Raw genomic sequence first — 114,977 nt, 5'->3', positions numbered from 1 at the left:
CCTCTGCCCCTCCTCCCCTCCCCATTCCTGCTGCTCCCGCCCTCTGCTCTTCCCCCTTCCCCTCCCCACACCACTTGTGCCTATTTGTATATATTATTTATCACTCTCTTTATTTTATTAATGATGTGGCTCAGTGGAAAGAGCCCGGGCTTGGGAGTCAGAGGTCATGGGTTCGAATCCCTGCTCTGCCACTTGTCAGCTGCGTGACTGTGGGCAAGTCACTTCACTTCTCTGGGCCTCAGTTTCCTCATCTGGAAAATGGGATGTGAGCCTCACGTGGGCAACCTGATGACCCTGTATCTCCCCCAGCGCTTAGATCAGTGCTCTGCTCATAGTAAGCGCTTAACAAATACCAACATTATTATTATATCTATGATTCTATTGATCTATTTTGATGGTATTGATGTCTGACTACTTGTTTTGCTTTGCTGTCTGTCTCCCCCGTTTAGACTCTGAGCCCGTCGTTGGGCAGCCAAGGTCTCTATCTGGTGGCCGAATTGTCCATTCTGAGCGTTTAGTCCAGTGCTCTGCACACAGTCAGGGTTCAATAAGTATGATGAATGACTGTTTCATCCTACAAAGATGCAGGAGAATGAGGAGTTGCAGGGAAGGAGAGAAGATTCCCCCAGCCGGGGGGCAACTCTCCTGGAGAAGCACGGGCAGGAGGGCGGCCTCAGCACATGGATCCCAACGGGCCGCGATGCCACCTCGCCCGGGGCTAGTCATCAGGGGCCGGGGCGAGAAGCAGCATGGCTCAGTGGCAAGAACGCAGACTTGGGGGTCAGAGGTCATGGGTTCTAAAACCGCCTCTGCCACTTGTCAGCTGTGTGACTTTGGGCAAGTCGCTTAACTTCTCCGGGCCTCAGTTCCCTCATCTGTAAAATGGGGATGAAGACTGTGAACCTCACGTGGGACAAACTGATGACCCTGTATCTCTCCCCTAGCGTTTAGAACAGTGCTCTGCACATAGTTAGCGCTTAACAAATACCAACATCATTATATTGAAGCAACCTGGCTCAGGGGAAAGAGCCCGGGCTTAGAAGTCAGAGGTCATGGGTTCGAATCCCGGCTCTGCCACTTGTCAGCTGTGTGACTTTGGGCAAGTCACTTCACTTCTCTGGGCCTCAGTCACCTCATCTGGAAAATGGAGTTGAACACTGTGAGCCTCACGGGGGACAACCTGATGACCCTGTATCTACCCCAGCGTTTAGAACAGTGCTCTGCACATACTAAGCGCTTAACAAATACCATAATAATTATTATTTGTTCGCAAGGGGGCGGAGCTAGACCTCGGGGCGAGGCGGAAAGGGGCGTGGCCCAATCTCAGGGCGGGGCAAATAATAATAATGATAATGATGGTATTTGTTAAGCGCTTACTGTGTGCAGAGCACTGTTCTAAGCACTGGGGGAGATACAGGGTCATCAGTTTGTCCCACGTGGGGCTCACAGTCTTCATCCCCATTTTCCAGATGAGATAAACTGAGGCCCAGAGAAATGAAGTGAATTGCCCACAGTCACACAGCTGATAAGTGGTGGAGGCGGTATTAGAATCAGGAGCTTCACCTCCCCTCAGCTAAGCCCCCTTTTCCCCCCTTTCCCTCTGCTCCTCCCCCTCTCCCTTCCCCTCAGCATTGTGCTTGTCCGCTCATTTGTATATATTTTTATTACCCTATTTATTCTGTTAATGAGATGTACATCCCCTTGATTCTATTTATTGCTATTGTTTTTGTCTGTCTGTGTCCCCCGTTTAGACTGTAAGCCCGTCAAACGGCAGGGACTGTTTCTGTTACCGACTTGTCCATTCCAAGCGCTTAGTACAAGTGCTCTGCACATAGTAAGCGCTCAATAAATACTATGGAATGAATAATAATGTGGGTATTTGTTAAGCGCTTACTATGTGCAGAGCACTGTTCTAAGCGCTGGGGGAGATTCAGGGTAATGAGGTTGTCCCACGTGAGGCTCACAGTCTTCATCCCCATTTTACAGATGAGGTCACTGAGGCCCAGAGAAGTGAAGTGACTTCCCCACGGTCACCCAGCTGACAAGTGGCAGAGGCGGGATTAGAACCCATGACCTCTGACTCCCAAGCCCGGGTTCTTTCCACTGAGCCAGGCGGGGGGGGGGGGGGGGCAAGGGGGGCGAATATTGCTGCTGCTGCAGCTGCTATTTGTTAAGTGCTTACTATGTGCCAAGCACTGTTCTAAGCGTTGGGGGAGATACAAGGACATCAGATTGTCCCACGTGAGGTGGCTCAGTGGAAACAGCACGGGCTTGGGAGTCAGGGGTCATGAGTTCGAATCCCACTCTGCCACTTGTCAGCTGGGTGACTGTGGGCAAGTCACTTCACTTCTCTGGGCCTCAGTTCCCTCATCTGGAAAATGGGGATGAAGACTGGGAGCCCCATGTGATCCAACCTGATTCCCCTGTGTCTACCCCAGCGCTTAGAACAGTGCTCTGCACATAGTAAGCGCTTAATTCACTCATTCAATAGTATTTATTGAGCGCTTACTATGTGCAGAGCACTGTACTAAGCGCTTGGAATGAACAAGTCGGCAACAGATAGAGACAGTCCCTGCCGTTTGACGGGTTTACGGTCTAATCGGGGGAGACGGACAAACGAGAACAATGGCAATAAATAGAGTCAAGGGGAAGAACATCTCGTAAAAACAATGGCCACTAAATAGAATCAAGGTGATGTACAATTCATTAACAAAATAAATACAATGGCAACTAAATATTCATTCAATAGTATTTATTGAGCGCTTACTATGTGCAGAGCACTGGATTAAGCGCTTGGAATGGACAAGTCGGCAACAGACAGAGACAGCCCCTGCCGTTTGACGGGCTTACAGTATTATCATCCCCCTTCGACAGATGAGGCAAACTGAGGCCCGGAGAAGTGAAGCGACTTGCCCACAGTCCCCCAGCTGCTAAGTGGTGCAGGCGGGATTCGAACCCACGATCTTTGACACCCCAGGCCGGGCTCTTGCCGCTGAGCCACGCGGGGAGGAGAAAGGGGGGGGGGGGGAAGGGGCGGGGCTAAGACAGGTGGGCGTGGCCAACGCAGGGGTGTGGCCAATCCCCGCGCGGGGGGGGCGTCGGCCGCTCGTTAGCGCGTCGAGTGGGCGTGGCGTGCGCATGCGCGGGGAGGGGATGCACGACTTCCGGTGCGGGTCCCCGACTTCCGGTTGCGGGTCGGCGGGGCGGGCGGGGAAGATGGCGCCGCCGCTGGCCCCGGAGCGGGGCCTGAAGAGCGTCGTGTGGCACAGTGAGTGACCCGCCGGGCCGGGCCGGGCCGCGCCGCGCCGCGAGTCTTTCCCCTTGTCCCGGCCTCCTGTCCGTCCTCACGAAGCCCCTCTCCTCCGCCGGGCCTGACCCCTGACCTCAGACCCCATGGAGCCTCATCGTGTCTTCGTCTTTTGTTCCCCTTTGGCCCCGCCGTCCGTCTCCCCTCTGAGGTGGCTCATGGTGGACTGGCTTGTGTCCTCTCGTGAAGCAGCGTGGCTCAGCGGCAAGAGCCCGGGCTTGGGAGTCCGAGGTCATGGGTTCGAATCCCGGCTCTGCCACTTGTCAGCTGGGTGACCGTGGGCAGGTCACTTCACTTCTCTTGGCCTCAGTGACCTCATCTGTAAAATGGGGATGAAGACTGTGAGCCCCACGTGGGACAACCTGTGTGACTGTGGGCAAGTCACTTCACTTCTCTGGGCCTCAGTTCCCTCATCTGGAAAATGGGGATGAAGACTGTGAGCCTCACGTGGGACAACCTGGTGACCCTGTATCTCCCCCAGCGCTTAGAACAGTGCTCTGCACATAGTAAGCGCTTAACAAATGCCAACATTATTATTATTATGGTAGACGCTCAATCAATACTTCCCCTCCCCTCAGCCATGGGCTCATTGGTATATTGATTTTATTTTGTTGTTTATTTTGTTGTTTGTTGCTTGTTGTTGTTGTTTTCTTTCTTTCTGTTTTGCTTTGCTGTCTCTCTCTCCCCATTAGACTGTAAGCCCGTCATTGGGCAGGGCTGGTTTCTATCTGTTGCCCAATTGTCCATTCCAAGCGCTTAGGACAGTGCTCTGCCCCTAGTCAGCGCTCAATCAATACCCCCCCCAGCACTGTGCTCATTTCTGTTTATTATTTATTACCCTATTTATTTTGCTAATGAGGTGTACATCCCCTCGATTCTATTTCTCTTGAGGATGTTTTGTTTTTGTGTTGTTCTGTTTCTATCTGTGGCCGAATTGTACATTCCAAGCGCTTAGTACAGTGCTCTGCACATAGTAAGCGCTCAAACACTATTGAATGAATGTTTTGTTTTGTCTGTCTCCCCCGATTAGACCCTGAACCCATCATTTGGCAGGGATCGTCTCTATCTGTTGCCGAATTGTACATTCCAAGCGCTTAGTACAGTGTTCTGCACATAGTATTTATCTTGATTATATCTACAGCGGACTCCTTGTTTTGTTTTATCCTGTTTTGCTGTGCCGTCTGTCTCCCCCGTTTAGACCGGGAGCCCGTCATGGGGCAGGGCTGGTCTCTCTCTGTTGCCCAAGTGTCCCTTCCAAGCGCTTAGGCCAGTGCTCTGCACATAGTATTTATCTTGATATCTACCCCAGACTACTTGTTTTTGTTTTGTTCTCTTTTGCTTTGCTGTCTGTCTCCCCCGTTTAGTCCACGAGCCCATCGTGGGACGGGGCTGGCCTCTATCTCTTGCTCAATTGTCCATTCCAAGCGCTTAGTCCAGTGCTCTGCACCTAGTAAACGCTCAATCAGTACTTCCCCTCCCCTCAGCACTGGACTCATTTGTGCATATTATTTATGACCCTATTTATTTTGCTAATGAGGTGTACATCCCCTTGATTCTGTTTATCTTGATGGTGTTGTCTTGTTTTTGTGGTGTTCTGTTTTGCTCTGCTGTCTGTCCCCCCCGATTAGCCTGTGAGCCCATCAGCGGGCAGGGATTGTCTCTGTTACCGATTTGTCCATTCCAAGCACTTGATCCAGTGCTCTGCACATAGTATTTACCTTGATATCCACACCAGACTACTTGTTTTGTGTTGTTCTCTTTTGCTTTGCTGTCTGTCTCCCCTGTTTAGACTGTGAGCCTGTCTTGGGGCAGGACTGGTCTCTCTCTGGTGCCTAATTGCCCATTCCAAGCGCTTAGTCCATTGCTTTGCACCTAGTAAGTGCTCAATCAATACGATTGAATGAATGCCCCATGCCCTCCCCTCCCCCCCAACCCCGGCCCCTGCCCACTGTCCAACAGAAGCAGCCTCAGTGCCCTCATCTCTAAAATGGGGATGGACACCCCGAGCCCCACAAAAGAAATCATCATCATCATGCCGTCATTGCTTCAGCGCTTCCTATAATAATCATCATGATGCTGGCATTTAAGTGCTTACTATAATAATGATAATGCTGGCCTTTCTTAAGCGCTTACTATAGTAATAATAATGATGGCATTTGTTAAGCGCTTACTATATGTCGAGCACTGTTCTAAGCGCTGGGAGGGGATACAGGATCATCAGGTTTTCCCACGTGGGGCTCACAGTCTTAATCCCCATTTTACGGATGAGGTAACTCAGGCCCAGAGAAGTGAAGTGACCTGCCCAAGGTCACACAGCTGACAAGCGGCGGAGCCAGGATTAGAACCCATGACCTCTGACTCCCAAGCCTGGGCTCTTTCCACTGAGCCATGCTGCTTCTCAATAATGATGGTATTTGTTAAGCGCCTACTATATGCCGAGCACTATTCTAAGCACTGGAAGGGGATACAGGGTCATCAGGTTGTCCCAGGTGGGGCTCACTGTCTTCATCCCCATTTTACAGATGAGGGAACTGAGGCATAGAGAAATTAAGTAATTTGCCCAAGGTGACACTGCTGACAAGTGGCCGAGCCGGGGTGGAACCCACGATCTCTGATTCCCAAGCCCGGGCTCTCTCCACATGGGACAAGGGACTCTGGCCAACACTATTTCCCTATAATAATAATAGTAATAATAATGTTTGTTAAGCGCTTACTATGTACCAAGCACTGTCCTAAGCGCTGGAGTGGATGCAGGGTCATCAGGTTGTCCCACGAGGGGCTCATAGCCTTCATCCTCATTTTCCAGATGAAATAACTGAGGCACAGAGAAGTTAAGTGACTTGCCCAAAGTCACACAGCCGACAAGTGGCAGAGCTGGGATTAGAACCCACGACTTCTGATTCCCAAGCCCAGGCTCTTTCCATTAAGCCGTGCTGCTTCTCGGCGCTTAGTGCTGTGCCTGGCACATAATGATTTATTATTATTCTCACACTCCTTCCAGCGGCCTCTCTTGATATTTCTTAACCCCTTACTCTGTGCCAGGCTTTGGGGTGCATATGAGATAATCAGGTTGGACACAGTCTTGATCCCGAGTAGGGCTCGCAGATTCAAACCCCATTTAACTGAGGCACAGAGAAATGAAGTGACCTGCCCAGGGTCACACAGCAGACAAGTGGCGGGGTCGGGATTAAAATCCCGGTCCTTTCGATAACCAGGCCCACGCTCGAGCCGTTAGGCCAAGCTGCTTCTACAGAATTATGCCATCCTTAGGTGGTATGACCTGAAATTTGGACCTATCTTGGTTAACGTTTTATTACTAGATCCATTCTGAGTAGCTAATGTTTCAAGCTGTTATTGTTGAGGTTTTATTACTACGGATAGACTTAAAAGTAATAACGGCATAAATTCCGGACCCGACTGCCTATCTAATGTATTCCCCCATCCGTAATTTGTTTTAATGTAATAATAATTTGTTATCCGCTTACTGTGTGCCAGACGCCATACTAAGCCCCCCCATCTGTAGTCCCCCATCTGTAATTTGTTTTAATATAATAATAATAGTAATTGTGGTATTTGTTATGAGCTTTCTGCGTGCCAGGCACGGTACTAAGTACTGGGGTGGATACAAACAAGTCGGATTGGATGTAGTCCCTGTCCCCCATGGGGCTCACCGTCTCCATCCCCGTTTTACAAAGTGACTGAGGCCCAGAGAAGTCAAGTGGCTTGCCCAGAGTCACACAGCAGACGAGTGGTGGAGTCGGGATTAGAACCTGTGACCTTCTGACTCTCAGGCCCCGGCTCTAGCCACTATGCCAGGCTGTCCGTCACCCCCGTAGACTGTAAACTGCTTTTGGGCAGAGATCCCGCCGGCCAGCCCTAGTGTACTTTCCCCAGTTCTTAGTAAATTATTACAGTAAATTCTGCGGATTGAATCGCCTTTACTTCCTGCTAGTGCCTCCCACTTCTCCTATTGCTCTTTTTCCCTAGGTTAGCTTCCGTGCAGGAAGCTTGTTTCTTGCTCACAAAGAATTTATACTTTTATGGGGGAAGGCAAAGGTGAAAAAATTTACAAATCGACTAATCAAAACAAATGATGGGAAAATATTTACAACTAGAGTAATCAAAACAAATAAATAATGGTTCAGTTGAATAAGCACATCAGCAATATGGCATTAGGAGTTGCAGTTTTCAAGTTGATGGTATCTGTGAGTGCTTACTTTATGCAGAGCACTGTACTAACCATTTGGGAGAGTATAACAGAGTTAGTAGACATGATCCCTGCCCCCTAGGAGCTTACAGTCTAATGGGAAAGACAAACATTAATGTAAATAAATTGCAGATATGAACACAAGTGCTATGGGGCCGAGGCTGAGTGAATATCACGTGCCCATCGGGCAGAAATCCAAGTGTTTAGGTAACATGGAAGGGATAAGGCCTCCAGGAGGAGGTGTGACCCTAATCAGTGCTTAGAACAGCTCTTAGCACATAGTAAGCGCTTAACAAATACCATATTATTACTCTAAGGCTTTGATGGTGGGGAAAGTCCCGTTTTCTGCCATACGTGAAGGGGGAGGATGTGGATAAGTGGTCGGTAGTGAGATAGATGAGATCAAAGCACAGTAAGCAAGTTGGCCCCAGAAGAGAGGTGTGTGGGCTGGGCCACTGAATTACATCAAAATGAAAACATTTTCATGTTAAATTCCTGTTATGAAATAGATTCGTAGTCCACAGTTTTGTCATTTCAAGGAGTAAATAGCAATTGGTTTAAAGAGATGAGCTGAACGACATTATCACTAACAATAAATATCAGTCATGTAGTAGAGGTCTTAGAGATTAAGATCTGGGTCTCTAGTACATGGGTTTTCGGTAATATATTTTTTCTCTGTAGTTTCAGGTGAAAGCAAAAAAAAAAAACCTTCAAATTTCATCAGTGAGTTGGATAACCCTGTGAGGAAAAATACTGACTGCGCATAATTTCTATTTCAAATGTTCTATATATAGTTAGGGAGGGGCTAATGAATCATGAGCAAAACAGTTGGCAAACTAAAAACAGGATTTAGGAAGAAGTTACAGTCATTCCTCTTCTGAGGTGAAAGACAAGATTCCTGCCATTAGGGAGTTTACAGTCCATGGAGGAAACTGTTTTGGGTGATTGTGCCATAGTCCCCTCATCTGTTAAATGAGGATTAATACTGTGAGCCCCATGTTGGGTGTGGACTGTGTTCAACCCGATGAGCTTGTATTTACCCCACCGCTTAGTATAGTGCCTGGCACATGGGAAGTGAAAGTTAAAAATGAAAGAATAGATATCAACTCAAATGAAGGAATAACAAACATAAAAATAGGTAAAATTGAGTGCTGAGGTGGCTATGGGAATGACAAGAACAGGAAAAGATTAATCAGGAGGAGGTGGCTTTTTAGAAAGGCTTTGAAAGAAAAGAGAAGCAGAGGAACATTCTAGTTGGGGAACATTCCAGGTTGGATGGAAAAGGGGAATTAGCAATGGGTTGGAAGTGGGAAAGCCAGGAATGAGGGACAGGAGAGACTTGATTCTTGATCTTCATGATCTGTATTTGTTATATCTTTTTTTCTCTTGGTAAATACTTTATGTCTGTCTCCCCCAAGGGACTGCCTTTCATGTCCAGTGTATACAACATAGAGTAAGCCCTCAGTAAATATCAGCGACAGAGTAGCTGGACCCGAGGGACTCTTGAGAGGATGGGGTCAGTAATAGATGAGGTTTCATCATCTTGAAGATGGAGAGGATTAGGGGCAATGCTCAGTGCTCTGAATGTAGAGAGAGCATTTGTTGAAATGTAAGCACTTTCCATTTCATTCCCATTAGATTTCAGCTGGTATGCTCTCGGGTGATCTGCCAATATGCTCAGTAGTCATTCACTTGTATTTATTGAGCGCTTACTGTGTGCAGAACAGTGTACTGAGCCCTTGGAAAGTACAGTTTGGCAACAGATAGAGACAATCCCTACTCAACAGCGGGCTCACAGTCTAGAAGGGGGAGACAGACAATGAAACAAAGCAAGACAGGCATCGGTAGCATCAAATTAATGAGTGCCCTGTTTTCACATCTTAGTGGCATTTTGGGGGCTTTGTAAGACATTCATTCATTCAGTCATATTTATTGAGTGCTTACTGTGTGCAAAGCGCTGTACTGAGCGCTTAGGAGAGTACAGTACAACAACAAATAGGCCTGCCCACAATGAGCTCACAGTCTAGTGGGGAGACAGACATTAATACACATAAGTAGATAAATACATAAACAATTACAGATATATACATGTGTGCTTTGGGGCGGGGAGGGAAGGAGAATGAAGGAAGCAAGTTAGAGCGTGCAGAAGGGAGTGGGGACATCATCTTGGAAAATAAAAAGGCCTTTCCCAGAGACTCTTGAAGTACGGTTATATTCTCCACAGGCTTCCCTCCTTGTTGGATGGGGCTGCTTCCATCTTCCTTCCTCAGAGGTGCAGTGATGAGAGGTACAGGACCACTCAAGCTTCAGGAATCTTTGGTTGGGTAGCTTTGCAAAGCCTTGGATCTCTTTAGCTTTGGCACCTCACTGTTTGCCGTACATTTCTATTAGTGTGATTTGTTTTATGTCATGACATGGGTTTGTATAAGCCTCTTTTGTTAGGGTCATGAGCTACAGTGAGATGTTGATGCATTCCTTGTTTTGCTACAAGTAGTCCTTTAATCTGTGAGTCATTTTCACAAAACCAGTCTTTGTGGCTACACCTCGCCATGCCCGATGTTTTGATGGCTGCCTGGTAAACAGTATTGCCGAGAAATGCCAAATTGCTGTAAGATGGCAGCTTGGAGACAGGGTTCCGTGTTATTTTTTTTTTCCTTCTTTTTCCAATGGTATTTAAGTGCTACTCTGTGCCAGTTACATACTAAGAGCTGGGATAGATACAAGCTAATCAGGTTGGACACATCCCATTTTACAGGATGTGGAGGCCCACACAAAACTCTTCATATTCCCATCCAAACCCTGTCCTCCCCACAACTTTCCCATCACTGTAGATGGCACTGCAATCCTCCCTGTGAAACAAGCTTATAACCTTGACTCATCTGTCTCATTTAGCCCATATATTCAATCTGTCATCACATCCTGTCAGCTCAACTTTCACAACCTCACTAAAATCTGATCTCTCCTGTCCATCCAAACTGCTGTCATCAATTCAAGCCCCTATACCGTCCCACCTTTTCTACTGCATCTGGCTCCTCGCTGACCTCCTGCCTTCTGTCTCTCCTCACTCCAGTCCAAACTTCACTCTGCTGCGTGGACCAGTCTTTGTCTTCCCATTCCTCAAGAACCTCCAGTGGTTGCCCATCCATGTTTGCATCAAGCAGAAATACCTAATCATTGGCTTTAAAGCACTCCCAAAGATATTCTCTAGCCTGACCCATCCCCAGCTGTGCATCCTTGCATTTCCTCTTACCTCCAGGACATTTCCATATGGTTGACGTCCTATCAGAACATTAAACTGAACAAAATTCAAACTGAACGGTATATCAGCATGCCTAAATTCTTTCCTTCCCATTTCCCCAATGAAGCCTTGTTTGATGTCATCTTTGACTCTCACCATCTTTTAATCCTCTTATTGTCACTGAGTCCTTTAATTTGTTTTTCATTTGTTTTTCGTGGCATTTTTTAAGTGTTTTCTTTGTGCCAGGCACTGAACTGATTAACTCAAGCTGGACACAGTCCATGTCCCACATGGGGCTCACGGTCTTAATCCCCATTTTACAGATGAAGTAACTGAGGCCCAGAGAAGCAAAGTGATTTGCCCCAGATCACACAGAAAACAAGTGGTGGAGCTGGGATTTAGGAATCAGAAGACCTTGGTCCTCTGACTCCCAGAGCGGTGCTTTTTCCACCAGGCCATGCTGCTTCTCTTCATTTTTTTTCCTCTATCTTTTCTCCTCCTCCACTTATACAATCAATCAATCAATGGTATTAATTAAATGCTTACTTTGTGCAGAGTCCCTTACTAAGCGCTAGGGAAAGTACAGTGCAACAGAGTTGGTAAACAAGATTCCTGCTCTTGAGGCACTTACAGTGTAGAGAGGAAGAAGGACATAGAAATACATTTCAAAACGAGAAAATGGCAGGGTGTAAGAATTTATACCAGAGTTCTTAGGGGCTGAGGGTGGGGCAAATAAGAAGCGCTAGTCTTAATTCTTATATGACCCATGTAATTACCCTACCCCTTTTTTAGTGTTACAGAAATGTGAGGCACTTATGTAAGTCTAGTAATAATGGAGTACGAATTAAAATGTTAAAGGTAATCAACAATTAATGTTTAAAAATATATCTAACACATGGTTAGGAAGGTCCCATACGTTTATCATCATCCCATCCAGTTGGCATCTTTTAGTGCTTATGCTTTCTAGCTGCTGAATTTTCTCTTTGTTTTTGACAGGAATAAAAGCAACGGTGCTTGATGATTGCAAGAAAGAAGGTGAATGGAAGGTAGAGTAAGCAGATATTTTGCTTTTATAACTTCTGTAAATATCGCTTTGGGATTTTAAAAGCATTTGATGTTAAAGCTGGGTAAAAATATCATGAAGCATTGAATTCTGTTTTTGATGTACTTAATTTGCTTAGGTAAAGCAATAGGAAAAATAAATATGTGAAAGGTTATAATCCCTATAATTGTGATTGTAATTATAGACAGTTTACTAAATAATTGCTTTAAACATTTCTGAATTTGCATTGTTTTTAGATAATGCTTTTAGATGAATTTACCACTAAACTCTTGGCATCATGCTGCAAAATGACAGACCTGCTGGCAGAGGGTATCACCGGTAAGTGTTTGTTACTGTTTTTGTGTGTTTTAGTCATTTGGACCACAGAAAATTGTACAGGGCAAAAGTCTCAACAGACTCAAGAGGGATGCTGATCAAACCGTGGGCTTCTACGAGAAAATTGGGGATGAAGAGAGGGAAGTGAAGCCCGTTTAGATGCTCCATCCCTAAGCAGCATGAGTTTTAAGATGGGCAGCCAGGGCTCAAATTTGTCCACGTTTGCCACAGGCAGTCAGAATATTGGAGAGGGTGGCATTTGCTCTGACCCAGAAATGGTGTTCAATAAGTCCTTGTTTTCCTTCTGATGGTGATAACTGCTTGTTTTATGGTATTTAAGTACTTACTGTGTGTCAAACACTGTTCTAAGCACTGGGGTAAAAGCAAGTTTACCAGGTTGGACACAGTTCCTGTCCCAGTTGGGGCTCACAGTTCAGTGTCTTCTAGGAGGGAGTAGAATTTAATCCCCTTTTAGCAGTTGAGGCACAGAGGAATTAAGGGACTTCCCCAAGGTCACACACAGAGCAAGCAATTGGCTGATCCAGGAGTAGAATTCAGGACCTTTGACTTTCAGACTCTTGCCACCGTGATTCTCAGTGCTATTATATCATCCCTGTCACTGACCTCCTTGTCTCCTGTCTCTCCCCACTCCAGTACTTCATTCTGCTATTCACATGGTTTTTCTAGAGAAAGTTCAGTCCACATCTCTCCACTCCTCAAGAACCTCCAGTAGGTTACCCATCTCCCTTTGCATTAAACAATAATAATAATAATAATGTTGGTATTTGTTAAGCGCTTACTATGTGCCGAGCACTGTTCTAAGCGCTGGGGTAGACATAGGGGAATCAGGTTGTCCCACGTGGGGCTCACAGTCTTAATCCCCATTTTACAGATGAGGGAACTGAGGCACAGAGAAGTTAAGTGACTTGCCCACAGTCACACAGCCGACAAGTGGCAGAGCTGGGATTCGAACTCATGAGCCCTGACTCCGAAGTCCGTGCTCTTTCCACTGAGCCACGCTGCTTCTCCAAGCTCCTTACCATTTCAAGCACTCAGCTTGCCCCCTCCTACCTAAACTTGATCATTTCTGATTGCAGCCCAGTCTGGTCTGCACACTTTGCTCCTCTAATGCCAACCTACTCACCGTACCTTGATTTCATCTGTCTCAGCGCTGTCCCTTGTCCATGTCTTCCCTCTGGCCTGCAGCTTCGTCCCCCTCCTCATGTGTGACAAGCCACCACTTTCCCCACCTTTAAAGCCTGATTAAAATCACACCTCCAAGAGCCTTCATTTCCCCCCTCTCTCCCTTCTGCATCCCCTATGCACTTGATCTGTACCTTGATATTGATAGTGCTTGATTAAGCACTTGATATTCACCCAGCCTCAGCCCTACAGTGCTTATGTTCATACCTCTAATTTATTTTAATGCCTTTCTATCCCTGTAGACTATAAGCTTCTTGTGGGCAGGGATCATGTCTACCATCTCCACTGTGTTGTACTCTCCCAAATGCTCTCAGGTCAGTGCTCTCCACACAGTAAGCAGTCAGTATTCATTCAGTTCATTCGTATTTATTAAGAGCGCTTACTAGAGAAGCAGCGTGGCTCAGTGGAAAGAGCATGGGCTTTGGAGTCAGAGGTCATGGGTTTGAATCCCCGCTCGGCCACTTGTCAGCTGTGTGTCTTTGGGCAAGTCACTTAACTTCTCGGTGCCTCAGTTCCCTCATCTGTAAAATGGGGATTAAGACTGTGAGCCCCACATGGGACAACCTGATTCCCCTGTGTCTACCCCAGCGCTTAGAACAGTGCTCGGCACATAGTAAGCGCTTAACAAATACCAACATTATTATTATGTGCAAAGCACTGTACTAATCACTTGGAGCACTGTACTAAGCTCTCTTCACCATTGATTAAAGGGAGAAGGAAAAGAAAGATAAAAAGACACTTGAAACCGAGTCTCAAACTCCTACTGCCCTCTGCTTGTCTTCTAGATTGAAAGCTTGTTGTAGGCAGGGAATGTATCTATTATATTGTTGTGCTGCACTCTCCCAAGCCCTTAATATAGTACTCTGCACACCATAAATGCTCAATAAATATGACTCACCCTGGTGTGTGTGCATATGTTTGAACACCCCCGCCCCCGTATTCGCTTATTATCTGACCCGTTTTCTCTTCTTATCCAGATGCCCCCAGCTATCACTCCTTGAAGCTTTTTTCTCGTAATTCCTCCTCAAAAAATCCTGGAGATGTGATTTCAGAAGCCCTTTAAAATGTTACGAGTATTCTTTGAAAGTATTTTGCCATATTTTCTTATCTCACATTGATATTAAACTCAGAAGCAGCGTGGCTCAGTGGAAAGAGCCTGGGCTTCGGAGTCAGAGGTCATGGGTTCGACTCCCGGCTCTGCCACTTGTCAGCTGTGTGACTGTGGGCAAGTCACTTCACTTCTCTGGGCCTCAGTTCCCTCATCTGTAAAATGGGGATTAAGACTGTGTGAGCCCCACGTGGGACAACCTGATGACTCTGTATCTCCCCTAGCGCTTAGAACAGTGCTCTGCACATAGTATGCGCTTAACAAATACCAACATTATTATTAAACTTGGTTCTGTTTTTGGTTGAAGTTACAACAGTGTTTTCGTTATTCGATCCACTTAAAAAGTAGTTGTAATGTTTGAGAAAGAAGAACAGAAATTGTCTCCAGTTCATCAAGACTTGGGAAGTTCTGCTTTTGCACTTTCCTTGTAGGGCCTATTTTCCTCTAAATTCTCCTCATCCCTCCTTAATAAAGGTCTGATCAGTACTTAGTTGTAGGATTACCTCATGGTTCTTACATGTTTTTTCAAATATTCTGAAATGCTCTGAGCTTGACTGCAAAATTCCTCAATGATGTTGGACCAGAAAGTGGAGCAAGGGGACCCAAACTCAAATTTCCCCATCCTAAATTTGTGGATTTTTTTTTTCCCCAAAAAACTTTACCTCATAGGCATCAATCCCTAATGTATTTAATTGTTATATAGATCTATTTTTCCAAATTGCCTACGACCCTTTGAATAATTTTCCTGCTTTCCAAAAAGTTGCCCACATATCTGAGCATGTTCTCCTTGTTCTTCCTCGGCTAGTATTTATGGCAGTTGTTTTCCCTGTCTTGATTAGTTGTCCTGCATTTGTCCCTATTACAGTTCATCCTGTTTGTAACTGGCTCACTCTTCCAGCTTGTCAAGGTTGTTTCTAATTTTGTTCTGTGCTTTCCCAGCTAGCCTAGTCAAGTTGGTGCCAATAGGAGATGTAATGAATGCTTTGTTTTCCTTCACCGGTCATTAATGAAAATACAAAGAATTGCTGGGCATCTCAAAATCTTGACTCTCCCGCCTCTCTTCCTGCTCATCTATACCTGTTTTTCCCCAGTCGTTGAAGGTCTTCTTAGCTCACTTTCTAGGGCTCTTGGTGCCTTTTCTCTCTGGTTTTTTTTCCTTCTTACTGTGGGCTCTGACTTGTCCACTCCGTTAAGGTTTCTGCTCTCCTCCTTCCTTTGCTTCCCTCCCTGCCACTGGCCCCCTGAATTAATTCTTTCCTTCTGCCCTGCAGCTGGTAGGAGGTGTGACCAAAGTTCCGATAATCGTGCATTAAAAATGTTGAAGCAGCCTCATCTTTGGCAAAGCTGAAAATGGCACATTCGATGCCCAATATGAAATATGGGAAATACATGGCTCAGTGGAAGGAGCACGGGCTTGGGAGTCAGAGTCTAATCTCGGCTCTGTCACTTGTCAGCTGTGTGACCTTGGGCAAGTCATTTAACTTCTCTGGGCCTCAGTTCCCTCATCTGTAAAATGGCGATGAAGACTGTGAGCCCCACGTGGGACAACCTGATCACCTTGTATCCTCCCCCCAGCGCTTAGAACAGTGCTTTGCACATAGTAATGCCATTATTATTATTATTTATGTGAGGGCTCTCTGATCACCTACCATAATATCTGTGGTAGGTGCCCAAGGAGTCAATCAATAAATAAGTGTGTTCTTCCCCCTGCAGATTGAAGAATACATTTATTTATTTATTGTATTTATTTAGTGCTTACTATGTGCCAAACACTGTATTAAGCCCTGGAATAGATATAAGCTGATCAAGTTGGACATAGTCCATGTCCCACATGTGGCTCACAGTTTTAATCTCCATTTTACAAGAACTTGCCCAGGGTCACACAGCAAACGAGTGGTGGAGTCAGGATTAGAACCCTGGTCTTCTGACTCCCAGGCTCATGCTCTTTCCTTTAGACCACGCTGTTTCTCAGAAAAAAAAATTTTCTCGGAACAATTTTCTTTAGAAAAATTCATTGTGGAAATTAAGTTGCTCCATAGACAACATATTCAACAATTTTTGTTGTTTGTAGCAAATAGGAAAAGAAAAATGATCCCACCTCTTTGTAGAGAACATTCAATATAAATTAAAAAAGTAACCAAGTATGAACTCTAAAAAAAAAATTGGGAACTGTTTTAATGTTTGTTTAACCTTCTGTACCCATGCGTTTTTACATCTTTTTTTCGTACAACAATAGAGCAGTGTGATTTGGGGAACAGCCATGGAAACACTTGATAGTAAATAAACAATGGGAACTGAAACTAACACTATGTAGGCTGTCCAATATAAACAATGTGAATTTTAAATTTTTACCTGAAATTAAAACCAGTGTTGGGAAAAAAAAAATTGCCAGAGACTTTAGATAAGGTTATCGTAGTTCACTTAGTACAGCAAGTCACATACCTTTTTACTTTAGCAGGTTGAGGTGAAAATTTTTCTGTACTTTATTCGACTAAGGTGTAAAGTGTAAGTAGAGGAGGGTGAAGGATGGAACTCCTTATTTAATAGAAAAAACAACTGTCTTCCTTGCTTGTTAGCTGACTAAATCTTTGGAATACAGTTAGTGTTTTTAGGATCTTTGACAGTGACCTATTATTGAGAAGTAGTTTTGCTGATTTACAGTGATTAGTGAGAGAAGTTTTGAAAGTCAAAGTATGTAAAACATAGCCTACAAAATAGTTTGAGTTAAATAACAGTTGTTACAGAGCTCTTATTTCCATATTGGCCTGAAGATTTTTGCTTGTCTTGGCTTTTCTTTGTTCTTTATGCTCTTTACTTTTGCTCCCCTAATTTTCTGGATTTGTCTAATCAAACAGGCACTTTTATTCTTACTACCCAGGTTAGACTTAATTTAGCAGTGTAGATTCTAAAGAAGCATTTTAAATAGGATAGATTCATTCAATCAACCGTATTTCCTGACTGCTTACTGTGTGCAAAGTACTGTACTAAGCTGCCTGCAGCGAGCTTAGGGGCTAGTAGGGGGAGACAGACATTAATGTAAATAAATAAATTACAGCTATGTACATAAGTGCTGTGAGGCTCGGGGGGTGGGATGAAGAAAGGGAACAAGTCAGGGCGATGCAGAAGGGAGTGGGAAAAGAGGAAAGGGGAGCGCTTAATCAGGGAAGAACTCTTTGAGTGGGGATTCAAGCAGAGCGCAGAATGCAGCGCAGAGAAGGGCATAAAAGTAATAATAGCAATAATAGTAGCTTGCTAGAACCGTCCATAGGCTGGGTTTAGTCACTCATATTTACTGGGTTCTTACTGTGGGCAGAGCACTAAACTAAGTGCTTGGGAGACTACAGTATAACAATATAACAGACACTTCCCTAGCCTGTGGACCCTACAACGGCAGGGCCAGATCTCTACCGAGCCAAACCCTATGAGGTTTATTCAGTTCCTCTGCTCCCTGCCACAGGCTCCTTCAAACCCGGCTGCTCAGAATAATAATAATTATGGTGTTCGTTAGGCACTTACACTATGCTAAGCAGAGTTCTAAGTGCTGGGGTAGATACAGGGTAAGCAGGTGGTCCCACGTGGGGCTCACAGTTTTCATCCCCATTTTACAGATGAGGGAACTGAGGCCCAGAGAAGTCAAGTGACTTGCCCAAGGTCACACAGTAAACAAGTGGCGGAGGCGGGATTAGAACCTACGTCCTCTGACTCACAGGCCATGCTTTCCGCTAAGCCACACTGCTTTTCTATGGTGGGAACGGTGGCTGGGATTGTCCGTCTCCCAGCAACTTGCACCTTCCACTTGCATTTGGAAATCCCGTTTCTGGAATTTTAGGTAGGAGTGCCTGCACGGTTGTCTCATTCCCCTGAGCTCCTGAAGATGTCCAGATATAAGCCCAGATTCATTTGCAGTTTGGCTCCAAGTCACTTTGCACCGGTTTTCATCAGAAGATGGGACAGACCAGGTAGGGATTGGGGAAGGCGGAGTTGGACTAGAACCCAGATTAATGACCTGGGCCCCAGGGAACCCTTCCTCACTCCACCTTTGCCACGTACTTCTCGAGCCCCGGGCCTCTAGCGCCTGGTCATGGGGCAAGGAAACGTCCCTTTCTCTCAGTAACTATTTCCCTCTGGGTAATGAGTGAGGAAAAGGATCCTCCCGTGCTTCCAGGCTCAGGGATCTTTGAGAAATAGATGGGGCCCGAGGGCTGGGCAGCTTCCCTCTTCTCATCAGATCGCACAGTGATGAAAGTCTGTCCAGCTCTCCTCGTTTCTTCCCTCCGAGGACTTCAGGGTGGGCAGAAGTCCCTTCATTCTAGTTAAAGCATTGGTAGTTTCTCACCAAAGACTCTCAGCCTGGAACTGTGAGGTTCCTGAAGATTGAACTCTCTTTCTGTTGTTTAACTGACGTATTAATACCAGTGGTTGGTTTTGAGTGTCTAGCATTTTAACTTGCTTGTATGTGGATTGGATTATATTCTAATTATCCTCTATGTCTTCCCCCTCTTTTACCGTGAGCCTCTTATGGGCCAGGGACCTTATTTAAATTTATTTTCAGGTAATGACTTCAGTGCTCAGTACAGTTCTTTTCATTTAATACATGTTTATATCATCAGTGATATTCATTGAGTGTTTACTGTGTCCAGAGCATTCATTCATTCAGCAGTATTTACTGAGCGCTTACTGTGTGCCGAGCACTGGACTAAACGCTTGGGAGAGTACAACGCAGTCTGTAGTCAGTGCTTGGGAGAGTACAGTGCATCAGGGTTGGTAGACACATTCCCTCCCCACAGTGAGCTTTCAGTCTAGAGAATGTAAATTCTCTCCCTACCCTTTCCCCTCCTGCCTTGATCCCTTTCCCTCTCATCTGTGGCCCCCAGAAGCATATAGCAGGGGCTGATGAGGACATATCTAGGTCCAAAATCTGCTCTTGGGACAGATTGTTCAAGGCTGGCAAAGGCTCATGGAGACTGGGGACTAGAACTCATAGCTGCAAACCATGAGAAGCAGCATGGCTCAGTGGAAAGAGCCTGGGCTTGGGAGCCAGAGGTCATGGGATCAAATCCTGGCTCTGCCACTTGTCAGCTGTGGGACTGTGGGCAAGTCACTTCACTTCTCTGTGCCTCAGTTACTTCATCTGTAAAATGGGGATTAACAGTGAGCCTCACGTGGGACAACCTGATTATCTTGTATCTACACGAGCGCTTAGAACAGTGCTCTGCACATAGTAAGCGCTTAACGAATACCAACATTATTATTATGACATGAGCTAAGGGCCTAGGAGTCAGAACATCATAGGTTCTAATACCAGATCTGCTTTTTGACCTTGGGCAAGTTACTTCACTTCTCTGGGCCTCAGTTCCTTCATCAGAAAAATGGGGATTGAGACTGTGAGCCCCACATGGGACAAGGGACTCTGTCCAACCCGATTTACTTGTATCCACCCCCAGCGTTTAGGGGGTGCCTGGCACATAGTAAGCACTTAGCAAATACCAGAATTAAGAGTATTATTATTCCAAACTCACCAAGAAAGCCTATTGATCTGGCCTGACCTGGCCTGCTGCTGGTTCCCATTATTGGATCATACAAACTGCAGATATTGCCAATCTCCTTGGCGAAGTGGTCAGGGAGACTATGTAGAAACTCTCCCCACCTTCATTGCTCCCATCCATTCCATCTCATGGTATATAATAATAATAATGTTGGTATTTGTTAAGTTCTTACTATGTGCCAAGTACTGTTCTAAGCGCTGGGGGAGATACAAGGTAATCAGGTTGTCCTACGTAGGGCTCACAGTACATAATTGCCATCCTGCCAACTTCCCCCTCAGGCAGAGTGAGCTGAAGCTGAAATAGGAAGAAGTAGGTTGGGATGGACCTACTACTACTAGTAGGCAAGGGGCCGGGGAGTGGGTGGAGGAGAAACAAAAGGAGAGATGAAGTGGCCCCAGGATGGACCATAGTGAGGTCTGAGTCACAGCCTACCCTAGGTGTTCTGATGGCAGCCGGAGAGGCTATTCATTCATTTATAAATGACGCAGTCAAATTTACCCACACTTGAGACACAGTGTGGTGTAATGGATAGAGCAAGGGCCTGGGAGTCAGAAGGCCACGGGTTGCAATCCCAGCTCCACCACTTGTATGCTGTGGGACCTCAAGTAAGTCACTTCACTTCTCTTGACCTCAGTTACCTCATCTGGTAAAAAAAAAAAAAAAAAAAAAGTGGATTAAGAGTGTGAGCCCAGTGTGGGACAGGGCCTGCGTCCAACCTGTAACTACCCCAGCGCTTAGAACAGTGCCTGCCACTTAGTAAATGCTTAACAAATACCATAATTATTATTACTGATCTGCCTCTAAATCCCAACACCCATTATCCAGCCAATCTACCACCTGGTGAGGGTCATCAGCTTGGGTAACTTGCATTTGTACAGGTTTCTAAGAAAGTTTCCCTTGGTCCCAACCCTGAGCGGTCATCTTTGGCTTCTAGCCCCAATCTTCTTGCTCAAGTCATCTATATTGTTCTACTTACTATATTTATATTATTCATACTAATGCATGCTTCCCCTTCTAGACTGAAAGCTCATCTTGGTCAGGGAACAGGATTACTGACTGTGTTGTACTTTCCGAAGCACTTAGCACGGTGTTCCACACTATAAATACCATTGATCGACTGACTGATCTAGAAAGGTCCGTAGAACCACAGTGAAGGGGAAGATTCACTTGGAGTCAGAGTCCCTAACTGTTATTTATTTATTTAAATGTCTGTTTCCCCTTTTGTAAGCTTTTTGAGGGGAGGGATCGTGTCTGTCTACTCGGTTGTATTCGCTCATTTGTTCAGTCCAGTGTTCACAGAGTAAGTGCTCAATAAATACCATTGATTGATGTCATACGGAGCCTTCCCCAAGCCCGCATGTCCTAGAGGCCTTTACTTTTTCTCTTCATACATGTGGCAAATTATCTTTCTGGATTGCCTCTTTACAGATTTAAATGGGCTGGGTGACTATAGGGAGGGTGTGCTTGGGGAAATCACCTGATGCTGTCAATACCGGCATGTCTCTTCACTTCTCTACCAAGGACAGTTGTATTGTTTACACGGCTTCATCCAAATGGTGTTTTTACCTTGTTGGCTCTGGCTCTGGGTGTTTACAGTGCTAATTTCCCCTCCTTACCCTGTTTCCCCCTCCACTAAATCAACTCATCATGAGTCAGAGGAAGAGCATTCTTTCTAGTGTCCTGTTGGTAAAAGACAAAGGAAATCTGCCAGAGGATTCAGAAAAGGATCCGTCTGTGATTTGCCATTAGTAGTTCGACCACTTGAAGAAGCGTACTTCCATCCCAGTTCTGACCCTGGCTCCGCCACTTGTCAGTTGTGTAACCTTAGGGAAGCCACTTAACTTCTCTGTGCTTCAGTTCCCACATCCGCAAAATGGGGATTCAGTACCTGTTTTTCCTCCTACTTAGACTGTGAGCCTCTTGTGAGACCTGATTATCTTGAATCTACTCCAGTGCTTAGTACAGTGCTTGGCACAGAGTATTTGCTTAATAAATACTGCAGTTGTTATCCCTACAAAGTAGGTGAGGAATCTGCTAGTGTAGCAGTCGAGGGTTTGATGGACTGACTACCCAGAAATTGGGAATGCAGTTATTGCCAAGAAGCTTTATTAATATTAAGTTCATCAAGTGTCTAATATCAGTGAGACTGGCCTCCTTTAGAAAAAATGCCACTACAGATCTCTTAGAAGAACAAAAATTTATGCTGGGGTTTATTTAAGCCAGCCCAAGATCATCATATACTTGCTTGTAGATGTCACCAAACCATTGGAAATTCAAACTTTTGTAACATTCTGAGACATCGTGTTGCCTCCCTGTTTGGAGGACTGATTAGGAAGGACACAGGTCACATGGTCACTTTTGATTTCCGCTTAGCTTAAGGAATTTTGTCATAAAATAACCTGCCTCTAAAACATTCCTGGACCATGCCAGGGGTCCTGGCCAACCCTCCCTTCTCTGGATGGCCATCCTATCAATGTAAAAGTGATGCTATCATCCTGTACAATCCTATGGTGATGTTTTGGCCACTTTCCAGGTTTCCTATTTGTAGTTTATTTAATATATTAGAAGCCCTGTAACTTTCTGAACCTGAAAATCATCTCCAATATGAATGAGATTTGGAGAATGGTGATTATGATGATGATTGTGGAATTTGTCAAGCACTTACAGTGTGTCACGCAGTGTACTAAGCACTGGGGTAGATGAAAGATAATCAGGCTCCACATGGTGCTCACAGTCCAAGTAAGAGGGAGAACAGGTATTGAATCCCCATTTTGCAGATGAGGGAACTGAGGCACAGAGAAGCTAAGTGACTTGCCCAAGGTCATCCAGTAGGTAAGTGGCAAAGTCAGTATTAAAGCCAGGGCTTATATCTCTCAGGCCCATACTCTCTCTGCCTCTCAGTCCCATGTTTTTTTAACAATAATGATAATAATGGTATTTGTTAAGCCCTTACTATGTGCCTAGCACTGTTGTAAGTGCTGGGGTAGATACAAAGTAATCAGGTTGTCCAGCGTGGAGTTCACAGTCTTAATCCCCCTTTTATAGATGAGTGAACTGAGGCCCAGAGAAGTTAAGTGACTTGCCCAAAGTCACACATTTGATAAGAGGCGGAGTTGGGATTAGAACCCACCACTTATGACTCCCAAACCCGTGCTTCCATCAAGAAGCAGCGTGGCCTAGTGGATAGAGCACAGGCCTGGGAGTCAGAAGGACCTGGGTTCTAATTCTGGCTCCTCCACTGACTGCCGTGTGACCTTAGGTAAGTCATTCCACTTCTCTGTGCCTTATTTACCTCATCTGTAAAATGGGGATTAAGATTGTGACCCCTATGTGGGACAGGGATGGTGTCCAACCCAATTATCCTGTATATACCCCAGAATTTAGAACAGTGCCTGGCACATACTAAGCACTTAACAAATCCACAGTTATTATTACTCGTATTATTTCAATAGGCCATGTGCTTCTCAAAGAAAGATCTGTTCCTACTGGTTCTAGGTGAATGATTTCTAAGGATGTTATGAAACAATTGAGTAAATCCAAGATGGCATTGAGGATGTGGGCAGAACAGTAAGATAAGTACTTGGCAAATAGCAAGCACTTAACAAACACCATAATTATTATTATTATTATTATTATTAATTAAGAGAATAAGGGTGTTCAGGAGTCGGTTCCCGTGGAGGAACCAAAAGCTCTAGATAAAATGTTACAGCAATGCTTCATCTTAAATTTTTTTCAACTGAAGAATTTGTTTGACCCTCAAAGATCTAAAAGCTGCATTGGAAATTTGGGTGAAATTAGCAGGGTTTTTATTCCTGAAATGAATGGGAAACACTTCAACAATTTAATTACTCTAATTTGCTGAATCAGTCTATCCATAAGTATTTATCAAGCACTTACTACGTGCAGAGCATGGTACAAAGTGTTTGAGAGAATACAAGAGAGTTAGTAAACACAGTTCCGGCTGACAAGGAGCCTACAGTCTTGCGGCGCAAACATATGAAAATCAGTCCATCACTCAGTGGTATTTATTGAACACTTAGTGTGTGTGGAGCACTGGAATAAGCACTTGGGAGACTGCAGTACAACAGAGTTGGTCGACATGTCCCTTGCCCAAAAGGAGCTTATGGTCTAGAGGAGGAGACAGTAATCTAAATTACTGATATGTACATAAGTGCTATGGGTCTGAAGGTGGATGCTTAAAAGGTACAAATCCAAGTGGCAAAGATGATGCAAAAAGGAGAGAAAATAGGGGGAATGAGGAATTAGTTGTGGAAGACCTCTTGCAGGAGATGTCCTCTTGGAGAAGATGGAGAAGCAGTGTGGCTCAGTGGAAAGAGCATGGGCTTTGGAGTCAGGGCTCATGAGTTCGAATCCCAGCTCTGCCACTTGTCGGCTGTGTGACTGTGGGCAAGTCACTTAACTTCTCTGTGCCTCAGTTCCCTCATCTGTAAAATGGGGATTAAGACTGTGAGCCCCACTTGGGACAACCTGATTCCACTATGTCTACCCCAGCGCTTAGAACAGTGCTCGGCACATAGTAAGCGCTTAACAAATACCAATATTATTAGATGTGATTTAATAAGGCTTCGGTGGGGAGAAGAATGCAAGTGTAAGAGTAAGGTCTGTCTTATATGAAGGATGTGGGGGGAATTCCAGGCCGGGGGAAGATGTGGGCCAAGGGTCATTGACAAGGTAGGGGGAAGCAATAGAGTTTAAAGATTTGTACATAAGTGCTGTGGGGATAGCTGAAGTTCAACAGTCATTTGGTAAATATTTGAAATGAGTCCTCAAAGGAATTTTCCAGACCTCTAAAGAAATCCTGCTTTGTTTACGACAAGTAGTACTCCTTCATTTCACTAATTCCACCTAGTGTTTACGTCATGTTTATAATTTCAGGTGGAGTCCAAGGGACTGTAATCCCCTTTTATGTCAGTGCCTACGAGAAAGTTGATCCAGTCTGCATTGTTTCACTCAACCTTGTATTTGCCAATAGTGTATCTGTTAACTGGAGCAGGCGTGTACTTTTTAAGTTTCCCAGGAGAGTTTGTAACGAAATCACATTTCTCAGCTGAATCTTACTATTAAAAATTTAGCCAGTTACTGTTGGTGGGAATCCGCTGGCTGAATGACATTAAAGTTTTATTGTAGAAAGCAAACTTGGAAATAAAGTAGTTTCGATTTATCTGACCTCTGCAAACACATTTTCAGGAAAACGAGGTTGTTTGGGTGTGGCTGGTACACAAAATCCCTGTGGCCACAGCACCAGGTCTGAATTTAGCTCCCACAGTTTCTTTTTCCATTCATCCATTTTCCCCTTTGGCTCTCTAAAGGAAATTGGTACTTGCAACAACAGGTATGGATTCTTTCTAACCAGAAAGAGGCTTGGGGCGATGGTAATTTCATGACTCTACTGCAGGAGAAATTTTTGCTGTGGTTTGCAACAGCTGAACCAAAGCCATTCCCCAGCTGTTTTCCATGATCTGATGAAATCCAGGGCACACTATGCATTACCTTCTAGTAATAATAGTATTTATTAAGCACTTGTGCAGAGCACTGTTCTAATCCCTTTTATATTCCCAGAAAGAGGTTTACCCTAGTAGAAAGTGAAAGAGGTGAGGGAAATGGCCAGTCTTTCTTTGGAATTTTTCAGGAAGGTGAATTGGGAGCTGGAATTTTGGGGATCTCCCACATGTAAGTTCTTCCAGAAAGAGTTCAGCCTGCGGCATCCAGAGTTTCAAAGTTCTGTAATACTCAAATTAGATTTAAAGAAACAACCACAAATCTTTAAGGAGCTAAATTACTTAGTGTCTGTCTAAAAAGAAATGACCTTCAATGGCAAATTTCTTGTAAGAGTTTAAAAATCAGCACATTGTTGGAAATTCTAACTGGGCATATAGCCTTCAGCATGGTGTAGTGGATAGAGCACGAGCCTGGGAGTCAAAAGGTCATGAGTCCTAATCCTGGCTCCGCCACTTGTCTGCTGTGTGACCTTGGGTAAGTCACTTCACTTCTCTGGGCCTCAGTTACCTCATCTGAAAATGGGGAATTAAGACTGTGAGCCCCATGTGGGACAGAGACTGTGTCCAACCTGATTACCTTGTATCTACCCCAGAGCTCAGAACAGTGCTTAGCACATAGTAAGTGCCTAACAAATACCATAATTATTTTTATTATTATTATTCAACTTAAAAAAATGATCTTAGTCTTACCCATTTCTGCTTTAGTTCTGTCCTGACTTTGAAATCACCCTTTCATTTTCCCTTTCCCCCAGGATAGTGATTGTGTTGGGAAGCAGGAAGTTGGAGAAACACCATCTTCCCTGAATTTTCAACCTCTAGGCTGGGTATGGAGCTTCCAGGGCTATCAGAGCTGGGGAGGCTTCCAGATGAGTGGATTGGTTTCAAGATTAAAAAGACATTCATCTGTGGCCAAGATGGTCCCTGATACCTGGTGGAGCCAAGTTCTCTAAAACACTGTTTTAGTAGATTTGGTTCCCTCTCCAGAGAGATCCCCCAAATAAAGATAAAAATAGTATTTAAATTGCTGACTCTGTGCCCAGCAGTATAGCTCTCCATCGTCTGGCCTCCTCCTACCTCACCTCCCTCACCTCTTTCTACTGCCCAGCCCGTACACTCGGCTCCTCTGCCGCTCACCTCCTCACTGTCCCTCGTTCATGTCTATCCCGCTGTCGACCCCTGGCCTGTGTCCTCCCGCTGTCCTGGAATCTCCTCACCTCTCTTGAGGTGTCTCCTCACCTCTGCCAAACTAATTCTCTTCCCCTCTTCAAAGCCCTAATGAGAGCTCACCTCCTCCAAGAGGCCTTCCCAGACTGAGCCCCCCTTCCCTCTCCACCCCCCCACCCACCCACACTCTGCTTTTCCCCTTTCCCCTCCCCTCAGCACTGTGCTCATTTGTATATGTTATTTATTACCTTATTTATTTTGATAATGAGGTGTACATCTCCTTGATTCTGTTTATCTTGATGTTGTCTTGTTTTTGTTTTGTTCTGTTCTGCTTTGCTGTCTGTCTCCCCTGTTTAGACTGTGAGCCTGACATTGGGCAGGGATGGTCTCTATCTGTTGCCGAATTGTACATTCCAAGTGCTTAGTACAGTGCTCTGCACACAGTAAGCGCTCAGTAAATACTATTGAATGAATGAATGAATAAGGCTGGGCCAGAGTCAATTTGCTCATTTTTCAGGGTCAGCCCAGGATAATGTTCATTCATTCATTCATTCAATAGTATTTATTGAGCGCTTACTATGTGCAGAGCACTGTACTAAGCGCTTGGGATGAACAAGTCGGCAACAGATAGAGACAGTCCCTGCCGTTTGACGGGCTTACAGTCTAATCGGGGGAGACGGACAGACAAGAACAATGGCACTAAACAGCGTCAAGGGGAAGAACATCTCATAAAAACAATGGCAACTAAATAGAATCAAGGCGATGTACAATTCATTAACAAAATAAATAGGGTAACGAAAATATATACAGTTGAGCGGACGGGTACAGTGCTGTGGGGATGGGAAGGGAGAGGTGGAGGAGCAGAGGGAAAAGGGGAAAATGAGGCTTTAGCTGCGGAGAGGTAAAGGGGGGATGGCAGAGGGAGTAGAGGGGGAAGAGGAGCTCAGTCTGGGAAGGCCTCTTGGAGGAGGTGATTTTTAAGTAAGGTTTTGAAGAGGGAAAGAGAATCAGTTTGGCGGAGGTGAGGAGGGAGGGTGTTCCAGGACCGCGGGAGGACGTGACCCGGGGGTCGACGGCGGGATAGGCGAGACCGAGGGACGGCGAGGAGGTGGGCGGCAGAGGAGCGGAGCGTGCGGGGTGGGCGGTAGAAAGAGAGAAGGGAGGAGAGGTAGGAAGGGGCAAGGTGATGGAGAGACTTGAAGCCTAGAGTGAGGAGTTTTTCTCTGGAGCGGAGGTCGATAGGCAACCACTGGAGTTGTTTAAGAAGGGGAGTGACATGCCCAGATCGTTTCTGCGGGAAGATGAGCCGGGCAGCGGAGTGAAGAATAGACCGGAGCGGGGCGAGAGAGGAGGAAGGGAGGTCAGAGAGAAGGCTGACACAGTAGTCTAGCCGGGATATAACGAGAGCCCGTAATAGTAAGGTAGCCGTTTGGGTGGAGAGGAAAGGGCGGATCTTGGCGATATTGTAGATAAACTCATTGTGGGCAGGGAATGTGTCTGTTGTTATTTTGGTGTCCCCCCCCCCCCCCCCCCCCCCAGCCAGAAAGTGCTCAATAAATACTATTGAATGAATGAATTAATGAAAGAACATCTCAGAAGGACAGAATTAGGTCACCTCCATTGTCTCTGCTGTGGCTCTGGAACAGAGCTCAAAGTCTCAGTATGCAGACTGGAAAACTCCGTGGCTGTAAGCTCATGCGAAACCCGGGGCCCTTTGATTCTTTCCTGGCAAATGTCCCAGTGCAGTGAACGGTGTAAATACCTCTCCCATTCTCGCCAACGAGGGTGGAGAGAATTGATGGTTCCAAAGAGAACAAAATTCTGCCTCCATTACAGGAAGCAGAATTGGGGTTTTTTATAATATTTCAAATGCGTAACTACATATCTTTTTTTAACAGTTGTGGAGAATGTTTACAAGAGTCGTGAACCTGTAGCACAAATGAAGGCACTTTATTTCATCACTCCATCCCAAAAGGTTAGCATTTGAGTGTGTTTTTTTTAATGATGTCTTCAGTATTTTTATAAACTCATAGTTTGTTGGAAAAATAAAATATAAAAAATACTAATAGGATTCCTACTATAAGCCCATAGATGACAATAAGTGGAAGAGCTAGCAAATGAGGAGAGAGGGAGTACAACATCATTTGTAGCTACAGGAGAAGTGAATCCCGGGTCCGAAAATGTTTCAGAAAAGAGGGAGTGGTCCTAATTTATGAAGGCACCAGAAAAGACTAGGAGGATTAGAAGCTAGAACTCAACAATAGCTATGAGGAGGTCTTTGAGAATTTAGGGAGTGAGATCTCAGTGGAGTAAAGAGGGTGAAAAATCTGATTATAGCAAGTCAAGAAGAATGTTGTAGGAAAGGACGTGAAAGCAGTCATTATATACTACTAGTTTGGAAAGCATTGGGAGCAGGGAAATGGGTGATAGCTGGAGGGATCTGTTGGCTCCAGATAAGACTTTTTGTTTTGGAATGGTGAAGGTATAAGTGAAGGCAGAAGGGAAGGAGTCATTTGAGAATAAGTAGTTAAAGATAAGTAGTAAGGGCTCTTTTCCCAACCTGCCTTGCTGGGCAAAATAGCTTCAGTCAGTCATATTTATTGAGTGCTTACTTTGTGCAGAGCACTGGCCTAAGCGCTTGGGAGAGTACCATATAACAATAAACAGACACATTCCCTGCCTGCAACAGGCTGGTAGTGTTGCCTCCCCGAAGTATAGAACCTTGAGGAAGCTTGGCTGTAGCTATTGTTTTTAATGAGTTATGAACATCCCTGCTTGAGCAGTTTTGTTTATGTGTCTGTGTATTCAGTCTTCAATCAGTCATATTTATTGAGAGCTTACTGTGTGCAGAGCACTCTATTAAGCACTTGGGAGAGTCCAGTACAAGAGTTGGAAGACCTGCTCCCTGCCCACAACTCAGTCTAGAGGGGGAGACAGATAGGAAAATAAATGAAAGATCTGTACATATGTGCTTGTGGGGCTGAGATTGGCCTGAATAAAGGGTACAAATCCAAGTGCCAAGATGACACAGAAGAGGAAATGAGGGCTTAGTTGGGGAAGGCATCTTGAAGGAGGTGTGATTTTAATAACATTTTGAAGATGGGCACGGTGATCCTCTGTCGGACATGAAGGTGGGGTCGGGAGTGGGGTGGGTTTGGGGGAGTTTCAGACCAGAGGCAGGATGTGGTCGAGGGGTCATTGGCAAGATATATGAGATGGCAGGATGGTGCTCTGCCCGTTAGCACTTCAGTCATATTTATTGAGCACTTTCTGTGTGCAGAGCACTGTGCTAAAGCGCTTGTGAGAGTACAGTACTACAGTAAACAGACACATTCCCTGCCTACAACAAGGTTACAGTCTAAAGGTGGGGGAGACAGACATCAATACAAATAAATAGATGACATATGTACGTAAGTACTGTGGGGATCGGAGGAGGGAAGAATCAAGGAAGCAGGTCAGGGCAACCCAGAAGGGAGGGGGAGAAGAGGAAAGAGGGGGGCCTAGTCTAGCCCTCGTCTCTTGGAGGAGATGTGCCTTCACTAAGGCTTTGAAAGGGGGTGGGGGGAAAAATTGTCTATCAAATTTGAGGAGGGAGGGCGTGCTACTCAATCCTCCCCAGGGGACCTTGACTTGTTCATATTCTATTGTATTTTAACCCAGTGCTTATGACAGGTATTTGCACACAGTTAGGTACTCAGAAAATACTGTGATTTGGATGAATGTGTCTGAGCCCCCAGGAGAGCACCCTGATGATTAATTGAATGACGTGTGTGGTGGGGAGGAAGGGATAGTAGAATAAAGCTTAAACCATACTGATTTACTTAAGGGTCTCAATATTTTCTTAAGTGGCCCTCAAATACTGATGTGAAGTTCTGAAATAAAAATGCTAACAACTTACTAATTCAGTTACTACTGAATTGCTTTTAATAGGTTGATGCGTTCATTGGTGGACTTAGAGCAAATGAAAGTGGGAGTATTTCTTCTCCCTGACATTTTTCTCTGCTTTCCAAATATATTTTTGGATTTGTAGCTCTCAAAGTAGTTGATAGGTGGAGCAGTACCCTCAGTTTTGAGCTGAAGAGAACATTTTTGAGTAGGGTTATTTTATTACATGCAGAAAGTCTTTTCCAGTAAAAGTTCGGGATTTTTTTAACTTTAAATTTGAAACACAGATTTTTCACACTCATGCTCCATCCTTGAGGAAGCTTCTGGTATCTGATAATTACATTTGCTGGTTCTCTGCAGTTTCCAAATGCTTTAGATAAATAGCCTTCCCTTAAGTCAGTCAGCCCATCCTATTTATTGAGCAGACTGTGTGCAGAGCACTGTACTAAGTGCTTGGTATATATATACGAATATAACAATAAACAGATACATTCCCTGCCCACGACGAGCTCACAATCTGGAGACTAAGGGCAATGTGATTCTCCTTTAAATAGTTATTCCTTAAGTTCTTTGTTCCTTTTGTCATATGACCACAAGCCCTTAGAAGAGTGGTGTGCTCATGTAAAGCTTCAAATAAATGCTGTTGATGATGATGATGGCAACTGTCCATCCAGGGAGGTGCTTTATTAGTTCTCTCCAGCAACCTTTTCTGCTCCTACTACTACTAGTAATAATAATTATGGTATTTGTTAAGCGCTTAATATGTGCTGAGCACTATTCTAAGCGCTGGGGTAGATACAGTGTAATCAGATTGTCCCACACGGGGCTCACATTTTTTAATCCCCATTTTTACAGATGAGGTAACAGGCACAGAGAAGTTAAGTGACTTGCGCAAGGTCACACAGCAGACAGGTGGCAGAGCCGGGATTAGAACCCACGACCTCTGATTCCCAAGATCATGCAATTGCCACTAAGCCACGCTGCTTCTCTACTACCTACTTCTGTACTTTGGTGGGAGCCCTTAGAACAAAATAAATGACACTGAGTAGCAGAGGGTCCGTGTAGTACACAGCTCAGCAGTTAGAAGAAAAGCTGCATCAATCTCTTGAGAAGAACGTGGACCTAGGAGCCAGGAGAATTAAATTCTGGGCCCAACTTGGCTACCGTGTGGCCGTGAGCAAGTCTTGGTTCCTTCCATTTCCTCATCTAAAAACTTGGGATAATAATACTCTCCTCTTCTTCCCCGTCCCAGGGGTATTACCTCAAAACGAGACTTGGCGTTAAATAGCTTTGAAAAAATGAAAGCGTTATCCAAACTATTCAATCTCAGACTGACATTTTGCGTTCCCTTCTTTCCACTGGGCTTGGGCTGAATTTCTGCTACTGATAACCACAATGCTATGGGCTGATAAATTGGTGCAACTTTTCTATGATGCAAATTTACTCTTTCTTCTTTCTTAGAGGTCAGTGTCAGCCTATTTAGCAGGACTGAGGTGTGTGTGCATGTGTGTGTGTGTGTGTGTGTATCTGTTACTCAATATGATATTTACTGAGCACTTAGTGGGTGCAGAGGACTGTATTAAGCACTTGGGAGAGTACAGTACAACAGAGCTGGTAGATACCTTCCCTGCTCCCAGTAAGCTTACGGTCTAGAGCGGGAAGCAGGCATTGATTTAAATACATTTCAAATATATATAAAAGTGTTGTGAAGTTGACAGTGAGGTGAATTGAGCATGGTCTTGTAGATAAGAGCACGGAGTCAGAAGGACCTGGGGTCTCATCCCGGTTCCGCCTCTTGTCTACCGTGTGACCTTGGGGAAGTCACTTAATTTCTCTGTGCCTCAGTTCTCTCATATGTAAAATGGGGATTAAGACAGTGAGCCTTATGTGGGGCAGGGACTTTGTCCAACCTGATTAGCTTGTATCTCCCCAGTGCTTAGAACAGTGCTGGTCACATAGAGCTTAACAAGTACCATCATTATTATTATAAAGTATATGTATTTTCCTTCACACTAGATACCAGTGATGGTGAAAATCACCTTTAAATTCATGTCTCGCTGAAAGAGCTTATGCAAGCCCGACATTGCCAGTGATTATACATATGAAAGGCTTACCGTGATGTGTCTTCATCCACACATTGATGCTTGCAGACATAAGAACCCAAGTGCTCCTTTAACCATTATTAGTTTTGAGTGGGTTTTCAGAGCTCAATTTAGATTCAGCCTTCATCTTTTTTCCCCAGAATCTTTATTGAGCATTCATCCATTGAGCCGTGCATTTATTTATCATCCTAAAGCAACATGCAAATTAAAAAGATACGGAACTCAAGTAGTTATAGTTAAGATTGGGAAGTTTTAATTATAACCACGAGAGACAGTTGCATGGGAACGAAATTGTATCTTTTAATTAAATATACACTGACGTGATCAAAACGTATTTTTCTAAGCCTAAGGTAGTTGTATGGGAAAGAAAAAGTATCTTTTAATGAAATATGCACTATCTAATCAAAAGGTCTTTTTAAGTCTGTAGATGGTTTAATACGTGACTTCCCAGTTAAATCAGATGCCAAGTATAAAGCAGCATACATATACTTCACAGATTGTAAGTACACTTTTTATAAATTGGATACTTGAATGTGATATAATTAATGTAATAACTGTATATAGTCTTATCTTTGTAGTATGATTCCAAAAAATATAATTTTCCTCTTCGTAGTTGTTGAAATGATAGAGAATATCTAAGAAATAATCCTAATTCTAGCATTTACCTGCGTTGAGACTTTGGGCAGGTCTCTACCAAATTTTCTACATGGCCTAGAGGAAAGAGCAAGGACCTGGGAGTCAGAGACCCTGGGTTCTAATCCTGGCAATACCGCTTACCTGCTGTGTGACTGATTGAGCAAGCCACTTGATTTCTCTGTTCCTTAGTTGTCTCATTTGTAAATTGAGGTATTTCATCAGTCAGTTCCAATGTAAGCCCCATGTTGGGACAGTGACTGTGTCTGACCTGATTATCTTGTATCCCAGAGTTTAATTCAGTGCTTAGCACATAGTGTTAACAGATGACTGTGGCTGTGACTGTAACTTGAGACTCCACTCTGTGACATTTTCATTATTACAAATGAAACAAAAAGAGTTTTTGAAAGATCCATGTTTTCATTGCTCCCCTCTTCCTCCCACCCAAAATAAAAGGCCAGAAAGTATTCCCTTGACTGGCAACAACTTTTGCTGCTCAAGAAGTTAATATTTGGAAGAAAATATATTATGTAGATTCATGTACTCTGATTTATTTTTCTCAGTTTGCCCTGACAGTCTCTTTAACAAAATCAAGTCTTCCTGCTCCAAATCCATAAGAAGATGTAAAGAAATAAATATTTCCTTCTTTCCACTTGAGTCTCAGGTAAAGTTCCATTTTTATAGTTGTAAGAATTTTTACTGGATTTTTTGCTTTTATTCCTTGACTTTGTGAGTAAGAGTAATGTAATTCAGAAAATGATGAATTTCAGGCTTAAAATTCTTCTATAAATTAGAGCAGGTTGTTATAAATGAAAAATATGGGTTCAATTCCAGTCTGTACAATATCTCAAGGGGAGTAGGTTAAATCGCTTTGCCTGTAATCTGTGAAATGGAGAAATACGTATTAAGGCACTTAAAAACTTATGTTAGATGAACAAAGAGGAAATTATTCATATAACCCCTTAAACCATTTGCAAAACTAAAGTAGCACTACCACTGTAGCCTTTTGTTAAATGAAGCAAGCTGTTGTATCCTTTGAAGTTCAGAGTCACAAATAAAGACTAGTTTGTGAGCCATTCTTTAGTTGTAGCCTAACTTGAAACTTGAATAAAACTGCTCCGGTGGTCCTCCACTAGACTGTAAGCTCCTTAAGGGCAGGGATCATCTCTGCCAGCTCTAGTGTATTGTACAATACATTCTATCGTATTTATTGAGCACTTTACTAAGCAGAGCCCTGTACATTTCCATCCGCTTAGGACAGTGCTCTGCACATAATAAACGCTCAATAAGTATGAATGAATGAATATCATCAGGAAAGAACATTCATTCAGTCATATATATTGAGTGCTTACTATGTGTAAAGCCCTGTACTAAACGCTTGGGAGAGAAGACTATAATAAGCAGCAGACATATTCCTTCCACAATAAGCTGAAAGTCTAGCAGGGGAGACAGACATTAATATAAATAAATAACATATATGCAGACATATACATCTGTGCTGTGGGGATGAGAGGGAGTATGAGTGAAGGAGCAGGTTAAGAGCAGGGCCGAAGGGAGCGGGAGAAGAGGAGAGGAGGGCTTAGGGAGGGCTTCTTGGAGGAGATGTGCCTTAAATTGTTCTGCTAGTTGAGGTCCATTTCTAATTAGAGGTGACTTTATGGATTAATAATGCAGTTTTCATAATAAGCACAGATGTCCAGTTATGTTAAAGACTATCCTTTTCCAAAGCATTTTAAGTCCAAATTAAACTTTTTTCCTCTTCTTTTTTAATGACAAGATAGAAATAATGGAAGATGAAAATTAATTTCTTATACCTTGGGAAAGAAAGTTCAGGATGTGCGTTGTTAAAAATATTTTAAAAGCGTATACTAAACAGAATGAAGTCACAACTTTAGGATGAATTTAGGCTAACTTTTGGGTATATTTAGAGAAAGGGTTTTTATTGGAGTTCTGAAACATTTAATTGTAGATATAAATGAGAGGCTGCCTTTGGCCTATCCCCTGAAGCGCTCTTGAATTTCCCTTTTATATGTTTTACCAAGTCTTTAATGCTGTGGGAACTCATGAACATGGGGTACACATATATGCCATGTTTTGGGCATGGGCACCCATCCAGCACTCTTCCCCATTCATGCCACTTGCCTAAGGACCAGGAGCTTTATCCCCAGAGGCTTAGTTTCCAGTGATGCCACTTTCCATGTATTTTTAATCCCGAGAAAAATGGATTCAGAATATTGCCTGAGACCAGATTGACAAAGTCTTAACTGAACTTTTAGGGAAAAATTTCATGTTTATGGTTGGAAATGGACCATTGCAGAGAATTTGGGAAAGTTTTTTGAGTTGCAAGAGTTTTAGCCTCATTCCTTGTAACCACAGTTCCAGGAGTTCCCCAGAGCAGCAGTCTGGCATTAAAAAAAATAGAGAAGTAGCATGGTCTAGTGGATAGAGCACGGGCCTGGAAGTCAGAAGGTCATGAGTTCTAAACCTGACCCGCCACTTGTCTCCTGTGTGGCCCTGGGGAAATCTTTTCACTTCTGTGTTCCCCAGTTCCCTCATCTGTAAAATGGTGATTAAGACCATGAGCCCCATGTAGAACATAAACTGTGTCCCACCTGATCTACCCCAGCTCTTAGTATGGTGCCTGGCAAATAATAAGCACTTAAATAAATATTATAGTAAAAAAAAACAAAAAACAAGCACTATTGCTATATGTAATCCAGTATATATGCCTGAAATGTTTCTTCCTGTCTTCTGAGGCAGTCACTGATTCTACTGTGCCAGAGTACACAGTGGGTGTAGGATGGATGATAGAAGAATTTCAGGATGTTGAAGAATGAATACTTGCGTACTGGAAAATTTGAAGATAACTTGCTAGGATAAGATTTCCAATTGCTAATGTTGGTATTTGTTAAGCGCTTACTACATGCAGAGCACTGTGCAAGCGCTGGGGTAGATACAGGGGAATGAGGTGGTCCCACGTGAGGCTCACAGTCTTCATCCCCATTTTACGGATGAGGGAACTGAGGCACAGAGAAGTGAAGTGACTTGCCCACAGTCACACAGCTGACAAGGGGCAGAGTCGGGATGCGAACCCATGACCTCTGACTCCCAAGCCCGGGCTCTTTCCACTGAGCCATGCAGCTTCTCTATTGATGTCTGAGAATAGACCCAAGCTCCATAACTTACTCTCTTAATCAGGTTTTAGCGTTACATTTTATGTACTTTTGCTAGTGTTAAGTCATTGCTTTTGCATGATTACTTTAGCTATTGCAGAAAAAGTGAAAAGCAAGAAATAAAGGCGAGAAACAGACAACGGGAAGGAGAGTGAGAAGTTAAAATGATAGATGTGATTGATATAAAGATCCAATTATATTAGGAAACTTAGGGTTAATATCAATATTTTTCTTGTGTGTATCAACAAAATCATAAGTTCATTTTGCTTGAAACATTTTCTTGAGATGTTTTTTATCTCTGAATTGGTCATTTTTGTATTTGGTCTGATTTAGGTATTTGCTCTTGATATACCAAATGCGTTCTACTCCTGTTACAGTCCAGATGAAGACAGTGCAAATGGTAAAGATGCCACTATGGAAGCAATGGCTGAGCAGATTGTTACTCTCTGTGCCACTCTGGATGAAAATCCTGGAGTAAGATACAAAAGGTAGAGGACTGCTGTTTGCTGTTTTTTCCAAAAATAGCAGTGCTTCCATTTTTAGTGTGTTGTATTGGGGAACTGCCCTCTACATTGAACAGTATTCAAATTGAAAATAAAGAGTGCAGTTCATGTGGAAGAACTAAAGCTAATATGTGTTTAAAGATGTTTTTAAAAATCCTCATAGTCACTTTGAGAGCCCAATTAGGATGATGTCTAATTAGGATCTTTTTTAGGGGGACATGAAAATCTGTAGCCTTTTTCCTTGCAGATTTACTTCTCCCCTGGTTTTGATCTTATTTCTTCCCTCTGTAGCTCTCATCACATTCTTATCCTTTGGGTGTCTCCCATGGTTTGGTGCTGCATTTTCTACTCTTCTCTCTTTAAACTCAGGAGTGGGTCTTCTAATTCTGTGGTATTGTTCTCTCCCAAGAGCTTAGTACAGTGGTCTGCACATAGTAAGCACTCAGTAAATACCATTGACTGATTGAAGAGTTCACAGAAGCCTTCTGAATCAAGATCTATAGCCCTTTCTTTTCACCCACAGTCTTGCCTTTGGGACATTTTTATCTAGATGACCTGTTAACACCTAAAATTTCATATGACAAAAACTGAACTATTCATCTTCCTTCTAAACTGTCTTTTCTTCTTAAAGTTCTCATCATTGTCAACATCTCCACCATCCTCCTTGTCCCCACACTCGAAAGTCTTCCCTTCTAAACCCCCATCCTGGCACTTAAATTCTTCTAAATTCCTGGTGGACTTCTGTACAGTTTCCTTACCGGTTTCCCTGCCTCCAGCATCTCCCTTTTTTAGTATATTCCACTAGAAAGTGACATTTGTTTTAAGTAATCAAACCCAACACTCTTCTCCTCAGAGAAATATCCAATGGCTCCCTATTGCTTCTCATCTAAAGCAAAACTCCCAGCCATTGGCTTCCAAGTTCTCAAACGTTCCTCTCAAGGTAACGTCTTAGTCCTAATTCTTGATTGTCCCATTGCTCACGCTTTCCTTTTCAATGCCAATTCCCTCCATTTCCCCAACCTGGAATACCTTTGCCTCTCAGCTATGTTAAACCACATCCTTCTGCTTATTCAAAACCCTCCTAAAAAAGTCATCTCCTCCACCAACTCCATTATCTACCTGATCCCTTTACTTTTCTGTGTTGTTTTTAATCCCATCAACCACATCAGCACTCCTGAGTTTATGTCTCAGTGTTTGTCTCTTTTATGTATAACTCTTCTTTGCAGTTTTTGGGCAGTCATCAGTTTTATGCCTGTTGTCTTTTCCTGTGAGATTGTGAGCTCCTCAAGGGCATTTTGCAGTCTTAATTTTTTTTGTATGTGCCCCCAGTGCCTAGTGTTCTGCAGCCAATAGGTATGCTCAATAAATTTTGTAGATACTGACATTCTGAAAGTTGAGAAAAGCAGCTTTTATTGATTCCAGGGAAATGGGATCTGTTATCTAACATTTTATTCTATTCATTCAATCATTCAGTCGTATTTATGAAGAGCTTACTGTGTACAGAGCACTGTACTAAGCTCTTGGGAAAGTACAGTACAACAATAAAAAGAGACAATCCCTGCCCACAGTGAGATCTTCAGCGTGGCTCAGTGGAAAGAGCACGGGCTTTGGAGTCAGGGGTCATGAGTTCGAATCCCAGCTCTGCCACTTGTCGGCTGTGTGACTCTGGGCAAGTCACTTAACTTCTCTGTGCCTCAGTTCCCTCATCTGTAAAATGGGGATTAAGACTGTGAGCCCCACGTGGGACAACCTGATTCCCCTATGTCTACCCCAGCGCTTAGAACAGTGCTCGGCACATAGTAAGCGCTTAACAAATACCAACATTATTATCTTATTTCATATGATAATTATAATATTACCAGATGTATCTAAAACAATGTATATCCATACATATATCCATCAATTATTAGTATTTAGTGCTTACTGTGTGCAGAGCACTGTACTAAGTGCTTGGGAAAGTACAGTGCAATAGAGTTGGTAGACATGATCTCTGCCCACAAGGAGCTTAGCTTTCTTGTTACAGCTTTAAACTAACTGAGCTGAAATGTTATCATTCAAAATAATTTATTCAGCTCATCAAAGTTTTAATAAAACTTCTCCATATTTTCACTTGATACTTTATATGATAATATTTCTGCCCATTTGATAACTTATTCTACTCTCCCAAGTGCTTAGACTAGTGCTCTGCTTATAGAAAGTGCTCAAAAATTATGAGTAAAGGTATAACATTAAATTTTTGTCTCCAGTGTTAGTAATTTTTTGTTAGAGTGTCATTTAACTGTAATAGGCTTTTCTGTTTCCAAAAAGTTTTTGTCAGTTCTCTTTTTTTTTTTTTAACTATTTTGAATCTACTGCAAAATTCAATTTAGTTAAACTGGTTGATTTCAAGGGAATTAATTACCTCATTTTTAAACTGCAGCACATTCCTACTTTCCACTGTATTTGTCTTTCACTATCAAAGCTAGTACTGACATGAACAATTAAGTATCTGAAATATTCTGTTTCAAAGTGCTATTCATTTATTTTTAGTTGGAGGGGAACTGGCAGAAATAGAAACTGAAAGTAGCTCTTTTGTTTCTGAAATTATGTAGGAAACTGCTGCTTGCAATTTGTTGGCTATCAAGTAACAGTTCAACACATTGTTGTCATGTTATTTGGGAAATTAATGATTTTTTAGTGTTCATTCTAAACTATATTCGAAAGATATATGATTCATTTTTTTAAGTTTGTGTCTACATCATGTGCTTTGTTGCTTTGTGAAGGAAGTTGTTTAAAAAAATTTACCTGGGCCTATCTCTGTTTTACAGTAAGCCCCTAGACAATGCCAGCAAGCTTGCCCAACTAGTTGAAAAAAAGCTAGAAAACTACTACAAGATTGATGAAAAAAGTCAAGTAAAGGTAAAATGTGAAAAGCAAACAATCCTAAAGTTTAATAATATAATAATGAACACAAACTTAATGAAAAAAGATGTTTTCAGAAGTTTGCACCATTTTAAGATGGAAAATATTTCAAGTTATTTTGAGCATTTCATGTGTGATTTACATAGAAAGGCAAATGTGATCAAATAGCTAAGAAGGATTAACTTTTAAAAATAAAGAACTGTTTTTTTACATATAACTTTAGTCGTAGCGAGAAATGTATCTGTTGGGAAATTTGTGTTATTTATACCAGTGTTAATTGCAAAATGAGCAAAATCTGGTAATAGTGGGATATTTATATGTGTAGCTATTCATCAGGTCTTGAAATAAAAACACATTTGATTTTCTCTGTAGGTATTTTCCTTTTTTCCTTTTTTATCTTTCTCTTTTTCTTGTTTTAAGGAATTTTAGTAACTCTGAATCATGCTGGTCTTTCTAAATTGTCACAAACCATGGTCCAAAGCAAATTGATTTTTTTACCCTAGTTATTGGGGAGCTATTCAGCCATAGTCTGTGAACAGTGGGAAGTAGCAAGGCTTATTTGCAAGAGCCCCAAGTCCGTGGACCTGGGTTCTAATCCTGGCTTTGCCACTTGTCTGCTTTGTGACCGTAGGCAAGTCCCTTCATTTCTCTGTGCCTTAGTACCCTCATCTGTAAAATGGGGATTAAGACTGTGAGCCCCCACGTGGGACAACCTGATTACCTTGTATCTGCCCCGGTGCTTAGAACAGTTCTTGGCACACAGTAAGCGCTTAACAAATACCATCATTATTATTATTAAGACACCTCAAATATACTTTAAAAGAGTGGAACTTTTAGTTTTGATATGAAGCACTATATATTTCTTTGCAGTGAGATTCACAGGCTTTGGTGTTTTCACTAAATTCCCAAGTAAACCACTGTTCATATTATTATTGGTCTGGTGATGTTAGATTTCCATTTAGTTGCTGGTTTCATTCACATAGTTGTAATAGCACTAAGTAGATTATGATGTTCTGTGGCTTCTTGAGTCTTTTTTTTTTTTTTAGATTGTTATAAAACACCACCACCCCACTGTTAAGTTTCTTTTATCTCATTATTTCCAGGGTAAAACTCATTCCCAGCTTCTAATAATTGACCGTGGTTTTGATCCAGTCTCCACTGTACTTCATGAGCTCACCTTTCAAGCAATGGCTTATGATCTGCTTCCAATTGAGAATGATACATACAAGCAAGTATAATCTGAAGACCTACATCTTTCTTTATACAAAATAATTGGCCCACTGTGTGGTGGCAGACAGATAAGGAAACAAAATGCTGGGTAACATCAGGAAAGAAATAGAAAGCCATGGTATAGAATTACTGGTATACAAAACCAAGGTATCTCTGCACTTGAAATGCTGGCTGCAGTTCTGTTTGCTTGCCCGTCATCGTTTCTTCATAACATGAGACCACCAAAATGAGGAAGCTGAGGCAGTTTTTATTGAGGTAGACCCAACTATTCCTGAGCAGCTTGCATACCCCAGTTGATATTTTAGCAGTATATTTTAATCACTTAATCAGTGATATTTTTTGAGTGCTTACTTTATGCAGAGCACTTTACTAAGCATTTGGGGGAGTGCAATGCAATAGACCCTCCCTCCACCTTGGAATTCTCTCCTCCTTCACATCCAGAAGGTCACTGTTGTCCCCATCCTCAAAACCCTTCTGAAATTACACCTCCTCCAGGAGACCTTCCCTGATTAATGTATTAATGCAGCCCCGTCCCCCAAGCTCCACTTCAGCCCTTCCACACCACCTATGCCACTGGATACTCATTTACCCACCTTACAGCACTATGTACATGTCTTTATACTCTATTACTCCTTCCTACCTCTCATTTATTTGTCTTTCCTCCCACTGCTGGACTTTAAGTTCCTTGGGGCCAGGGATCATATTTTCCAAATAATTAGTATAGTGCTCTGCACATAGAACATGCTCAATGAATGCTATTGATTGATCTTGAATGCTTAAAGTGTACAGGTGAGGGAAAAGTTAGGTGAGATATCTTCAAAGCTTGCATGAGTGTCCTCAGTCCTTCAAAGATTGTTCTAACTCTCTGAGACTCTGGAAATACGTACTATGATGCCTCCCTGCTTCCAGAAACAGTAAGAGGTGTGAAGATTGGGCAGAGAATGTTCTATCAACTCTGTTATATTGTACTGTCCCAAGTGCTTAATACAGCACTGTGCACACAATAGTTAATAAATACAGTTGATTGCCTAGGATTGTTTGGTGAAGCCAGAATTAGGAAAGTATCTCCTTATTCTGTTGTCCAAACTCCCCCCTTCTTCAGAGTGTTGCTGGGAATGAAGGTTAAGAATAATTTTATGGTGATTTGAGGTGAGAGAAGTAAATTTTGAGATGAGTATTTTATTTATAAACCTGCCTCATTGTCTGTGAATTTTCCCAATTTAAAATAATGTAGTTGAATAACTGCCTGTTAATTTTCTAAGTTCTAATAATGTTGGTATTTAAGCTCTTACTATGTGCAGAGCACTGTTCTAAGCGCTGGGGTAGATACAGCGTAATCAGGTTGGCCCACGTGAGGCTCACAGTTAATCCCCATTTTAATAATAATAATGTTGGTATTTGTTAAGCGCTTACTATGTGCAGAGCACTGTTCTAAGCGCTGGGGTAGACACAGGGAAATCAGGTTGTCCCACGTGGGGCTCACAGTCTTCATCCCCATTTTACAGATGAGGTAACTGAGACACAGAGAAGTGAAGTGACTTGCCCACAGTCACACAACTGACAAGTGGCAGAGCTGGGATTCGAACCCATGACCTCTGACTCCCAAGCCCAGGCTCTTTCCACTGAGCCACACTGCTTCTCTAATTCTAAGTTCTAATCAGTAGATGTTAGAAATGTGTGTATACTATTAGCCCCTTGGCAATTCTGCTGTGTATTTTTCCTTTTCTTTTACGAAGATAAAAGTCTTAGACTGTTCATTCTTACTTGTAGATATAAAACTGATGGACCTAGTGGAAAGGAAAAGGAGGCAGTCCTGGAAGAAGACGACGACCTCTGGGTCAGAATTCGACACCGACATATTGCAGTTGTGCTAGAGTATGTGGCACTTCATTATGTGTGTCTTATACTATCCTGAGCATTAAAGGATGCATTTATTTTTCTTTCTTTTTTTTTTCCTTACCTTAAATCCTTTAAACATCTTAATGGTAGTCTATAGAGATCTAACATGTTGTGGTAACATAGCAATCTCTTGTTCTTTCCAATTTGGCAGAGAGCTCCCCAAGCTTATGAAAGAGATTTCATCATCCAAAAAAGCAACAGAAGGAAAGGTAAAGTTGTATTTCCTCATTACATCAGCGTGAAATTGATTTTATTTTTCTTGGTTTGAGTAAGTTCATTCTGCCTGGATAACTTCAATTTGTCATGGAACTGCAATCATAGAAATGTTTTAGGAGTGCTTTAGGAGTGACCCCAAGATAATTTATTTAAGTACCACTCATATAGTGTAAGTCCTGATGAGCATCTGGAGTAGAATTGATTTGCAGAAGTTTGGTGGTATTTAGGGTTAGGACAAAATCTAAAGATGGAAAAACAAGAAGGGAGGGAGATAAGGAAGTATTCATTTTCAAGAGCTAATTTAATTAGGAATGTTTACTCTCTCCAGGCTTCACTTAGTGCTCTGACCCAGCTGATGAAGAAGATGCCCCATTTCCGTAAACAGATTACCAAGGTAAGCAGCATTCAGGATAAAAGCAAATTTTGCTTGTCTCAATACCAGAGGTTGTGTATCGATTGAACATGATATACAAACCATATAATGGGTATCCACAAACTGTCTGGTAGGATAAATATAATTTTGGGAAGATTTTTTGTTGTTTTTTGTACTTTCTTTTAGGTGGTTTAATTTCATTACGTTTCCTTTTTGGTACGCATAAGATTCCTCTTACTTTTAATATGTACCTGTTTTCTTCCTCTTCCTTTGTATTTCACTGCATTTGATATGAAGGAAATGATTCAGGTTTCTGCAGAAGGAACTAGAAATTGACATATATAATGGTTAATTATATAATAATTCTTGAATTAATGTCTTGCTTTTATTCTTGGAGGAACTTAGTGCTTCACACTCATTATCTCATTTTATCTTATATCATCACAAAACTAGGGAGTGGGCAGGTATTATCCTCATTTTATAGATGATGAAATTATATGTAATGTGAGCAGCAGGATCTGAAAGGCTGGTGAAAAGAATTTTCATTTTGTACCCCGTCTTTATGAGGTAGAAGAGTTTTTGAGTTTGGGTTCTATATTTTAGCTTTTCATTTCATTTTTACAAAGATCTGAAATGCCAGTTAAGGACTGGTGGTTTGAACCAAACCAAACAAATAACATTTTTGATTATTCTCACAAAATACTGGTGAAGTGGATATGGGCTAAATTTTACTCTTAAGAAGATTCTAATCCTGAGTTGGTTTTTTTGGGATTTGGAGGGTGAGGTATGCTGAACTGTCCTTTCCACCTTCCTATATTTCACCTTCAGCCTAACTAGCGTCATTTGTTCATATAACTTCAGAACACACTTGTTAGACTTCACCAAGACTTGACCCTTGGGACATCAAAACTGGGGCTGTTCTGTCGTATACCACTGAACTAGAGCAAAAATGACTGACCACTCTATATGCAATGTCATCCAAGGCTGATGTGAGATTAAAATCTCCCACCAGAATGCAGTTAAGAGTTCTGTGTAGGCTGTAGGTGAAATGCCTGAAACAGACTCCCAAACAACCAAATGATCAAAATCTGGATTTAACTAGCAACACAGATGGGAAAAGATCACAAAAGAAAATAATGAAGTCAAGGCATGCATGGTAATATTGATAACCACTGAAGTTTAAAACCATCTGAGTCAAGCTGAGGTTATGATGAACAGGAGTCAAATGCTGGTTGTTGGGCTTCAGGGCATTTGACTCCTGTTCATCAAAGCCTCAGCTTGACTATTTAATCTAGATAAATTGGGGGTTTAATCTAGATAACCCCTAAATTAAGGAAATAAAATTAATTTAGCCTGCTTTTCCCCCAGGAATAACTTTAGTAGGGAAATAAATTTACTACATGAAGCCCGCTTCTGGAGGCGTCTCAGGATAACATGCAGGCAAAGCCCATCTACCAGCTCACAAGAAGCTCCCAACTCTCTGAATTCCCTTCCATCTTCCCTTGGGAGAGTTTAGCTGGGGGACTGGGATTGGAGCTTTTTCACTACAGGACAGAGGGGCCAGCCTCCTCCCAGAACATTCGGAATGACATTTGGGATGGGTGGTTGGTGGGGAGAGAGGAGCTGGCTTTCTTCCAGGCCAGGGACCCTTCTATCTAATACTGTCTCCTTCTTGAGCTTATATCTCTCCACTCTACAGACCCCTCCACTGGCTTCCCAGGTTGCTCTAAATCAGTCTTTGTCAATTTACTTCCCTCCCCATAAGTGGCCCAGTGGAAAGAGCAAGTGCTTGGGAGTCAGGAGGACCCGGGTTCTAATCCTGATTGTGTCACTTGCCAGCTTTTTGACCTGAGGCAAATCACTTAACTTACCTGTGCCATAGTTTCCTCATCTGTAACATGGGGGTTCAGTACCTGTTTTCCCTCAGGTGGGACTGGAACAGATTGTATGGTGCCTACTCTAATGTTTGGCACATAATAAGTGCTTAACAGATAACACAATATTATTATTCTTCAGTAAACACTCAGGAAATACCACCGATTGATAATCTGTACAATCGCTACTCCCCAATTCACTCTATTTTTTCCTTCCAACTGTACCTCTCTCTCAACTGTCAATCATATTTATTGAATGCTTACTGTGTGTAGAGTACTGTATTAAGTGCTTGGGAGAGTACAATACAACAGAGTTGGTAGACACATTCCCTGCCCACAATTAACTATCCCATGTCTTTCTTCTCCCTCCCCCTCATCTAGTTTAGAACCCCTTTCCATCTGAAATTCATTCATTCAGTCGTATTTATTGAGCCCTTAGTGCGTGCAGAGCACTGTACTAAATGCTTGGGAGAGTACGACAATAAACAGACACATTCCCTGCCCACAGCGAGTTCACAGTCTAAATCTAACAGACCCCAGCCCTCCCCACTTTCAAAGCCCTCCAACCAGCCTTCCCTGTTGAATCCCCAGTACTTAATTATATAAATCACCAGCCATCTCCAGCACCGAAGCACTTATACCCATCCTTATGCCTTATGTATATGTGTTGATTCAGATGTACGGTAAATTATTTGAAAGTTGATTCAGACTCTAAATCTTTCCTCAAACCCCTTGTCTCCCTTGCCCCTAATGACCTTGCCACCTTATTTCATCGAAAAAATTGAAACCATCATGAGTGCTATCCCTAAAATCTCCCCTGCTCCTCTCCAGTCCCACCCTCCTCCTACTCCTGCTTTGACTTTCCGTCTTTCCATCCAGCAGTATCTCAAGAGGAGAGAGATCTCCTGCCTTGTTAAAAATCTACCCCTCCCACTTGAACCTTTGACCTTCATCTCTTCACACCTTATTAAAACATTTGTCCCCTCCTTTCTTCCATCCCAGACCTCTGTCTTCAACCACTCACTCTCCAGTGGCTTTTTCCCCACTGCTTCCAAACGTACCTTTGTCCCATCCCTCTCTTGATCCTCCCACACCCACCTCATCTTTCTCCATCCATTCCGTTCAAACTCCTTGAGTGAGTTATTTATACCCGTTGCCTCCACTTCCTTTCTTTCAATTGTCTCCTTGTCACCTCCTGCAGTCTGGCTTGTTCTCCCCTTCACTCCAAGGAAACTGCCCTCTCTAAGGTCACCAGTGATCTCCTCCTTGCCACATAATAATGTTGGTATTTGTTAAGCGCTTACTATGTGCAGAGCACTGTTCTAAGCGCTGGGGTAGACACAGGGGAATCAGGTTGTCCCACGTGGGGCTCACAATCTTAATCCCCATTTTACAGATGAGGTAACTGAGGCACAGAGAAGTGAAGTGACTTGCCCACAGTCACACAGCTGACAAGTGGCAGATCTGGGATTCGAACTCATGACCTCTGACTCCAAAGCCCGTGCTCTTTCCACCGAGCCACGCTGCTTCAATGGCTTCTACTCCATCCTAATCCTCCCGAACCTTTCAGCTGCCTTTGACACTATGGACCAACTCATCTCCTGGAAACACTATCTAACCTTGACTTCACTGACAATGTCTTCTTCTGGTTCTTCTCTTTATCTCTCTGGACACTTCTTCTCAGTCACTTCCACGGGCTCCTCCTCTGCCTCCCACCTTCTAACTGTGGGTGTCCCTCAAGGCTCAGTTCTGGGTTCCCTTCTATTCTCCGTCTACACCCACTCCCTTTGAGAACTCATTTGTTCCATGGCTTCAGCTACCATCTCTAGGAGAGTGATTCCCAAATCTACCTTTCCAGGCTCGACAACTCTCCTACTCCACAGTATAGCATTTCTTCCTGCCTTTAGGACATCTCTAACTTGAATGTCCTGCCGAAATCTCAGACTTAACATATCAAAAGCAGAACTCCTCATCTTCCCACCCAAACCCTGCCCTCCCCAAAACTTTCCAGTCTCTTTAGACAATACCTCCATCATCCCTGTCTCACAAGTCTATAACCTTAGCATTATCCTCGACTCATCTCACATTCAGCCCACGTATTCAGTTTATCACCGAATCCTACCGGTTGCACCTTCACAACATCTCTCCAGTCCTCCCCTTCCTCTCCATCCAAACTGCTACCTTGCTGATCTGAGCACTTATCATATCCTGCCTCGGCTGCTGCTTCAGCCTTGCTGACCTCTCTGCTGACCTCTCCTCTCTCCAGGCTATCCTTCAATCTTGCTCTCTGGCTCATTTTTCTAAAAAGTTCTCATTGCCCCACACCTCAAAAGTCTCCAGTTGTTGCTCATCCATCTCTGCATCAAACAGAAACTTCAACCACTGTCTTTAAGGCACTCAGCCTCTGCCCCTCCTACCTTACGTGGCTGATCACCTCTTCAACCCAAACTGCATACTCCATTCCTGTAATGCAGAACTACTCACTGGATCGAGATCTTGTCTGTCCCATCACTAACCCCTTGCCCATAATAATAATAATGATGGTATTTGTTAAGCGCTTACTATGTGTCAATCACTGTTCTAAGCGCTGGGTTAGTTAGAAGGTAATCAGGTTGTCCCATGTGGGGCTCACAGTCTTAATCCCCATTTTACAGATGAGGTATCTGAGGCACGGAGAAGTTAAGTGACTTGCCCAAGGTCACACAGCAGATAGGTAGCAGCGTGGCTCAGTGGAAAGAGCCCAGGCTTAGGAGTCAGAGGTCATGGGTTCGAATCCCGGATCTGCCACTTGTCAGCTGTGTGACTGTGGGCAAGTCACTTAACTTCTCTGTGCCTCAGTTACCTCATCTGTAAAATGGGGAATAACTGTGAGCCTCACGAGGGATGACCTGATTACCCTGTATCTACCCCAGCGCTTAGAACAGTGCTCTGCATATAGTAAGCGCTTAACAAATAACAACATCATTATTATTATTATAGGTGGCAGAGCCAGGATTAGAACCCACATCCTCTGACTCCCAAGCCCTTGCTCTTTCCACTAAGCCACACTGCTTCTCTAAGCCATGTCCTTCCTCTGGCCTGGAACTCCCTCCCCCTTCATATTAGACACACCACCACTCTCCTCATATTCAAAGCCCTACTAATAGCACATCTTCTCCAAGACGCCTTTCCTGACTAAGCCCTCATTTCCTATTTATCCTCTCAATATACTTGAATCTGTAGCCCTTAAGCGCTTTGATATTCACCCCATCCCTAGCCCCACAGCACCTACCTATATATTCTTATGCTCTCCATTTTCCCTAACTGTAATTTATTTAATGCCTATTTCCCCCTCTAGACTGTAAGCTTCTTTTGGGCAGGGATGGTGTCTGCCAACTGTATTGTATTGTACTCTCTCGAGTGCTTAGTACTCAGTACACAGTAAGTGCTCAATATATACCACTGATTGATTCTTTTGTAAATATATTTACCTCCTGTAGCGTTTAAACTCCTTATGGGCAGGGAATGTTATCAGTTCTTTGTTTTGTTCTTCTTTGGTGCTTAGTACAGTAACTGCACCTAAAGGGACCCTCAATAAATGCTCTTCCTGCTATTATTATTACAACACTGCATAGGTGCCGAAAATAGCCGAACTTCGGTTTCTTCAAGTTGTGATGAAGGTTCGAAGCTGAAGCTTGAATTGGCGTCTGCCGATAGCAAATCAGGGTTGGGTGCTCGTATGGAAACATCCGGCCTGGGTTCCCTCCCAGGAGCCAACCCGTTTCGCATCTCCTGCAGGGTACTGATAGTGGGGAAGTTTAGGATAGTTGCCACATTTTGCGAACTGAAGCTGAGGATATATGTACTCCCAAGGACATTTTACAACCCGGCGTTAAAAGCAGGAATAGAGTAGTGGCTAGCAGCACCTGGAGCCCATGTGAGGATGTGGTGAATGAGTTCACGCTGTCTGTCATGCAGCTCTCACTGCCAGCCCAGAATGGAATCGGTGATCATAAAACCATACCACATCTCTGGTGTCCTCAGCTCCTCTCATTACTTACTTCTCCAGCCTCTCCCCTTCCCTCAAACCACAGTAGCCCCATGTGCACAAATCAGCATAGAGTTCCTACGTCATTCCTTTCTCAATTCTCCCTGCTCCCTCCCAACTCCCCAGGTCTGCAGCAGGAGCTGTGAAAGGAGCCTGACATTTTTAAATAAGGGAGGGAGAAAGGGAGGGAAGTGAAAATCTCGAGTGAGCTTTTGCTAGGACACTTGCTGGGGGCAAATAATAATGTTGGTATTTGTTAAGCGCTTACTATGTGCCGAGCACTGTTCTAAGCGCTGGGGTAGACACAGGGAAATCAGGTTGTCCCACGTGGGGCTCACAGTCTTCATCCCCATTTTACAGATGAGGTAACTGAGGCACAGAGAAGTTAAGTGACTTGCCCACAGTCACACAGCTGACAAGTGGCCGAGCCGGGATTTGAACCCCTGACCTCTGACTCTAAAACCCGGGCTCTTTCCACTGAGCCACGCTGCTTCTCCAGAAATAGGCAAGTGGGAGTGGACAATTGCTGCATGCCTATCTGCTCTCTTCCTCTTTGTTAACTTTCCTCTCCTCTGCCTTTTCACTGAGTTTTTGCTGTTTCTGCTCCTTGAGCTCTTCTTGTGTGTAAACCTTAAAGAAGATATCTTCTCCACCCCCGCCCCTTCTCCATTTTCCTCTCTGACTATCCCTGAATCACATTCATGCCCCAACAAATGCCAATGCTTATCCAGGCTTGTCTGGTGACAAGCTCTGTGAATAGAGTTAAAGGTGCATGAACTTACACCTGCTTTCTTTCTTTGTACACTCTGTCTAGGTAGTATGGGAATGCCCTGGAGAGAGGATAATTAGGTGTAAAAAAAAAAAAAGTGGTGTGGACTAGATGGAAAATGATTGACTAATGATTAACTATCCTGCTTTCTGAGAAATGGGAGAAATATTTCATCATTCTTTGAGGAGCAGAGAAAAATTAGGACCAAAATGAGATGGAGGTGTTGCGGGGGAGGAGAGAGCATGTGTAAGTATAAAGAGGTCCCCTTTAAACAACAAGAGGGCATTAGTTTGACCTCACTGATTTTTAAAACTGTCACCAGACTAAGGCAGTTGGATCATTCGCCAAGTCATAGCATAATTGGGCAAAAGTCAGAGTAGCCTAATGTACAATAATGTCAAACCATCTCAATACTGTGGATAGGAGGGAAAAATGGATTTTTAAAAATTTGTAAGCATGAAGAGGATTTTTAATTTAGTTCAGGAAGGGGATTATAGGATTGTTTGTCATTTGTGCAGAAAAATGGTAATACGTCTCTTTTTCCAACCTCAGGTCTGTTCCAGAACTCCAACATTTTAATAATAGATATTATGGGGGTTTTGGTATTTAGCCTGAAATTGCTGCTGACCAGTAGGCTAAAACATAGGTCTTCTGGCTACTTTTCAGTGCTCTTAGTATGTGCCAATAGAACTTTTGAAATAAAGTAACCTAATCACATTAATTTCCAATATATGTTTTAAAATTCTCCCTACTTAGTGAAAATATAGGAGATGTGGGAGGGTGATAGGGAAGCAAGTCGATAGGGCACAGTCTGCATTTTAACCATCCTTTTTTGGTTTCCATGTTTATCTTATGTTGTATAGAGAGTGTGGAAGAAAGTGTTGGCTAGAAACTAGACTTTCAGAGTTTTCTACAAAAGATGACAATTTAAAATGATGATAATAAGGATTTTGGAAATTGGTTATACTCCAGTACCACTCAGCCAGAATTGCTTTTGCAGACAGCATCTGAATGGCAGCCCTTTTCTCAGTCTTTAATTAGCATTCTAAATTTACTGTTTACTTGAAACTGATTTTAAGAATCGCAGATTTGTTCCCTGGAAGGTGCTAATGACCACTAACTGTAAAGCAATGTCAGAGAAGCACGGGAAGCAAAGGGAATTTTCATATATGTAGTATTTCACCTCACATTTTGGATAGGTTGTAACAATGGTGGATGAAACAGCTGTGAGCTTTCTTGTAGAGTCCATGAACAGATGAGGACTATAATGCAAAGCTTTCTTACCATAGAAGTCTTCAAAAACATAACCCCTGCATTACAGAGCTGACACAGTAGTAAATAGTTCACTTCAAATTTTAGGCTAGTGAAGCTTGTTAAGACTTTAAAAGTTTGTAAAAATGAAGAGAAGCAATGTGAAAAGTGGAAAAGAGCAATGGGTGAGGGAGTCAAAGAACCTGGGTACTGATCCTGCTGGGCCACTTGTGTGCTGTGTGACCTTGGGAAAGTCATTTAACTTCTCTTTCTTCAGTTAACTCATATGTAAAATGGGGATTAAGGCTGTAGCCCCATGTGTGATGGAAACTGTGTATGTATGTCCACCCCGATTATCTTGTATCTACACCAGTGCTTAGTACAGTGCCAGGAACACAGTAAATGCTAACAGTTATCACAATTATAATTATGATTATCATCATATGAAACTTGGACTCTGACCAACCTGATTGTCTTGTATCTATCCCAGTGCTTAATATAGTACCTGGCACATAGTAAGCGTTCACAAATACCATTAAATAAAGAAAGCATATAAAACAATTTTATTTTCCCCAGCCTTCCTGAATTTGAACCTGTATACTAGAAATAATTTGCTATTCCACTTGCTTTTGAGCCATCTTCCCCATAATTCCATATTTTTACTGAAGCAACTATTGACAGACAATTTTTGGATAACAGGAATTTGCAGGAACATAACCACCAATACTGTAGAAGGAATGCTTATAATGTTTAAAAAAGCGTACCTTTGTTCTGGATGCTGAAGCTAGAGATCATAAAACGGTTATTCAGTGAAATTATGGATGAGTAGTATCCTTTCGTTTTCCATTTTGGAACGATGAAATGAAGGATGAAACCCAGTTAGCGTCATTGGGGTCATTATGGTTGCATTAAGTACTCAGGATACCTGCTGTACTAAAGATATAAAAGACACAGAATCTGCCTTCAAGGACCCAACATCATTTTATCTTGTTAGTAATAGGCTATAATGTAGCATATTGTGCAGGACATAGACTGGGAGTCCCCTGGAAACTAGATTAGGTTGAGGATTCATGTTTACATAAAAGTGTCATCCTAGTAAGTAAAATAGTTAAAAAAAAAATCTAATGTTCTGAGTTTTTGTTTGTAGTTTATTCACATTGGGAAAAGCTGCTGGCTTTATTATTTGAGAGAGAATTGGCATCCAGATAAAATCTATGTTTAATCTAGTCAGTACTCTACTGAGCTCTTGGGAGAGTAAAATACAACAGAGTTAGCAGACATGTTCCCTGCCCACAACGAGCTTACAGTCTTGGGCCAGGAAGGCAGACATTAATATAAATAATTTAAATTCTATAATGAAAAGATATGTGCGTACTGATACATATGTGATAGTGTCCAACTTTGTAGAAAGAAAGAAAGATCTTTAGACCTGGTGGCTTTGCTGTAGTAGGTTAAATCAGTTGTCTGCTAAGATTATCGTTAATGGTAACCAATGACACTTCAGAGAAATGTACTAAAAGCAACATTTTTCAATTCGCCTGAGCTGAATTTAAATGTGTTTTTTGACCTAAACATACAAACAGATAGACTTTTGGCAATACCACAGTTACAAGAAAAGGAATTTCATCCACACACCCCTTCAGCTGTTTTCAACCTCAAATGGCAAGCTAAAGCCACAAATCAGAAGATTCGGTAACACAGTCATTTCACCAATATTGATGTAATGCTTGATCAGCAATCCCGCCCTTATTGTGTGCATATAACGATTGCCCCTTGTGGTGCTATGGCATATGGAATCATTGTTGTTGGCAATAAGTGCCCGGGGCTTTAAACTGTCCATCTTGGTACCCCTGTCTTCTCAGATGCCCTGCTCTGAAACTTATGCCCCATTTATAGTGCCAGTGAATTCTGCCAGAATCAGTCAATCAGTGGTATTTTTATCAAGTACTATGTGCAGAAGAAAATGGGAGTTCAGTACCTCCCTCCCACTTAAACTGGGAGTCCCTTTGGGACAGGCACTGTGTCCAACTTGATTATCTTGTACCTACCCCAATACTTAGTATGGTGCTTAGCATATAGTAAGTGCTTTCAAATACCATCATCATCTTCATCGTTGCAGATAGGGAAAATGGCAGAGTATGAGAATAGGTACATGAGTGCTGGGTGTGGGTAGAATATCAGGTTCTTAAGGGGGACAGATCACAGTACACATGGAGCACAGAAGGGAGAGTGAATAGGGGAAATGAGGGCTTAGCCAGGGAAGGCCTCTTGGAGGAGATGTGATTTTAGTAGAGTTAATTTTAAATGGGTAGAGAGGTATTTGTTGAAGAGGAAGGGAGTTATAGGCCAGAAGGATGACGTGGGCAAGGAGTCAATGGTGAGATAGAAGAGGTACAGTGGTAGGTTGATGTTAAAGAAATGATGTGTGCGAGGTGGGTTGTAGCAGATCATGAAATAAGGTAGGAGAGGTAGAACTGATTGGGCGCCTTAAGGAGTTTTTATTATTTGAAAGGGAAGTAGATGAGCAACCACTGGAGGTTTTTGAGGAGTGGGGAGATGTGGACTGAACAGTTATGTAGAGTGAAGTGTGGACTGGAGAGGGGATAGACAGGAAGCAGGGATATCATCAATTAGGCTGATGAAGTACTCGAGGTTGGACAGGATTAGTCCTTGGATCAGCATAATAGCAGTTTGAATGGAGAGGAGAGGGAGGATTTTAGCGATATTGTGAGGGTTGAACCAAGAGGATTTGTGGATATGTGGATTAAATGAGAGAGATGAGTCGATAATGCCAGGTTATGGGCTTGTGAGACAGGGAGGAAGGTGGTGCTGTCTACAGAGGTGGGGAAGATATGGGGAGGACAGGGTTTGGGTGGGAAGAAAAGGTGTCCAAAATTGAAATGGGAGTGAATGAGTTCTCAAAGGGAGTTGGTATAGAGGCCCAGAACTGAGCCTTGAGGGGCTCCCACAATTAGAGGGTGGGAGGCAGAAGAGGAGCCTGCAAAAGAGACTGAGGAGCGGCTAGAAATATGAGGAGGAGACGTAGGAGAGGACAGGGCCAGTAAAGCTAAGGGTGGATAGTTTTCCCAGGAGAAGGGATTGGTGGACAGTGTTAATTCAAGGCAGCTGAGAAATTGAGGAGGATTAGGGTGGAGTAGAGGCCATTAGATTTGGCAGGAAGGAAGCCATCGGTGACTTTAATGAGCGTAGTTTCTGTGAGCGAAGAGGGCAGAAGCTAGGTTGCAGGGGGTCAGAGAGAGAATTAGAGGAGAGGAAGTAGAGGTAGCGATTGTAGACAACTCACTCAAGGAGTTCGGAGAGGAATGGTAGGAGGGAGATGGGACAATAACAGGAAAGTGCTATGGAGTCATGTGAGGATATGAAAACAGTGGAAGGAGCCTTGTTTCTTTACTCTGTTGAACTGTCCCAAAAGCTTGGTATAGTTCTCAGTACACTCGAAGCACTCCATAAATACCATTGATTGTTCTGATGTTCTGTATGCCATGTAGAGGCCACTGAGAGAATTAGTTTAGCAGTCTGGTGGAAATAAATATGGTATCTTTAATAGATCCAGTTCTCACAGCTGTGTAGAAGGTTGGCATTAAACAATTGTCCTGTAAACCTTCAGTTTTGCTTCAAGTCTGAGGGCAAGGAGGGGTCCATCCCCTCTCCCCCCGGCCCCATGTACCAGTTTAATGAATCATCATTTTTACTATCCATAGAAAAATATTCACCCTGCATTTAAATCAAATTCTTATCCCAGGGCAGTGCATTTAATAGATGATTTAGTGCTGAACCAAATATTTACTATGGAATTTCCAAGCAAGGTTGAATTCTTGGCTCTTGGTTATGTTTTTACCACTTTCCACGTATACTGTCATTAACTTCGAGGACTAACTTAATTTTCCTGAGTTCTTAAGATTCCAAAGTCTGGCTGATGTGTAGAAATGATCTTCATTTTGTCAGAAAAATGTAATACGTTTTGGTAGGGGTTGTAGACCAAACATTAACCAATTGAGAGGCTTCTGAGACTCATTAATGCTGGGAATCAAAGGAATTCTAGAGGAGAGAAGTGCTCAAGTGTCCTGACTTTGACCTTTAAAAATCCTGCTACTCCAAGGATTATAAATAGTAGATAGGGCACACTCTCCAAACCAGTGATTTTATTTGCCTTCAGTACCAGAGAAACATACAGTTAAGTGACTCTTAATTTGGAAACTCCATAACAGCTTAGAAAATAAAATACGATTTCATCTTCAGCAAAATGAGAGCTTCAACAAATAAGGAAAAGATTTGCTTTACCAATCTGCTTCAGGAAACTTTCCCCTGATTAATTCACAATATCCCAGCCACGTTAGTACAGAATTCAGTCTTAGCACATATGTATTTTTTCTTAGCCTCAATACTTGTGCACCTGTGTGTATTTGTATTTGCATATTTATACTTATTGTTATTCAACTATTCTGATATCATTGTATTACTTCCTGCTATATCCTGATTTTTTTCCTCCTCCCACGGTTTGCAAATAATTTTTGTCTGTCTAGATACCTCATGTTATAAACTCCTCGAGGGCAAGGAAATTGTCTTGCCTCTGCTGTACATCCCAAGTACTGATTACTACAATGTTTTGCATCCAATAGATACCATTGATTGTTGCATAATGGGCGGCTTTATCTTTTATCTAGGAACAAGTTTTATTCTAGAACCTCAAATTAGTTCCAGCAAATAGTCACTGTTAGTCTATAGTGACTAATTAAATTAGCTTAATGTAAATTTTATCAACAGCAGCACACTTGATTGCGTGCCTAACTGCTCTCTGCAGCACTATCCTGAGTGCTTGGGAACATACAGTTGAGATAAAATACACAATTTCTGCTGCCTCTCAGTAGGAGAGACAAGCAGATTTCCAAACCTACAATAGGGGAAAGAAGAAGCGCACAGATGCAAACGACAAAAGTAAATCAATAATAATCAGATTTTTAGCCGATGGAGTGGCATAGCCAGGAACTTTGCGTTTAGTTAAGACATGTCACGTGGAAAAGGCAGCTCTTTAGGAAAATTTTGAAGTTTGGTTTTGAGCCCGGTTTGGCATATTTAAGGGGAGAGTGTTCCAAGCAGGGAGAGTTTTGAGTGAGTTATAGTTATAGAAGGTTTACTTGGGGAGATCGAGGATGGAAACCGGGGGGGAAGTAGGAGAAGAGAATGTGTAGTTAATGTGGCCAGTGTTGGGAGGTTGAGGTGCGAGGAAATGGTTAAACTTTGGAGGTTTTTGAGGAAGGGGGTGGTGGGTTTTGAATGGAATTTCAAGAGGATGACCCAGATAACTGCCTGTAAAATAGATTGAAAAGAGGCAAGGCCTGATGAGGGAAACCAGTAAAGAAGGCTGGCTCTTCTCAAATGAGAAAAACTGAATGTCATTTAAACATTTTTTAATTAACCACACAAAAACTAAAATATATTCAATTACTCTGTTTTACAGCAAGTTGTCCATCTTAATTTAGCAGAAGATTGCATGAGTAAGTTCAAGCCTGAAATTGAAAAGCTGTGCAAGACAGAACAGGTAAGTGTAATCAGAGATGAAAAAAAATCCACTTGTATTTCAGATATGCTTCAGCTTCATCACAGATTAATACACGCCTGATTTCCTTGAAAAGTATTTGAAAATGGGTGCATAACCAATGATCTGGGAGGGAGTGTTTGTGTGTCCCAGGATGGATTGTGGTTGGAATGGATTATAGTAAATTCCTTTTCTTCTATGCCATACAGGCTTTGGATTTTCCCATCATCCATTCTCATCCAGGCCTTTTTAAATCTCTTGCCCTGGTGCTGTGATGGTCTGGTAAAGGGGAACTATACAGACTGCCAGTCAAGAAATTTAGGATAATAATAATAATAATGTTAGTGTTTGTTAAGTGCTTACTTTGTGCAGAGCACTTTTCTAAGCGCTGGGGTGTACAGGGTAATCAGGTTGTGCCACATGAGTCTCACAGTCTTAATCCCCATTTTACAGATGAGGTAACTGAGGCACAGAGAAGTTCAGTGACTTGCCCACAGCACACAGCTGACAAGTGGCAGAGCCGGAATTCGAACCCATGACCTCTGAATCCCGAGCCCGTGCTCTTTCCACTGAGCCACGCTATAATTTGGAGCCAAGCTATCCTGAATTCTGTAATAACAGTGGTATTTGTTAAGTACTTACTGTGACTATGTCTCTCGACTCTTATATTATACTCTCCCAAGCGCATAGTAGTGCTCTGCACACAGTAATCACTCAGTAAATACAATTGATTGATAAAATATGAATGGTTATGTACTAAGCACTGTACTAAGCTCTGGGGTAGACAAGGTACAAGGCAATCAGGTTGGACATAGTCCCTGTCCCATACAGAGCCTCCCAGTCTATGGGGGGAGGAGAACGAGTATTATCTCTTTATTTTATGGCTAGGAAATCGAGGAACAGAGAAGTTAAGCGATTTGCCCAAGGCGACTCAACAGGCAGGTGGTATTAGAGCCCAGGTCCTATGACTCAAGGCCTGTGCTCCTCCCACTAAATCACCTTGCTTCTGATTTAAAGAGAGCATTAACAAAGGGGCTCATTGAGTGGTCCACTAGCTTCACTTTAGCAGTGTTGAAAGACCACATATGTGCTACTTAAAATACAGGCTTGAATAACATTTTTAATTCTCATCCCCTGTTTAATTCTATTCTAGGACCTAGCTCTTGGAACTGATGCAGAGGGACAGAAGGTGAAAGATTCTATGCGAGTGCTCCTTCCTGTTCTCTTCAACAAAAATCTCGACAATTATGATAAAATAAGAGCTATCCTGCTTTATATCTTCAGTAGCAATGGTATGTGGTTTTTAACTGCATTGTAATCTAAAATATAATTCATTACCTGTTATGTTGTATTGGTCATTCAGTCAGTCGTATTGGGCGTTTAACTGTGTGCAGAGCACTGTACTAAGCGCTTGGGGGAGTACAATTTAACAGACACATTCCCTGCCCACAACAATCTTAGAGTCTAGAAGGGGAGTCCAACATTAATATAAGTAAATAAAATTACAGGTATGTACATAAATGCTGTGGGCCAGGAGGGGGGATGAATAAAGGGAGCAAGTCAAGGTGATGCAGAAGGGAATGGAAGAAGAGGAAAGTAGGGCTTAGTCAGGGAAGGCCTTTTGGAGGAGATGTGCCTTCAATAAGGCTTTGAAGGAGGTGAAAATAATTGTTTTGTTGAATATGAAGAGGGAGGGCGTTCCAGGCCAGAGTCAAGACATGAGCAAGAGGTCAGTGGAGAGAGAGATGAGATTGAGGTACAGTGAGAAATTTGGCATTAGAGGGGTGAAATGTGCGGGCTGGGCTGTAGTAGGAGAGGAGCAAGGTGAGGTAGGAGGGGGCAAGGTGATTGAGTGCTTTAAAACCGATGGTAAGGACTTTCTGTTTGATATGGAGGTGGATGGGCGACCACTGGAGGGTCTTGAGGAGTGGGGAAAGATGGCCTCCTGGTTTTGTAGAAAAATCATCTGGCAACAGAGAGAAGAATGGAGGAGTGGAGAGAAGCAGGAGGCAGGAAGGTCAGCAAGGAGGCTGATATGATAATGAAGGCGGGTTAGGATAAGTCCTTGAATTAATGTGGTAGCAGTTTGGATGGAGAGGAAAGGGTGGATTTAGTGATGTTGTGAAGGTCCAATCAACAGGATTTAGTAATGGATTGAATATGTAGGTTGAATGAGAGAGAGGAGTCGAGGATAATGCCAAGGTAACAGGTTTCTGAGACAGGAAAGATGGTGGTGCCGTCTATAGTGTTCGGAAAGTCAGGGGAAGGGACAGTGTTTGGGTGGAAAGATAAAGAGTTCTGTTTTAGACATGTTAAGTTTGAGGTGATGGCAGGACATCCAGGTAGAGATGTCTGAAGGCAGTCCATGAGGCCTTCTCAGACTAACCCCCTCCTTTCCTCTACTCCCTCTCCCTTCTGTGTTACCCTGACTTGCTCCCTTGGTTTTTCCCCCCTCCTAGCCCCACAGCACTTATATACATATCTGTCATTTAATTTATTTGTATTAATGTCTGTCTCCCTGCCTCTAGCCTGCAGGCTTGTTGTGGGCAGGAAATGTGTCTGTTTATTGTATTCTCCTAAGAGCTTAGTACAGTGCTCTGCACACAGTAAGCGTTCAATAAATACAATTGAAAAAGAATGAATGAGGAAATGCGAGACTGCGGAGAGGGAGAGAGATCAGGGCTGAAGATGCAGATTTGGGAATCATCTGCAGGGAGGTGGTAATTGAAGCCATAGGAGGAAATGAATTCTCCACAGGAGTGGGTGTAGATGGAGAATATAAGGGGACCCAGAACTGAACTTAGAGGGACACCCACAGATAGAGGGTGGGAGGCAGAGGAGGAACCCGCGGCAGAGACTGAGAATGAGCAGCCAGAGAAGGGGAGAACTAGGAGAGGACAGTGTTAGCGAAGCCGTGGTCGGATAGTGTTTCCAGGAGAAGGGCGTGGTCGACAGTGCCAAAGGCAGCTGACAGTTTGAGGAGGATTGGGATGGAGTAGAGGTCATTGGATTTGGCAAGAAGACAATCACTGGTGACTTTTGGGATGGTGGTTTCTGTGGAGTGAAAGGGATGGAAGCCAGATTGGAGAGAGTCAGGGAGAGAATTGGAGGGGATGAACTTGATACAGCAGGTATAGACAACTCGCCCAGGGAGTTGGAAGAGAAATGGTAGGAGGGAAATGGGGTGATAACTGGAGGGAGCTGTGGGATCGAGAGGGTTTTTTTTTTAGGGCAGGGGAGACGTGGGCATGTTTGAAAGCAGTGGGGAAGAAGCCATTGGAGAGCAAACAGTTGAAGATGGCAGTTAGGGAGGGGAAAAGGGAAGGGACAAGTGTATTGGTAAGGTGCAAAGGAATGGGATTTGATGCGCAGGTGGAGGGAGTGGATTTTGAGAGAAAGCAGGAGATCTCTTCTTGAGATACTACTGGGAAAGGTGAGAGAGTTGAAGAAGGGGCAGGAGTAGGGAGGGACTGGGGAGGGGTGGGGAGATCTTTAGATCAATCACACCTGATGGTTTCACTTTTCTCAATAACATAGGTGGCCAGGTCACTGGTGGCAAGGGATTGGGGAGGCGGGGGGACAGGAGGTTTGAAAGAGGGCGTTAAACATTTTGGAGCAACTGGTGAGGGCAGTGGGCATGGGTGTCAAGGATGGAGAAATAATTTTGTGGGGCAGAGGAAAGGTTAGAGTTAAAGTGCATAAGGATAAATTTGAAGTGAAGGAGGTCAATTTGATGTCTAGATTTCTGCCCGCAGCGCTCTGCGGCTCGTGCACAAGTGCGAAGGAGGCGGACTCTGCAAGTGATCCAGGGCTATGGGTTACTTGTATGAGATAGATGGAGGGATAGGGGAGCGAGAAAGTTGAGTTCAGTAGAGAGGGTCTGTTGAGAGCATCTGTTTGGTCATCAAGGGAAGGTAGTTTGAGTATAGAAGATAAATGGGGTATGATGACTTGAGAAAGTTGGAAGGGCTCAAAAGATCAGAAGTCGCTGGGAGGGAATAGCACAGATTTGTAGGGTGGCGTGTGTGGAAAAGGCAGGTGAGGAGATTGTGGTCAGATAGAGGGATTTCAGAGTTGGTGAGCGTAGAGATTGTGCAGTGGCTAGAGATAATGAGATCGAGTGTGTGTCCAAATTGGTGAGTGGGCGAGCTGGGGTGGAACAGGAAGTCACTGTGTAGTTGTGGAGTGATAGAAAGCAGGCCACAGAAGCGTCATCGGGCACATCTGTGTGGATATTGAAGTTGCCAGGGATCAATGTAGAGATGGAGAAAGAGAGAAGGAATGTGAGAAAGGGATCGAATTGGTTAAAAAAGTTGGAGGTGGGGCCTGGAAGGCGGTAGATGACCATTACGCAAGGAATGCTATCTGGAGATCATTAATGCATGGTTTAATTCTGTATTTGAAAAGCTGATTTGTGCAAAATGCCTCAGGATTTCATAGATTTAGGGAATCCACTCATTTCTTTTTTTGTATTACTGAAGGAAAAATTTAAGTCAGACTCAGTCCCTAATGAAATCAGAGATGAATATTCAAAAGGGAACTATTAAAGTGTTTGAGAAATGTCTCTTTTTAAATTAAACATTTTCAGTGAATGATTCCCCTGTTTCCAAGAGCATTTTAAATTCAGCGTGGTAGTATTGTATGGAGCAAAGCAAATGTTCCACTTTAAGAAATATTTAACTTTTATCTCCCCAAATCCACATTTACACCTCTTCAAAATATGGGAGAATTGAGCTCCTCTTTGGTAATTGTTTGAAAACTCATTTAGTTCACAGATGTTACTAGGCAGAGTGGTATTTACATAAGAAAATATGCATTTGTTTTCTTTTATGCAAGGTACAACCCAAGAAAATTTGGATAAATTGGTCCAGAATGTCAAGCTAGAAAATGATGGCGACATGATCCGTAACTGGAGTTATCTGGGTGTACCTATTGTTCCCCAAGTAAGAAATACTGCAACTTATAAATATGTCCTCTGCTGTTTGTGCTTTGAAATATGTTTCTTTTATGCCATCCAAAGCATTTGGACCTATTTTCCAAAAATATAATTTTATCTGTAACTTTGAAGATCATGGGTAAAACAGGGGTGCTCAGCCCCACAGCCTTCTGAACTGGATTTCCAAACTCATTCATCCCAGATTTACAATCAGGGCTGTAAAGATCCCAAATGGTCACCTGCCCCTTCCTATTCCTCTCTTCCCTTAAGTTCCCTGTCCCCTTTTAGTCCCCCCATCATTTCCCTGAGGATAACTTTAAGAATATTTTTTACTGTTGCTTTACATCATGTATGTTTCTATTTTGTGAGTAGAGTATAATTTTTAATTAATATGAATTAGTATGCAGTATGTAATTCTTATTTTTTTCCCTGAGTAAGGACTGATTAAATTTGAGAATTCAAGGATTATTTTAGCTTTATTTTTATTATTTACAGAGACCATCTGCATGGCATGTGTTTCTTTAGCAGTATTATGCCTTTCTGGTATATAAAAATGGGTAAATTAACAGTTGATTCCATAGCTACATATTGATATACCCAGCAATTTTAATGTGCCTTGGCTTGATCCTAATTTCCTAACTCTGAGTCAGGGAGTGGAAATCAGATTCTATGAGGCAAAACCCTAACAATTCATAGCCTATTTAAGGATTTGTACACTGAAACCAGGAAATAATACATTGATCATTGAGTCCCGAAAATTTTATAGCACAAAAATTCGTAGTGGGTTTCGGGTTTTGGTTTGTTTTGTTTTTCAGTTAAGAAGGATTTAATTTCAAGAAGCACATCATATGTGACTATATAATGAAGTATTTTATTTACCCTTATAAATTTTAATAAACTACATTTTGATACAAAATGCATTTTACTACCACCTCTTTTTTTCCAGGTAGACATTACCACTGCCTAAGATTTTAAATTCACAACAGACTTGTATAGCTAACTTACAATGTTATTTGTACTTTCAGATAACTGAAAAATGAATAATATTTATTAAAAAAGAGTTTTTGAATTTTATTTTTCTTTATATAAGTCTCAGCAGGGGAAACTGTTGAGAAAAGACCGCTCTGCCGAAGAAACATTTCAGTTATCTCGATGGACACCTATTATCAAGGATATCATGGAAGTAAGAACACTTGTTAATGTTGCCAGGTGAAAAAAAAAAACAATTGTAAACAAAGTTCTGTATAGTTTGCAAATACCCCTTATTACTACTATCACTATATAATAATTATAAATTATTAATAATAATAATAATTGTGGTAATTAAGCACTTACTAGGTGCCAAGCATTGTACTAAGTGCTGGGGTATAGGTGCCAAGCATTGTACTAAGTGCTAGGGTACATATAAGTTAATCAGGTCAGATAGTTTTTGTCCCGTAAGGGGCTCACAGTCTATCGGGGTTGGAGAAATGGGTATGGTAAAGCCTGTTTTACAGATGAGGAAACCGAGACACAGAGAAGTTAAGTGACTTGCCCAAGGTCACATGGCAGGCACGTAGTGGATTTGGGATTGGAACCTGACTCCTAGCTCCATGTTCTTTGCATGAGGCCTGCTACTTCTCAGTGGTGTCATTTAGTTTCCAATCTTCATGAATCTTTTGTTTTTTTAAGAGGAAATAATCCTGAACAGAATATGTTAAACCTAGATTTTTAATGTAATGTAACTAACTTGAAAAACGAATTCTTAATGATAAGTTTTTACAGCAATAAGGCTTTTATGACTCTAGACATCCTTTAGTGCTGAAAGGAACAAAATTTGAATTTGCCTAACCAGAGGTAGAAGACTTTAGCTTCTGACATGGAAGTGTGGTGTTTGCAATCCTATAACTGAAGTTTAAAGTTTGATTTATTTGTCACCTGTCAGGTCTGTTGTTCATAATATAACTTGCTTTTACAAATTTTAGCCATTTATTTCTTTTATTTCTTAAGTTTTTTAAGTTTAAGTATTTAAGTTTAAGTAATAATACTTAAGTTTAAGTGTTTAAGTTTATTTCTTCTCAAAGAAATAATCATATATTGCAGTTTACAGAATGGATTTATAAAATTAAAAATTCCGTGGCCATAAATCTAGAGTTCCTTCTCAAATTCTCAAAATCTCCCTACTTTTCCATCTACTCTGTATTGTCCGATTTTTTTTCAGTGTTTTCACCAACTATATGTCAAAGACACAAGTGTCTGTTTGATGCAATATTTTGTTCCCGTTCTTGAAGCAGCTGTACAACTAAGGAGAGGTTTGAATTACTGTCTTAATAGGTTGAGAATTGTCACTCCTGAACCCTAACATAATAATAATTATTATTATTGTATTTAAGTGCTTTCTGTGTGTCAAGCACTGGGGTAGATACAAGATTATCAGGTCAGACAGAGGCCCAGGCCCACAGTCAAATAGGAGGGAAAGGAAATGAAGGTACAGAGAAGTAAAATAAAGTGACTTGCTCAAGATTACACAGGAGGCAAGTAATGGAGCTGGGATTAGAACCCAGATCCTGTGACTCCCAGGCCTGTGCTCCTCTCACAAGAATAGACAAATCCCAGAGTTTCTTTCATTCTTCATATGAGAGGAATGAGTAGTAGTACGGAAAAAGCCCAGCCTTGGAGTCAGAGGACCTGGGTTCTAATCCCAGCTCTGCCACTTGTCTGCTGTGTGACCTTGGGCAAGTAACTTAACTTCTCTGTGCCTCAGTTACCTCATCTGTAAAATGGGAATTAAAGCTGTGTGGGGGCTGTCCAACCTGATTAAGTACTTGGTACAGTGCTTTGCACACAGTAAGTGCTTAATAAATATGATTAATTGAATGAATTAGATTAAAGCTTTTATCTACCCCAGTACAGTACCTGGCACATAGTAAGCACTTAATAAATGCCATTAAAAAATAAATAAAATCAATGAATTGAACCTTTCCAGGAGAGCATAAACTCTTCTTCATCCCATATTTTACTCATTTCTTTTATTGAGGCTCCTCCAAATGCTTCCATTTTTACCAAAACATTAGCATGACTCTTCAGTACAAGTCAGGATTACCTATTTAGACTGTGAGTCTCAAGTGGGTAAGGGACTTGTATATCCCCCAGCATGTGACACATGTGAGCACTTAATAAATGCCATAACAGTAATAATCATAATAATAATTAGTTAAATATATTCTTTTAGAACCATGCCATTTTTCTGTTATCAGAATGAGTATGACTTCGACAGTCTAGTAACTGAAAGATTGCTTTTTATGTTGCGCTCTCCAAAGGTCTGCCAGGCAGCTTATGGAATCAGATCATGAATAATGAGATAAATGGTAGAGACCAATTTTCTTGGGATTTGGAAAATAAAACCTTTTCTTTAAGGAGTTATACCAGCATTAATCAAAAGTGATATAACTTTAAAAAATAAAACTATTTCTGTTTGTTTCATTTGTTTCCTCCTATTTCCAACTTCTACGTGGCCATCATGAATAATAATAATTATAGTATTTGTTAAGCACATACTGTGTGTCAAGCATTGTCCTAAGCGCTGGGGTAGATACAAGTTAAGCAGTTTGGACACAGTCCCCATCCCACATAGGACTCAGTCTAAGGGAGGAAGAATGATGCTGATTTTTGAGAAAGGGCAGCTAAAATTAGCATTAGTCTAATTGCCACAGGAAAATATAAATCCACTCATGCAGTGTCAGTGGTAAGAGTAGATATTTGAATTTTTCTGAGAAAGTTTTAGAACTCATATTAACCTTTTCAAAATTAACCATTTTTCTTTCTCAGGATGCCATCGACAACAGATTAGATTCCAAGGAATGGCCTTATTGCTCTCAGTGCCCTCTGGTGTGGAATGGCTCAGGAGCTGTCAGGTAGTTTGTCCATCTTTTCTACCTTAGATATCAAATGTGCAGTCCGCATGTTCCATGTGGCACCTGCCATTAAGTTGCTGGCTGTGCCTGGAATACATGACACCCATCAGAACTGCCTAATAGCAGCTGTAATAACATGCCCACTGCGTGCACTTTATTAAGCACTAGGAAAAAAGTACACAGGTGAGCTCTAGTCCCCTGCCCGCAACAGACTCACAATCTCGATTCTATTTATCGTGATGTTTTTGTCCACCTGTCTCCCCCGATTAGACTGTAAGCCCGTCATTGGACAGGGATTGTCTCTATCTGTTGGCGAATTGTCTTTTCCAAGCGCTTAGTACAGTGCTGTGCACATAGTAAGCGCTCAGTAAATACTATTGAATGAATGAATGAATCTAAGAATAGGGTGGTAGAGGAGTTGGCACAGATAGATACGGAAAGCCAAACAAAATATAAGGTTGCCAAACTGACAGCCACTGGGAAAAACTTCAAAAATCTAGTAATTTTTAAAAGATGCAATAACCTCTGACCCTCTTCATCCCAGAAACTCAGAGTTCATTTTGTTCCTAGTCCATCAGTCTCTATGACACCTTGATGAGATTGTTAGGGACTTTTGCAATGCTGATGTCATAGATTAAGGATCTGAGACGCAGACATAGTGGTGTTTACCCAAACTGGAAAGTAGTGGCAGAGGTGGGATTGCATTTTCTGCCTGAATCTTCTTCTTTCCCAAGTTGGAGTAATTTCTCCCCCCAGAAAATCTTAATTTGTGCAAAGGATGAGCATAATTAGACTTTCTTCCAGTACGAGTGATAGGGCATGAAATCACCAGAGTGCTTAATTCACTGCTCTGCTCACAGTAATCACTCAGTAAATACCATCGATTGATCAGAAAATTGTATATTTTTTTTCCTTCAGTGCCCGCCAGAAACACAGGACAAATTATTTAGATGATCGAAAGAATGGGTCAAAGCTAATTGTCTTTGTAATTGGAGGAATTACATATTCAGAGATGCGCTGTGCTTATGAAGTTTCTCAGGCACATAAATCTTGTGAAGTTATTATTGGTAAGAATTTTTTATTACAGTCTGGAATGTCTTGATGTGATTATCTGCTTAATTAAAATATTAGTTGCTAGACCTGTTTTAAATCATACAATGCTTTTTCTCCACCAAGGATTTTTTTTCATTTTAGATCTGTTCGTAAGTAATTATATGATTAAATCTTCAAGATTTCTAGTACTGTGCCTTTCTTCTAGTGATGGTGCAGTGAGTCCCTTTCACTATCAGCAAGAAACAATCTTTTTGTGCACCGAAAACTGTTCCCAGGCAAATGATTGGTGTAATGCTTGGGAAATCTTTTGAATGTTTCATGGCTGAAATGTGACTTATAGTACTATTGGTACATTTAATGATTAAATTGTTGGTTAAAAGTAGTTGTTGATTAAAATCACTGCATGTGGTCCTCACCCTCAAGCCAAATTGGTGGGAGGCCTGACCTCATGCTCTGCAAAATGAATCCTCGGCAAATCTTTAACTGACTACAGTCACGGTCTTGGTCACATGCTCTTTAGTGTGTTGGGTCCTTCAGTTGTCACAAGGATAAATGGCAACTTTCATCGAAGACTTTTTATCCACGAGGTGACAGGATATGGTGAGATATCCGAGCTGTGAGGAATAGGTTTCATTTATTGCACTAGAAGAAGTGGCTATCACAGGAGGAGACTAAAGCAATCCTGTAAAGTAAAATCAGTAAAATTACCAAGTCGTGGGCATAAAACGTCATGGGGAAAACTCATATCCTCTGGTAGATTTTACGATGTCTAGACCAACAGAAGTCATTTTGGAAGTCAAGGAAAAGAGGATTGATCTGGCAGCCCGCTAATTGATATGATTATATTTCACCAGGTTCTACTCATATTTTGACACCCAAAAGGCTGTTGGATGATTTAAAGATGCTGAACAAACCCAAGGATAAAATCTCCTATGTTAAGGATGAGCAGCAGCTTGTTTGAAGAGTCTAGTGTCCTTCTGGTTCAAGAAAATGAATCAAGGAAATAACTCATAATTTAAATGTATATATTTTTGTGAAATAACATTTCTAGTATGTCTCTAATATGATGACCATGCACATAGTTGGATTTGGCTTTTTTTTTTTAATAATTACTGCTGCTTTGGAGACCAGAAGCAAGATTCAAATTTTACATTATCTGATACAAAAACATTTTCTAAACCGGGACACTTTGCCTGTTTGAATAAAAAATATTGGAATCAAAGATAGGATTTTTTTCACAACTACCTGTATATATATACACTAATGACTCATGGAACATTTTTGGAATTAGTGAATGCTGAAAGTTTCCTTCTGAAAAGCGATTTAAAGGACTTTAGATGCAGATGTAAAGGTAAGAGGTAAAGCTGTAAATGTATATGTATGATCAGATTATTATTTCCTGAAAGTGTAATTTTCTCTTTCAATTAAAATTTTTAGCAGTGGTAATAATTATGGTATGATTCTCTAAATGTACTTTATGAAATTACTGTTTACTTAAAAATCTTTGTCTGGAATATACTAAATTCTACACTTGATCATGTAGGATTTTTTCTAGTGATGATGAAATACTCAAATAAAACAAAGACTTTTAAAGATTGAGTCTTTTCACCAATTATTTCAAGAATTTGGGGCTACAAAAGGACCATTTTCTTAAGCTCATACCAGCACTATCCCTTTGTAACAAAATCTTATTACCGGATGATGTGGAGAATTCCATTGCTTTTGGATTGACTCTTCTCTCCAGCCCACAAACTGCAGTAGCTGCTGCCTGTGTTAAACAGAGTTGGGAAGCAGCTCTGCCGACGCCATCTAAGTTCCTGGAAAATGAGGGGCTGCGCACCACTTTTTCAAGCCTCCAACCATTATGGAGTCCGTGCATCTCTGGAAACGTCACATTTCATATCCTCTAGGGCAAAAATAAATTGACATTTCACTCTGATGGCCCCTTCTAATCTGCTTGCAAACATGTCCAAGTCATTTTTTAAAAAATCCCCTTCTGGATTTCATTGTAACCTCCAACTATAATAATAATTATGGTATTTGTTAAGCATTGACTATGTGCCAAGCACCGTTCTAAGCTCTGTCACCTGAGTCTCTGCTCCTTTCCACGTCTTCACCCTCCAATAGGTTGTATACACCTGCTATCTCCAATTCCCTTTTTTAAACTCATTACAATCTGGCTCCCACCCCCTTTATTCCACTGAGACCACATTCCCCAAGGCCAATAACCACCTCCTTGTCAAATCTTTTTACTACTGAGAAGTAGCATGGCCTCTTGGAAAAACCACAGGCCTGTGAGTCAGAGGACCTGAGTTCTAATCCTGGCTCAGTCACTTGTCCCCTGTGCGACCTTGGTCAAATTAACTTTGCCTCAGTTACCTCTTCTGTTATAATGGGACTTAAAGTTGTGGCCCCCATGTGAGAGACGGACTATATCCAATATGATTATTTTGTATTTACCCCAGTGCTTAAATTCAGTGCCTGGCAAGTATTAAGCGCTAAACAAATACCATTTTAAAAAAAATATCCTAATCCGCCTTGATGCCTCAAGATACCCTGGGGACTGGGGCCCACTCCTTTTTTATAGAAACACTACTGAACCTTGAATTTACCAATATAGTTCTCTCCTGGTTCTTCTCCTGCCACTTTGGCTGCTTTTTCTTAGTCTCTTTCCACTGGCTCCTCTCTTGCCATTTACTTCATAACTGGTGTCCATCAAATGTTTCCCCCTTAGAATACAAGTTCCTTGTGGACAGGAAGCATGTTTTTAATCAGTCATATCTACTGAGCCTGTATGGCGTGCATGGCTTCGGAGTGTACAACACAATATAACAGACATATTTGCTGCCCACAATAAACTTACAGTCTAGAGGGGGAGACAGAGGATAGTATAAATAAATTACAGTGCTGTGTAAGTGCTGTGGGGGTGAGTGGGGTGGTGAATAAAGGGAGCCAGTCAGGGTGATGCAGAAGGAAATGGGGAAAGAGGAAAAGAGGGGCTTAGGGAAGGCTTCTTGGAGATATGCCTTCAGTAAGGCTTTGAAAGTGGGGAGAGTAATTGTCTGTTGAATAAGAAAAGGGAGGGCATTCCAGGCCAGAGGCAGAATGTGGATGAGAGATGAGCAGCGAGATAGATGAGATTGAGGGTGTGTAGACTGGGATATAAGAGGAGAACAGCGAGATGAGGTGATAGAGTGCTTTAAAGTCGATGGTAAGGAGTTTCTATTTCATGTCGAGATGGATGGGCAACTACTGGAGGTTCTTGAGAAGTGGGGAAATATGGACTGAAGGTTTCTGAAGAAAAATGAATCAGGTAGCATAGTGAAGTGTGGACTGGAATGGGGAGAGACAGGAGGCAAGGTGATAAGGAGCAGCCTCTACTCCCTCCTAATCCTCCTTGACCTCTCAGCTGCCTTTGACACTGTCAACCACCCCCTTCCCCGGGAAACATTATCCACACTTGGCTTGACTGACACTGTCCTCTCCTGGTTCTCTTCTCTCTGGCCGTTCATCTCAGTCTTCTTTGTAGGCCCCTCCTCTGCCTCCCACCCCCTAACTGTGGGGGTCCCTCAAGGTTCAATTTGGGTCCCCTTCTATTCTCCAGCTACACCCACTCCCTTGGAGAACTCATTTGCTCCCATGGCTTCAACTACCACCAGTGTGTGGAAGACACCCAAATCTACATCTCCAGCCTTGATCTCTCTCCCTCTCTGCAGTCTCGCATTTCCTCCTCCCTTCAAGACATCTCTATTTGGATGTCCTCCCATCACCTCAAGTTTAACATGTCCAAAACAGAACTCCGTACCTTTCCACCCAAAGTCCTCCCCTTGACTTTTCCATCACTGTAGACGGCACCACCATCCTTCCGGTCTCACAAGTCCATTACGTGGGCGTTATCTTTGACTCCTCTCTGTCATTCAACTCACATATTCAATCCATCACTAAATCCTGTCGCTCCACCTTCACAACATTGCTAAAATCTGCCTTTTCCCCTCCATCCAAACTGCTACCGCATTAATACAATCACTCATCCTACTGCAGCAGCCTCCTGGCTCTCCATACTTCACTCTGCTGCCCAAATCATTTTTCTTCAAAAACATTCAGGACGTGTTCCCCACTCCTCAAAAAACTCCAGTGATTGTCCATCAAACAAAAACTTCTCACCAATGGCTTTAAAGCACCCAATCACCTTGCCCCCTCCTACTCTTCTACTACAACCCAGCCTGCACTTTCGCTCCTTTAATGCTAACTTTCTCACTGTGCCTCCATCTCGTCTATCTCACTGCCGATCCCTTGCCCACGTCCTGCCTCTGGCCTGGAACTCCCTCCTCAAATCTGACAATTACTGTCCCCACCTTCAAAGCCTTACTGAAGGCACATCTCTTCCAGGAGGCCTTCCTAAGCACCCCTTTCCTCTTCTCCCACTGCCTTCTGCATCACCCTTGCACCCTATGTTCATCCCCCTCCTAGCCCCACAGCACTTATATACATATTTGTATTTTTTTAATATTAATGTCTCTCTCCCCACCCCATTCTAGACTGTAAGCTCCTTGTGGTCAGGGAATGTGTCTATTATATTGTAATAATGTTGGTATTTGTTAAGCGTTTACTATGTGCAGAGCACTATTCTAAGCACTGGGGGTAGATATATAGGGTAATCAGGTTGTCCCCCATGGGGCTCACAGTTAATCCCCATTTTACAGATGAGGTAACTGAGGCACAGAGAAATTAAGTGACTTGCCCACAGTCACACAGCTAACAAGTGGCAGAGCGGAGTTTCGAACCCATGACCTCTGACTCCCAAGCCAGTGCTCTTTCCACTGAGCCACGCTGCTTCTCAAGTGCTTACTACAGTACTCAGAACACAGAGCTCAATAAATATGATTGAATAAATGAAAGAATGAATATAGTAATCACGATGGGATAGGATAAATAGGTGCTTGGATTAACGTGGTAATAGTTTGGATGGAGAGGAAAGGGTAGATTTTAGGTGAAGGTTGAACGGACAGGATTTAGTGATAGATTGAATAGGTGGGTTGAATGAGAGAGAAGAGTCAGGGATAATGCCAGGGTTATGAGCTTGTGAGACAGGAAGGATAGTGGTGTCGTCTACAGTGATAGGAAAGACGGGGAGGACAGCGTTTGGGAGGGAAGATACGGAGTTCCATTTTGGACATGTTAAGTTTGAGGCGATGGCAAGACATCCAAGTAGACATGACTTTAAGGCAGGAGGAAATGCAAGACAGCAGAGAGGGAGAGACATCATGGCTGGAGATGTAGATTTCTTAAATTCTTTTCCAAATACCTTGATAATAATACTAACAATAATAATAATCATGGTATCAGTTAAGCGCTTACTACGTGCCAAGCTCTGAGACAGAAGATAATCAGATCCCACATGGGACTTGGTCTAAATAGGAGGGAGAACAGGCACTGAATCCCCATTTTGGAGATGGAGGGAATTGAAGAACAGAAAAGTTGTGACCCATAATCACACAGCAGGTAAGTGGCAGATCAGGACTAGAACCCAGGTCTTCTGGCTCTCAAGCCTGTGCTCTTTCCACTAGACCACACTACTTCTCACAAAGCATCGTCTGTTCAGCAAACCACAGGTAAGCTAAAATATTTTCTTCCTGGATGAGTGCAGGCATGGCTAAGCCCTCTAATTGTGCTGCAGTAGGTCCCCTGGGGCGGGCTGGCCATCGATCTGCCCCTCCTTCAGTTCCTGGTTTAGGCAAGTCGGAGACACCTTCATTAGCGGACTGTGTGAGGAGCACTAGACAGGCATTTGGTCCATCAAAATTACTCAGCAGAGCTGTTGTGGGTAAATAGATGATTTCAAAACAGCAGAGTTTTTGTAAATATCAGTAGTAAAAAACCTAGCACTATTATTTCTGTCTTGTAATTCTACTTCGGTCTATTTTTCTATTATTCTGGTAATAAGTTCAGAAATATTACACTCTCTTAAAAAGCCGATTTTTCCTTTCTTCCAGTGCTGAATAATAATAATGGTATTTTTTTAAGCACTTACTTTGTGCAAGACACTGTATTAAGCGCCGGGGTGGCTACAAGCAAATCGGGTTGGACACAGTTCCTGTTCCACGTAGGGCTCATAGTCTCAATCCCCATTTTACAGGTGAGGTAACTGAGGCCCAGAGAAGTGAGGTGACTTGCCCATGATCATACAGCAGACAAATGGAGGAGCCGGGAATAGAACTTGCGACCTTCTGACTTCCAGCTCCATGCTTTTACCACTTTGCTAAGGATTGGGAGAAAGGAAATTTAAGTCACAGAGGCTGGAAGAGAATTGTCCTCTCCCTGGGGTGACACCTGAGAGGTGCTTGATGCAGTGGGCGTTATGTTGGGCAAACAGTGTAACGTAATAGCAATATGTTCATAGAATAATAATATATGGAAGGCTACCCAAACCCCTGAACTGAGAACATTTCTCTGAGGGGATCCTGGCCCTCCTCACTGCCTCTAGAGCCTCTTTGTCCCCTCTCCCACATCCCTATTAACATAGGCATCACTTCCAATATTGGTAGAGGGAAGCTGGACACTTTCAAATTTTCAATCACCTCTGCCCCTTTGGCTGAGAGACTGAGGGAACTGCCTCACTGCTCTGCCATACAGCAGACAAGTGGTGGGGCCAGAATTATAACCTATGACCTTCTGACTCCCTGGCCCATGCTCTATCCACTAGGCCATGCTGTTTCTAGCCTGATTTCCTAGGAAACCAACCCTCGACTGTAGATCCAGGCTGCTATGTGACCTTGGGCAAGTCACTTACCTTCCCTGTGCCTCCATTACCTCATCTGGAAAATGGGAATTAAGACTGCGAGACCGATGTGGGACAGTGACTGTGTCCAACCCAATTTGCTCATATCCCCCTCCCAGCGCTTAGTACAGTGCCTAGCACAAAGTAAGCGCTTAACAAATACCACCATATCATCTAACGTCGGCCCTAAATATGCAATTAGTGTGTCTGGCAGTCAGAGCAGTTGGTTGAACTTTATAGCTATAGCTTTAAGGACATATTTTTGCAGAACTTTTGTCATACCTTTTATCTATTTCAAGTACCTAGCATGTCAACATACTGACCTCAGATCAGACCGTGCAGGGGCTAAAATTGTTCCTGACTTTTCTGATTCTGAAATTTATCCAGATCCTCTGCCACTTCTCGAATCATCCGTTCCGTCGTCTTTTTTAAGCCGACTGCAGTCTGTAGGGCACGGTCCAAAGCGGAGTTTAGAATCTGGAGGTGAAAAAAACACATTCCCATTGATTTCGGCGTGACACATCTGTTCAGTATTTCTATTCAGAGTGTGGGGAGGATAGGATTTCTTTGATTCGGTTCTTTGTCTGCAGCCTGGATCTATGGTTGAGGGTTGGTTTCCTAGGAAATCAGGCTAGAATGGGATATATTGTTAAGCTGGAGATGATGGCGGAGCCATGACAGATCAGCACATACTGAGGGTGCAGTGGAGAGTGTGGGCTGGGTTGTCGCTCCGCTGAGTGGGAATCGAAAACTCTAAACGAGGCAGAGAGAGAAAGATGGAATGTGGCAGGCCATTAAAGGGGGAAACGAGCCAGACATGTGAAGAAAAAGCTTTGGAATATGGGAGAGAAGATGCACCTCAAAGGGGCCTGGTAACCGAATAAAAACCTGTGGGGACTGAAGTCACTCGAAGACCGTGGCCTATGCCACCACTAATTGAAAAACTGTACGAGTGCAGTTGAAAATAGCCTTTAGATGGCCTCAAAAGGCCCACCTATTTGGAAACACATACCCCCTCCCCTGCCCCCAAACTATTCTAGTGAATCCCCAGGCAGCTCTCCTCTGTAATGTTTGTATTCAGTGTTCCCTTGAAAAATGAATGCGGCGATGTCCGAGTATTTAAATTTGTTGGATTGCCAGTGGATTCAGCATTACAGTCAGGAGGACATGGCCCCTTTAGCACATATTGTTTATAAGGAGATACGTAGGTGCCTCTCGTCAGGGCCACTTTCTCCCCGTGTGTCTGCCGGTATGTATCTGGCCCTGGACATTTCGGAGGAAGCATGTAGGGACCCTAGTAATGGAGGTGGTAGGGGCTGTCAGGAAATGTAGCATTTTGCTGGCATGCACACTTGAACCCATCTCCCCCAAGATAATAATAATAATGGTATTTGTTAAGCGCTCACAATGTGCCACTCAGCACTCACACTGTACTAAGCGCTGAGGTGGACACAAGTAAATTGGGTTGGACGCAGTCCCTGTTCCAAGTGGGGCTCACAGTCACAATCCCCATTTTACACCTAACTGAGGTAATGGAGGCCCAGAGAAGTGAAGTGACTTGCCTAAGGTCACATAGCAGACAAGTGGCGGAGTTGGCATTAGAACCCATGACCTTCTGACTCCCAGGCCCGTGCTCTATCCACTACGCCATACCACTTCACTGATGTCTCTCGGGTCTCTTCCACCCATCCCCTGAGTACTCTCTCTCCTCACCACTGGTCCATGGATGCTGGAACTAGGGAAAAAGGAGTCCAACATTTTCGGGGTGTGGAAAGAAGGGATGAGAAAACAGGAGGCCTCGGGGACAGGATGGGAGAGCACGAAAGAGAAAGGCTGTTGGGGAAGGCAAATCTGGACAAAGAGCAGATATTTCCACTAATATACATCAAAATCCATCACATATCTCTAAGGAAGATAAACCCAGTTAGTCACTTACATTTTACTTAAAGCTCACCTTTGAATTACTTTTCTTTGTGCTCCTTCTCCTACATTTGAAACTGCTTCCTGAAGACATTTGAGAAGAACAGGGGGGTGAGAATAAAATTGGGTTACACCCCTCTGTAGAACGCATCTTGGGAGTCCTTAAATTTGGTCTGGAAAACAATACATATGGCCTGAAGAGAAACATAAGATTTCTGGGCAAAGAAAAATCCCACCTTAAACAATACATGCTAGTTCTAAAAATAGAGCAATTCTGGGTCAGAATGTTATTGTGTCTGGTAGTTGAAACAAGATATATGCTATTGGAGTGACAAATTTACTTAAATTTAGTAAGCTTCAGAAAACCAAAAGCTTCAGAAAAGGGGCAGTTACCTGATTGAAAGAGTAGCTCTGTGAGAATTCCCATCTTTTTTTTTCCTTTGTCTCAAAGGACCTGTTTCCATCTATTGCATTCACCCCAGATTTAATTTATTCAGAGTAGAGACATAGGATTTATGTGATTTAGAGAAGCAGCGTGGCTCAGTGGAAGAGCACAGACTTGGGAGTCAAAGGTCATGGGTTCTAATCCTGCCTCTGCTGCTTGTCAGCTGTGTGACTTTGGGCAAGTCACTTAACTTGTCTGGGTCTGTTACCTCATCTGTAAAATGGGGATGAAAACTGCAAGCCCTTTGTGGGACAACCTGATCACCTTATATCTCCCCCAGCGCTTAGAACAGTGCTTTGCACATAGTAAGCGCTTAACAAATACCACCATTATTATTATTATGTAGAGAAGTAGATTTGTAGAAAATAATCTGTTTCCTTTATACCTGTATTTCTTACTGATGAGTGTAATACCTCTCTGAGGTTGAACCTGCTTAATTATATTCATTTCTAGCAAAATTATCTGCCTAGAGCTAAGCAGCATCATTTTCCATCTCCTGGGTCTTCAATGATTGTATAGAAGTGTCATTTGGGATATAATTTTTTATGATATTTGTTAAGCCCTTACTATGTGCCAGACACTGAACTAAGTGGTGGAGTAGATACAAGTTAGACTGGATCCAATCCATGTCCCACACAGGGCTTGCAGTCTCATTTTACAGTTGCAGTAACTGAGGCACAGAGAAGTTAAGTGACTTGCCCAAGGTCAGAGACAAGCAGCAGAGCCAGGATTAGAACTCAGATCACTCCCAGGCCACTAGGCCATACTGCTTCTCCAGGGCATGTTTCTCTGGAATGGAATTCTAATTCTCCAGACACCTGAAGATTACATGTTGAGTTCAGAAATCATTACTGATTGCATCCATGCAGATCTTATGGACTGGAAATAATAATAGTAATAATAACATAAGATCTGGTTAAAAATGTAGGCTTCTCTGATGAATACTAAGCCATGGTACTGGCCAAATCCATAGTAGCAGGGAGGAGGCAAATTTGTGCTTTCTACGCCTCACAGGCGGTGATAACCGAGAGGACAAAAACAGCTTAAATCGGCTACTTCTGTCACCAGTGATCTATTGCTTCAGCTTCCACTCCTGCTCCCATTTACTACCCTCCCCTCTCCTTCCCTACCCAAGCCTTAGATGAAAATCCAAAGGCCTAGATTGAAATTCCCAGTCCTGGATGTGGTTTCTAAATTGAATCCTATTACTAGTCTCTCTGATTTTCTCATTTTTTTAACTGGCATTTGTTAAATGCTTACCACGTTCCAGGCACTGTACTGATCGCTGGGGTGGATACAAGCTATTTAGGTTGGACACAGTCCCTGTCCCATACGGGGCTCACAGCTTTAATCTCCTTTTTACAGGTGAGATGACTGAGGCACAGAGAAGTTAAGTGACTTGCCCAAAGTCACACAGCAGACAAGTGGCAGAGCAGGGATTAGGACCTATGTCCCCCTGACTCCCAGGCCTGTGCTCTTTCTACTAGGCCATGCTGCTTTTCATGTACCCCAGTTTCCTTCTATTACAGATTTTGTATAGATGCTCCAATTAATCTACAAACACACAGTATAATCCCAATTTCCTGTAATGATACCTAAATATCACTCACCTTCCAGAGACTATAGGTTCACACTGGTCTCGGGGCATTTTTGCATATGTTTTGGGGAAACCAATTCTTTTCCGCTGGGAACAAGCTGAGATGTTAATTATGATTAGATTCAGAGTTTCTGATATGAGGTTTTTGTCAGTTGCAAATACAAGATCTCACATTCCTTTACATCCAGTTATATTCACCCCAACCTTAACAGTGAATGGAGGCTAAACTCATCCAGAAAATGGAGGGTGGGAAAAGGAGAAAGAGATTAAAATAACTTTGAAGTAGAAGATATATTAGACAAAGTGTGTGGGAATGGGGAATTAGAAGCAGAGTGGCCTAGTAGTAAAAGCATGGGCCTGGTAGTCAGAGGACCTGGGTTCTAGTTCCAGCTCTCCCAACTACTTGCTGTGTGACCCTAGTCAAGTCACTTAACTTCTCTGTGCCTCAGTTATTTCATCTGGAAAATGGGATTTAAATCCTCCTCCCTCCAATTTAGATTGTGAGCCCCATGTGGCAGAGGGACTACATCCAACCTGATAAACTTATATCTTTTCTGGTGCTTAAAACACTACCTAAAACAGAGTAAGTGCTTAACAAGTACCGTAAAAAAAAAAAAAAAAGGTGAGGTGAGGTGAGTGGTAAGAAAATCAGAAGAAATCAGTTTCAGCTTTCTTTGTCCTCTCCTACTCACCAGTGCAGCACCTCACTTTCGTATCCTTTTTTCTTCCAGTCTGCCTCTTCCACTCTTCACTTGCCCTGACTCTCTAACTACACATCTGATTGTTTTTCTTGAGCACATTTTCCCACTCAGTGGGTATCGTCAGTGAAGCTTCGATTTGCCAAGTAGTGGTGGCTAGCCGCTGAACCCTGGCCAACGTCCTGCCTCTGGCCTGGAACACCCTCCCTCCTCAAATCCAACAGACATAATTCCTCTCCCCCTCTTCAAAACCTTATTGAAGGCACATCTCTTCCAAGAGGCTTTCCCAGACAGTCCCACTTTTCCTCATCTCCCACGCCCTTCTTTGTCACCCCTTTAATAATAATAATAATAATAATAATAATGTTGGTATTTGTTAAGCACTTACTATGTGCAGAGCACTGTTCTAAGCGCTGGGGTAGATACAGAGTAATCAGGTTGTCCCACATGAGGCTCACAGTTAATCCCCATTTTACAGATGAGGTAACTGAGGCACAGAGAAGTTAAGTGACTTGCCCACAGTCACACAGCTGACAAGCGGCAGAGCTGGGATTCGAACCCATGACCTCTGACTCCCAAGCCCAGACTCTTTCCACTGAGCCATGCTGCTTCCCTTTGCCTTCCCCGTCCCCCAGCCCCACAGCACTTACACGTATTTCCATAATTTTATTTTTACTGATGTCTGTCTCCCCCACTGTAGACTGTGAGCTCGTTGTGGGCAGGGAATGTCACAGTTTATTGTTGCATTGTACTTTCCCAAGGGCTTAGTAGAGTGCTTTGCACACAGTAAGCACTTAATAAATATGATTGAAAGAATGAATAATTCATATTTCACCAGAGGAAAGATCGTAGCCATCCTATGACTGTCTAAGAGTTCCACACCCTTCCCCTCTTTCCCTTCACACCCCTGTTTTCCTCTCCGGCCTCTCCCCCAAGTCTCTCAGCTCCTAAAATACTTGTCTGACATCTCATTCCTATCCCCCCATGCTTACTACAGTCAGCGAAATTTCCACTGATCATAGATCTATTCCTGGCCATCTCTTCTTCTTCACTATCACCAAGACATAGTTCTACCTCTATTCAATCATAAGCCATCTGAACTGTAACCCCTGGCCTGGTGGATAGCGTATGGGCCCAGGAGTCAGGCCACTTATCTGTTGTGTGGCCTTGGGCAAGTCACTTCACTTCTCTGGCCTGTTCCGTCATCTGTAAAATAAGGATTAAGACTGTGAGCCCTCTGCAGGGGAGGGACTGTGTCCAACCTGATTCGGTTATATCTACCCCAGCGCTTAGTACAGTGCCTGGCACATAGTAAGTGCTTAACAAATACCATAGTTATTATTCTTTTGACTGTCGGCTCGTGGTGGACCGGGAATGTGTCTGTTTATCGTTATACTGTACTCTCACTGCTCTGCTGTGCACACAGAAAGCACTTACTAAATACAATTGAATGAACTGAATGATTCCCTGCCCAAAGATTCTCTCCTCTCCTCCAGGCACTGACCCACTTAACCTGTTGCCCGCTTTTGCCCCCTCCTGAAGTTTCCACCAATCTTCCCTTCCCTTTATGCTAGTCAGTCAGTCAATCGTATTTATTGAGCACTTACTGTGGGCAGAGCACTGTACTGAGTGCTTGGGAGAGAACAATATAGCAATAAACGATAATATGATAAAGAACATGACTTCAACTCTACCCTTTCCAACTAACTCAACTAACTCAACTCAGTAACTCAACTCGCTCTCACATGACCAAACCCCAGCCCTGGATCAATCACCTCACAGTTCACATCCATGGTTCCTGCACTCGTGCAGCGGAATGCTGCCATTGGAAATCTTGGCTCCAGGCCAACTTCTGCCACTTCAAATTCATTGTGACTGGCCACAATGCAACTTTTTTTTAGCTCCATAGTCCCTTCCAATTATGACCAACGTTTAACTCCCTCATGTCCCCATTGCCATTCTCCCTAACCCCTTTAAACCACCAATTACCCTGATGGTAAAATAAGACTTCCTAATTTTCCCAATAACTTCCAAGACCTAACCATTCTACTACCTCCTACTCCTCTTTCTTCTCCCATTAGAATGTAAGCTCGTTATGGGCAGAGAAAATGTCCGTTAATTTTTTTGTATTGCACTCTCCTAAGCGCTTAGTACAGAGAAACAGCATGGCTTAGTGGAAAGAGCACGGGCTTGGGAGTCAGAGGTCATGGGTTCTAATCCCGGCTCTGCCACTTTTCTGCTGTGTGACTTTGGGCAAGACACTTCACTTCTCTGTGCTTCAGTTACCTCATCTGTAAAATGGGGATTAAGACTTTGAGCCCCACATGGGACCACCTGATAACCTTGTGTCTACCCCAGCGTTTAGAACAGTGCTTGGCACATAGTAAGCACTTATCAAATACCATTATTATTATTACAGTACACCTACTATGTGCTCAGAAAAGACCACGGATTGTTTCTGCTTCCCAGCTCTTTCTCTAGGAAAGTCTCCCACCTGCTCTCTAAATCCATTCCCTCTTGCTATGCATCTGACTTCATTCCCATTTGCCTCTTAAAAACACTTATTCACATTCTCCTTCCCTCTCTTGATGCTCTCTTCCACCTCTCTCACAGATCAACCAATTAATAATATTTATGGAACACCTACTGTGTGTAGACCACTTACTAAGTGCTTAAGAGAGTACATTAGAATTAGTATATATCTCCTAGACTGTACACTCCATTTGGGCAGGGTTCGTGTCCACCAACTCTATTCTACTGTACTCTCCCAAGCACTTACTTCAGTGTACTGCACACAATAAGTTCTCATGAAATCCAGCCCTCATAGACTTTACAATCTAAACAGACACTACAACAAATTACAGGGAATGTGACTGGTTATTGTTACACTCTACTCTCCCAAGAGCCTAGTACAGTGCTTTGCACACAGTAAGTGCTCAGTACAGGACTGAATGAATTACAGGAAGCAGTAGAGTATATGTGGCATATTCACAAAAGCTATGGGGGTAATGAGTATTTAAGTTTTTTGATGGCATGGAAGTGATTGGGGGATATAAAGTGGAGATTTTAGAAATTAATCAGGGAAGGCTTCTTGGAAGAGAGTTGATTTCAGAAGGGCTCTGAAGATGGGGAGAATAGAAGTAGTAATTGTAATGGAATTTATGAAGTTACAGAGTACTGTATAAAGAATGGAGAAAAATACACAGGCAAAAATTAGGCATGTTCCCTAGTCCTCAAGGGACTCATAACCTTCCCCTCTTCAAAATCCTACTTAAAGCTCACCTCCCCCAAGAGGCCTTCCCAGAATGAGCTCCCCTTTTTTCTCTACTTCCTCTACTCCCCCTCTACCCCCCCTTCACCTCTCCTCAGCTAAACCCTCTTTTCCCCCCTTTCCCTCTGCTCCTCCCCCTCTCCCTCCCCTCAGCACTGTGCATGTCCGCTCAACTGTATATATTTTCATTACCCTATTTATTTTGTTAATGAGATGTACATCACCTTGATTCTATTTATTGCTATTGTTCTTGTCTGTCTCCCCCGATTAGACTGTAAGCCTCTCCCCCGATTAGACTGTAAGCCCATCAAAGGGCAGGGACTGTCTCTGTTAGCGATTTGTACATTCCAAGCGCTTAGGACAGTGCTCTGCACATAGTAAGCGCTCAATAAATACTATTGAATGAATGAATGAATAACCTAAAAATAAGGGAGGGGATAGGGTACCGGCAATAGACACACAGAGAAGGATTAAACGATGAAACCCCTAAAACAGTACAAAAGAGAAGGGCAACAATTTTTACAATAAGAGAGATAATCACTGTGGCTAGACAAATGGGATTTCAAGCTTCTCAATAAATAGCTTGGATTAAGTCCAACTTTCACACAGTCTGCAGTCCAAGTCACTGCAACAGCCATGGCCAGAGCCTTCCCAACTTCTGACCAGTTGAGCAGGCTTCATTTTTCTTTTATTTATTATGTTAAGCACCTCCTATGTGTCAAGTTCTGTTCTAAGCAAGGGGGTAGATCCAAGTTTATCAGGTGGGACACAGACCCTGTCATTCCATATCTCCCCACTCCTCAAGACCCTCCAGTGGTTGCCCATCCACCTCCACATCAAACAGAAACTCCATATCATTGGCTTCAAAACACTCATTCACCTTGCCCCCCTCCTACCTCACCTCACTACTCTCCTACTACAACCCAGCCAGCACACTTGGTTCCTCTAATGCCAACCTACTCACTGTACTTCGGTCTTGCCTATCTCACTGCTGACTTGTCGCTGATATGCATTCATTCAATATGCATTCAATAGTATTTGTTGAGTGCTTACTATGTGCAGAGCACTGTACTAAGCGCTTGGAATGTACAATTAGGCAACAGATAGAGACAATCCCTGCCCAATGACGGGCTCACAGTGTAATAGGGGGAGACAGACGGCAGAGCAAAACAGAAGGAAACAAAACAAGAGAACATTATCACGATAAATAGAATCAAGGGGATGCACACCTCATTAACAAAATAAATAGGGTCATAAAAAATATATATACAATTGAGCACATCCTATGTCTGGTCCAGAACTCCCTCCCTTTTCATAGCCAACAGACATCCACTCTTACCACCTTCAAAGTCTTATTAAAATCACCTTTCCTGCAAGAGACCTTCCCCAGTTAATCCCTCATTTCCTCTTCTCCCCCTCCTGTATCACCCTCGCACTTGGATTTTACACCCTTTTTTCACCCCCTCTCTCAGCCCCAGAGCTCTTATGTATTTAACCATAATTTACTTATATTAATTTCTGTCTCCCCCTCTAGACTGTAAGCTTGTTGTGGGCAGGGGAGGTGTCTACAAATATAACTTTGTTATATTGTACTCTCCCATGCGCTTAGCACAGTGGTCTGCACACAGTAGGTACTCAATAAATATGATTGATTGATTGATGGGGCTTACAGTCTCATTGCCCCCTCACCATTCTGGCTGGAGACAGAGTAGAGAGCTGTGATACATTGGATAGGAAGGGGGAAAAGGTCTGTTGCAGGAGAGATGAGAATGAGGTAGCAGTGAATAGATTGGCTTAAGAGGAATAAAATATATGAGCTGGGGTGTAGTTGGAGAGCAGGGAGAGAGCTGATGGAATACCTTTAAGCCAAAGGTCCAGATTCTTGGCTTTATGCTTTGTGCAAGTAGGTTTTTGAGGAGTGGGAAGATGGGCACAGAGCATTTTAGAAGAGTGATCCAGACAGAAAACTAAAATCTGGAAAGGAGAGGTGTGAGGGTAGAGGCTGGAGGCATGGAGGTCAGAGAGGAAGCTGACCTGGGTTATGTTATTAATTATTAATCATATTTATTGAGTGTTTACTGTGTGCAAAGCATGTGAAAAATGTCTGATTAGATGGAGACAAAAGATGCATCCTGGTGTTGAAAGGCAGTGTATTTTCTTCCTTCCTAAACCAGGTTGCTTTCTTTCCTCCCCCTCCCCCGCCTCATTCTTCAATCCTCTCTTTAGGCCTCCTTGTGGCTTAGGTCACATGCCAGTCTCTCAAATTAATGTGCCCACCTCTAAACTGCAAGCTCCTTGTGGGCAGGGATCATATCTACCAATTCTATTTTATTGTTCTCTCCTAGGTGCTTATTACAGTGCTCTGCACATAGTAAGCGCTCAATAAATACTAATGATTGATTGAACTCAACCAAACACTTAGTACAGTGCTCTGGACAGAATAAGAGCTCAATAAATACTACTGATTTTGATCTCCAACAGCAGAACTAGTAGTCCAAGAGCACTTCTCATCAGGTCCCGACTCCCAGGCGTTGGAGAGGGCGGAGAGCAACGGGATTTAGTAATAGACTGAATGTGGTGGAAAATGCCCCAGAGGAATCAAAGATGGCACCGAGGTGTTGAGAATACAAGATAGGGAGGCTGTTTGTGCCCTGGGTCCTAGGCAGGGAAGGTGTCTGTTTATTGCTATATTGTACTCTCCCAAGAGCTTAGTACAGCGCTCTGCAAACAGTAAGCGCTCAATAAATACGATTAAATGAATGAATTCACACAAAAGGTAGGAAGTGGACAAGCTTCCCCAAGCGGACGGTCTTTGCTGCTTCCAGCAGCTCCTTCGATAAACCCTTGGAAGGGAACAATTAGGAGCAAAGAGATCTGAGGCTGAGGTAGAAACAGCCCAAAGCACTTCAGTTCTCATCTCCCAGGATTCCCCATCATCTGTGAGCCTGGTCCTGCTGTCCTAGTGGTAGTTCCATCCATGCCCATCTCTTTGGGGCAGGGAGAAAGGATCAAGGAGGAAAAGCTTTTCCCAAGGGGACCCAGCAGTAGGTGCTTTACTAGGCAGTTGCAATCAAATTTCTGCCTCACTCTGCAATCCCCTGCGAGAGTCACATAAATAGAAACTGTCTGAAGTTGTGCCATGCCCAGAATTCCTTGAATGGTCATGGCTTCCCCTCAAATCATCGGTCTCGCAGAAGCTGATTTCTGTAATTATGAGATCGCTCCCTTTTGCTCAGTCCATTTCCCAGGGGAATCTTGGCTCTGCCCACAACATGGAATTTCATCTCTCAGGACGCTATCTGGGTAAAACACGTTTACTGACACAAAGTTACCCGATGCAGAATGCTTATTGACAACCATAGGAAAGAGGGTGGTTCTAATTAATGGGGGGCTTGAGTGGATTGCCAATTCTGCCTTTGTCATTTTTCTTTATGAATTTACTTCTGTGGTGCTCTGCATAGACATTCGTATGCTACTGCAGATGTGGCACAGCTGTGGGGGAAAAAGAGGTATAAAGAGGTTTAGAGTGCTGACTACTAATGAGTTATTAATATATCATAAAGTAGATTTCTTCATCTCTTATAGATTATCACTGACCACCATTAGAGTAAATTATTTACTATAGTTGTTTTCTGACCATGAAGCCCTAATGACACTGGCGATGAATTTATAAATACACTCCAAAACTTTCTAAAATAATAATAATAATGTTGGTATTTGTTAAGCACTTACTATGTACAGAGCACTGTTCTAAGTGCTGGGGTAGATACAGGGTAATCAGGTTGTCCCACGTGAGGCTCACAGTTAATCCCCATTTTACAGATGAGGGAACTAAGGCCCAGAGAAGTGAAGTGACTTGTCCACAGTCACACAACTGACAAGTGGCAGAGGCGGGATTCAAACCCATGACCTCTGACTCCCAAGCCCGGGCTCTTTCCGCTGAACCAGAGAGAACCTGTGGCTGGAGCTAGTGTTATATAAATTGTCTGTCTCTCCCAATTAGACTGTAAGCCCGCCACTGGGCAGGGATTGTCTCTGTTGCCGAAGTGTACATTCCAAGCACTTAGTACAGTGCTCTGCACATAGTAAGCACTCAATAAATACTATTGAATGAATGAATGAATGAATAATAAGACTGTAAGCTGTTTGTGAGCAGGGAACATGTCTACCCACTCTGATATATTGTACTCTCTCAAGTGCTTAGTACAGTGCTCTGCACTCAGCAAGTGCTCAAAAAATACAGTTAACTGGTAATGATAATAATAATAATTGTGGTATTTGTTAAGTGCTTACTATGTGCCAAGCACTGAATTAAGCATTGGATACAGGATAATCAGGTCAGATACAGTGAACCTATTTGTCAGATCAGATTATTTTATATCTACCCCAGCACTTAGACTGTTTGGGACTTAATGATCGCCCACATACCATAATTATTAATGCATATCATAAAAGGCATGAACGTGGTCTCTAGTTAGGGATTTTGATCATCTTGAATGAGATGCAACTGGATGAGGATATTTAATACCACCATCAATACTGTTATTAAAAAATGGTGCATCATTATAAATTCAAATCTGTGCATCTCCTTCATAAAAGAGAAAAAATGATATAATCATAGGCCTTCAACCTCAGAAATCTGTCCCATGTGTTCTTCAGATTTAGAATGTTGAACTTTGACTTTTCTAAGTCAAGCAAGTAATAATAATAATAACAATACTTACTAAACACTTACTATGTGCCAACCACTCTTCTAAGCACTGGGGTAGATACAAGTTAATCGAGTAGACCATATGCAGCCTTCAGCAAACAGGACAGTTGACTCCAACCAGGAATATGGCTTAATGGAAACACTGCAGACTGACTGACAGTCAGGAGATCTGGGTTCCAGATCTGGCTCTGCCACTTGCCTGGTGACCTTGATTCACCTGGGCATCCATTTCATCATAATAAGCGCTTAACAAATACCATTATTATTATTATTATCATCTGCCAAATGGGGAGAAAATACCTGTTCTCCCTCCTTCTTAGACTGTGAGCCTTAAGTGGGACAGAGATTGGGTCTGATATGATTATCTGGATTCCACCCAAGTGCTTAGCATATGGAAAGCTATTATTAGCAAAACGAGATAAGAACGGGCCAGCTGGTCAACCCTTTCCTCAGCTCTACAGAGCCTGGCTCCAGATCAGGCTGAAGAGTCGGCCCTGCTGCCCCGATGGATGGGTAATAAAAGTAAAATAATTGTGGTATTTATTAAGCGCCTTTGTGCCAGGCACTGTACTGAGCAAAGAGGGTGGGGCACAGTCCCTGTCCCACATGGGGCTCACAGTCTCAATCCCCCATTTTGTAGATGAGGTAACTGAGGCCCAGAGAAATGAAGTGATTTGCCCAAGGACCTATAACAGACAAGTGGCCAAGCACAGATTAGAACCCATGACCTTCTAACTCCCAAGCACATTCTCTATCCATTAGGTTTTGTTACTTTGGCAGTGTGGTGAGAAGACAGGTCGCTCAGCAGAGGCAGAGGAGGGGTAGGCTCCACTCTCCCCTGGGACCGCCACTGCTCTCCACAGGGAAGAGCATGGGCCCGGCTGTACACGTGAGTGACGGAGAAACAACGTAGGTGAGGGGCACCCATGTATCTCTTCCTCTGGTCTGTGTGTTTGTGTTATTTGTACTCTCCCAAGCACTTAGTACAGTGCTCTGCACACAGTACATGCCTAATAAATACCATCGATTGATCTCTCTCCTGTCTTTTTCCTGCCCCTTCAATCTTGGGACACTGTCTCTACCCACCATGGAAACCTTCCCCACTAATGCATATCTGCAAGCAAGTAGTAAAGGTAGCTCTATTCAGCAGTTTTATGTCCCTTTTTCTCTGTTTAATAATGCCTTATTAAACTGCTAATAATTTTAAAGTACTGTCTCATTTCAGTCACGCAGGACCTCAAGGTTGAATTTCACCATCAGCGGTGTCCTTTTTAAATACAAAGGACATATATAAATATATATAATAGATAATATAAGTTTATATATGAAACTGTACCTGCAGACAGCCTACAGGAATGATCTTGACTTGCCTGACTCAGAAAAATCAGAAATACAACACTCTAAGTCTGAAAAACACATTGGAAAGATTTCTGAGGTTAAGAAGCTTTGTCGTTTTTCTCTTCAGTGAAGGAGATTTGTTGATTAGAATTTATAATGATGATGGTATGTGTTAAGCACTTATTTTGTGCCAATCACCATACTAAGTACTGGGATAGAAACAGGATATCTAGGTCAAACACAGTTCAAGGCCCACGTGGGGTGACAGTCTAACTGGAGGGAGAACAGGTATTTTCTCCATTTTAGAGCACACACTAATTCCTCATAAACCAGCCATTGCAAATCAAAGTTCTCCAAAAGGGATGTTTAGATTTGTATTGTGGAGACACATTCTCTAGGCAGCCCAGGTCCTGCCATTATAAAGCCCTCCTAAAAGCTACCTACCCTTTAAAATACATCGGGAGAGTGGTTCCCACTAATTTGAGATTCGAGGACGCTAAACATAGGCTTTGCTGTAGTTCAGGAAACCAGTCAGTGATTGATGGGCACTGGGAGAGTAGAATTCAAAAGATATGGGAGGGAGATGAGAAGACTGTGGGCAGCCAAAGAAGCTGCTGCCCTCAGCTTAGCCTATTTATAGCTAGGACGGGATCAGGTTTACACAGATGGGTCTCCCCAATAGCATTTTGAATTAAAGAGAGATGGGGCATAGCAATGCTAGAGAGATGCAAGCCTGTTTTTAAGGAGGATGGAGGCAAAAAACTTCTAAGGGTTGTGTGGGAATCCATTGCTCTTTGAAAGTTTGGTTTTAGAGATGAGAGTGGCTATTTCCTAATTATGCTGGTTTTAATTTTCAAAAACCTTATGTCTGTTTAAAGAATTAGGTCTACAGTCCAGAAGTCTTTTTTTTAATAGTTTGCTATTTTTCCTTTTTTTTAGATGGGCTGAACTTTCAAAAACATAGATCAAAACTTCAGCCACTTTTAAATCACCCTACTAATGGACGTGAGGGTCATTTTGGAGGAGGGAAGGGACCATTCTTTCTGTGTTGAGAGGACAGTGGCTATGAAATGAATATTATAAAATCTCTGCTCTCATATTTTCTAGTCATCCCATGCATGGATTGAGAACCCATGGATGGGACCCTTGTCCAACTTACTAATGGTATTGCGCTTTCATTTAATCACATTTATTGAGCACTTCCTGTGTACAGAACACTGTACTAAGTGCTTGAGAGAGTCCAATATAACAATAAACCTACACACCTGCTCACAACAACCTTACAGTCTAGAGATGAGTACGTCAAGCAGAAGTGAGGTTTTCATTTCTGCAGGTCAGAGATATCATATTCACTAAAATTAAAATAATCCAAGCTTAGGCTGGTCTAAGTATATCTAATATCTGAAAACAGGTGATGGGAGCTGAATGTTTGTCTCTGCACTCAACCGAGCCTTCACATAAATCTTTAGGAGCTGTAGACTGATTTTACCTCGAGGTAGTTCTTCAAATCCCGAGTTCTGTGTTTCGTGCATTTTCAGTCTGGAATCTGTGAATTCATCTCTTTGTGGTCCAGTGAAGGAATCGGGAAATAAATTGTCTCCTGAATCAGCATCTGAAAAACCAAAGGTTATAAGATGGCCTAAGCTTCTACTATTAAGAAGTACAATCTGAGGAACAAAACAGAAATATGAGTTTTTGGATGGGTAACCAATGCTCTGAAGAAGCAATGTGGTCTAGTGGATAGAGCATGGGCCTGGGAGTCTGAAGGAGCTGGGTTCTAAGCCTGGTTCTGTCACTTATCTCCTGTGTAACCTTGGGAAAGTCACGTAACTTCTCTGTGCCTCAGTTACCTCATCTGTAAATTGGGGATTGAGACTGTGAGCTCCATGTGGGACAGGGATTGTGTCTAGCCCGATTATCTTATATCTACTCCTGAGCTTAGTAAAGTGCTTGGCACATTCATTCATTCATTCAATAGTATTTATTGAGTGCTTACTATGTGCAAAGCACTGTACTAAGCACTTGGAATGTACAAATCGCTAACAGATAGAGACAGTTCCTGGCACATAGTAAGTGTACATTCCAAGCACTTAGTACAGTGCTCTGCACATAGTAAGCACTCAATAAATACTATTGAATGAATGAATGAATGTTTAAATACCACTATTATTATTATTATTATTATCTGGACTCCCTTCCCTGAGCAGGGGTCTGTATAACAAGAAGTTTCATTGCCTGGAGTGGTTTCAGGGTGTCCTCTAGGCAGGGTATGAACCAATAGCATCCCGTCGATCACCCCCTTCTCCTGGAAACATTTTCCAACCTTGGTTTCACTGACACTGTTCTCTCCTGGTTCTTCTCATCTCTCTTTGGCCTCTCATTTTCCATCTCTTTTGCAGGCTCCCTCTCTCCCAAGGTTCAGTTCTGGTCCCCTTCTATTCTCTATCTACAAGCCACTCCCTTGGAGAACTCATTCACTCACATGGCTTCAACTACCACCTCTAAGAGGTGATTCCCAAATCTATACTTTCATCCTGATCTCTCTCCCTCTCTGCAATCTCACATTTCCTCCTGCCTTCAGGACACCTCCACGTGGATATACTCCCGATACCTCCACCTTAACATGTCCTAAATAGAACTCTTTGTCTTCCCACCCTAACCCTGTACTCCCCCTGATTTTCCCATCACTATAGGCAGCACCACCATCCTTCCTGTCCCACAAGCCCATAACCCTGGATTTACACTAGGAGTCAGAAGGACCTGGGTTCTAATCAAGGCACTGCTACATGTCTCCTGTGTGACCTTGGGTAAGTCACTTAACTTCTCTGGCCCTCAGTTACCTCATCTGTAAAATGGGGATGAAGACTGTGAGCCCTATGTGGGACGGAGACCGTGTCCAACCTGATTAACTTGCATCTACCCCAGCACTTGGAAGGGTGCTTGGCACATAGTAATTACTTAACAAGTGCCATAGTTATTATTATTATTATTATCCTTGACTCTGTCTCTCATTCAACCCACATATTCATTCCATCACTAAATCCTGCAGTTAAACCTAAAATCCACCCCTTCCTCTCTATCCAAACTGTTACCACGTTAATCTAAGTACTTATCATATCCTGCCTTGATTATTGCATCAGCCTCTTTTGCTTTCGGCCTCCTCTCTCTCCCCACTCCAGCCCATACTTCACTGCTGCCCACATCATTTTTTTACAAAAACGTTCAGTTCATGTTTTTCCACTCCTCACGAACCTCCAGTGACCTCGTCATCACTAAATCCTGTCGGTCCCACCTTCACAACATCGCTAAAATCTGCCCTTCTCCATCCAAACTGCTACTATGTTAATATAATCACTCATCCTATCCCACCTAGATTACTGCATTAGCCTCCTTACTGACCTCTCAGCCTCCTGTCTCTCCCAACTCCTGTCCATATTTCATTCTGCTTCCCACATCATTCTTTCTACAAAAACGTTCAGACTATGTTTCCCCACTGCTCAAAAAACTCCAGTGGTTACCCACCCATCTCCACATCAAATAAAAGCTACTCACCATTGACTTCAAAGCACTCAATCACCTTGTTCCCTCCTACCTCACCTGGCTACTCTCCTACTACAAATCAGCCTGCACACTTCACTCCTCTAATGCCAATTTTGCTGTGCCTCGATCTCATCTATCGCGCCGCTGGCCTCTCGCCCACATCCTGTCTCTGGCCTAGAACGCCCTCCCTCCTCCTAACAGATAGAAAAGTACTTTCCCCCACCTCAAAGCCTTTTTGAAGGTACCATAAGGCCTCCAGGAAGCTTTCACTGACTAAGCCCTCTTTACCTTTACCTTTCGTCTTCTCCCACTCCCTTCACTGTCACCCTAACTTGCTCCCTTTGCTCATCCCAGCCCCACAGCACTTGTGTGTATATCTGTAATTCATTTATTTATATTGATATCTGTCTTCCCCTTTAGAATGTAAGCTCGTTGTGAACAGGGAATGTGTTTGTTATATTGTACAATCCCAACTGCTTAGTACAGTGCTCTGCACACAGTAAATGCTCAATGAATACAGTTGACTGACTACAGTATAACAGAGTTGGTAGACATGCCCAGGTCAACCAAGCTATTGTACTGTACTCTCCCATGCGCTTAGTACAGAGCTCTACACACACTAAGTACTCAGTAAACATAATTTATTGATCTCTACTACACCCCGTTTTACACACTTCACTTATTCCCAAGTTAGCCTCCTAATGATTGTTTTCAGTAATAATAATGGTATTTGTTAAGCCTTTACTATATAGTAACTGTAGTACTTGTTAAGCATTTAGTCTGTGCCAGGTGCTGCATTAAGCACTGGGGTAGAAGCGCTTAGTACAGTGCAAGCACTTAAGTGCTCAATAAATATGATTGAATGAATACAAGATAACTGGGTTAATAAATAATAATAATGGCATTTGTTAAGTGCTTACTATGTGCAAAACACTCTTCTAAATGCTGGGGGGATAGAAGGTGATCAGGTTGTCCCACATGGGGCTCACAGTCTTAATCCCCATTTTACAGATGAGGTAACTGAGGCACAGAGAAGTTAAGTGACTTGCCCAGAACCACAGCTGACAAGCGGTGGAGCCGGGATTAGAACCCATAACCTCTGACTCCCAAGCCCAGGCTCTTTCTACTGAGCTAAGATGCTCTCCTGTCCTACATAGGGCTCATGGTCTTAATCCCCATTTTATATATGTGGTAACTGAGGCCCAGAGAAGTGAAGAGACTTGCTCAAGGTCACAGCAGACAAGTGGCAGAGCCGGGATTGGAACCCACACCCTTCTAACTCAGGTCTGTACTGTATCCACACCTCTGACACCAAACTGAGCTTGCTTTCCTGTTCAGATCCACCAAGCGACATCCCAACCAAAGCTTCCTAAAAATATATTTCTTCCAGGAGGCATTTCCCTACTAATCCCCACCTTCCTGGTTAGGTCATCCCATTAGCCATCCCTAGCACTTATATCTATTTATGTATTCAGTCATTGCATACTTTTATCATTATCTGTAGTACCTATGTTTTCCATGTCATTCCTCTTCGTGTACTATTTGCTCCTGGCTGACCCCACCTATTAGATTATAAACTCCTCAAATGCAAGAACTGGATCATCTATTTTTAGGCTCTGCACACAGGTGTCACTCAATAAATGCACCTGCTGCTTCAGCTGCTCCTAATGATGAATGCAAGCAGGAGAAAGGGTGGGAAATCAGGCTCAACTTTTGTTAGCCTGCAGGACCTCTGAGAGATGAGAACATTTCTTGAGGTTGTATAGGGTTGTATAAGGTTGCCCTATACTGTATGAATTGAGCAATTGAGCAGAGCACTCCACTCCAGTGCTTGGAGAACATACACTAGAGAAGCAGAGTGGCCTAGTGGAAACAGTACAGGCCTGGGAGTCGGAGGACCTGAGTTCCAATCCTGTTTCTGCCACTTGTCTGCTGTGTGCCCTTGAATTTAAATTCTCTGTGCCTCAGTTACTTAATCTGTAAATGGGGATTAAGACTGTGAGCCTTCAGTGGAACAGGAGCTGTGTCCAACCCCATTATCTTGTATTTTTAGCCCAGTGCTTAGTAAAATGTACATAGCCTTGATTCTATTTAGTTGCCATTGTTTTTACGAGATGTTCTTCCCCTTGACTCTATTTATTGCCATTGTTCTTGTCTGTCTGTCTCCCCTGATTAGACTGTAAGCCCGTCAAATGGCAGGGACTGTCTTTATCTGTTGCTGACTTGTTCATTCCAAGTGCTTAGTATAGTGCTCTGCATATAGTAAGCACTCAAATACTATTGAATAAATACTATTGAATGAATAAAATAGTAAGCACTTAACAGATACCACAATTATTAAGTGAAAGATCTGAGCCCTGCTCTTGGGGAATGCATAAACAAATGGAGGAAGAGAGTAGATATAAATGGATGAATATACTCTAGTTAAGAATAAGGGGTTATAAATGAAAGGTCTAAGGGGAATAAGGAAAGTGATAAATACATGTGTGCTGAGGTGGCTAAATGGGCTGGCACCATTGAGAAGATAGGATGATCAATCAAGGAATACCCCTCCAAAAGGTGGGGTTTTAGGAACTTTTTGACGAGGGGTGGGACACGGTGTGGTAAATTTGAGAGGTATGAGTAATGAGTCAGAAGCAGGAAAGTCAAGAGTAGGGGATAATTAAGACATTCGTTTTGGAGGAACAGAAAGCACAAGCTGGAGTGTAGCAGGAGAAAACAGCAGTTAATTTATCCAAGCACTTATCATTTTCCATCTTGATTACTGCATCAGCTTCCTTGTTGCCCTCCCTGCCTCATATCTCTCCCCACTCCAGTCATACTTCACTCTGCTGCCCGGATCACTTTTCTACAAGAAAATTCAGGCATGTTTTCCCACTCCTCAAGAACCTCCAGTGATTGCCCATTGCCCTCCACATCAAACAGAAACTCCTTACCATCAGTTTTAAGGCACTCACTGAATCCCCCTGGCCCCCTCCTATATTATCTCGCTGCCCTCGTACTACAACCCAGCCCGCACATTTTGCTCCTCTAATGCCAGTCTACTCACTGTACCTCAGTCTTGTCTATCTCTTCTCCGACCTCTGGCTTACGCCCTGCCTCTGGCCTGGAAAACCCTCCTTCTTCACATCTGATAGATAATTACTCTCCCCACCTTCAAAGCCTTATTGAAGGCACATCTCTCCAAGAGGTCTTCCCTGACTAAGCCCTCCTCTCCTCTTCTCTCATTCCCTTCTGTGCTGCCCTTGACTTGAATTTGCACCCTTTAGTAATTCCATCCTCAGTCCACAGCACTTAAGGACATATCTGGAATTTATTTATTAATATTAATGACTGTCTCTCCCTGTGGACTGTAAGCTTGCTGTGAGCAGCAAACATGTCTACCAACTCTGTTATAGTTCTCTGAATATAGTAAGCACTCGATGTGATTGATTGATAAGAAAAAGAGAGCCAGTTAGTGGAAAATTGAAATCAGTGTCCAGGAGCTATTGGAAATTTTTTCAAAATAATGTGCCCCTGTTGGGATCGTTTTAGAAAGAAGTTATGTGCATCTCATCTCCTGGATCCACTACTGAACCCCAAAAGATTTTTTAAGTTATGATACTAACTTGAAGCCTTCAGGGGATACAGAAAACAGTGCAAGATCGAAGTCTAAGTACTTTTTATGTGACTGTCTGGCACATAAATGAACAATGGGCAATGAACCATTTATACAACTTCCCAAAAGGATCTTGTTCAGAGGGCAGCGGAAAATAGGGGGAATATACTAATTGAGCAAAGGTTGCAAAGGTAAAGTGAGGAGCAGGGAGGGTATAACACTGTCTGCACTGCAATTTAATAAGAGCAACATTTCTATATTATCTTTTAAAACATGAAAAGCAGCATGACCTAGTGGAAAGAGTTTGGGTCTGGGAGTCAGAGGATCTGGGTTCTAATCCCAGCTCTGCCACCTGTCTGCTGTTGACTTTAGATAAGGCCTTTAATTTCTTTGTGCTTGTTGCCTTATCTGTAAAATGGGGATTAAGACTGTTGAGACCCATGTAGAAGATAGATTGGGTCCAACCTGATTATATTGTACCTAGCCCAGCGCTTAGTACAGTGCCTGGTACAGAGTAAGCACTTAAATATGATTTTTAAAAATTAGAAGAAGCATAGTCTGGGAGTCAGACTATGAATTAGAAAGAGCATGGGCCTGGGAGTCAGAGGACTGGGATTCTAACACCGGCTCTGCCACTTGCCAGATATGTGACCCTGGGCAAATAACAGCATGAAGTTGTGGATAGAGCATGAGCCTGGGAGTCATAAAGTCAAGGGTTCTAATCCTCCTCTGCCACTTGTCTGCTGTGTGACCTTGGGCAAATCACTTCACTTCTCTGGGTTTCAGGTACCTCATCTGTAAAATGGGGATCGAAACTGTGAGCCCCACGTGGGACAGGGATTGTGTCCAATCCGATTTGTTCGTGTCCACCCCAGCACTTAGTACAGTGCCTGACACATAGTAAGCACTTTACAAATATCACAGTTACTATTCTGTGCTTCACTTTCCTCACTTATAGAATGGGGATTACATCCTACTTCCTCTTCCTTAGGCCGTGAGCCTCATGTGGGATAGGGACTGTGTCTAACCTGATTATCTTTCATCTACTCCAGCATTTAGTACAGTGTTCAGCACATACCAAGTGCTTAATGAACACCATAATCATAATTAGCTTTTAAATTATGAGTCATAGATCCTCCTCTTCATGGCATTCCAGGCCAGTGACTTTCTATTATGTCCGTGTCACTTTCAGATCCTGGCAATTATCACCACCGGTTGCCATGGAAAATTTGGCCATAGCTTTATTGGCTCTGTAAGTATTTCACAATTCTTTTTTTAACGTTCAATACATTTCTTGTAAAGCTTTCTATTGACATAATATGCATCCTTTGACAGCAATACTACTTTTAGACATAAGAGGTAGGTTGGAGTTTCAGGGAATAGCTTAATAGGGTTTCATAGCTCCTGAAAGACCGAAAAACTCATTTATCCAGCACAGTTGAACTTACCAAAGGCATCATCTGCTAAATCTAGATTCATTGCTTTTTCTTGGATGAGAATTGGAAACCCTCTGGATTTTGGTTTCCTGTGGCCCACTTTAAGCTCCTTTTTTGGGTTCCTAGACGATGGAAGAAAACCCACAGGCTGTTCACAGTATCACAGAAGTTATTATATAAGTGAAAGGCATTCTAATTTCATGTTCAGTTCAGTAAAGGCAGGATATATTTTAAGGAAATCTCCCTTCCTTCTTCAAAGTAATCTATTCACATTTTATTGAATGCATAAGAACACTGTCCTATCAAGACACTATAATCATTATAATAGCGATAATAATGATGGTATTTGTTAAGCTCTTACCATGAGCCAAGCACTGTTCTAAGCGCCGGGGTAGATCAAGGTAATCAGATTGACCCACGTGGGATTTACAGTCTTAATCCGTATTTTACAGATGGGGTAACAGGCACAGAGAAGTTAAGTGACTTGCCCAAAGTCACAGAGCTCATAAGTGGCTGAGCCAGGATTAGAACCCATGTCCCTCGACTCCCAAGCCCGTGCTCTTTCCACTGAGCCACGCTGCTTATCATTCTCAAAAACTAATCAACTCAACTCACTAATAAAAAGGAAAATCTACCAACAAATCCACAATCAAATCTAGGTTTAGGTAGAGGCAGACTCCTGTAGGTTGAGAACCTAGACTTCACAGCACTAGTCCTTTAGGGCTATTAGGCAGATTGATCCCAGCTCTTAAGAAACAGTTTAGGGATATCAGAAGACGGAAGACTAGTTTTAAGGGTCTTCCTATGCACTCACAATATTGGGAAGCAGCGTGGCTCAGTGGAAAGAGCCTAGGCTTTGGAGTCAGAGGTCATGAGTTCGACTCCCGGCTTGGCCACTTGTCAGCTGTGTGACTGTGGGCAAGTCACTTCACGTCTCTGTGCCTCAGTTACCTCATCTGTAAAATGGGGATTAACTGTGAGCCCCACCTGGGACAACCTGATTCCCCTGTATCTCCCCCAGCGCTTAGAACACTGCTCTGCACATAGTAAGTGCTTAACAAATACCAACATTATTACATTATTATTATCCCTTGCTCTGCCACCTGTCAGCTGTGTGACTGGGCAAGTCACTTCTCTGTGCCTCAGTTACTTCATCTGTAAAGTGGGGATGAAGGCTGTGAGCCTCACGTGGGACAACCTGATTACCCTATATCTACCCCAGTGCTTAGAACAGTGCTCTGCACACAGTAAGCGCTTAACAAATACCAACATTATTATTATTCATGCAATCGTACTAAGCGCTTGGACCACAAGAGGGCGGAACAGAGCAACACAGAAGACCCAGAATAGAAGTCACCTTTGCCTCTGTTTTCTGCAACTGAAGTTTAATATTGCAAAAAAACAACAAATCCCTTGCCTTCCACAAGGGCCGGGGGAAGGCATCATCATCAATCATATTTATTGAGCACTTACTGTGGGCAGAGCACTGTAGTAAACACTTGGGAGAGTACATTACAACAGAGTCGGTAGCCCACAAGAAGAGGGGGCGATGGACAGCAGGAGCGGTCACTGTGGGACAAGGTTAAAAATGAAAAAGACAAAAAACCAACCAGCTGGGGTAGGTTCAGGTATAGCTTGGGGCTGGTCTCGGTAGTCAATAAATAGGATTGGTTGATTGAATAGAGTGTGGGGCAAAGAGGGAGTTTGGGGGGTGTAATAGGAAAGGTCAAATGAAGCCAAGGTGGGGATATGTGCAACGGGAGTAAAGGAAAAAAAATCAATATATTTAAAATAATGGCATTTGTTAAGAGCTTAACTGTGTGCCTAGCACTGTTTTAAAGCTTACCCTAAGGCTAAAGTTGGGGCTTATAGAGCAATTTAACTATTTTTATAATGCATTTTCAAATACATTCTATTTCATTTTAAAGTTGAAAAACCCCTGTAAACATTTTGACCGTATGACATTTTGAAATCCCTCATGGCGGTTACACGTGCTTTTTCATCCTGATGCTTTTAAACGTTCCACCCTTTCTAATGATTCAGCTGCAACCCCTTACCTTTTAAGGGCTCCTTGGGCTGAGGCACAATCTTGATTTAGCATACATTGCTTAAGAGCTTTCACCCTTCCCGAACCATCTTCTGCTTCTAGGGGAAAACACTGCTGAAACAAAGCAAGCAGAGACTGCTTTAAATGGCACTGACTCACTCTGCTGGTTGCACGATTTTCTGGAGGAGTGTGGAGATGGATCGACTCATCTAGTTACCACTGCCCTTCCTATTTTCTGTGCAGTAAATTTTATTCCACCTGCATCATAGGGTAAATTGTCCTCATCCTCTGGTTACTGCAGATGGGAAGAACACAGGCTTGACTCTCCAGTTTTGCAAAGGGGAGGTAGGTATTCTCCTCCCAGGTTTTTCAGTTTGTGCTATTGACCTCCAGAGTGTCTCCTGGTAACTCTCCCTGATTTCCTAAAAGAGTAGTAGTGGTGACAGGAATCCCTGACATAATAATAACAATAATGGTATTTAAGCACTTACTGTGTGCCAAGCACTGGGGTAGATACAGCATCATCAGTTTGTCCCACATGGAGTTTATATTCTTAATCCCCATTTTACAGATGAGGTAATTGAGGCACAGAGATGTTAAATGACTTGTCCAAAGTCACACAGCTGATAAGTGGTGGAGGTGGCATTAGAACCCTCTGACTCCCAAGCCTGGGCTCTTTCCACTGAGCCATGCTGCTTCTCTAACGTCGCTTAGTGGGCAGGCCACCTGTCCGGGAGTCAGAAGGACCTGGGTTGTAATCCCTGTGCTTCTGTGTGACCTTGAGCAACTCCACTTCTCTGTGCCTCAATTACTTCATCTATAAAATGGGAGTTAAGATTGTGACCACTATATGGGACAAGAACTGTGTCCAACCAAATTAGTTTGTATCTACTCCAGCGCTTGGAACAGTGCCTGGCAAATAGTAAGTGCTTAACAAATACCATAAACACTTTTTTAAAAGTCCTGCCCACTAGACATTAAACCCATGGTGGTCTCCTAATGAAGGAGCTGGTATGAAAACAGATGAGTGCTCTTGCTTATGCTGACTTTGTGTGCACCTCCAGGAAAATGTTAAATGGCAACTGTGGATAAAAGAAGTCTAAAGAGGCTCAATCCCCAAATCCCAATTTGTTACCATGGCATCAGATGAGTTCTCCATGGGTTCATTTGTCTCGCCCGGATTAGATTCCAAAAAGTCTTCACTGATAGCAGTAACTCTCTGCGGTAACCCTAAATAGCTAACAGAAAAGTAGTTTTGATTTTCAAATCCATTTCTACTTGTGTTCATGCTCAATTGGAAAGCTCTGAACTGCTGATCTAGAAGGCCTCTATGATAGCCCTACTGAGAGCTCATCTCCTCCAAGTGACCTTCCCAGACTTCCCTTTTCCCTCTGCTGCCTCTCTTCCCCCGCCCCCAATTCACTTCCCTTCAGCTAAGCCCCCTTTCCCTCTGCTCCTCCCCCTCTCCCTTCCACTCCCCTCAGCACTGTGCTTATTTGTATATATTTTTATTAACCTATTTATTTTGTTAATGAGGTGTACATCCCCTTGATTCTATTTATTGCTATTGTTTTTGTCCATCTGTTTCCCCCGATTAGACTGTAGGCCCATCAATGGGCAGGGATTGTCTCTATCTGTTGCCACATTGTACATTCCAAGTGCTTAGTACAGTGTACTCCACATAGTAAGTGCTCAATAAATACTAATGAATGAATGAGTGAGTGAATGAATGAATAGTGGCTCCTGGAATGTAAGTTAAATCACACCCAGAGAGCTTTCCTTCCCTGAAATGGTCTTAGATAATATTGGGCCCAGAGCATTTTGAGGGAGGAGATTGGAGAGGAAGCAGGGATTCTAATCTCCTTCCTTTTTCCCTTTCACCTACTCAGCTCCCCCCAGCAGCTGAAGAAAACTCCCTCAGACTCTTCTTGATGCCTTGGCAGTGGACAAATGCTCTAGGTTTGTTAATAACACTCCAACCAACATCACTCCAAATTCCACAACTACATTTGTTCCTCCAAATTTTTTTTGGAGTTTTCCTTTAACATAAAAGTTCCTTTAACATAAAAGTTCCATTCTTGCAAAACCTCATTCTGCACACATGCAATCTCTTCGCAGATGAGGCCCACGGAGCCCAAACAGGCTCGTGATGTTAGAAGAACATCCTCTAACGGTCTGCAGCCAAAATGCATGTTAAAAACACACACATTATAACAGAACTGAGTGTTCCGATAATTTAAGTAGTATGAAAACAGTGTTTGCCAACTAGGGACACTAGAATGTTGCCCCATGGACAGATTCTGTGGATGAACTAGGGCACACAACGTGACTAAACACTCCCTGCGGATCCACTTGGACCTATTCTGATTCTGACCAGAGCCACATTCAGAATGAATACTAATTGTGGTGTTTGTGATCAGACCTTCTTGTCCCACATGGGGCCCACAGTCTAGGAGGAAGAGCAGGTATTGAATCACTATATCACAGGTGAGGAAACAGAAGCACAGAGAAATAAACTAATTTGTCTAAGGACACACAACAGGCAAGGGGTGGAGCAGGATTAAAATCCAAATCCTCTGACTCCTAGGCTTGTGCTCTGTCCACTAGGCCATGCTGCTTTTCCATTGGATTTCTTTTCTAGCTCTTCTGTTATATTTATGTGCCTGGGCATTTTTGCAAATTCATTATGTTAAAATCAGCCTTTAATGTGTTCCAAATTTCCATATTATCAAACTTTGGGACTAAAATTTGGACTGGTGTCTTTAAAAGTGCAAAAGCACAGACTTGTTCTAGCCTTCCCTATGTCTTAGTACAGTGCTCTGCACACAGAAAGTGCTCAATAAATGAGTACAGTGTTCTGCAAACAGAAAGTGCTGAATAAATAATTACGGTATTTGTTAAGCACTTACTATATGCTAGGCACTATTCTAAGCACTGGGGTAGATACAAGATAAATAGCTTGGACACAGTCCCTTTCCCATGCTGTGCTCAGTCTTAATCCCAACTTTACAAATGAGGGAACTGAGGCACAGAGAAGTAAAGTGATTTGCCCAAGGTCACACAGCAGATAAGTGGCAGACATGGGATTAGAACCCATGACCTTCTGACTCCCAAGCCCGTGCTCTATCCATTAGACCATGCTGCTTCTCAATTGATTGATAGAATGCAGTGCTCTGCACACAGTAAGCACTGAATCAATCATTGTTGTTTATTGTGTACTTATTGTGTGTAGAGCATTGTACTAAGTGATTGGGAGAGCACAGTAAATACCATTGATTTGTTGACCATCCTCGATGTATAAAATGAAAATTTCACCTTTTCAGCTCTATCTTTAAATGCTCAGGAAATACTATCTGAGCAATTGAATCCCCGAGCATATTCTCAGCTTAGTTTCTACGAAATGAAAATACTTACATTTGCGGGTAGAGCTCATAAACGTCATCTGGGAAACAACAGTCCTCGGACTTGGCCGGAATGATCTCGTTCTCATTGCTTTCACTCTCTCCCTTCTCTTTTTGGTTATTTGTTTCCAGTTCAGCCCTCTCTGTATGACCAGTAAGGCTTTCTTCTCTTGTGCTCTGTACAGAATAATCACAGTAGTCCTGGTTAACCAGAAAAACCCTCCAAGTATAGGAGGCTTATTTGTAACAGGCACACCTTATTGGACTTTAAATAATTCGAATCTGTTAATTGCATTTAAAATAACAGCCTAAGAGAAATACCTTGGGTAAATGGAGTCAGAAGTAGAATATGGTTTTATAGAGAATGTAAGTAATGTAACAGTAGAAGTTTGTGAGGAAAAAAAGAACAAAACTGATGATTCAGGCCAGGCCTACAGTACTGAATGGAGTATTCAGGTAATAATCATGCACTTTTAAGGAAAAAATAAATTTTCATAAATAAATCAATCATATTTGTTGGGCACTTGACTTTTACTGGGTGCAGAGCACTGTGCTACTTGCTTGAGAGAGTACAATACAACACAGTTGGTAGACATCTTCTCTCTCCCAGTGAGAAATTATGTGGATATTCAATTTAAAAAGGATTTGACCAGAAATATCAGGATTATTTCTTCAATTCTGCCACTGATTTTACTACTGGAAATCTGTCCCAAGACATCATAAGCAAAATCTAACTTATGAGCATTTTGACTATTTTCCCAAGAGAAATAATTTCTCCCAAGCAAGGGCAATATTTCATACATTTTTATCTTGGCCTCTGTACATTTTACTAGTCCTAAATTCACCAACAGTTAAAATCATTTCCAATATCTTTAAGGTAGTTTGGCTTTAAGCAAGGAAATGTTTAGCATGTGTGAAAGTCAAACTTTCATGAAAGCGCAACGGGGCTCCCGCCGTTCCATGAATTGAGATCCTGCTGTGTGCAATCATCATTTTAAGACTGTAAATTGTTGTATTACCTCAAGAGCAGGTGAACAGGACACAGACACAGAATCACCCAGGGAAAGTGAAGAACCTATCGGATGAGCCACAGGTGAAGAGGGAGAGAAACTGCGCATGTCTTGATCCATTTTTTCTTTGATATCTTCAAGTTGCATTTCTATTTGAAAGATTTCACCCTCAAGCTTTCTAAAAAAAAAAATCCAAAAATGCATAATCAACAATGCTGAGGAACTGCTCTTGTATATGTTCAGTATTCTAGTAACAGCAGTTTCAGATACCTAAACATACATATCTCAGCTCATACAAATGTGGAATAGCACAGTGAGAAACAGTGTGGCCGAATGAAAAGAGCGCGGGCATGGGAATGAGAGGACCTGGATTCTAATCCCCTCTCTGCCATTTGCTTGCTGCGGGACCTCGGACAAAGTCACTTAACTTCTCTGTGCCTCTGTTTCCTAATCTGTAAAATGGGAGGTCAATACCTATACTTTCCCTGTCTTAAATTAACTCCCAGTGGAACAGGGACTATGTCTGACTTGATTATCTCATTTCTATACCAGTGCTTGGCACCCACTAAGGTTTTAATAAATATCATAACTATTATTAGTAGTAGTCTTACCATGAACAAGAGCGTGTATTTAAAGGAACAAGGATCAGACTTTAGGGAATAGGTTACTATGTAGGCCCCATGATTTAATATGCTCTACACCTTAAGTCCCCATCTTCAGTAAGCAGCATGGCTCAGTGGAAAAAGCCCGGGCTTGGGAGTCAGAGGACATGGGTTCTAATCATACTTATGAGCTGTGTGATCTTGGGCAAGTCATTTAACTTCTCGGTGCCTCAGTTACCTCATCTGTAAAATGGGAATTAAGACTGTGAGCTCCACATGGGACAAACGGATTACTTTGTAACTACCCCAGGGCTTAGAACAGTGCTGGGCACATAGTGAGTGCTTAACAAATACCATTATTATTATTGTTATTATAAATAGGTGATGACGGAGGTATTATATGTTCCTAGTCTCTTCATTCCTCTCCAGTGCAGGGGGATCATACAAGAGGGGAACTATCTTAAAGAGTTTAAACAGTTAAGAGTTGATTTATAATATTAACGAATGCATCGCCCTTAAGCCTGGATCTGTACCCTTTAAGCACTTGAGATTCACTCCACACTCAGCCCCATAGTATTTATGTGGTTCTAATCTCATCTCATCTCATTTAATCTAATCTGGGTTCTAATCCCGCTCCTCCACGTATCTGCTGTGCGACCTTGTGCAAGTCATTTCACTTCTCTGTGCCTCTATTCCTTCATCTGGAAAATGGGGATTAAGACTGTGAGCCCTATGTGGGACAGGGACTGTGTCCAGCCCAATTATCTTGTATCCACCCCAGTGGTTAGGACAGTAAGTGCTTAACAATTACCACAATTATTATTATTATAAGGAAGAGTTTTAGTAGTATTTACATATCCCTAATTTATTTTAATTTCTGTGTCCCTGTCTAGACCATAAGATCCTTGTAGGCAGGGGGCATGTTTATCAAACTCTGTTGTATGGTACTTTCCCAAGCACTTAGTAATAGTAATAATGGTATTTGTTAAGCGCTATGGTATGTGTCAAATGCTGTTCTAAACATTGGGTACAGGGTAATCAGGTTGTCCCACATGGGGCTAACAGTCTTAATCCCCATTTTACAGATGAGGTAACTGAGGCACAGAGACATTAAGTGACCTGCCCAAAGTCACACAGCTGACAATTGGTGAATCCAGGATTAGAACCCACGATCTCCGACTCCCAAACCCGTGCTCTTTCCACTAAGCCACGCTATGCTCGGCACACAGAAAGCATTAAGTATTGATGTTTTTAATGGATGTTGAAAGCACAGCTTTCATAATAGAAAATCAAGATACAATTTTTGCTTTCTAGTTTGTTAGCACTGACAAATTTGATTTAAATATTAATTTCTAAATATACCCTTTGGTAATTACCTCAGGGATGCAAGTGCCAAATTTATATCAAAATATTTTGATAGCTAAAATATTTCTATATTAAAATATCAAATAGTACTAGTAATGACATGTATTGAGCACTCCTTTCCCACTACAACCCAGCTTGTACACTTCTCTTCTCTCAATCCAACCTATCCACCATGCCTTGTTCTCATCTCTGTCGAACTCTTGCTCATGTTCTCCCTCCTGCCTGAAGCTTCCCCTCCTTTCACATCCATCTACTACTCTTCACCTTCAAAGAGTGATCACCCTCCTGAAAACCTTCCTTCTTGAATCCATCTCCTTATCCTATTCCTCCAACTATTGTTAACTACTTGGATACTCACTCTATTCCTTCTCCCCCACCCCAACAGCACTTACATATGTACCTTTCAACTCCATTGCTCTTCCCTACGTGGAATTTATTTGTCTGTATCTCCCGCTAGATTGTAAGCTCTCAAGGGCAGTTATCAAGAACACCAGCTCTACTGAACTCTTCTTAGCCTTCAATACTGTGCTTTGCCCAGAGTAAACTCTCAAAAAATACCACTGATTCATTAATGAGTTGAGTGTATCCCCTGATCTCAACTGTAAACTCACTGTGGGCTGGGAGAGCATCTGTTATATTGTTGTGTTGTACCCTCCTAAGCATTTCAATCATCATTTGAATTTATTGAACACCTACTGTGTTCCGGGAGAGTAAAACATAACCAAGTTGATAGATATGTTCTTTGCCCACAATGAGCTTACAGTCTAGTGCAGTATATTACGATCTTGGAAAACTACACAAGAGGTTTAAGGCATATTTGCCGCCCACAAGGAATTTACAATCTAACTGAATAATATCAAGTGTCAAATTTAATTTTATTAAAAGATTCCAATCAACAAATGCAATATATGACTATGGTAAGAATTATTGCTCTGATAAAGGAAGTTTCAAGCCTTAAAATATACTTCAGATAGCCTATTGATATGAAATGAATTTTTTTATGCTATCCTGTGATAGTTTGACCAAAGGCATCAAAGCTAGTTGAAGTTAAAAAAAAAAGTGTCTTTGTCCCTCTGAATCACAGAGCGAAGTAAGGATGAAAAACGCCAAGCAGTCTCCTTTCTCCTCAGGTTCCTACTTCCCATTCTATATTTAAGGCTCCTTTCAGATACTTCTTTGAGAAAGAAGTTCTCCAAAAGGGAATATGCATCTCCTGGTAATGAAGTGAACATGAACCACTGAACTAGCTGTGGATTCAATGTAGCCCTACTTCCCAGGAGATATAAACCTGACCTTCCAGGATCAAAGACGCCAACAGACACAGACTGGAGCCTGTAGTTTTGCAGCTGTAAACCTCGATGTTTCTCCTTAGTAGCCAGATAATTCTGCTCCAGCATGTCGAGATCACTTTGCAATTGCTTCAGCACCTGGAGCAATAACAGGATCACAAGGATTTTAAAATGAACCCATCACATTTTTCCTAATTTCTTTACCCATGAAGACAAATTGCCCTGTCCTCAGAGCATTCTACAGGAATGACTATTGCAGCAATATTGCTGCCACCCTTTTCATGGCAATGTCAGAAATCTGTCCCTCTATTAGTAGTCTGCTGGACGCCTATATCAGTACTGTATGGAGACTTTTTCGGTACAGCATTCTGCGGGTTCCGAGTAATTCACAATGTCAGTGAGCTTCCACTCAATCTTTGGACTTCATTCATTCATTCAATAGTATTTATTGAGCGCTTACTATGTGCAGAGCACTGTACTAAGCGCTTGGAATGTACAAATCGGTAACAGATACAGTCCCTGCCCTTTGACGGGCTTACAGTCTAATCGGGAGAGACGGACAGACAAGAACGCTTACTGTGTGCACTGCACTGTATTAAATGATTGGGAGAGCTGTATTACGAAGCAGCATGGTAGAGTGGATAGAGAGTGGATAGAGCATGGGCCTGAGAGTCAGAAGGTTGTGGGTTCTAATCCTAGCTCTGTCATTTGTCTGTGGTGTGAACTTGGGCAAGTCACTTCTTCTCTGGGCCTAAGTTACCTCATCTGTAAAATGGGGATTAAGACTTTGAGCCCCACGTGGGACAACCTGATCATCTTGTATCCCCCCAGCTCTTAGAACAGTGCTTTGCGCATAGTAAGCGCTTAACAAATGCCATCATTATTATTATTATTGAAGGAAGATGGGTATTTCATTGAGTTATTTGCCCTGGTAAATGTAACCTCTCAGGTGGAAATATTGGTAATTGGCCAACAGTGACATGCCTGGACTCCAAACATCACCAGTGTACAAATCATTTAAAAGTTTACCCCTAACTCACATTCCAAGCGCTTAGTACAGTGCTCTGCACATAGTAAGTGCTCAATAAATACTACTGAATGAATGAAATACAGCTTCTGCTCCTGGAGCAAGTCATTTCTATTTCCTCTCCAGATTTTTCTAGGCCCGTGCTAAATGTCATACTGTGCAAACATTTCTAACTACAAATACACTAAAGGCCCAAATAAACCAGGTAAAAATTATTACCAGACTGTATTCTTCAAATGGTAAGGATTCCCATGTTATTCTCTTAGAAAATGCTTGTACCTATATTGAAAAATGGATATATTTCATTGCAGATATTAAATTTCACATTTGAATGAAGTTTTTTTTTTAAATACGTGTTAAGGATTTACTATGTGCCAGACACTGTACTAAGCACTGGGGTAGATACAAACTAATCAGATTGGACACAGTCCATGTCCCACAGTCTTAATCCCCATTTTACAAATAAGGTAACTAAGGCACAGAGATGTTAAGTGACTTGTCCAAGGTCACACACAGCAGACAATGACAGAACTGGGATTACAACCCATGTTCTTCTGACTCCCGGGCCCGTACTCTGTCCATTAGGCCACACTGCTTCTCTGTTATTTTCAGAGATAAATAGAGAAAGCTGTTAGTCTAAGTGATGTGGGAAATGTAAACATTTGAAAATATTACTTTAGTCCTCAAGTGATCAGTCTGTTCCTTTAGCTTCTGCCCCATCTTTTCGCCTTTTGTGGTATGTAAATTAGAAGGGTTGGGAAATGGCTCTTCTGCTGCAAGAGTGGATGACAGTTTTGTTATCCTTGCCCCAGATTCTAATCCTGTGCAGTAAAAAATCAAGGGTTAATTATCAACCAGATTTTCACCCCAAATGTCTGTTAGGTTAGACTCCCCTAAACCAGGGTTTAATGTCACTGGGACATCTTGGGACTCAACCTCAGTGTGGCCTAGTGGAAAAAGCATGGGCTTGGGAGTCAGAGGACCTGGGTTCTAATCCCAGCTCCACTACTTGGCTGCTGTGTGATTTTGGGCAAAGCACTTAATTTCTCTGTGCCTCAGTTACCTCATCTGTAAAATGGAGATTGTCTCTGAGCCCTATGTGGGACATAGACTGTGTCCAACCTGATTATCTTGTTTCACCCCCAGTGCTTATTACATAGTAAATGTTTAACAAATACCATTAAAAAAAACCAAAACTACAGAAGACCTGTGCTGGCTGAAGTCTTGACAGTTTGGTGTAGGGTACCTGCATCTCAAAGAGGGGCATCTAAACAACTTATAGGGAATATTGCAAATTCTGAAACAAAGTGCTACCCTGCCCCTGGCACTTGGTCCATGAAGCAAAAAAACTTTTTTTGAAGGTATTTGTTAAGAACTTATTATTTGCCACACACTGAACTTAATGCTAGGGTAGATACAAGATCACCTGGTTGGACATAGTCCATGTCCCACATGGGGCTCACAGTCTTAATCCCCGTTTTACCGAAGAGGGAAGTGAGCCACAGAGAAGTGAAGTGACTTGCCTAAGGTCACACAGCAGACAAGTGATGGAGCCAGAATTAGAACCCAGATCCTCTGACTCTCAGGGCCATGCTGTTTCCACTAGGCCACTTCTGCTCCTTATAATCCACCCTCTTCCCTCGTTATCTGTCTTCCACTCCACTTGAACATTTTGGTCGGCTTCTACCAACTTTAGCGGGAGGGGCAGAGGTGGAAGATATTCAGCACCCCGGCACCGCTCCCAATTCAAATTACACTGACAAAAACCCTGAAAATAACAATAAGAATTAATATTTAAAACCAGAACAGTTTAACATGACGTTACCTGTATGAGATCCTTTGGAAACCCTCAGTGAAGGTTCTACCTAAACAATTAGAGGTTAAGAGAAGATTATTGTAAGATACAGTTACTTCTGAACTGATCAAGGATCCAGTTCAATGAAAATACAAATATACTCTATAGACTTACCTTGGTAGTGAATCTTAAGAAATCCGTGAGATTTTGAGCCTCAGCATGTTTCGTAAGCAACTAGTATCCAAGAAAAGAAAAAGTGGAAAGAAAACATAAAATGAAATATTTCAAAGAATTTCCCCAATAAATGTATCATTTTGCTAAATTACTTTTCATTATTGTAAATGCACTAAGATAAAGGAATATATCTAGGTTTGAATTAGATTAATTGTATTTTTGTTTGTATATAATTTATAAAAATAGCTTTATATACACATGCATTTACAAGAAGCAGCGTGGTTCAGTGGAAGGAGCCTGGGCTTCAGAGTCAGAGGTCATGGGTTTGACTCCCAGCTCTGCCACTTGTCAGCTGTGTGACCTTGGGCAAGTCACTTAACTTCTCTGTGCCTCAGTTACCTCATCTGTAAAATGGGGATTAAGACTGTGAGCATCACGTGGGACAACCTGATTACCCTGTATCTACCCCAGCGCTTAGAACAGTGCTCTGCACCTAGTAAGCACTTAACAAATACCAACATTATTATTATTATTATGTATAAAGTATATATCCAGCTATCCTTCATTTTTGAACATGATTTTTGTTTTTATACAATTTATAGAAATAGCTGTATGTACACATGTATTTACATGTATAAAATACATATCGAGCTATCCATTTTTGAACATGATTTTTGTTTTTATATAATTTATAGAAATAGCTGTATATACACATGCATCTACATATATGAATTACATATCCAGCTAGCCTTCATTTTTGAAGATGATTCTCTGGGTAAGTGAATTCTGGTCAAAGTGGGCTAGTATGGCTGAGAAGAATGTTGAGTTCTTAACCTGGACCACCTATTTTCATATGCCTTTTGTTTAATGTTAAGGTAGGGTAGATCCCATCATCGGTTAAGACAGCACTCGAGTTGTTTCTCTAGAGGTTCAAACATCCATTAGTATCAGGGGATAAATGTTCCCAGAAAGAATGATGGGGCATTTCCACGATTCCGAGATCTCCATTACACATGACCAATTCTGACATCATAATTTCATCCTTATCACTGAAAGCTTTTGAGACCAAGAGCAGAAGAAGAATTTTGAAGGCCAGGGAATTCTGGTGAAATTTTTCTTACCTGTAGCTGCTGTAAGAATTCAGCATTTTTCTTTATCTCCTCTTCTGACTGCTTTTCAATAAAATCTAAATTAGTTTTGGCTCCCAAAACATCTGGCAGAATTCCTGACTCACCAATCAAGTTCGGGGAGGAAGTGGTTTGTTTTACCACGGGTGTTGATTTATTAGCGCAATTTCTTCTCGGTATTTTCACTTTGGGAGCAATCTTAGAGAAATCAGGAAGGCGATAGTGGACTTGACCCTGGCCATATTTGAATTCGTGACTTGAGTGTGTTCTTTCCACCGTACGTTTCTGGGACATCTGCCCCATCTGTGTTTTTTTAAAACGTTTTGTACATCCATTTTCAGTTAGCAAATTTTGTTTACCCTCTGTGTGAACCTCAGGCTCCTCTGATGGTTTTAAGTCAAATTTATTTTCTTCCAGAGTGAATCCATCTCTGGGACTAGAATCACAATTTTCCTCTTCACTGTTTAAAAGTTTTTGGTCAGAGTCGCCTGTATTTTTTTGTTTTGGCAAAAGATTCTCACTGCGATGTGAAGTTACATTTTTAATAACTCTGTTTTCATCAAAACTTTCTATAAAAGAAATCTCTGGAATGGTTTCCCCATCAATAAAATGGCAGGCATTTAACAACTCCTCATTGGAAAGATGCCGTAGTAGAACTTCAGAAATGTGAGAATTGGAGTATTTTTTATTATCATCTGGTATGTGAAAAAGTCCCATGCAAAAATCAGCCTCGAGCTTTTCTCCTATAAGAGTGTCCGGAGATACCTTATTGGGAAAAACATTCTCTTCACTCCCAGGAATCTCGTCAGGAGTATGCCAGTCTTGAGGCTTTGGAACCTCTGAAAGCATCATATTTGAAAAATCATCTGAAATACTTTCAACTGCAGTGAAAGTATGTTCACTCCAGATACATGTTTCATTCTTGTGTTTCTGATGGTTCCTCTCTAGCTCTCCATCATAAGGTAAATCTCTTTGGCTTTCATCGGTTCTATCTTCAGAAAATTCCAATTCATCCATGAAGGTGAAATTGGCTCTGTTTCACCTTTTGGTAGTCTGCTTTAACTGGTTCTACTCTTGGGTTGTATTTCTTCTCTTAGGTGTTTTTCACTGATCTGCTTCAAAGGGGTGCTTTAATTATTGCACTGGTTATATGCTATGAGGTAGGAGAAAACAGTCTCATGTTAAATATATTTGGAGTTCTTACAGAATAAATACCTAATTAAAATATTCTTTGAACGATGGCTCACCTAAGTATCACATTTGTAAATTAACTTAAGAAGGAATGTGGTTGACAGTGGAATAAATTGGAAAATAAAATGTAGTTATCCATTTATAATAAGACTCAAGCAAATCTAGAGGAAATATAAGCAAATCTAGAAGAAATCTAGGCCATCCTAAATAGTATCCTCCTAGTCACACGTAAAAAAACCAAAAACTGCAATGCAGAGACATAAAGACCATTCTTTCAGTTTTCACAATTTAAGAGTGTTACTATAGCTACTATAGCCTGCTGAAAATTAATCTACCCTGCCTCAGTTTCCTCTCCTATCCCCACCTTCTACTAGTGAAGAAGAGGAAACATTTGATTGTGACGCTTCTCTGTCCAACTATCGAGAAGTGTTCAATCCAATCAAACTCCTTATGGGCTGGGACCATGTCTACCAACTCTGTTAGACTGTGCTCTCCCAAGCTCTTAGTACAGTGCTCTGCACATAGTAAGCACTCAACAAAAACCACCGATTGACTGATTGAATCAGAATCTTTTCCTGCACCCATTAGGGATCAAAAATGTCCAGATCATCTGGAAAGTAAAGCTTTCTTTTAATTGCACACACTTTACCACTTCATCCAATACTCACTTGAACTTTGCAGCCATTTTTATAAATTTCTTTCTAGAAAATGAATGATCTACGCAGTAAACACTGTAGTGAGCTCTTTGCGGGTAGCTGGAAAATCGAGATTCCAAACTGAGTAAAGACGTTCCACTCAGGGACAGAAGAGGATGTTTTCTTTCCTACTCCCAAGTACCTTTCACATACTTCAAAGGGTGCTACTGAAATCAGTCAATGCAGTGACTGCTTTAGTAAGAGTTTTGACCATTATGTGTTAAGCGATGACTCACAAATTCCATTGGACAGAAACACCTCATTTTGGAAGCAGCGAGGCCTAGTGGAAAAAGCACGGGCTTAGGAGTCAGAGTTTGGGGGTTCTATTCCCGGCTCTGCCACTTGTCAGCTGTGTGACTTTGGGCAAGTCACTTAAGTTCTCTGTACCTCAGTTTCCTCATCTGTAAAATGGCAATTTAGACTGTGAGCCCCATGTGGGACAACCTGATTACCTTGTGTCTACTCCAGTGCTTAGAATGGTGCTCGGCACATAGTAAGCACTTATTAAATGCCATCATTATTATTATTTCTTGTGATGTATAGTAGGCATGGTACTTGTTGAACCCCCACCAAAGATCTAGGAAAGTACAAGAGAAGTATGAGCCACTTTTCTTACCCATGAAGATCTTACATATATCCAACCCTTCAAAATATTTCAATCTGAGCCTTCGCAAGAGATGGGGAATGGAATACTGCTACTAGACGGTAAGTTCATTATGACCATGGAATGTGTCCTCCAATTCTGTTATAGTGTACTCTCCCAAGTGCTTAGTACAGTGCTCCTCACATAGTAAGTTCCCAAAGAAATACCACTGATTGATTGATTACCATATTATAATGTTAAAATTAGATAGTAGTTGAAACTAGTTGGTTTCAAACATTACAGTGTAAGAACTACATTGTCATGGCAAAAAATCTCCCAAGATCTTCCCTGATTAAGCCCTCTTTTCTTCTTCTCCCACTCCCTTCTGCTTTGCTTTGACTTACTCCCTTTGTTCATCCCCCTTCCCAGCCCCACAGCACTCTTGTGATAATAATAATAAAAATAATAGTATTTGTTAAACACTTACTATGTGCCAAGCACTGTTCTATGTGCTGGGATAGATACAAGGTCATCAGGTTGTCCCACATGGGGCACACAGTCTTAATCACCATTTTACAAATGAGGTAACTGAGGCACAGAGAAGTGAAGTGGCTTGTTCAAGATCATGTAGCTCATAAATGGCAGAGCTGGGATTAGAACCCATGTCCTCTGACTCCCAAATCCATGCTCTTTCCACTAAGCCATGCTGCTTCTCTATAGCTATAATTTTATTTATAATAATAATAATAATCATATTTGTTAAATGCTTACTGTGTGCCAAGCACTGTTCCAAGCCCTGGGGGAGATACAAGGTCATCTCATGGGGCTCACAGTCAATCCCCATTTTACAGATGAGGTAACTGAGGCACAGAGAAGTTAAGTGACTTGCCCAAGTCAAGTGATGGAGCTGGGATTAGAACCCATGACCTCCGACTCCCAAGCCCGTGCTCTTTCCACTGAGCCAGGCTACTTCTTAATGTCTGTCTCCCCATCTAGACTATGAGCTCGTCGTGGGCAGAGAATGTGTCTGTTATATTGCTATATCGTACCCTTCCAATGCTACTTAGTACAGTGATCTGCACACATTTAAGCGCTCTATAAATACAACTGACTAACTGACAGACCGACTCCCTCCAGGAGGGGTGGAGAGGGATGTTCATGTCAGTCCCACTCTGAGTGCATCAGTCCAAAAGTGCCCACCCTTTAGGGTGTGGGTGCAGTTAAGGGAGAGGAGATAGAGAACCTTTGCTGAGGTGTCAGGCTTTGGAAAAAGTGGTGACAGCAAGACAGATATTTCGGGCCCACGGGCATTCGCTCATCCTGAGCTCCACACCACCAGAACTATAGCCAATCAATCAATCAGTGGTAATTATTGAGCACTTACTATGTACCAAAAATTATGCTAGCTCTTGGGGGAGTACGATAAATAGAAGCAATGTGGCCTAGTGTCTCCCCTGCTGTAGACTGCGAGATCGCTGTGGGCAAGGATCGTCTCTCTTTACTGCTGTGTTGTACTTTCCCCAGTGCTTTGTACAGCGCTGTGCACACAGTAAGCGCTCAAGAAATATGAGTGAATGAATGAATGGACCTGGGAGTCTGAGGATCTGGGTTCCAAACCCAGCTCCACCACTTGTCTGCTGTGTGGCCTCGGGCAAGTCACTTGACTTCTCTGTGCCTCAGTTTCCTCACCTGTAAAATGAGGATGAAAATGGAGGTGCTGTGTAGAACCTGATTAGCTTGTATCTACCCCAGTACAATGCCTGGCACATAGTAAGCGCTTAACAAATACCATAAAAAAATGCGTATTCCATTGAGGTCTGGGATCCACTCCAGGAACAAACTTTGGCCCATATTACACTGGGCTTTCTTCCAACAACTTATAACAGGCCAAGCCGGCCTAAGACATTGCAGTGCCCCAGGCAAAAGTTCAAAATGTGCTGCCCTTCAGTGATACATGGGACCGAACAGGAGAGAAGGCTTGGAAGGGGATGGGCTACCCCTCCCCGAAACTCCATCCTAACCTCACCACTGCACGTTAGTTTTGAGGAGTCTGAGCAACACGGGTAGGTAAAGATCGGAAGCAGCCAGGGTAGGTTTAAAAAGGGTACACAGGATGGTTTGGGCTAAAGGGGCCTGCGGCCAGCCTGGTGAAGGGGTGGGTGAGCCTGGAGGTTGGGGTTGGACAAGTTAAGAGTTTCAGAGTCCAGAGGGGTGTAGGGGAGCCATGATGATGGAGGTTTAAACGATTAGAGGAGGGTGGTGTGAGTGGGGCCGCAGAGAGAGCAGAGCGAATAAAAGAAGACTTACCCGAGTGACACGTGGCAGTGTCATGATGATTTTTCGATGGGCTTGCCTTTTCCAGGAAGTAAAAGATACTCACTAAGCTGGATAATG

At 42.5% G+C, this 114,977-nt stretch overlaps 2 protein-coding genes across 9 annotated transcripts; one reads left to right on the top strand and one right to left on the bottom strand.

The window, feature by feature from the left end:
- The first annotated feature begins 3,175 nt into the window (after positions 1-3,175).
- Positions 3,176-68,544, top strand: STXBP3 (syntaxin binding protein 3). Of its 2 annotated transcripts, XM_029063018.2 has the most exons (19): positions 3,176-3,268; positions 11,749-11,798; positions 12,052-12,133; positions 28,569-28,645; positions 33,078-33,156; positions 33,854-33,954; positions 36,797-36,951; positions 39,774-39,864; positions 40,971-41,095; positions 42,868-42,972; positions 43,148-43,205; positions 43,541-43,606; positions 56,986-57,066; positions 58,217-58,355; positions 61,900-62,006; positions 63,090-63,182; positions 65,807-65,892; positions 66,811-66,959; positions 67,800-68,544. In XM_029063018.2, exons 1-19 carry the CDS (start codon positions 3,217-3,219, stop codon positions 67,904-67,906), a joined length of 1,803 nt encoding a protein of 600 aa, XP_028918851.1. In that variant the 5' UTR covers positions 3,176-3,216; the 3' UTR covers positions 67,907-68,544. The 2 variants fall into 2 exon arrangements, with proteins under 2 accessions (XP_028918851.1, XP_028918852.1); XM_029063019.1 differs by lacking the exons at positions 3,176-3,268; positions 11,749-11,798 and adding an exon at positions 18,271-18,400 and having other exon boundaries at positions 12,053-12,133.
- Positions 52,258-112,184, bottom strand: AKNAD1 (AKNA domain containing 1). Of its 7 annotated transcripts, XR_005659959.1 has the most exons (18): positions 111,974-112,183; positions 110,109-111,267; positions 108,988-109,047; positions 108,844-108,883; positions 107,694-107,839; positions 107,238-107,297; positions 105,996-106,129; positions 102,745-102,913; positions 101,739-101,902; positions 99,460-99,562; positions 98,335-98,438; positions 96,290-96,399; positions 89,193-89,315; positions 77,699-77,783; positions 75,678-75,816; positions 74,047-74,200; positions 68,641-68,851; positions 52,258-52,439 (listed from the first exon to the last, which is right to left on the bottom strand). XR_005659959.1 is itself a non-coding variant. In XM_039911844.1 (17 exons), exons 2-16 carry the CDS (start codon positions 111,129-111,131, stop codon positions 74,069-74,071), a joined length of 2,589 nt encoding a protein of 862 aa, XP_039767778.1. In that variant the 5' UTR covers positions 111,132-111,267; positions 111,974-112,184; the 3' UTR covers positions 67,817-68,851; positions 74,047-74,068. The 7 variants fall into 7 exon arrangements, 6 of the variants coding, with proteins under 6 accessions (XP_039767778.1, XP_028918850.1, XP_039767779.1 ...); XM_039911844.1 differs by lacking the exon at positions 52,258-52,439 and having other exon boundaries at positions 67,817-68,851; positions 98,335-98,435; positions 111,974-112,184; XM_029063017.2 differs by lacking the exon at positions 52,258-52,439 and having other exon boundaries at positions 67,817-68,851.
- Between the last annotated feature and the right edge of the window lie 2,793 nt (positions 112,185-114,977).

This window comes from Ornithorhynchus anatinus, chromosome 4 (genome assembly GCF_004115215.2).
Source record: "Ornithorhynchus anatinus isolate Pmale09 chromosome 4, mOrnAna1.pri.v4, whole genome shotgun sequence".
Taxonomy (NCBI): Eukaryota; Metazoa; Chordata; class Mammalia; order Monotremata; family Ornithorhynchidae; genus Ornithorhynchus; species Ornithorhynchus anatinus.
This window is presented reverse-complemented; position numbering and strand designations above follow the sequence as displayed.

Coding starts and splice junctions, on each gene's coding strand:
- STXBP3 (XM_029063018.2), top strand. CDS start 3,217: ATGGCGCCGCCGCTGGCCCCGGAGCGGGGCCTGAAGAGCGTCGTGTGG. Junction 42,973..43,147: donor CATATTGCAGTTGTGCTAGA/GTATGTGGCACT, acceptor CCAATTTGGCAG/AGAGCTCCCCAAGCTTATGA. Junction 65,893..66,810: donor AATGGCTCAGGAGCTGTCAG/GTAGTTTGTCCA, acceptor TTTTTCCTTCAG/TGCCCGCCAGAAACACAGGA.
- AKNAD1 (XM_029063017.2), bottom strand. CDS start 111,131: ATGGATGAATTGGAATTTTCTGAAGATAGAACCGATGAAAGCCAAAGA. Junction 98,439..99,459: donor AGAACTCATCTGATGCCATG/GTAACAAATTGG, acceptor GCTTTGTTTCAG/CAGTGTTTTCCCCTAGAAGC. Junction 74,201..75,677: donor CAAAGAAAAGTAATTCAAAG/GTGAGCTTTAAG, acceptor TTTCACCTCCAG/ATTCTAAACTCCGCTTTGGA.